Source organism: Gossypium raimondii, chromosome 7 (assembly GCF_025698545.1).
Source record: "Gossypium raimondii isolate GPD5lz chromosome 7, ASM2569854v1, whole genome shotgun sequence".
NCBI classification, from domain to species: Eukaryota; Viridiplantae; Streptophyta; class Magnoliopsida; order Malvales; family Malvaceae; genus Gossypium; species Gossypium raimondii.
This window is the reverse complement of record NC_068571.1, coordinates 47671407-47815585: the sequence shown is the minus strand read 5'-3', so window position 1 is coordinate 47815585 and position 144179 is coordinate 47671407. Positions and strand designations below refer to the sequence as shown.

The 144179-nt window shown below is 30.9% G+C and overlaps 12 protein-coding genes and 3 non-coding genes across 24 annotated transcripts; 9 read left to right on the top strand and 6 right to left on the bottom strand.

Moving 5' to 3' along the window:
- Positions 1-3356: 3356 nt before the first annotated feature.
- On the top strand, positions 3357-3429 carry TRNAA-AGC (transfer RNA alanine (anticodon AGC)). Its single transcript has one exon. It is a non-coding gene; the product is annotated as a tRNA-Ala (tRNA).
- Positions 3430-3459: 30 nt separating this feature from the next.
- Positions 3460-3599, top strand: LOC128042755 (small nucleolar RNA snoR74). The gene has a single exon (XR_008198267.1). It is a non-coding gene; the product is annotated as a small nucleolar RNA snoR74 (small nucleolar RNA).
- Positions 3600-20396: 16797 nt separating this feature from the next.
- LOC105786068 (squamosa promoter-binding-like protein 13A) lies at positions 20397-22603 on the top strand. Its single transcript, XM_012612334.2, has 3 exons — positions 20397-20868; positions 21794-21936; positions 22020-22603. Exons 1-3 carry the CDS (start codon positions 20423-20425, stop codon positions 22487-22489), a joined length of 1059 nt encoding a protein of 352 aa, XP_012467788.1. The 5' UTR covers positions 20397-20422; the 3' UTR covers positions 22490-22603.
- A 6238-nt stretch (positions 22604-28841) lies between these two features.
- LOC105786076 (gamma carbonic anhydrase-like 1, mitochondrial) lies at positions 28842-31580 on the bottom strand. Its single transcript, XM_052633705.1, has 2 exons — positions 31100-31580; positions 28842-29578 (listed from the first exon to the last, which is right to left on the bottom strand). Exons 1-2 carry the CDS (start codon positions 31470-31472, stop codon positions 29202-29204), a joined length of 750 nt encoding a protein of 249 aa, XP_052489665.1. The 5' UTR covers positions 31473-31580; the 3' UTR covers positions 28842-29201.
- A 1603-nt stretch (positions 31581-33183) lies between these two features.
- LOC105786133 (hypothetical protein) lies at positions 33184-33656 on the bottom strand. Its single transcript, XM_012612446.2, has one exon. It carries the CDS (start codon positions 33502-33504, stop codon positions 33292-33294), a length of 213 nt encoding a protein of 70 aa, XP_012467900.1. The 5' UTR covers positions 33505-33656; the 3' UTR covers positions 33184-33291.
- Positions 33657-47284: 13628 nt separating this feature from the next.
- On the top strand, positions 47285-55439 carry LOC105786085 (CBS domain-containing protein CBSCBSPB1). 4 transcript variants are annotated; one of them, XM_052633742.1, is made up of 15 exons: positions 47285-47689; positions 47781-47917; positions 48219-48387; positions 48623-48755; positions 48846-49016; positions 49179-49257; positions 49355-49468; positions 49623-49689; positions 49843-49948; positions 50028-50101; positions 50776-50885; positions 50971-51104; positions 51827-51912; positions 52011-52100; positions 54407-54966. In XM_052633742.1, exons 2-15 carry the CDS (start codon positions 47790-47792, stop codon positions 54422-54424), a joined length of 1479 nt encoding a protein of 492 aa, XP_052489702.1. In that variant the 5' UTR covers positions 47285-47689; positions 47781-47789; the 3' UTR covers positions 54425-54966. The 4 variants fall into 4 exon arrangements, with proteins under 4 accessions (XP_052489702.1, XP_012467819.1, XP_052489701.1 ...); XM_012612365.2 differs by lacking the exon at positions 54407-54966 and adding an exon at positions 54977-55439 and having other exon boundaries at positions 47287-47649; positions 47757-47917; XM_052633741.1 differs by lacking the exon at positions 54407-54966 and adding an exon at positions 54977-55439 and having other exon boundaries at positions 47288-47689.
- An 8160-nt stretch (positions 55440-63599) lies between these two features.
- LOC105786147 (non-specific phospholipase C6) lies at positions 63600-66891 on the top strand. The gene is made up of 3 exons (XM_012612466.2): positions 63600-64923; positions 65867-66043; positions 66432-66891. The coding sequence occupies exons 1-3, from the start codon at positions 63867-63869 to the stop codon at positions 66725-66727; spliced, it is 1530 nt and encodes a 509-aa protein (XP_012467920.1). The 5' UTR covers positions 63600-63866; the 3' UTR covers positions 66728-66891.
- An 88-nt stretch (positions 66892-66979) lies between these two features.
- LOC105786153 (mediator of RNA polymerase II transcription subunit 30) lies at positions 66980-69763 on the bottom strand. Its single transcript, XM_012612478.2, has 3 exons — positions 69234-69763; positions 68574-68666; positions 66980-67535 (listed from the first exon to the last, which is right to left on the bottom strand). Exons 1-3 carry the CDS (start codon positions 69636-69638, stop codon positions 67437-67439), a joined length of 597 nt encoding a protein of 198 aa, XP_012467932.1. The 5' UTR covers positions 69639-69763; the 3' UTR covers positions 66980-67436.
- A 48-nt stretch (positions 69764-69811) lies between these two features.
- TRNAS-UGA (transfer RNA serine (anticodon UGA)) lies at positions 69812-69893 on the bottom strand. Its single transcript has one exon. It is a non-coding gene; the product is annotated as a tRNA-Ser (tRNA).
- A 1939-nt stretch (positions 69894-71832) lies between these two features.
- On the top strand, positions 71833-76120 carry LOC105786163 (uncharacterized). Its single transcript, XM_012612491.2, has 2 exons — positions 71833-71990; positions 73328-76120. Exon 2 carries the CDS (start codon positions 73374-73376, stop codon positions 75663-75665), a length of 2292 nt encoding a protein of 763 aa, XP_012467945.1. The 5' UTR covers positions 71833-71990; positions 73328-73373; the 3' UTR covers positions 75666-76120.
- Positions 76121-77157: 1037 nt separating this feature from the next.
- Positions 77158-84029, top strand: LOC105786183 (nuclear transcription factor Y subunit C-1). 5 transcript variants are annotated; one of them, XR_008197935.1, is made up of 3 exons: positions 77167-78020; positions 83528-83639; positions 83725-84029. XR_008197935.1 is itself a non-coding variant. In XM_052633691.1 (2 exons), the coding sequence occupies exons 1-2, from the start codon at positions 77323-77325 to the stop codon at positions 80710-80712; spliced, it is 702 nt and encodes a 233-aa protein (XP_052489651.1). In that variant the 5' UTR covers positions 77158-77322; the 3' UTR covers positions 80713-80834. The 5 variants fall into 5 exon arrangements, 2 of the variants coding, with proteins under 2 accessions (XP_052489651.1, XP_012467991.1); XR_008197933.1 differs by lacking the exon at positions 83528-83639 and adding an exon at positions 80512-80623; XR_008197934.1 differs by lacking the exons at positions 83528-83639; positions 83725-84029 and adding exons at positions 80512-80623; positions 80709-80834.
- A 961-nt stretch (positions 84030-84990) lies between these two features.
- Positions 84991-89822, top strand: LOC105786173 (beta-amyrin 16-alpha-hydroxylase CYP87D16). 3 transcript variants are annotated; one of them, XM_052633313.1, is made up of 9 exons: positions 84991-85064; positions 87285-87741; positions 87818-87967; positions 88034-88291; positions 88417-88521; positions 88949-89027; positions 89130-89236; positions 89310-89437; positions 89527-89822. In XM_052633313.1, the coding sequence occupies exons 2-9, from the start codon at positions 87328-87330 to the stop codon at positions 89618-89620; spliced, it is 1335 nt and encodes a 444-aa protein (XP_052489273.1). In that variant the 5' UTR covers positions 84991-85064; positions 87285-87327; the 3' UTR covers positions 89621-89822. The 3 variants fall into 3 exon arrangements, with proteins under 3 accessions (XP_052489273.1, XP_052489272.1, XP_012467966.1); XM_052633312.1 differs by having other exon boundaries at positions 87267-87741; XM_012612512.2 differs by lacking the exon at positions 84991-85064 and having other exon boundaries at positions 86962-87741.
- Positions 89823-98135: 8313 nt separating this feature from the next.
- Positions 98136-99316, top strand: LOC105803443 (probable methyltransferase At1g27930). Its single transcript, XM_052633608.1, is given in 2 exon segments — positions 98136-98521; positions 98524-99316. Coding segments are annotated over 2 exon segments (780 nt in total). The 5' UTR covers positions 98136-98245; the 3' UTR covers positions 99028-99316.
- A 3165-nt stretch (positions 99317-102481) lies between these two features.
- Positions 102482-106259, bottom strand: LOC105786205 (TITAN-like protein). The gene is made up of 7 exons (XM_012612547.2): positions 105838-106259; positions 105059-105185; positions 104678-104984; positions 104456-104529; positions 103850-103904; positions 103241-103665; positions 102482-102796 (listed from the first exon to the last, which is right to left on the bottom strand). The coding sequence occupies exons 1-7, from the start codon at positions 106182-106184 to the stop codon at positions 102776-102778; spliced, it is 1356 nt and encodes a 451-aa protein (XP_012468001.1). The 5' UTR covers positions 106185-106259; the 3' UTR covers positions 102482-102775.
- Positions 106260-115253: 8994 nt separating this feature from the next.
- On the bottom strand, positions 115254-116045 carry LOC105786220 (zinc finger protein SHOOT GRAVITROPISM 5). Its single transcript, XM_012612565.2, has one exon. It carries the CDS (start codon positions 116026-116028, stop codon positions 115558-115560), a length of 471 nt encoding a protein of 156 aa, XP_012468019.1. The 5' UTR covers positions 116029-116045; the 3' UTR covers positions 115254-115557.
- Between the last annotated feature and the right edge of the window lie 28134 nt (positions 116046-144179).

Here is a 144179-nt window from a genome sequence, read left to right as displayed (position 1 = left end):
GGAGCACTGCACCCTCACCTTATTTGAAAAATCATTAAATTTCAAATTTTCCTTCCCAATTAAATTCGGTTCTGCTTTTAAGGCCAACGTGTAGTTTGAATCTTCTTTGAATTTCTCTTTCACAACAGGGTTTAGCACTTGACATTCTGTGAGATTATGCCCCATTCTTCTGTAACCGAAACAAAACATAGGGAGTTTCTCATACTTAAAAGGGATCCACGATTTATTAGAGTTATCAATCGAGACAAAAATACCTCTTCGAAGGGGTTTTTGCACATCCAAATTGATCTTCAGTTGACATAAGCTCCTATTGATTTCAGATTTGATAACCCCACCAAACGTGACACCAATGGCATGTAAAAGATCTTTCTTATCAAACTCTGGTGGACACGTACCAATTTTTATCCAATACGGAGATAAAGTCAGACGGATCTATGCCCTCTCAATCGGTTTAGTTAATCTGTCAAACAGTATAGCACTTTTACGAAAGAGCCATGGTCTTCCTTCCATAATTGCCTCCAGATCCTCATCTAAATCAAATTCTATCAAAAATAAATTCTGCCCTGCATTCAAAATCTCAAAACTTTTCCTTGTCTTCCATATACTTCTCATCTGCGCTTTAAAACTTTCAGGATTATAAAACTTCTCTGTCCATATTGTACAAATCAGAGTTGGTTTTCCACTTGGCACCACCATCGATTCCTTTACCGATAATTGAATAAGTTATTCTGCTAAAAAGGAAATCTTATCCCTCCCCCCACTATCATCACCACCACTTTCCTCCATCGCAAGCTGCAGCATCCACTGCTCTCTCTAGGATTTTGCGACAAAGCACTCTTGGCGACTACTTGGGTGTTTTCTTTTTTATATTATGTTAATAATGGTTAAATTATAATTTTGCTTCCTCTAATTTTTTTAGGTATATTTCTCCCCTTTTTTTTTCTTTTTTCTTTTTGCATTTTTGTCAATATCGTTAAATTTAAGTTTTGGTTTCTTTAATATGTTTAAATTTGACATTTAATCTTTATATTTTAATTTTTATATAAATTAGTCGCTATATTTTTATAATGCTATTAATTCATCCAAATAGTTAATATCGTTAACTTTTCGTTTAAAACATTGCATTATCATATATAGTTTAAAACCCCAAAAGTCTTAAATCTTGACACGTGGTTCCTGTTTCTTTTATGTTTGTGTTGGTCTTACCCTACTTTTTTGTAATTTTAGAAAAATGATTAAATTTTGATTTTGATTTTGATTTTCTATTATGCCTAAATTTAAATTTTAACCACTACACTTTAATTTCTAATAAAATTTGGTCCATCTATTTTTATAATATTATTAATTAATCCAAATAATTAATATCATTAAATTTTATAAGTATAATTAGAATATATTTTAACTTTCAAAATCTTTCCGTAATTTAACACAAATAAATAATCAACCTAACACGAAGTAAGAGAATGATACTAATTATAATAAATAAATCTCAACAACATAACTATTTAACTCCAAGATAAAATTTGTGTATTTATGAATATGCAGTAAGTATTTTATATAAGATTTTCATAGTGGAGGATGTATAATGATATCATCTTTGACTTTTAATCACTTCAATTCCGTCATATATAATCTCTCATCAAACTATAAACCCTAGCTTTCCAATGATAATAGGATTAAATCCATTTTTTGAAAAGGTGAATGATTAGTTATGAAATATGTTCCGTTTTCATAAATAGAGATTGAATCCCTACCACATAATTAAGAAATGAGGTGAGCAACCACTTATTTTTCTAATTATTTATTTATTTTCTTTAATGAGTCATTATAATACATGTTAAAATGTAAATTAATTAATACCACTAATATACATTTCGTTATTTAGTATCTAAACATTTAATTCTTAAAATAAATAGGTAAAATTTTAAACTAAAAAATATTGACTTATCACCAAGAGATGAGGTCAAAATTTTGTTTAGGGTCAAGATAAAATTATAAAATTTGGGGCCAAAATTAAAACTTTTGTATTAAAAATACTTAAATTAAATTATTAGATTTTCGAAAGGGCTAAAATTTTAAATTTTCTATTTAATCAAAGGTTAAAAAAGACTAAATTTAATTTATTAATTTTGGTTTGTCTCAGTAGAGTCTTTCAGTGGCATGTTTCGATCCCCTTCCCCGTTACTAAGAAAAAATGAGCCACCGATTCAGATACAAGATACTATCATTACTGCCTGGACAATTAGACACCCAACCCGTAATCACAACGGCCCAATTGCAAGAGCAGAGCTCTATACCAACTGAGCTATATCCCCTAGCCAAGTGGAGCATGCATGAAGGAGTCAGATGCTTCTTATATTCTTTCCCTTGGCACCAAAGAGGGGCCAATCGCCATCCGGTTTACGATCTGAGCAAAATTCTATTCAGGTCGGGGGTGATATTCAAGTAAAGCACTCTCAATAATAACAATTATAGGATTCAAACTTGGTCCAAATATTTAGGAAAGAAATCCACTTCCACTTCTTCCAACCACTTATACATCTTTAACATATATAAAAACTAAATACATAGTTTATTGTAGCTAGGCACCATAGAAAAAAGGAAAGAAAGAATGTAAAATTTTAGGTTTGGTCCTTTTATTATATTTATATTTGAGATTTAGCCCTTATATTTAATTTGACATAATGTGTTGATTTACTTTTACAATATAATTAGTTAGCCAAATAATTAACATGGTTTATAGTTTTAGTTCAAATGCTCAAGTGGATTTTTCTTTAAAATACTCATTCCAATAAATTTTTTATGTTAGTATGATTAGTTAGAAGATGATTAAGCCTTGATGTAGTTAGGAGAGGTTTTTTAATAAAAGATCCATGTCATTATTTTAATTAGAATAATTATAAGTGTTAGCTATTTTGAATAACCAATTATATAGTAAAAATAAAAGGATCAAATCATGTGAATTTAATTCTAAATTTAAGTATAATAAAGGAACCAACATTATAACTTGACCAAGAAAAGGGAAAAAGGACAGAAAAATAAATAAAGAGAAAAATAAAAATTTATTTTTAAGGTATTTTATATTTATAAACTATGTATTTAAATTGTTTTCTATGTTATATTTAGAAAAAAATGATATTTTCTATTTACGTGCTAATTTTCATGATTAAAACTCTATAATAAAATAATAATATTTTAGAACTTAAAATTATTATTTATTAAAATTTAATTTAAAATTATTAAAAACTGTATAAGGAACTAGTATTTTAATTTAATAACCTATCGTTGCGGGCTTCAAGTTTCCTTTTTCTGTATTTATTTTTTTTAGTAAATATATTGCGTCGCATACGCAACAAGGGGATGTAGCTCAGATGGTAGAGCGCTCGCTTAGCATGCGAGAGGTACGGGGATCGATACCCCGCATCTCCACAATTTTGAAATTAAACTAAACCTGATGGATAAAAAGCAGGGGCCTGTTTCCTTTATCATGAACCGGTCTCTCGTAAACCTCAGGGATATTGGAGTGATCCATTGTTCTTGGGTGAACCACAGCACTATTCCCTGTGGCTATTTGTGGTTCAGTAAATGATGGAACAATTATTTAGATTTTTCTAATTTATTAAATAGTTGTCAAAAGTTATTTTTGTCAATTTTATTTTTTTATTATAAAATTAAATTTATGATACTTATTAATTTAAATTATTCCAATCTTTATATGCATTATTTAAAAACAAAATAAAAATATCTATTGAGTCTTAGTTCGATTGACATCGGTATCGTTGTTAGAGCAGGAGGCCATGAGTTCGAGTGTACTGAAACGCATTATTCTCTTATTTAAAGTTTAAGGAGGGACTATGGGTAATTTTTGACATTGTATCAAAAATAAAAATAAAACAAAAGTTAAAACACTCATCTCCAAATAAATCATGTTCAAATCTTAAATTACCTTAGGGGTGCATATATTGGTCATTTTCTTTAAATATATCATTTAAATTAAAATAATAATAATAATTAATAAATTTATTTTTATTTATTTTAATTAATAAATAAACATAACATAATAATTTACAAGAAAATTAATTAAAATGTAGCATAATAAAAAAGTAATATTAAGCATATTAAAATATACATAAATTATTTCTATTTATTTTCATTCTTTTTGCTAATTTCTTTTCCCTTTTTTCATTTTCATTTTTTTGGGTAAAGCAACTTTTAGTCCTTAAACTTTTATCATTTTTACCATCATGATTCCAAACTGTTTTTGGTCCACTTAGCTTTGGCACTTGGCGGCTTTTTTTTAATTTGATCCTTGACTTTGGATTTTGTTAAGGAATGATAATATTACACTTTGAGATTGTTCTACATCATTACCTAATTTTTAAAAAAAATTAAATTCTTTTATAATTTTTGTATGATTTTTAAATATTCTTAGATTATCTCAGAGTTAGTTTCATCACACCTTTATGGAATCCAAATTTAGGGATCAAATCGGGAAAAATTGCAAATAAAAAAGTTGAAGGACCAAATTGAAGAAATTATCAAATTCAAGGACTATAGGCTGCTTTATCCCTGTCTTCTTTTCTCTTTGTTTAAGTTTGAAATGCTCCTCTTTTACCCATTCGCCAAATTAAAGAAAAGGACTGTTGTCAATATTTGAGGTATGCACATTTACAGCGCTTACTACGTTGTTTTTATATAATTAGTATGGTATTCACACACTTCGCTTTGGGTAAGAGGTATGCATAGTCCGGGCTGGGCTCAATTAAAAATTTAGGCCTGTTTGTTAGGTTCAGTTTCGGCTTAGCCCGAAAAATGAGCTTAAAATTTTGTCCAAATTCGATCTGGATAAAATGTTAAAATAAGGACTCGACCTGGCCCGCCTATATTAATTTTTATATTATTATTTATACAATTTTAAAATATATATAATACATCAAAATACTAAAAACATCAAAATAAATATTTCCCAACAAATTAAAATAAATTTAAAAAAATATGTATACTTAAATAACATTAAAATAGATACAACTTAATAAGCAAATGCCTCTAAAATAATAACAAAATTAACAAATGTTTTTAAAATAATAACAAAATTAACAATAAAATAAGTTTTATACAATATCCAAACAATAACAACAAAATATTAGCAACATAATAGTAAATAGTAGCAAAATAGGGAGAAAATAATATAAAAAACAAATTTTTTTGTCCTTTAGTGAATTTAGGTCGGGCCGGGCTTGGACAAAAAATGCCTTACCTGAGACCAGGTCCATTTTCTAAACGAGCCTTAATTTTTTGTCCAAGCCCATTTTTCGGGCCTATATTTTTGCCCAAATCCTCTCGCATTTCAGGCCGGACGGGGTGGCCCAACCCATAAACATGTCTACTTTGAATTAATTATTTTTTATTAAATTATAAAATAAAAATTTAGAAATTATAATCTTTTAAAAGTTTTTGTACGCTTTATATATTTAAAATTTAATATTCATACTTTTATTTTAAAAAATTCAGTCCATTTATTTTTCGAATTTAAGAATTTAGATCCATTTGTTAACACCATTAATTTTTCTTTTGTTAAATTTTCTGTGACCTTTTGAAACTTAAAAAAAACTCACTTAATATCCATGTAATAAAAAATTATAATGAACCTGAATTTAATAATAAAAAATTAATGGTACTAACAATTCTTAAATTAAAATTTAATCATTTTATATTTCTTTAAAAAGTAAAGGGATTGGAATTGCAATTGACCCTATTGTGCTTTACAAAATCCATTAAATTACATCACTATTAATTTCTAATAATTTTGTTAAATTATAGTGAAATTCGTCTAAATTGAACAAAATAGGTTGAGAGCTAATTAAGACAATAATAAAAAAGTAAAGGCCAAATTAGTAAACAAAATTATGAAAATTGAATCTTTTTTAAAATAGAATTAAGGAAAAAGCTATCCAAAACCAAAAATAGGAGTAATAAAATGATCTAAATCGATAAATAGAAAGACTATCTTTAAATTTTAATTCAATTTTTTGGACAGAAAATTCTGATAAATAACTAAACAATAACGGACCCTCAAAGATTATTTTATCGTCTCTTTGTTTTCACCAAAACATAAACAACAAAGAAGAAACCATGTATTAAATCATTAGTTGGAACTGGTAATAAAGAAATTAGACATCATTTGAAAGAAAATCAATTATTTCATATAAACTTTTAATAAAAGAATTATTTTTCGTTAAAATATGTCTACATGAATTATAATTTAGTTCCTTTATTTTTATTTTAGGAATTTAATTTTTCTATTTTTCAGATTTTAAAATTCAGGTTCAATTTTAACACTATTAATTTTTTGTTAAATTTGTTGGTATGACAAATTGAAATATAAAAAGAATTCACGTGACAACCATGTAACTAAAAAATATTATAATGAATGTGAATTTAACAAAATAATTTTAATAGTACCAACTATCGGACCTAATTTTAAAATTTTGAAAAGTAAAGAGATTAAATTTTTAAAAATAAAAGTATAAAGACAATGCATCTTCCTTCCTCAATTTTTATCTTCATAATTATCCTCTATGTTTATTTTATTGTTTATGTTTAATGTTTGTACTACCCGTCAGAATAATATTATCTTCAAAGTTTGAAGTTGATGTTTTATGTAAAAAGCTATGATTTTCAATCCCAAGGCAAGATAAAAGCCAAAACTAATGCGCACAATCTAAACTCCTACTGAAGAACTACTCAAAACATTGTCTTCAACGCCATGTTTACATACTTTTCGTTATTGCATATCCGTCAAGTGGTCATCATAAGAATATATTACTTTTATGAGGGCTGTCGACCATTGCCAAAAATGAAAAAGTTCTAAGCTTTCCCTTTTAATTATTTCACTTTTCCATAAAAAGATGCCGAGTGGATCACCTCTTACTCCACTCATTTTATGTAAGGAGGGGCCAAACCATAATTTTATTTTGTTAACTTTAAAACTATTTGGGGTAAAGCATGAATTTTGTATTAAAAACTTTAAATTGAATTATAAAATTTTAAGAAGGATTAACAAAGCAATTAACCCTTTGAGCATAGGGGCTAATCGGCCAACTCCCTACCTACCCCTTGTATGTAAAAAATGTAGATATTAAACCAATCTAAGAATCGAGCTAATTAGGCCCACTCTAAACCGAATTGAATTTGGAATAGATTCTTTTTTATTTTGATAAGTTTTGTTTGATCAAACTAATGCGAATGGGTGAAATCATGAATTTTATGCTAGAAAGATTGAAATAAATTTATAATATTTTGAAAGATCGAAAAGGGTTTAAATTGAATCATCAATTTTTGGAAGGGATTAAAAATGTAACTTTTTTCACTTGACCAAGAAACTAAAAGGATTTAATTGAATCATTAATAGTTAGGAGGGGTTAAAATTTTAAAAAAGAATCATTTGTCTTAAGGACTGAAATTAAAGTATTAAATTTATTGAGAGGCCAAAAGAGAGATTTTTCCAGCAAAAACCCATGCTTGCCATCTTGGCTTTGCCCTAGAATCAAAACTTGAAAGACCGAACAGTTTTCATGCTAAATAGTCCACATGCCCAAGTGCTACCTTACTCATTCCAAATTCAAAATTCTTTCCGACCGATATTTGAGAGGATTTAAACAAAAATACTATATAAAATTAAATATGTTTAAAATATGAATCAGGCTTAAGAATTAATACTAAAAGCTCAAAGTCAATCCGGCTCAACTTATTTTTTAAGTTTATGATATAAATATTTTTATAAATGATGTAATTTATGTTATATAAAAACTATACTATAATGTAAATATTTAAAATAAATAAAGTTATTTATACTTAAATATTTAATAAACTTTCAAAAAATTTAATAAACAATATTAAATTATCAAATATTAAATAAAAGATTTTTTTAAAAAAATAGTGTGGATAGGTCTAAATGAGTTTAGGTTAATTATTTATAAATATAGGTGTCTTAAGCAAAATTGAACATTCATATTTCAAATTGATCAATACATAAACAATTATATATGGAAAAACGATATTATATATAGCTTGTGGGTTTTTAGACTTTACAAGTGAATTAAGAATGTGACATTTGTTATAAGGTATAATAAAAAATTAAATATATAAATAGATGAGATACTTGTGACAATTTCAGTCATGTTTGAGGAGTCTGAAAACTATACAAGTTGTCAATTCAAATAATTACCTCATAGGATTAATTTCAAAACTACACATGAACTTTGATTCATTGTGCATTTATACATACTGAATTTTAATTGTGGTTCAAATACATATATAAAACTTTGATTTTGATTCAGTTATACACGTTTAAAGAAATAAATACATTAAATAATTTTATATTGAAAAATATAATTATTTATGTATGCAATGTGTAACATAAAATAGTGGTACATCAATAATGATGTTAATAATTTCTGAAAAATGAATCAAATCAAATTTCATGTATAAAACCTTGCAAAATCAAAGTTCATGCATAACATTGCAAATTAGATCAAAGTTCATGTATAATTTTGACAATTATCCCTTGTCCCATATTGATATTGTAACACCCCAAACCCGGCCTAGACGTTATGGTCGAATTTGGCGATGTCACATGGAATGGGATTTGAAGACAAGATTGTAGATTTAAAACCGTTACAGTTAGTTAGCTTTTATTTAATTTGGAAAAAAATAAGTACTAGTTGGTTTGCTTTAAAACTTGTCTCTTAGCAGAAGCTTTTGTAACCCATTAATTTAGGGAAAATCGTTTCTATTTACGAAAACCTTAGTTTTTAGAAAAACCGTGTTTTGTTGAGTTGTAGTTTAAAAAACAATCCATAAAAACAGTATAAAGTCCCAAATTTAAAACCAACCAAACCATAATCCAAAAGTTACATCAAAAACCCTAAATAAGTAGTAAATTCTAGACATTAACGGAAAACAGTCTAAAATTTACGTGTGGCCACTGTCGAGTCCTTCGCTGCACCAACCCGTCAAGTCAGGGGATTACCTGTACAGATTAAACAGAAAAAGGTTGAGTTTTCGCAAACTCAGTGTGTAATCCCCACAAAAAAACAAGCGTACAGATATTCAAAAACATTCAATTAGATACAGTCTAGGGCCTGGGCCCATCACAGAATTAATTTGGGCCTTAGCCCATTCAAATACAGTCTCATAAATACATTAGGGCCTTGGCTCATATCAGTTGCAGAATGCAAATACAGTAAATCAGAATCCTACCCACCAGCCTCTACACACCATCTCCGTCCAACCCTACACACCATGTGGGGATTAAATCAACTCACCCATCCCTACACACCATGCTATACCGAAATGCGACACATAATTAGAATGTTGCATCTGAGTTGCCAGATAACAGGCTTAATAGCCTTTCAGACACTTCCTCCAAATATTATCAACTCACCTCGATGCAATGTAACATACAAAATATGTCATTCCATTATGCAATTAATAGTACACACATTCAGATATCATAAGTCATGCTCGGTATAGAAATCAGACAGACAGATCACACATATAGGGGTCTAAGTAAACTTACCGACCCTACAGTAGGTCCACAGTCGACTACAGAACTTTTTAGAAAAATGGGCTAACATGCCTATGTGGCCCACTCGGCCCAAATTGGCCTTGGCCACGTGATCCATTTTTAATGTAACTCGTGCTAGTTAATTATTCATATATGTTTTCACTATTTACTTATATGTTCCTTTAAAGCTGCCTACTTGAGTCATTGTTACTAAATTATTTATATCTTGAGCTACAGAATTTCAAATTAAGATCCGCTTGACGTATTTGAAACTAGACTCAAATACCTTTCTACCATAAAATTTTTAGAATTTTTTATTCATCCAATAAGTACAGTAAAATATTCAAATTTACCCCTGTTCTGCTGTCTGACAGCTTCGTCCCTTCTTTGCTAAAAATTAATTATCTCTTAGTACAAAATTTGGATGATGTTTCCATTTATTTCTATTGAAAATAGGCTCATTAATAATTTAAACATATAAATTTTAACCTCTAATTATTTTTCTCCAATTTTTGATGATTTTCCAAAGTCAGAATAGGGGAACCCGAATTCATTCTGACCTTGTCTCACAAAGTTTATTATACCTCACGATTTACAATTCCATTACTTACGCTGTTTCTTCTATGAGAAACTAGACTCAATAATTTTTAATTTCATATTTTTTCATCCTCTAATTCGATTTCCACAATTTATGGCGTTTTTTCAAAGTTAGCCTACTGTTGCTGTCCAAACAGCAAGTAATTTCGGCTTTTCACGGAATCCCTTGTTTTTTTGCGTTTCGGGTACACATCTGGATTTGTTTGATGATAAAACAGTCCCCGAGCACTCCAAAGCCTATAATCAAGATACTCAACATTAATTTAACGGATTTACAAGCGAATTGACAACCAAGAACGAACAGAAACCCAACTTACCACCAACGATAACCCTCCATTTAACTATTGTTAAGATGAGAACACTGAATTCAGCAATCCGAGCCTCCCCCTACGCCCAAATCGCAGAGAAAAAACATTACTACTTCAGTTGCTAAAAGATTCATGACAGAAACGAAGAGAAACACTTACCGAAACTAAGCGAGTACTAACCGTGTGCAAAAACGAAAGAAAATAAATGGATTAAGGAAAAATTATGAAGAAGAAAAAGAAGAAAAAGATGGAAAAACTCAGAGAATTTCGGCAAGAGGAGAGGGAGAAGAATAGATAGCCGAATTTTTTTGGAAAAGAGAGTCAAAATTCCCCTAATTCCCACTACTCAGAATCCCCCTATTACACAACTCTATCCCGAAATCTGAGCAAAATAATAATACCCTTACCTACATAAAAATTCGAATACAAGACCTCCACCATAATAACACACCATTTAACCACCAAACCAGCAGACCCATTCTAATGTAATTTATCCAACAATAAAAAAAAACCTATTGAACAAGAGTAAGGCCTAATTCATTTAAAATACCAAAATTTGCCCAAGTAAAGGCTCAAACTTGGGACCTCCCAAACACTCCCAGAACATATAACCACTAAAATTAACAGATATTTGTATAATATTTTCACAATAACGAAATTAAAAATTTTGGGGCATTATATATAAGTCATCTTTCTACAAAGATGTTATATCTTAATCTAATCCAACTTAAATTCGACCTGTATACACAGCAATGGTGCAATTCCAAATAGGCTGGGGCCCTGGGTATAATAATTTTTTTAGACCTTCTAAGATTTAATTGCTTGATTTAATCTGAGAATTTAATAATTTAATTTCAACCATTTTAACATAAATGATTTTAGCTTTGATTCATCCAAAAAAATTTTATTTCATGAGTTTTGTAATACAAAATTTCTAGTTTTGTCATTACTTATCATCAACAAATGGTTGAAAGAAGTGAAAATGAACTTCTTCGTCGAACATTTAAAACAAATTCAAATACTAAAATCGTCATTGTCAAAAAAAAGTTTTACCTAAATACTATCCGCAAACTATAAACTTGATGAAGACATTTGTGGTATTAACATAAAGTTTTGTTCGTAATTTATTGCAGCCTATATGCTCTTCTATTTCATCACATTGTCTACCGTACAGCATAGAATTAGCGTATAAAGAGATGGAAGAAAACGAGAGGCAAAACAGCAGTGTTGCCGACAGCAAAATCTAGGATCCGTTGGTTTGAGTGGTTTGGTATTGGTGTGGGACTTCACTTTGCAATTTGCAGACATGAAAATGGTGACAGTGTGTGAGTGGTGAGGAATACCACACGTTCCATGGCCGATAATACAGAAATAAATCAATCCACCCTTCCATTCCTTTTTAAAATTCCCCTCTTTTTTACAGCTGCGGTGGATGTTGTTGATTCCCATTATTAGCCTTAAATTTAAAGTGAATTTTCAGTTTAGATTTTATGCTGGTTTAAGTTTTACCATGTATAAATTAAATCTATGTAATAGTTTAACTATGGTCAAAACTATATAGATATATTGATTATAATGGTTATGTAACCCAAATTTTTAATTGAGTTTTGAACAAAGTTGAACCGACTTGATTTCTAAATTATAAAAAAATAAGATTAAATTGGTTAATTGAATCAAGTGGGATATGGTTCCGGTTTTTGCTAATTTGTGTTTGAATATTGTATTCTTCAAATTAGTCCGATTATTTATATTTAAACCATTTCAAATTTGCTACGGGTTGTTATCATTTCCATGGAGTTGTCTATTACTGTTCAATCTCAAGGGCATCGTTTCAGTAGTGCTTGCCACGTTTCTTTTTGTTTTCAATCTAATCTGTGTACATAGATGAAAACGTGACTATCAATTAGTAAGTAGTTTACATAGTTAATGATGCTCATGATCACGAAAAGCATTGGAATTTGGGGTTTTCTTTAGTTGAAGTTAAAGTCTGATGCTTATCAAATAGTTTGATATAGACAGGGGTTATGGTTTAGGTCTAGTGAGTTATTGAAAAGAGAGAGTTTCTATCTATATTTTCTTTTATTCTTTACATTGTGCACCAGATTATTAGATAAAATTATTAGATAATGCGAAATTAATATGATCAAATTATTAGATTTACAACAACCAATAATTTAAAAATTTCACGAGATAGATTTTGAATTCACTTTTACCTACCAATTGTATGATATGATGCAATGTAAATGTGATTTTAATATTTTTTTTTAATTTCATCAATGTGGATTAGATTGAAAACGTGGCAAGCACTGCTAAAACAATGCCCTTGAGATTGAACCGTGATAATTGTACTAATAACCATATTTGACAATCACAGGTAAATTTAAATGACAGAAGCGTTAATAAGAGGAAGAGACAACTCCATGGAAATGATAACCACCCGAAATAATAAAAAGAATGATAAATTATTAAAATAGTTACTTTTGTTTATTTCATGTTATATTTTAGTCATTCAGTTGTTAATTTTCGTTAATGGCGTAACGGTAAGCTGATGTGGCACATTAAATTATCATTTTAAATAAAAATTTTAGGTTAATTTATATAATTGGTCCTCATATTTTTCGTTTTAAGCAATTTAATTTTTCTTTTATGTTCTTTTAACTTTTTTCTTTTCTTTTTTCCTCCCTCTCTTTGATTGATCTTCCCAATTCAAATTGTTAAAAAAGTATAGGGACTAGTTTTAACAAATAGAAAACATAGAAAAATTACATTAAAAGAAATGAAGGAGGAAAACTGAGAAAGAAGGAGAAAAGAATGGAAAATAAAGAAAAAAAAGGGAAAGTTCAAATAATATAAAAAAAATCTCAAAACGAAAAAAAATATAGGGACCAATTATATAATTTAACCTAAAATTTTTATTTTAAATGATGATTTAACGTGCCACGTTAGCTTACCGTTACACCGTTAATGGCAATTAATGCTCAGTGACTAAAATATTGTAACATGATAAGGTAAGTGACTAAAACGTAACATTTCAAACATAAGTGATTAAAATATAACTTGAGACAAATAAAAGTGATTATTTCTATAATTTACCCTATTATAATTGAAATAATAAAACATATATAATATGAAATTTTCTGGACAATAACAACTAATTACTTATTTACTTGGGTCGAATAATTTATGGATTCATTTGTGTCATTTCTACAAATAAAAATTGTGAATCCCTAAAAGGGTTTTTTTTTACAGGAATAAACCAAATAAAATTTTATTTAGGTTATTAGGAAAAAATAACAAATGTTCGAAAATAGAAGAGATTAACAGCCATATCAAGTCACAAATTTATTATTATATGTAACTCTTTTATGAAATTGTTACTTAACATGATAATTTCTCTTTCCGTGAGAGCAACTTGTGACATTTTCGATTTTTTTTTTTAAATAACATGGTGATTTACCTCTCCAACTATGAAAAATTTGTACTACTTTTATATATATAATTTCCTTTTCAAAAATAACTCAAATAAATTAATTACTTACGAAAATAATTCACTTGTAAAATCATGTATGAAAATGACCCGTTTTGAACAGTGAATCTCGGTGTTACCGTTACCATTGGCGGCACCACCCTTCAAAATGGGCCAATCATTGCCTGGTTTTAAAAATATTTTTTAGTGTCGTCGTTACCATTGGCGGAACCAGACTGAAATGTGATTCTATAAAACGTTCAGGGACCTGATGAAGTAAGTATTCTTTTTAGATTTGATGAAAAAAAAGGGTGGCGCGGTGATTACTACGACACCCAATTAAATACTTTTAAAATTTTAATTTATTTGCATGTTAAGTCTGTCCCCTTTTGTAATTAAATTTAAATAATCCTTAAAAATATAAAAGTAACAAAAATAAACTCTATTTATTTTATTTTTTAAAAACAATAAACTTAAAAAATTATATAAATTATTATTTAAATTACTCAAATATATCCTAAAATTTTTTCTCAAGTTTTAAATAAGAAATTTTTACTTGAGAAAAATCTTAAGGATATATTTGGGTAATTTAAATAAGAATTTTATATAGTTTTTTTAAAGTTTATTATTTTTTTAAAAAAAAATAAGAATTCTTATATTTTTAAGGGTTATTTAAATTTAATTTTAAAAGGGGACAAACCTAACATGCAAATAGACCAAAAGTTTAAAATCATTTAAGTGGGTGTCGCCAAATGTAACGCCCTGAAATTTCTAATTTCGTTATTGTGAAAATATGACACATATATCTGTCAGCTTTAGTAGTTATGTGTTCTGGAAGTGTTTGGGAGGTCCCAAGTTTGAGTCTTTACTTGGGCAAATTTTGGTATTTTGAATGAATTAGGTCTTACTCTTGTTCAATAGTCTTTTATTTGATTGTTGGGTAAATTACATCAGAATGGACTTGCTGGTTTGGTGATCAAATGGTATGTTATTATGGTGGAGGTCTTGTGTTCGAATCCCTATGCAGATAAGGGTATTATTTTTTGCTCAGATTTCGGGATAGAGTTGTGTAATAGGGGGATTCTCAGTAGTGGATGTGTAGTGGGAATTAAGGGAGAAGATTAAGGGATTTTGGGGGTTATTGGGATTTTTTTTTCCATAACCGAATTTTGACTCTCTTTTCCAAAAAGATTATGTTGTCTATTCTTCTCCCTCTCCTCTTGCCGAAATTCTCTGAGTTTTTTCATCTTTCTCTTTTTTTTCTTCTTTTTAATTTTTCCCTAATCCATTTATTTTCCTTCGTTTTCTCACGCGGTTAGTGCTCGCTTAGTTTTGGTAAGTATTTATCTTCGTTTCTGTCATGAATCTCTTAGCGACTGAAGTGGTAATGTTTTTTCTCTGCGATTTGAGTGTAGGGGGAGGCTCGGATTGGTGAATTTCGTGTTCTCGTCTTAACAATAGTTAAACGGAGGGTTATCATTGATGGGAAATTGGGTTTCTGTTCGTTCTTGGTTATCAATTCGCTTGTAAATCCGTTAAATTGATAGTATCTTGATTATAGGCTTTGGAGTGCTCAGGGACTATTTTAGCATCAAACCAAAACCAAGTATGTACCCGAAACGCAAAAAAAAAAAAAAGATTCAGCAAAAAGCCGAAATTGTTTGCTGTTTGGACAGCAGCAATAGGCTAAATTTGAAAAATCACCATAAATTGTGGAAATCGAATTAGAGGATGAACAAAATATAGAATTAAAGCTTATTGAGTCTACTCTCTCATAGAAGAAATGGTGTAAGTAATGGAATTGTAAATCGTGAGGTATAATAAACTTTGTGAGACAAGGTCAGAATGAATTCGGGTTCCCCTATTCTGACTTTGGAAAATCATCAAAAATTGGAGAAAAATAATTAGGGGTTAAAATTTACATGTTTAAATTATTAATAAGTCTATTTTCAATAGAAACAAATGGAAACATCATACAAATATTTTAATAAGAGATAATTAATTTTTAGGAAAGAAGGGATGAAGCTGTCAAACAGCAGAATAGGGGTAGGTTTGAAGATTTTACTGTACTTATTGGCTAAACCAAAAATTTCAAAAATTATATGGTAGAAAGTTATTTGAGTCTAGTTTCAAAAACATCAATAGGATCTTAATTTGGAATTTTGTAACTCAAGATATAAATGATTTAGTAACAGTGACTCAAGTAGACAGCTTTAAAGGAACATATAAGTAAATAGTAAAAACATATATGAATAATTAACTAGCACGGGTTACATTAAAAATGGATCACGAGGCCAAGGCCAATTTGGGCCGAGTGGGCCACATGTGAGCCCATTTTTCTAAAAATTTCTGTAAGGTTGCACAGGTCGCCTAAGTCGACTTTGGACCTACTGTAGGGTCTGTAAGTTTTACTTAGACCCCTATATGTGTGATCTGTCTGTCTAATTTCTATACCGAGCATGACTTATGATATCTGAATGTGTGTACCATTAATTGCATAATGACAAGACATATTTTGTATGTTGCATTGCATTGGGGTGGGTTGATGATATTTGGAGGAAGTGTCTAAAAGGCTATTAAGCCTGTTATCTGGTAACTCAACTGCAACCTTCTGATTATGTACCGCATTTCGGTACAGCATTTCGGTACAGCATGGTATGTAGGGATGGATGGGTTGATTTAATCCCCACATGGTGTGTAGGATTGGACGGAAATGGTGTGTAGAGGCTGGTAGGTAGGATTCTAATTTACTGTATCTGCATTCTGCAACTGATATGAGCCAATGCCTAATGTATTTCTGAGACTGTATCTGAATGGGCTAAGGCCCAAACTGATTCTGTGGTGGGCACAGGCCCCAGACTGTATCTAACTGAATGTTGTTAAATATATGTATGCATGTTTTCTGTGGGGATTACACACTGAGTTTGCGAAAACTCACCATTTTTCTGTTTAATCTGTACAGGTAATCCCCAGACTTGACGGGTCAGTGCAGCAGAGGACTCGACGGTGGCCACATGTAAATTTTAGATTGTTTTCTGTTAATGTCTAGAATTTATTACTTATTTGGGGTTTTTGATGTAACTTTTGGACTATGGTCTGGTTGGCTTTAAATTTGGGACTTTATACTGTTTTTATGGATTTTTTTAAAACTGCAACTCAACAAAACACGATTTTTCTAAAAAATAAGGTTTTTGTAAATAGAAACGATTTTTCCTAAATTAATTGGTTACAAAAGCTTCTGCTAAGAGACAAGTTTTAAAGCAAATCAACTAGTACTTATTTTTTTCCTAATTAAATAAAAGCTAACTAACTGTAACGGTTTTAACTCGACAATCTTGTCTTCAAATCCCATTCCATGTGACATCGCCAGATTCGGCCATAACGTCTAGGCCAGGTTTGGGGTGTTACACCAAAAGCCACAGCGACACCCCTTCATCTAATCTAAAAAGGGTAATTACTTCATCAGGTCCTTAAACGTTTTATATAATCACACTTCAGTTGCCGCCAATAGCAAAGGTGGCACCCAAAAAAATTATTTTTTTAAACCAGCCAATGATTGGCCTATTTTAAGACGTATGTATGACAAAAAGAAGAAGATAGGAGTTAGTCGTTATAGAAGAGTCAAGAAAACAACTTGAAAAATACCAATGAAGCTAACTGAAGTAGATTTCTGTAAATGTTGAAGATTCCCAGTTGATTTCTTAGGAGATTATCATGAGATTCTTTATTTCTTTCGGTTATCCTGTCTCTTGGATGTTTTTATTTTCAAGCATGAACTAATTTTTTAAATACCTAAGGAAGATAAACCCTATGATGAATTTTGTCTTTTGATTTTTTTATTTTACGAAATAAACACTTGGTTTATTGCTCTCGATTATGTGTGCTTAATTCTTAGTTTGATATTTATAGATTATTGATCCATGGTTGATGTGCTTAAATCAGAGGAGGAATAGACCCTGTTTAAGAGTAGATCTTGCGTAATTGAGTGGAAATGCATGCAATCCTAAAAATATGAAGACATAAATCTACTGGATTAGAGTCAAATCTAATAGGGGAATTCATAGCACGAGTTAATGCAATAATTTGTTTTAATTAGAAAGAAATTTCAATTAATCAACCTAGAGTTAGTTGCTCTTACTCTCAAAAGAGATATTAATATAATTTAGGGATTTCTACGGATCAAGTTACTAAGTAAAGAATTTGCGTAATTTAGATGGATAGTGACAGATAAAATCTAGGTGAATTCTTTCCTAGTTATTTTTTTACTTTCTGGTTGTTAATAGTTCATTTTCGTGGTTTGTTCTTTATCGTGTTCGTTAGTTAATTATAGTTTTAATCAATCACTTGAATTTATCGATTAAATAATAGAAAGATAATAATTACTAATACTTGTAGTCCTCGTGAAAATAACATATTTACTCACTATAGCTATACTATTAATTGATAGATGTACTTACCTTAGTCAAATTTTTAATTAGTTTACGACGCATCAGGCAACGACGACACCAAAATTTATTGTTCAAAACAAGTCATTTTCGTACATGATTTTACAAGTGAATTATTTTCTTAAATAATTAATTTATTTAGATTATTTGTATATATACTCAAGACCAAAATTTTCTTAATAAATTTTCAATTTGGTTTTTTTTTTTTAAATAAAAACACTGATATTGAAAGAAAAAACCGTGGATTTCTGTCCTTTAAATTCAAGACAGTGTCACATCCCTGCAAATGAGGTACAGCCAGCAAGCAATTAATATCTTTTTTCATTATTCTTTAGCATACTTTAGATAGTAGACATGTGACTAATTTCCTCTTGCTCTTTCCATGTTACTTTATTAGGTTCTAATGGGGTCTTGTCAGTGTACAAGGTTAAAGTTATAATACTAGTCCTTGTACTTTAAGAAAATTCTGGATTTAATCTTTATATTTTGATTTAATCATTTTAGTTTTTTATATTTTCAAGTTTCATTAAATTCATTAAGTTAAGTTTTACTATTTCTTAAATCCGATCGTCCAACATATTATTATATGTATAATGCTATGCCAACTTGTTATTTTATATATTATTAAAAATCCAGTTAATAGATTACCAACTGTCATTTTGTGTCAAGACTAAAATTTCAAGTCACTTTCTATTTCCATATATTACTCACTAAAACCTAGTTAATGGATTAACGATTATCATTTTAAATCAAGATTGAAATTTCAAATTTTGAAAAGTATAGGGACTTAGAATTATTCAATTAGACAATATAAACCAAATATATAACTATATACATACTACAAGACTAGTAATTGAATTTAACAAAACTAATTTAATTGTTAGTGTTTGGGTCATGATTAAAATTTTAAAATTCAAAAGTACAGAGATTGAAATTGACCAATTTGAAAAGTACATAAACTCAAGTATAGAGACTAAATCCATAACTTTTGTAAAGTACAATGAGTAATAGCAAGATTTAACCTATTATATATAGACATGTGACTAGTTTTCTCTTGTTCATCTTCTATTACTTTAGGGCAAACTATACTCACCCAACTATTAGTAAGTTTCTTTTTTGGTCACCTAATTATGAAAAGTTAAAAAATGATTGCTCAACTATTCGATTTTTTTTTCTTTTTTCGTCACCAGTTGTTAAATGGTTGATGGAAATATTACGTGGATGCTTTTTAAATTAGCATAATAGAAACGTTAACCCTCAACATTTATACATTGTGTCAATTTAGTCTTGATTCTAAAAAATTTAACTCTCAACTTTTACATATTGCGTATTTGGTCCCTTTTTTAAAAAAAATTGCTTTTCTTTGTGACTCTTTCACCTAAAGAGCTAATATATAAATTTATCAACTAATTTGGTCGTAAATATACCAAACGATGGAAACACTCGAAAATCCAAGATAATAATTAATTTTCAGCTTTTCTCATTCTTTTAAAATTAACCCTCAATGTCACAAATAAAAGTAAAACTATAAAAAAGAAAAGAAGAAGACTAAATTACATGATGTGCAAATGTTAAGGGTTAATTTTTGAAATCAAGACTAAATTGATGAATGTATAAATGTTGAGGGTTAAAGTTGTTATTATGCCAATTTTAAAAGTTGTCAAGTTATATTTTGTTAGTAACTTCACTGTTAGTTACCAAAAAGAAAATTTTAAATAGTTAAATGATCATTTTGTAACTTTTTATAGTTGAGTGGCTAAAATATAGTTTATTAATAATTGAAGGTTTACACATTAGTTTCTTAGCCTTTAATAGAGTCCTTATCAATGAACAAATGTCTTGGAAAAAAATCTCCCCTTGGCTTGTATGTAAGCAACACTCTCTTCCAAAATTTTTTCTTAACTCATTATTTGTTTTACCATTTATGAACTTCTTTTTTCCCTTGTTTTCCTATCTTCTTGGAATAACACTTGCTAACATTTTTAACCAAAAAAAAAGTTTTTTTTTTTTTTAAATCAGGTATTGATCGCCAGAAGCAATGAATAACCCTTTCGCCTTGAATACTTTCCAAAGAGATAAACAATTAGATTGGAACTTGAGTAACTCAAACAGCTGTATGGATTGGAACTTGGGAGGTGCTACAACTTGGAATTTACCTACAATTGTTGAAGAACCAAGCTTTGATACAATCAATGGATCATCAAATGGGGATTTCTCAGTTGATTTGAAGCTTGGTCCATTGAATAAATGGAAGAAACCACCATTGCCAATGGCGTCTTCTTCTTCGTCATCTTCAAAGAGAGCTGGAGCAAGCAACAACAATGGAAGCCGTCAACAAGTTTGGTGTCTTGTTGATGGGTGCAATTCAGAGCTTAGTAAATGCAAGGACTATCATAGGCGCAATAAAGTGTGTCAACTCCATTCCAAGGCTGCTCAAGTTTTCATTAATGGCAAAAAGCAACGATTTTGTCAACAATGCAGTAGGTATGATCAACGGTGGATCTTGGTGTTAAGATTTGGGGAGGGGTTAACTAATTTTTTTTTTTTTAAAAATTAAAAATTTGGAAGATTTAATGAGAATATTTACAATTTTGATAGATTTAGTTAAAACTTTCAAAAAATTTAAAGATTTTATGAGAATTGAGAACAATTTCAAAAGGAATTAATTAAAATTTTAATGATAAATTCTAAACTTTTGAGGGGATTAACTAAAATTTTAAAAGAATATTTCTAATGATTTCTCTCAGTTATGTATTTCCTTCTTCTGTTGTTTCTTTTGCTTTGCTGGTTAGGTTTTATTTTTTTCTCAATTTTCTTATAATCTATATATCGAGTCAGGTTGGGATCAGATCATTATTTAGGATTAGATTCGATGGGTCTCAAAGTTCATTCAAACAGATAATATTTATAAATGATTAATTTAAACTTAATTCATTCTTTCTTATATCATTATGAGTCTCATAATATAGTACTTATACAATATATGTTTATCTAAGATCGACTCAACTTAAAATGTAAACATTAAATTTTGTCTAAATTCATTAATCTGAAGCTTGATCCAACCATATTTTTAAAAGTTTTAAAATTTGATTTATAGAAATTTTAATATAATATTTAATAATTTTATTTTTTTATTTTATTAAAATTTTAAACATAAAAATTAGCATTATTCTGTATTATTATATATTCAATTTTTATGTAAATAAATTATATAATAGAATATTGTATTACGATATTAAAAACAAATCATTTTTAATAATTTTTACGTAATTGAAGTGTCTTTGGAGAATTATATCCTCATCTGATATTGATATGGGTTTAAACTTTGTCATTTCCTCGTCCGATATTGTAATGATTAGGAAAAAAAAACATCAGGCTATGTAAATTGTAGTGTTCATTTGTTTTGCAGGTTTCACTCACTGGAGGAGTTTGATGAAAGAAAAAGAAGTTGCAGAAAACGTCTCGAGGGACACAACCGCAGGCGAAGGAAGCCTCAGTCGATGTATCCCCTCTCTCTCATGCGTCCTGGAACCTACTTCTCTGATTACCAAGGTCTGTTTTCGCTATCATCTTCATTTTCATACATGTAACTTGAATGCAAGTGTTGAATACGGATATGTCTGCACCGTTTGCAGGTACTGAGTCGTTTCCATTCGCTAGTTTGAATATACCTACTTGGCCTGGAGTTAACACGCAGGAACCCATAGTCAAGAAAGACACTCTTCAGAATCGAACCCCACCCACCTGTCAGTCGTTCAGGACAGCACCGGAAGGAAATGGGGGCAGCAGCAGTCACAATGTGTCGTGTGATAGGTTAGTACCTTGGTTTCGAGATGCAGATTATGCTCTCTCTCTTCTGTCATCTGTGCGGACTCAACCTACGTCTGGGATCGGTTCGAGTAACCTCGTACAGTCTCACTCGTTCGCCTTGGTGCATCCCTCGAGACTGAGCGTCGCGAATCCCGTTGTCGAACCGATGGGATCACTTGCTGTTGCCAATGACAGGGATGATAGGGTCCATTGTCCACAAATGGTTCACATGGATTGTGGTGAATGCTCTAAAACCCAAGACCCTCACACTCTTCCCTTTCATAGGAAATATTGAATCGAATTTGACTTTCTTTTATTTTTTTTATTTTTTTAAATAAAAGTTTAAATATGTTATTTATTTTAATTTTGAAACATTGAGTCTCTATATTTTTTAATTTAAAATATTCATCCCTTCGTTTAATTTTACTTTTAAAGTTAACAATGTCAAATGTAAAATAATTTTTAGCCCTCAACATCTACATTTCTTTGTCAATTTGATCTTTGCCTTTTAAAAATTATTTTTTCATATTTTAAATAAAAACATAAAATTAAAAATATCATTTAAAAAATAAAAATTATGAAAAAAAATAAAAACTCTTTACATTCGAAAAATACAAAAAATAATTTTAAAAATATAAATAAAAATTTTAAAATTTAATGTTATCTAAAGAGGATTAGATCGGCCAGTCGGATCATGAATTGATTGGGGTATCTGTCTGGTGAGAAGTAAAAAATCTATTGAGCCGCAAACTAATACAAACTAGTTGAACCAAGCTAAAAAAAATTGGTTAAACTAATTTCGAACTAGTCTGACCAATTGTTTCCCTAAACGATCAGTTTGACTGATTATAAAAATAAATTCAATTGTCAGTTCAACAAACTTTTTAGCCCAATTTAACCAGTTTGTACAAGTTCGTAGGTCAACCGGTTTTTAAAATTTTTAAACTTTTTTAACCTTCAATATTACATTTTTTTGTCAATTTGGTTTGTACCCTTTAAAGTTACGTATTTTTTTTAAAAAAATCAAAAATTATTTTTTCTTATATTTAACAAAAAAAATAAAAGTTATATTTTAAAAAATATATGAAAAAAATTAAATAAAAAATAAATTTTAAAAATATAAAAAATTCTAAAATTCAATGTTATCTAAATCAAACTAGATCGACTGGATCAATAATTATTTGGGGTATCGATTCGGGGAGAGATAAAAAAACAGGTTGACCAACAAACTGATACGGATTGGTTGAATTGGGCTAAAAAATAAGTTGAACTGGCAGTTGAACTTTAGAATTTGTTTTATATTTTAAAAAATAAGTTGAACTGATACCCTAGCCGGTTCTCAATCCAACTGGCCAGTCTAGTCCATTTTAGATAATATTGAAATTTAGAATTTGTTTTATATTTTAAAATTTGTTTTATTTTGTAACACCCCAAACCCGTATCAGTCGCCAAAACAGGGTTACGGAACATTACTGGAATATACAGATCAAATATAGACATTTCATATTATTTAACATTCATATCAGAAATTATTCATAAAGTCCCTTATATGAGTCCTCAAGACCCAAAACATGCATTAGAAACAAGTCAGGACAAAACCGGGTACTCAGAATTTTTCACAAAATCTCAAAATTTTTCCAATGTGCAAAGGACACACGCCCGTGTGGTCAAGCCGTATGGCTCACACAGCCGTGTCCCAACCCGTGTCCATACCCGTGTAACTCTCTGAATTAGGTCACACGGCCAAATCACACGCCCGTGTGCTAGGCCGTGTATAAGTGCAGGGTCACATGGCCAATGCCAAGCCACACGCCTATGTGCTAGGCCGTGTGTCACACACGACTAGGACACACGCCCGTGTCTCTGCCCGTGTGGATGAAATAAGGTCATTTCTAAGTCATATTTCTCACCCAATTTGTCTTCCACCTACATCAATACTTTAATACATTCACCAACCAGTTCAAGACATTATAACCAAGCCAAAATTAAGTCTTATGCATGACATATTATCACATATGTTCAAGTGTTCAAACTTACCAAATACACATATGTGCATCTAGGCATATTTTACCAAATTTATACTATCTTAAAACCAATATTCAACATGCCTATATGATTTTCCATCATTCATCCATTTCCAAACACACATCATCATACTAAGGCCATTATTTACATACCAAAACATACCAATTACAAGCCATACCAATGGCTAATTTCAACCAAACACACATACATACCATTCTTGATCATTTTTAGCCTATACATGTTATTATAACCTAAAATTTAATTTTACTATTTATATCGAAACGAGATGATGGATAGTGCGAGATATCTTCGCCAAGCCTCCAACCCAACGAGCCTCCAAATTACTATAAAACAGAGGAAAATAATACAGAGTAAGCATATTATGCTTAGTAAGTTCGTATAACGGGAAATTAACTTACCAATCATTTACATTTAAATTAAGCATGCAAAATTCATCCAATAAAATTTGGCAATTTGCCTAAACACATAAATCCTCAAGAAACATGTTAGTCATGTATTACATGTAATCATAAAAAAACAAAGATGAGCTCATCATGTAACAATTTTCATATACATAAGCTTTCCACATCATATATCCATATAACATGTACACTTCATAATAATTCATCTCATGTTCAGATTATTCCATGTCGGAACTTTGCCTGTTGAATTTTATTAGAAATATCGATGGATACACAGGTAGTACACTTGAAGTGTATTATTCTATATATTTCATCAATTCATGTATCATCCGACAAATTCATATATGGGAATGCTTATTAGATCACATAATCAGGAAGCCCTCTCTCGAGCCATATAACGAGAAGCTCATGTGAGCCATGTAACGAGAAGCTTATCCAGACTGTATAACTGGAAGCTCATAAGAGCCATATTTAGAAAGCTCATGCGAGCCAATAAGGGGTAGCTCCGAAGAGCCATTAACAGGAAGCTCCGGATAGCCATATATCAGGAAGTTTAAGCGAGCCATCTCGGGAAGCTCCGGAGAGCCATTAATCAGGAAGCTCACAAAGAGCCTTTAATTGGGAAGCTCACGAAGAGCCATATATCGGGGCGCTCAGAAGGGTTGCGGTGTTCCCACAACACATATAGGATCACAACCGAAGAGCTATTAACAGGAAGCTCGCAAGAACCATATAACGGGAAGCTCGTGAGGGTCATATATCGGGATGCTCATGAGAGCTAATAATGGGATGCTCTTTCGAGCTATGGTGTGTCTGCAACATATGCAGGACCACAACCAATTCAAGAATCCTGTATCCATCGAATTTCATTTATCCAAACAGGACTTAATACTCATCAGACATTATCGGATATGTTATAAATTTTTGTGCATGTCAGTTACACAATTCAATTCACATACACAACATTCAATTCAAAAATATAAATATACAATTTAGTTACACGAACTTACCTCGACAATGTTCGTGAACTTGTATGCTACCAATCTGTTACTTTTTCTTTACCTCGATTTAGCTCCGTATTTGGTCTATCCGGATCTATACGAGTAAATTTAGATCAATTTAATAAATTCATATTCCATTCAATTCAATTCACATCTTAGGAAAAGTTACCATTTTTCCCCTATACTTTTAATTAATGACAATTTCGTCCTTAGGCTAGGAAAATGAAATTCATGCAATTTAATCCTTATTCCAAGCCTATCCAATTTTTACTTATAACATTTACAACCCATGTATTTCACAAAATTTAGAATTTTCCATGAATTTTTCATCTTTACAATTTTGTCCCTAAATCACAATTTCATAAAATTTCACTTTACAAAAGTTGTTTATCTATCAACAACCTTTCATTTATACCATAAATTTCATAATTCATGCATATTAATCCATGGAAAAACTTTAATACTTTGGTAACTTTACAAATTAATCCTCGAGATAGCTAGATTAAGTTATTACGATCTCTGAAATATAAAAATTACTAAAAACGGGACAAGAATTCATACCTAATTGAGCCAAAAAAAAACTTGCTTGAGCTCAACACCCAAAAACTAGGGTTTCCATGTCTTTTAATTGGGAAAGATGGTATAAAATGATTATATTGGATATTTATTTTATTTTTCAACTTTTTATTTATTTACTTTCTAATTTCATCCTTTTCTTTATTTAATTTTCCATGTATGAATCATCATACTTATCTACTAACTCCTCTTAAAACTCCATAGCTATTTGATCCTTTTAGCTACTAGAATTCAACTTTTGCATTTTATGCAATTTGGTCCTTTCCATCTAATTAAACATGTAATTAGTAAAATTTTCTTAACAAAATTTTCATACGAATTCCTATCATACAATAGACCATAAAATAATATTAAAAAATTCTTTTGGGCTCGGATTTGTGGTCCCGAAACCACTATTCCGAATTCATTGCAAATGGGTTGTTACATATTTTTTTGAATTTTAAAGTGTTTATTATATTTTTATATTTTATTTTAAAATATTTTTAAAAACTTTTATGTTTTATTTAAAATATGAAAAAATAGTTTTATAATTTTTTATGTAATTTTAAAGGGTAATGACCAAATTCATAAAAAGAATTGTAGATGTTGAAAGCTAAAAAGTTATTTTACCTTTGACGACGTTAACTTTAATGATAAAATTTGAGGGACTAAGATTTTAAATAAAAAATTATAGAAACTCTAAAATTAAAATATAGAGACAAACACAGGAAATGATTTCTCAAATCATGTTGGACTTGAAATTTAAATAATATTATTTTAATTTTATACATCTAAACCAAATGTCATAAAATCTTATTGAGAAATTATTGCCAAAATGTATAAAAAGTATTTATAAAATTAAACTATATGTTATCAATTCTTATTGAAGTAAAAAATTCTAATTAAAAATATAAAAAGCCAAATTCTACCTAATTCTACCCTCAACTAAATTAAAAATTTTGAACCTAGTTCAATTATGGAATTGTTATTGTCGGAAGGGTTTTACCTAAATATCATCCTTGTACAAACAAAATTAGTTTCAAATTGTAAAATAGAAAAAAAAAACAGATGTAATTATATCAAATAATAATAATTGATAAGTGATAAAAGTAACATGTTTTAATCTCATTCTTAATGCGTTTTTTGGGTGATTATTCGATGTTAATGGTGAATTTTATGCTCCTAATCCTTTAAATTCACATTTTTATATTTAGGAGAGCATTTGAGAGAAAAATGAGCAAAAACGAGCGAAAATCAAAAATTTTGAGTAACGTACAAGAGTCACATGGCTTGACCCCTTCCACACGGGCTACCACACAGCCATGTGGCAAGTTGTGTCGATTTCGCGAATTGGCACTCTGAACTGCGGGAAAACGCAATTTTTAGGTTTTTCGGGCATTCTAATAATATATGACAAAAATAAGAAGATAGGAGAGAGCCGTCATAGAATATTTAAGAAAACAACTCGAAAAACACCATTAAAACCGATTCTGAAGCAAATTTCCGCCAAGATTGAAGACTCCCATTTGATTTCTTAGGAGATTATCATGAGTTTTTTTATTTCTCTCGATTATACTGTGTTTTGGATATTTTTATTTTCAAACATGAACTAATTTTCTAAATACCTAGAGAGATGAACCCTATGATGAATATTATCTTTTGATTTTTATTTTACGCAATAAATACTTAGATCTTGTTCTCAATCATGTGTGTTTAATTCTTGGTTTGATATTTCTAGATAATCCATCCATGTTTGATGTGCTTAAATCATAGGAGGAATAGACTCTGTTTAAAAGTAGATCTTGCATAATTTAGAGATTTCTACGGATCAAGTTGCTAAGTAAAGATATTACATAATATAGATTGATATTGACATATAAAATCTAGCTGAATTCTTTCTTGGGTATTATTTCGTTTCTTGGTTGTTAATTGCTTATTTGCTTGTTTTGTTATTTGTCGTTGTGTTCATTAGTTAATTTTAGTTTTCAATCAATCACTAGAATTTATCGGTTAAATAATAGAAAGACGGTAATTACTAGTATTTTTAGTCTTCGTGGGAACAATATCTTTACACACCGTAACTATATTAATTGATTGATAGGTGCACTTGCCTTAATCAAATTTTTAATTAATTTCGAACGCATCAATAATAATAACTATCCACCTTGAAACCCTTTAAAAAAAAAAACCCTATAAGCCAAATAGAAATCGGATATCAAACTTTTTTACCATCCCTATGTTAACACATAATTGGATACTAGTATTGCTTAATGTTTGATCAGGTCATAGGTTTGATTAGTCCAATTAATTTGATTAAAGAATTATTAAAAATTAAAAATAAAAAAACCCCATTCGACCAATTTGTATTGAAACCGATTCAAAACCCTTTTTCGAACTAGTACCTCGATTAACTCTCGATCTAACCAACCAATCCAATTCGATTCAAACATCCTTGATATGATACTCCAAATACTTAAAAGATCTTTTTTAAAATTAAAAAATTGCATATCCATATGAATAAGGGAGAGGAGATCAATGTGATCCAAAAGCTACTAGCTAGGGCTTAATTATATGTCTCACAGACAAATTCATCAATCATTCAGTTTGATTTTTGAATTTTAATGTGAAAAAGAAAACTAGCAAATTTGTAATGCCTTTAAGGGCAGGACTATCACAAGAGGGCAAAAGAAAAAGTAACCTCAACATAGAATGTGCTCGGCATAACCCACAAGATGCTTCGGTTGCAAACCATGTTCCATTTCATTGGAACTCACAAGTTTAGGGTTTTTTCTTTTTCCGACAGCCAACACGATCGAATACATGGATAAACAAAAAGAAAAAGGGTTCTTCGACGTGTTTATGAGACTGCTTATTTCGTTGCATGGAAAAAACTCATCTATGGAAACATGAAAATCAAAAGGCAATCAAATATTTATTCCCAGGGACTTCTTGAGCTTCTCAACTTCCAAATATACTGTTGAGTATGGAAGGAACTCCGAGGCAATCAAATATTTATTCCCAGGGACTTCTTGAGCTTCTCAACTTCCAAATATACTGTTGAGTATGGAAGGAACTCCGAGAAATGTTCTTTGCTCAGGTCATTGATTGCTACCGCGAGTTTAGGGATTTCTAAGGTTTCTTCATGGGTTAGAGCTCGAACAAACCTAGCTGGATTACCTGCCCAAAGTTCACCGGTTGGGATTCTCCTGCCTGGAGGTACTACGGAACCAGCTTCAAGGATTGAGTGTGTTTCCACCAAGGAACCTTCCATGAGAATAGAATGCTGTCCGATAATGCACTCCGGTTCAATTGTGCATGACCTCAAGAGACTGTATGCACCAATTGTCACGAACCTCTCGATTGATGTCTCGGCTGGAAGTCCTGTAATATAGAAAATGTTTCGATTTAAATAGTCATAATTCAGAAATGGTATTCACATGATGAAGCGAATGAGGAATAGAAATTGACTAGATCATAGAAATGACACATGGACAGAATAAAGTTCTCAATAAAGCAATTGCATATGTGATTCATTTTTACATCATACATTCACAGCATAAACAATTGAAAATATCTCCAGTTACACACGACAAGTATTACTTGCAGTCAAGCATAGGCATGCAGGATCCAAGAGCCACATTATAATATAATAACAAAAGAGAAGCTACCGATAAACATGACTCAAGAATGAACCAGTTCTTAACAGTCAAGTGAACTCATTGTTCCAAAAACAAGAGGCATTTTCAGAAAGACATGTGATAGAAATAGCAAGGAGCAATTTGCAACAGGCTTTTCATCATCAGCACGTAAACCTTATTATAGTAGAACACCCTTTGGAAAATGTGGGTGAGAATAATCTCACTAAAGCTATTATCAAAGAGAAAAACCACTATGTCTTCACTTCTACAGCTGCTATGCGTAACATATATAGACACTAAATTGTGAACAAAAGACGATATGATAGCTCCTGGACCTCTATCTATCTACTAGAGGAGGCAATAGAAATGAAAATTTTATCAAACAAGATTGTTTTGGGGGTTAAGGGGTTCATAAGACAAATATTTCCTTTTTTGGGGGGCACATATAAGATCATGTTTTAAGTATCCCAGAGTGAAAACATGTAAGCTTAAGTCTGCACAATGGAACATGGCAAAAGAACTGTGTTAATGGCTTATACTGATTACAACTTGGCATCAAAATTTACATTCTTAGCAACTATGAGAGCTACATTAAAGACGGATTTTTTACCCTTTTCATATGATGTTTGATCCTTGAGTTCTGGGTATTTTAACAATCAAATGCCGAAGATAATAGATTATCCTTAAAGATATTATCCAATGGATCAGCATGTAGACCTCAGAATAAGAGTGTGACAATAATGAAGCTAATTATGGATATAAAGCTCAAAATGACACCTAAATACGTATTGTTTTGCATCTAAATTGTGAGGCTCATAAATAAAATAAAAATAAAAACTAAAAGATTGTTTCCTTCATTGAATAAATTAGCCAGTTTCGTATTAAATGGACATCAAGAGCTCCTAAGAAGCTTTTCAGCTGCACTGAACACATTCGAACATAATGCACAAGTCTCAATCAGTTAAAGCTTCGACTAATTTAGCTCATTCCACAGTAAATTAACACCAAAATCAAATCTAATTACAAGCTAAATTTTGATTATAAACAGGTACTCAGAAACCCTAAATAAAATTCGGGGTAACAATTTTAAGCTGCATTGAACACATTCAAACATAATAATCAATTATAGCGTTGACCGTTTTAGCTCATTCGAAAGAAAAAAAACTGAAATCAAGAATTTTAATTATAAACAAGTAAAAAAACTCAGAAACCCTAAATTTTATTTAAAAGAAACATCAGGAAAAAGAAATGAAAAGAGGATTACCGGTAGGTGAGGACCAAGCGGCGTGAATGACGCAGCGTTCCTGGACATTAGAGCAGAATCCAACGGTGATCTTGTTGAGATCGCCACGTAGGACGCAGCCGCTCCACACCGACGCTCCGTCGTAGACGGTTACTTGACCGGCCAAGACGACATTAGGTGCCACATAAGCGTCGACGGCGACCTTAGGGACCCACTGTCCGAGAGGGATTATCTTCCTTTGGCCCCTGTAGTCCCACTTGACTCGATCCGACGACGGCGAGATCGTTTTCGCCGACTCCGTGGCGAAACAACGGGATGAGATTACGTGACGGTGAGCGGAGAAAGCAGAGGCCGCGGCCTTCCTGGAGATGCGAGCTGCTATGGAAGTCGCCATTAGTAGTGGCAAACTGGCAATGGAGTGAAGGAACACAAGGGATTTAGAGCTTCAACACGAGTGAAGAAATGGAGAGAAAAGAGAAAAATGGTAAAGGTGAAAAGGCCCAATTTAATATTTTTAGCGGGTTTCCTGATTAGCCCAATCTTATGGCTTCAAAGTTCAATTTGATACCTTTTTTTTTTGTCAGATTAGGTATCTTAACTTGGCCTCAAGGTATAATTTGGCACCTAAAATATTTTTATTTCAATTAGGCACCTAAACTTGGCTTATTGGTTCAAATTGATACCTGAATTTGACTTCATAGTCCAAATTGGTTCAACTAAATCATTTACCATAAATACTAATATGGACCAAAAAATCAAGTTCAGATATCAATTTGAACCAATAAGTCAAGTTCAAATACCTAATTGAAGCAAAAAAAAAAAAACTTTAGATGCGAAATTGAACCTTAATATACCAAAATGTATATTTACTGAATAAGTAGTGTTACTAGTTTTGTGTCCTTCAAACTTTAGTTTTAGCTTGTTTGAGAGTGAAGTTTAGTATAAATTTATGTTTTGTTTACTTAGAACATAGCATGGTTTAACTATGCATTTTGATTTGGTTTTTAGCATTTAAATAAATATGATGTAATTGTCGATTGAGTTTTAGTTCGATTGGTATCGACATTGTTGCTAGTGCAGGAGAATGTGGGTTCGAGTGCGTTGAAGCGCATTATCCTCCTATTTAAGGGTTAGGGAGGAACTATGAGTAGTTCTAGCCATGGTACAAAAAGGGCATATATGATAAAAACTTATAATTAACAATTCGTCTAGTACAACTATTAATCTAAATCATTCGATTGAATAATAATCTCATTAATCTCATCTCTAATGCCTCTCATTTGTTGTTCAACAAAATTAAATCAAAAGTCATATTGTTAAAAAGAGAAACACTGCTTTTTTTAATTGCGGATGAAGTGTAACAAGAGAAGCATTCAAAGTTTCTTAACAAAATTAAACAGACTATTCTCATCTCTAAACCTCATACTATAAATATCTCTTAAGTCAAAAATGGACGAAAAACACTTTTTCCAGAAATTCTTAAAATGTCTCTTTTTTTTCAAAATCACTTTGAAGAAGTACTCCTAAACTAAGCCTTAAACTCTTAACAAAATTCGATTAGCTTAAACAAGATTTACATGTTATGAGACTTAAAATCATAATAAATTTAGAGAAAATCCTGTACTCAAACCAAAGATGTAAAACTCCTATGAAATGCAATTTGATTATGGATGATTTCCACCTATCAATTTACAATTCAAATATATATACATATACTAAAGCAACAACAATAAGATCAATGACAAAAAAGAAACACAACAAAAAGAAGGCATTAAAATATTCCAAAAGGGTTAAAACTGCTATTAGTCCCTATCTTTTATAAAATGACTTTAATTTGATTATTTTAGTTTCGTATTTTTTAAAATTTAAAATTTTAAATTTTCACCTTTATTATTTCTAAAATTTGATGCAACAAACATAATATTATATGTATAATATCATATCTACTTGTTATTTTCATGTATTATTAGTTAATAGATTAACAAATATCATTTTCATCAAGATAGGAATTTCAACAATTCAGAAGGTGGAAAACATAGACTAAATCTATAATTATATATATTATATAGTACTAGCAATTGAATTTAATCAAATAGATAACAAAATTTTCAAAAATGGAAAAATATATAAACTAAAATTGATAAAATTAAATTACAAAAACTAAATACACAACTTTCACAGCTAGAATTTAGCAATTCCAAAAGATATCATTATTAATCATAAACGTAAATATGAAGATCAAGGGCGATAAGGAAGATAGTAATGAGACCAAGGTAGATAATGGAATGAACGAAAATGGAAGCTCCATTGGTTTGCATGTTTCCGAACTCCACAACCTTGTTCTTCGCCGGTACCTGAAACAACAGTCCGGGACTTAGCAACACAAACAGCACTGTCGCTACTATTACCGGACCCCAATCCGCCATTGATGCTTTCGATCGATCCCCCTCTTGTTTTGGTCTTTGGGGTTTTGAACTTTTGATAGAAAAATATTAGAAACCGAAGAGAAAGGTTTTTGTTTGGGGGTGAAAGAAAAGAGAAAACGTGTGGTGCTGAATGAGAGAGTAAAGAAGAAGAAGACGACGAAATGAGACGATCCGTATACCAATTATTGAATCTTTGTCATCTGGTGTTGTAGACCGACCGGTCATGTAGGCCCACGTTTGGATTAAAAAAAATTTTTGATCCTATTCCTCTGGTTGTGGAAGTTTCTCGGTATAAACGAGACACTGATGTTTATAAATTATTTTAGTTTGATATAAAAAAAATTAAATTCAATTTGTTAATTATAGAGTTGAGCTCGAGCTGCTCGATTGAACAAAATTCAAGTTCAATAATATTCTATTTGAACAACTTAAGAGTTTTATATGGAGTTTTTCATATTATCATATTATTAAATTAAGTTATTACTCTTAATATATATTATTAATGTAACACCCTTAATCCACATTCGTCACCGAAATAGGATTTCAGAGCATTATCGATCAAACAGACATAATTTCAAAATATTTCATATCATATAATATTCAAGTTAAAATCAATCAAACTCATACATATTGTCCCTTATTCAAGCCCTCAAGGCTCAGACTACATGATAGAAACAAATCGAGACTAATTCGAAAACTCGGAGAATTTTTTGCGAAATATTAAAAAATTTTCAAAGCTGCAAGGTTCACATGATCAGGAGACACGCCCAAGTCTCAGGCCGTGTGGGCATTCGAAATAGGGACACACGGTCGTGTCCCAGCCTGTGTTTATACCCGTGTAACTCTCTGACTTGAGTCACACGGCCAAGCCACACGCCCGTGTGCCAAACTATGTGCCCTATCGAAATGGCTTCGCACGCCCATGTGCTAGTCGTGTGTCTCACAAGGCCCAGTCACACGCCCGTGTGTCTAGCCGTGTGGACTCAATATGTACCTTTAACAACAAGTCAAAACAATCATCCTAGATGTCTAACCAATGTACCCTCATAAGTACCACAATTATATCCTCAAAACATATCAATGAAACATCAATCAAATCTAATTTGTAAACATGCCAAATTCAATCTATTTTACCTATTCCATGTTCATTTAAACATTAACTTAATTATGTCATAATATGACCTCAAACATAAACACATATTTATATGTATATAACAATTCAATATTAACTTATAATCTTCTTTACAAACAATCCACAAACACTACACCAAAACAGGCTTTTAGCGGCGTTTGGACAAAAAATGCCACTAAAAATCGAGCATTAGCGGCTCTTTATGTAAAACGCTGCTAAAGATCGAGCATTAGCAGCGTTTCTAGGAAAGCGCCGCTAAAAATTAGCATTAGCGGCGTTTTTCCAAAAAACGCTGCAAAAAGTCTAAGCCCAACGACATCGTTTTGTACCTTTCAGATCTTTAGCGGCATTTTTAAAAAAAGCACCGCTAATGCTCAGATCTTTAGCGGCGTTTTTGAAAAAGCGCCGCAAAAACATTTTATCTGCTATTTACTATTTAATTTATTTTTAATTGAATATTTGTTAAAAATGGATAAATTTGAAATAATGACACGTAAAATAATTTAAAATAAAAAACATAGAAACATATTTGTTAAAAATGAAGAAATTAAAATACTATTATTTAAAATAATTTTAAAAATTTTGTGTACATGATTGATTGATTTTTAATTTATATATTAAATAATTTCAAATATAATTGTAAAAGATGCGATAATATTAATTTTAAAATATTTAATTTAATTATCATTATAGTTTAGGGTTTAATATACATGGTTTAGGGTATATATATGGTTAATTTAACTATCTATTTTAGATATATAGGACCAAATTATAACAAATAAAATAAAATACAAAAACTAAAACTAAAATCATTCCACATCGAACATCTAGCAAAATAATTATATTTTAGTTAGGAAGAAATATCTCTAATAAAATAGAGATTAGATCGGAAATGAACAATATAAAATCATAATTAACGCCTCAATCTTTAATAGAAATTTGATATGTGAGAGATTATTTGATAGTAAAATAATTTTACTTTAAACAAATAGCGTCATTTCATATAGCAAAACATTTAGCGGCGTTTTTATAAAAAAAGCCACAAAAAATAATTTACTTTAAAAATAGCCATTTTATATAGCAAAACATTTAGTGGCGTTTTCATAAAAACGCCGCAAAAAATAAATCAATTTATAAAAAACAAAATAAAAATTTTTTAGCATAGTAAAACGGTATCATTTGGTTCAAACTGAAATAATTTTTTGCGGCGTTTTTAGATAAGCAATAGCAGCCGCAAAGATAATTTCATTTTACTCGGTTTTATCCCAAAACTCCCCCCGAAAAACAACAGTCAACTAGTTTTGCCTAACAAGGTTATTGTTCTCTGCTGTGGTGTTGAAGGCATATATTACCCAAGCCTCCACTCCTTTTTGGGATGTTTTTTGTAAAAGGCAGGTTTTATATTTTCAGTTTTTTTATTATTTTAAATCAGGGTAAATTAAAAGTTATTTGGAGACAGTGTGCAACAATAAAATATATTAAAATTTAAGTTGAAATTTGTTCCAGATCTTCAACCGCAGGTAGTATATAATTTTTCCTTTTGATGAATACAATATTTCATTACAGGCCAAACTAATGTTTGGCAAGTTGGATAGATAATAGGAGACATCTTACTCAAAATGTATATTAGCTTGCCTTAAGTTCATGCATGAGAATTTTTCTCTTTAATATATTTACGATGTCAAATTTGGATCAAGGAAATTGTATCTGTTTTGTTGTTGGTTTGATATGTATTTTGCATTATGAGTTCATCTTAGCTAAAATATGTTGACTCATCGGATTTTTGCAGGCAAACTTATCTGCTACTGGTGATGAAGCATGGAGGGACAAGGAAGCTGTTGTTTTGGCTCTTGGTGTAATCGCTAGAGGTTGCATCAATGGTCTTTATCCTCGTTTGTCTGAGGTAGTACTCGTTTAGTTTTTGAGATAGATTATGGAATGATGCATATAAAACATTCATCTGTTTTTGTTAAATCATGTTATGCTCCTAAATTGATCATTGTTGTTAAATATGTTTATGTGTGCAGATTGTGGCATCTCTAATTCCCCTTTTAGATCATAAGTTTACTCTCATAATGAGTACTTCTTGTTGGACACTTTCTCAATTCAGCAAATACATTGTTCAGGTATGAATGAAAATTAGCCTCCCTTTAAATGCTGTGTGGTTGTCAATACCTTTTTCTAATTTAGTAATGAATGATTAATAACCCCTTTGACCGACTATAGTTTATGTGTTTGCATCATATACCAATCATTTGTTGTTCTTGGTACATACCGCCGATAAACTTATTTTATCGGTTTCTTTGGCATTGGATTTTATGTTGAGAATTCTCATGTTTCATCCATTCGGGATAGTGGTAATAAAAAAGGCTATGAGCAATTTGACATGGTTCTTACGGCTTTCCTGCAAAGAATATCGGATACTAACAAGCTGGTACAAGGGGCTGCTTGTTCTGCTCTTGCAATACTTGAATAGGTTGTAAACTTGCTGTATGACCAGTTACATTTTTGGGATTTAAATTCTTACAAGTTTCAACCTTTGCCTTATACATTTACATGAAGCTGCTTAAAAGTTGGCACCAATCAAACTAGGTATGTGTTTTCTTGGTTTTTTATATATATTCTTTTCTTTTGACAAAGAACTTGAGGTTTAATTAAATTTGACTAAGGACTTGGAGTTGAACTAATTTGATTCTTGTTTTTTATTTTATTGGCAAGAAAGATAAAATATTTTATTTATCAAATAATCTAAAAGATTTTGAATTCATGATTATTGGTTTTGTGAGCATATTAGACAAGACAAAATTTATGTTTAATGCATGATTATTGAACTTGTTTCATTTGTTATCCTTTTGCAATAGGAGGAACTGAGGTATCAACTATTTGCGCTTGTGAAACATTCCGGATTCAGACCTACTTCGGACACTATGTTTGCTACATTCAATAATTTATGGTATAACATTTTTCAGCTCATTAGATTGATTCAAACATCGCAATCCTCCAGCCCCCAACCACACAAAAGATATAAATGAATATACGCATATGTAGTAGGCACACTCATCGTGGCTCGTCGTAATTTATGTTACTTTTATTGTATTCATTTTCCTCTAATCATGTTATAATACTTTAGTTCAACTTTCACATTCATCACATTTTAAATTATTGCACTGATCTCTATATTAGCAAAGGGATAATTTTCAGTTTAAATCGAACTTTTAGGTCAAGTCATCATGCTATTGCATTCTCCTTTCGCTTAAATCGAACTTTTGGGTCAAGTCATCATGCTATTGCATTCTCCTTTCAGCTTTTATTAATTCTTTTCGTCCTTTAAAGTGATACGTTACATCTACATACTAATTTTGTGGTCTTCAAAAACTCTCTTGTGGTGCCCCACCTAACGTCAACCAGATGAGATTTCGGCCTAATCTTGTCATATCTGGAGGTGAACCATATGCTGAAGATGGATGGAGAAATCTTAGAATTGGGAACACATATTTTAGTGTAAGATCTCCACCTTTAATTGTATTTTACCTCAATCCAGACGATAGTGGATGTTAATATTCTCTCTTAACAAAACCCATAGTTACTTTTATTGTAAACATTTTGATGGTACTTAGAATAATAGTGCATAATGGTCATGTTCTATCTTTTGTAGGTTACTTGTGTTGAAGAAAAAGCTGTGCTGTCTCAGGAAGCCTACATTTTGCTCTATACTAAATAGGGTATACCTTACTTTTCAACTGTAATAGAAGTGCAAAAGCCTTGTGCAGACCCTGGAATTTCTGATTCTTCACCAAAGTCCTAGATGACATAGACTTTGCCTCCAATCTTGAGGTGGAAAAGAGTGCCAACTGCAGCGCCAATGAAACTAAAGATGTTGCTGATAGAGCTTCAACTCAATTCTCTTGCAATGTGTATAGTCATAGGCAGGTTCAACTAGTTAGTCTGTTTCTCATATGTATTATTTATTTTAGTTTTGATTCTAAATTTTTATTTTTACTTTAATTTTTACGACGACTTGAGTTCTAACTTTTTGATTTTAATTGTGTTATTAATTTATTATTTTAAATTTTAAAACTAAATTTATTAATTTTTATATTTAGTTTTAAAGTTAAAATTTTCATAGAAAATTTAATTTAAATAATATTTTTTATTTATCCTTAAAAGTATATTTAAAGTTCAAATTTAAAAATAAAACATAATATATAATATTTATCATAAAAATAAATATTATTTGATTAAAATAATTTTTTTTAAAGGTCATGGTTTTTAGCGGCCTTTATGGGAAAAGCGCCGCTAAAGGTCTTGGTCTATAGCGGTGTTTGTGGGAAAAGCGCCGCTAAAGGTCTTGGTCTTTAGTGGCGTTTTTTTCTAAAAACGCCGCTAAAGTTAGCGACGCGTTCTTTAGCGGCGTTTTTTCTGGCGCTTATCAAAGCGCCGCTAAAGGCCTAAAAAAGCGCCGCTAAAAGCCTATTTTGGTGTAGTGAAAATGCTTAATATTTAGACACCCTAGGTACATGCCGACAAAAAGAAAAACATAACCACGTTTGAGTTCGGGACAAATTGTTGGATGCTGAATCAGCGATCAAAATTAAGTACCTAACCTGCGCATGGAAAACAAAACTGTACGTTGAGTAAAAACTCAGTAGTATTTCTATAATCGAAATATAAAAAAAAATGGAATCAGAAATATACAATCTAATTATTTCAATAACCATATCACATTTTATTTGTTTCACAATATCTCAATTCTCATATTTTCTATATAAATAGCTTTTCACAATATATTACACATATCATTTAAACAAAAATTTTGTTCATTCCATATCCAATTCATGAATACACAATTCATGTGTCTCAATCCATATTTCAATTCATTGTCTCATTTTCATTTCACATACAATCATCTAACATCAATCATAATGCAATTTGAATTAATTACCCCTATTAATACGTCTCAGACGGATACACGGATCCAACCAAACACACTAGTTTGGCATCCAATGCCTCATCGGATAATTCGAAGTAATAATTTGACACCTAGTGTCTCACCGGCTAAACCGAAGTAAATTGGCACTCAATGCCTCATCGAATATATCTGAAGTATACCTGATCATTGGCCGGGCCACCTGAAATTTGGGAGGGTTTGGGCAAAAATATAGGCCCGAAAAATGGGCTTGGACAAAATAAGGCCCGTTTAAAAAATGGGTCGGGCCTCAGGTAAGGTATTTTTGGCCAGGGCCCAGCCCGAATTCACTAAAAGACAAAAAAATCTATTTTTTTAATGTTATTTTCTTGTTGTTTTCTCCCTATTTTGCTACCATTTTACAATTATGTTGCTACTATTTTATTGTTATTATTTGGATACTATATAAAACTTATTTTATTATTAATTTTGTTATTATTTTAAACCCTTTTGTTAATATTGTTATTATTTTAGAGACATTTGCTTGTTAAGTTGTATTTATCTTAGTGTTATTTAAGTCTACATATTTTTTAAAATTTATTTTCAATTTGTTAGGAAATATTTATTTTGATATTTTTAGTATTTTTGATGTATTATATATATTTAAAAATTATATAAAAATAATATAAAAATTAATACGAGCGGGCCGAGTCAGGGCCGAGTTTTAGAATTTTTATCCGGGTCGGGCTTGGACAAAATTTTAGGCCCATTTTCTAGGCCCAGGCCTAGTAAATGGGCCTGGATTTTTAGTTGAGCCCGGCCCAGCCCATGAGCACCTCTAATTCGAGGTAATAATTTGACACCCAGTGTCTCATCGACTCAAAGTCGAAGAAACCCCTAAACTCTTCCAATCCTATGACATGCCATCTATATCCGACTCAACCCGATACAGTTAATAAGGTTTAATCTCACATTTCAGATATAATCAATATCCAATGCTGATTTTTCATATAATCACATTATTACTCATATATTCATTTCGATTCAAAAATCAATCCATTCAATATATATATCTACTAATTCAATTCATTCAATCAAGTATCAAAATATCATTTACTTACCTCAACACTTACCATATACATTAAATAAAATTTACTACAATTAATAACTAGTTTCAGATTATAAAAATACAAACCGAAAATTCCGAACTATTCCTCGTCGACTTTATCTTTTCCCTTTTTAATCGAGGGTTTCGATATGATGTTAGCTACGGAATTAAAACAATTAAAATTCATCAATACAACACAATTCAATCTCATATTTAATATTTTAAATTTTTACTCAATGTTTACTTAAATTCCAATTTAGTCCCTAAACCGAGACTAACTTTATTTCTTTACAATTAATCTTATATTTTCATACAAATTCCACTTTAAACTAAATTTAATTCCTAATTTCACTTAAATCCATAAATTTAAAAACTTTCACAATTTAGTCCATATTACTCAAATTTTACAATTTATTCTACAATTCAATCCTTTTTCATTTCTAACTTAAAATCTATCAATTTAATCCCTAATACTAAAATTATTCAACAAAGACATTGCTTAAAAACTCAATAATTTCTAAAATTTTGACATGGGTCAGGTAATATTTAATACCGAGATTCCAAAACATAAAAATTACAAGCAAAAGGGATTAAATTGACTAACTAATTGAACTTTGAACTTTAAAACCCTAATTTCTCCTTCCTTTCTTTCCCTTTTTCTTTTCTTTCTTTTTCTCCCTGTTTCGTTTGTATCCTGTTTCTTTCTATTTCTTTTTGTTTCTTTTATTTATTATATTTACTTATTATAATATATAATGTAATATATATACTTAATAATTTAGATATAATATTATAATATATTTTAACTTTTAAGTTTTAAAATATTATGCCTCAATTATGATTATTGGCATAATTGCTTATTTAGTCCCTTTAATTTTCTTTAATCTATAATTCAACTTTCACCCTTTATGCAATTTAGTCTTTTTACCTAATTACTCTTAATTCAAGCAAATTCACCTAACCAAAACCTAGTTAACTACACAACTAGCTTCGTAAAGATTTTTATTAAATATTTACGAATCTGATTTACGATAACGGAGTCTCAAAAATACACTTTCCGACACCAGTGACTATCGGGTTGTTACAATTAACCCTTAACTTAATTATCAAATTGAGTTCAAGTTTGAGTTTAAGTGTAAAAATAAAGAAACGAGCTTAATTTGTCAAAGCTTGAAAATAGATATTCAATCGAGCTCAAGTCAAGTACTGAGTTTTGAATTTGAGTTGAGCTTGAGCTGGATAGTATTTGGACTCAACTCAACTCGATTACACCCTTAAGAGATCTCTAAAGAACAAAACAATTGGCCATGAAATATGCTTCATTTCTATGAGTAGGGATAGAACCCTGACCATATGGTTAAAGAAAAAGGTGAATTACCACTATGCCACAACTCGTGGTTAACAATTTTGATTTTAAATATCTAGACCGAATTATTATTTTATTTAAAAATAATTAGTTTTTAATATGGGTAAACTATATTGGTAGTCATCTAAATATTAGTAACTTTCTTTTTCGGTCACGCAACTATTTGATTTTTTCTTTTTTGGTCCCAACCATTAAATGGCTAAAACAATGCGTCAACTTTTAAAATCGGCATAATAGCAACTTTAACACTCAACATTATATATTGTGTCAATTTAGTCTTAATTTATAAAAAAATTAGCTCTCAATATTTACACGTTACCTAATGTTGTCTTATTTTTACATGAAAATATAATTGAATGCACTGTGTGTAAATTAGAAATAAAAACAATTTTAAAAAATCCATGCTTATTACTAAACTAAATAATCTCATATACATTGTTTTCCTTATACTTCAAATGGTTGAAAACTTTATATCTTTCAATGACAATTGTACAACCCAATTTACCCTGAGCCCAGTAAAAACCCAAACTGACCAACCCAAGTAACAGGCCCAAAGTCCCTAGCCCAAGTCTAACCCTAGCCCAGAAACTCAAATCAGAAAAAAAATTCCAAACCCTAGGTGTGCTGCACCTAGGGCTCTCTGTCAGCCGCCACTGTCTCATCGCCGCTCACCTGCTCTCTTCCACCGGCCACCAACTCCCTGCAAAGGCAGAAGAAAAACACCAACAAGCAAAAAGAAAGAATAAAATATGTAAAAAAATGGCTATAAAAGCCATAGAAAGTTTGTAAAAATGGCCGGCCCTTTTTTAGAAAACGGATTCAACAAAAATAAAAAGAAATAAAACTTTCTTCAGAGGTGATTTTTCGTTTTGCTCTTGAGTTCTCTTTCTTTTTCCATTTTTTTACTTTTATTTTTACTTTATTTTTTTTTAGTTTTCCTTTAATTTCATCTTTCGAAATATTTATATAAAATAACATTTGTTTTATTTTAAGAAAAGAGTATACAAATATATATACAAAAAAAATCTGACCTTTGAACTTTTCACCATCAGATATCTGTAGCGGCATGGCCGATGATCGGTTCCTTGGCCGGAGCTTGGCCGGTTTCTGGGGAGAAAGGGGGAGTTGAGAGAGTGTTTGAAGTTTTTTTATGAAAGAAGGGAAAATGAATTTTTTTTTGAAAATTTTGAAATTTATAGGGGTGCAAAACGGTGCCGTTTTGGCTTAGCGCCAGAACACCCAAAACGGCGTCGTTTAAGGTTAGCCGACCCGGACCGACCCGACCTGCTACAGGACCCGCGTGTTTTCTTACGAAGGGGCAAATTGCGCTTCTAGCCCCTCCATTTTTTTAATTTTTTCTCGATCAGTTTTTTTTATATTTTTAAAATTTCCCCTTGAATTTATTTCCGATTTCAATTTAGTCCTATGTGAACGACGCCGTTTTGGAGGAGAAGGGAAAATTTCCCTTCCAGTCCCTCTATGTTATGCACACGTTCAAAGGAGTTGATAGAGGGTTGTGCGCGGACTAAGATCGAGTTGCCAAGTCACGAGAAAACTCCTACGAGGCTCTAAACGAACAGATCTGAAACGAAACAGAAATTAAAAGATTAGAACTTTGAATTTCCAGATCTAAAATAAAAATCCCCAAACCAGCAAAGAATCAAATTGAGAATAGGAATAAGTGTTAATAAAGGTTCTTGGGGAATCAAGAACATGTAATTGAACCCCAAAGAATACTCCAATCTGCCAAATCTGAAAAGAAAGACACAAACAGCAAGTTAAATTTCCCCAAAATTCCAGCAATCAAAACAACCCAAATCTGAAAAGAAGAAATCGACAAGAACAAGGAATTTAGGGATTTTGAATGAATTTTGCTGCCAAGAACAAAAGAGGCGATCCGATCTTTAGTAAAGAAGAGGGTGAATCAGATTTGGAATGATTTGGAATGCCTGAAACGCAACAAGAACAACAAACAAAGTGATTAAATAAAATCGACACAAGCATAATTTAAAAGAAAAAAATTGACAGCAATAAATTAAAAGATAAGTCCTAAGAAGCCTTGAAATCCCGAAAGATTCCACAACTTCCTTCAAACGGCTCTAATCTCCCCTCCAAAGAATATCAATGGCAAGAAGAAGGTTGAAGATAGCTCCCACAATCAAAAGATTGTTAAAACAACTTCTAAAGAAGACTCAAGAGAGAATTCTTGGAGAAAAACTCAAAGTGAATTCTGCACTTAAACAAATCTGAAATTTTCAATATAATTGAGAAGTGTGTACAAGGGGTGGCCGGCCATCACTTATTTAGGCCTCAAACTAATCCTAATCTCATTAGTAAACTTAAAAAATTAAACCTAATTAATAAAAATAAAGGGAAAATTCGGCCATGCACTCAAATGGGCTGTTTTGGGCCGAATTTAACATGTAATATTCCTAAAGCCTAAAAATTAAATTAAACAATTAAAATGTTTACAAATTGGGCCATTTGACATTTTGGCATGATTTTTAACTAAGTATGGGTAGACTTCTTTGTTGAGCTTGGAATCTCTTATTGGGCATTGGCTTCAAGAACTTGGGCTTGTAGTCTATCTCCGACTGAAATTAATCCGTTGATGCTCGTAACGGAGATCCAATGCGCTTTGGCTGCAAGATTCGGTTTCTTGGACCAAGATTTCCAAGATTTGAAATCTTGATTTTCTGAATTCTTGAAATCGTTCCAAACAGCAAGATTGGGCCAAGATTCGGTTTCTTGATTTTCTTGAAAACAAGAAACTGATTCTTGATTTTCTCGTTCTTTTGTGTATGCATCTAAGGCCTTTGTGACTCGTATCAGGAGTCCTTCCCCTTTAATGTTTGCGGATTTGCCCCCGAAGTTCTGTTTTAAGTTCAAATTAATCATTTTTTATTATTTTTGCTATTAATTAATTAATTTTAACAATATCATTATTTTTACTATTATTATTAGTTTTAAATATTATTACTATTATTTTATTTATTGTTATTACTTACCTCATTATTATTATAATTATTCATTCATTCATACGATTTTTATTTCAAATCTAGTTATATATACATTTTCATAATATATGTGTACACATATTATTTTAAAAACCTTATATATATATACATACATGCTCATATATATATTTTTATATTTTACATACATATCTATATATATATATATATATATACACATATTTTATTTTCATGAATATATACATACATATATTTTTTATATTCTATAATTTTTATATACATATATTTGCACATTTATATATATCTATATACGCATGCTTATTTTTATAAATACATGTATATAAAACATACTTTTGTACACCTTTTATATATATATATATATATATATATATATATATACACGCATATATGTATGCATTTGCTTATTTACATTTTATATATAATAATTTTAAATGTATACATATGTATGTATCTTTTACATTTACATAATCTTATTCATTTTCTTCGTCTATTTCTTTATTTGTATTCACATTATTTGGAATGAATGCTTTAATTTTATTGTTTGTATGTTTGCTATGGTGTACTATATTAGTTTGTCTTTTTATTTATTTTACTTTATAGCCCTAGCTTGTATTGTTTTATTTACATTATCATCATTGTAATTACGTTACATCTATTTTTTACTCGGATTCGTCAAAGAGGAAAATTTCAAAATTAAAAGCAATACTCGGTATTTGAGATCTTCGAGAGAATTGAGCCCTAACGTATTGGGTTCCAATTTTCTTCGATGAATCTAAATAATCGAGTGCTCTTTAAAATAAAAAATAACGTAAATAAAAGCTCATTATCGGGAATTCAATACGTTGTGTCTTAACGCATTGGATATGACACGTTGTTTTCTTGAGATGAGGATTTTTCTAAAAAATAAATAAATAATAAAGGTAATATTCAATGTTTAGAATTTTGAGAAATTGTGCCCTAACATATTGGGTTGCGATTTCTTCATTTGACTGAAACAATTGAATATCCTTTTAAATTTTATTACACGAGTTTTTTTGGACAAGCTCATTTTCGAGGAAGTGAAATATCATGTCCTAACTCATTAGGTATGACATTTTCTCTTTCCAAGATGAGAGGGTCTTAACAAATAACTTGTTTTATATAAGTTTTTTTTTAAATAAAGGATCGTATTTCAAATCTATTCAAAATTTTCAATTTTCGACATTAAGATTTTAACTAATCAACTAGGTACCAATTTTGGGCGTATCGAGGTTGTTAATCCTTCCTCGTGCATAACCGACTCCTGAACCTGTTTTTTCTAAATTTCGTGGACCAAAATTGTTGTTTTAATAAAATCAAATTGTTTACTAAAAACAACTACTTTTCAAGGTGACCCGATCACACCTTATCAAAAAGGATTGGTGGTGACTCCCATTTTCGTTTTCATTTTCAAAATCCAAGTCGACCCCGTTTTATCAAAAAAATGGTGCCAACAACAATTAATTCGTTTTTTTGTTCCATTGTTGAAGCAAATCCAAACTTTTTTTTTAAAGTCGTTAGACTTAAAATTAGGTTGAATGAATGAATGAAGTGGGTATGTTTTGTTTTCAAGGAATTGAATTGACTATTTTTCAAATTTTGGATAATTTTATTTCTTTTTCTTCTTCAATTTTCTATTCAGTCAAATGCAAGGACATCATCGCAAAGGCACAAAGTGGTAGCATTTTTATTGCTCTTATTTATCAACAAAATCCATTGTTTGATGTCGGCTCTCGTGACTGATAATACAAGTTCATTCGTGGCTTTGTTTGAACTCCCAGGTCCTTAAGTCGTTCAACTTATATACTCTTTGGATTCGGCTAAATTTATTAAGGCACCGATTGTGGAAGTTAATTCAATTTATTTAAATCAATCCTAGCCACTGCTTTCAAAACGGACTGGTCAGTCAAATTGGTTAGATCGATAATCAATTAGGGTATCAGTTTAGGATAAGGGGTTGAATCGATTGATCCATAAACCAATACAAACTAACATTTGAACTGATTTCTCTATTTTTTAATAATTTATTTAATTGAATTGAACAAAACTAATTAGATCGATAACCAATTATCTAATTGGTTAAATCAACGATTCAATTCTAAAAACCTTAGCTCTAACTTTAGATAGTAGTAGAGCCAAGGGGGTTGATATTATCTTCAGAATCAAGAGGGAGGTATATAGATATCTTGCAACGTAAAATTAACTATATTCTATTATTGTTATTATTCCGATCATAAAATTGAAAATTCAATTCCCTCCTTTTGCGAAAATTGGAAAACCTCACAATATTCCCGTAAAATGGGAGGAATTTCAGTTAAAAATAATTCCCACGTGGCAAATCTCATTGGTTTCCCTTCCCTACCTTTCTCATTCTTATAATCATCGTCCAATTCGTTTTTCTTTCTTTTTTCCGCCCGGTGCATTTTCCGGGAAAAATCCAATTTTCCCGACCGACGACGATTTTCCTTTCTTTTTAATTCTAAACACTTCCCCGCGCTTTTTTTGAACCCGAGAGTCCTCATTTTTTTTTTCTAATTTTTTCTTCCTGAATCTTTTGATTTTGCCGCTTCACCTCATCTCATTTTCGTTTAATCAATAAATCAACCTGAAATTTTAAAGGTTCGATTGGAATTGAAAATCAAATAAGCTTCTCATTCTGGTTAGTTTTTAATGTAATTTAATTAGTATGTTTTTTTTTTAATTCCCGTTTTTTCACATGAGAAAAGTTGGAAATTCAATGCGTGTAAAAGGGTTTGAAGATGACAAGTTACAGCGGTTCGCCGAGGCGGAATATTTCAAGGTCAAGCTTTTCATCAGCGAGGAGAAAAGCATTGGAGAATGGACGTTCCGATTCTGTACGGAAACTCTTACCATCTCCTCGTCCTACGTAAGTTTTTCATTTCATTTCGTTTTTTTTTTCACAATTTTTAAGAAAATACTGTTTTGATTTGAATTTCTAATAATTTTGGATGAAGAAGCGTTAAAGTTATAATGAATGATTGAATTTTAATTTTAATGGATTGATAGTTTCAGACGGTAATATTTTGTGAAAATTCATGTTCTGAAATGTATACATTCTGGGAAATTAGTGATGAAAAATGTTTAAATATGCTAATCATTGTAATATTTCATCTTGAAAAAGTAAAAAATAGCAATGAATTTTTTTGTTTCAACTTGCTTGTGGAAAGGGGACTTGCTGGAGAGCGTACTGTGAAGAAGTTGAGGCTCTCAAAGGCCTTAACGGTACCAGAAAGTACCACCATTTATGAGGCCTGCCGGAGGATGGCTGCTCGTAAGGTTGATGCTTTATTGCTTACTGATTCTAATGCATTGCTTTGCGGGATTCTCACGGACAAGGTATGGCTTAAATCCTTCCAGACTATAACAAATTCCCTTTATTTCAATCTCAAAACAAGTGGAGATAACTACATGAACTAGTTTCTTTACTCTGATATGATATCTTCCACCTTGCTCTCTCAGGCATTTTGGATTTCGTGTTGGCGTGAAGAACGTTCTTTATGCTTACAAATTTATTCTTTATGAACTATGATAATTATCATGTCTCTTATTTATTGATTCTTCATTCCTGCAGGACATAGTAACAAGAGTGATTGCTCGGGAGCTTAATATGGAGGAAACACCAGTTTCTAAAGTAATGACAAAGAACCCGGTATTTGTTCTTTCTGATACTCTTGCTGTGGAGGCACTCCAGAAGATGGTGCAAGGTTGGGTTTTGTGGTTGACAACCACCCTTTGATGTGATATAATTTACTTTTTCTTACCCTCTAATATTGTTTTGATATCATTCTAAACAGGAAAATTTAGACACTTGCCTGTTGTACAGAATGGGGAGGTCATTGCTTTGCTTGATATAGCTAAGTGTCTGTATGATGCTATTGCTCGAATGGAAAGGGCAGCTGAAAAGGGAAAAGCTATTGCTGCTGCTGTTGAAGGTGTAGAAAAGAACTGGGGAACATCTTTCTCTGGTTGGTAGATAGTTTTATCTTTTATCTTCAATAGTTGTCTTTTTGTGCCTTTTCTGCTTATTGTTGGTCCTTGTATTAATCGTTTTTGTTTTTATAGTTTAGCTATCAGCTGACCACTTTTAACATTTCTAAGTCTATGCTGCCTTTTGAGGTGATATGCAGGTCAGAATACATTCATTGAGACACTTCGAGAGCAAATGTTCAGGCCCTCACTGTCTACAATAATTGCAGACAATCCAAAGTAGGTAATACTTTTCTTTTTTCTTTTTAATGTAGATTTATTTGGTCCTTTATGGCATTTTTGAGTAACTTTGCTTAATATGATGCCTTTCTGTCAGGATTGTAATAGTTTCACCAGATGACACAGTTTTAACGACTACAAAAAAGATGCAAGAATGTCGAATAAACTCTGCAGTTGTGCTTGTTGAAAATAAACCCCGGGGGATTCTAACGTGAGTCTCTTTTGAATCAAATTGCAATTCAACAATTTTCCATGTGTAGTTGAGGGAGTGAAGGAAGGAGCATTGTCACTTCAGCTTTTATTATTTTACTTGTTACAATCTCCATTGATGTATACTCTGACTTATTATTCTGAATTTCTGACAGATCAAAGGATATATTAATGCGGGTAATAGCACAAAATCTGCCTCCAGAGACCACTTCAGTGGAACAGGTTTTTGCCTCTTGGATTCTCCCCCTCTTTTATGTCAGCAAAGTTTTGTTCTTAAGGCTTAACCTTATATACCAGTAGCAGTTTATCATATTTGACCTCTATGATAAGCACATTCTTGAGTTCTAGTCATTTTGCTGTTGATTTGATGTATAGGTTATGACTCCTAACCCAGAATGTGCAACACTTGACACACCAATTGTTTCTGCTTTGCATACCATGCATGATGGCAACTTTTTACACCTACCTGTGCTAGATAGAGGTGATATGAGTTGCTACCTTGCAAAGAATATAGTTTTCTACGTGCATCATACCGGTCCTCAATAAGTTTCTGTTGTTAGATGCAGATGGAGAACTAGTTTCTATTGTTGATGTGATCGAAGTTACTCATGCCGCTGTTGCTACAGTAAGTCAAGTGAGTATCAGTCTAAGGTTAAGGTGTTCTTAAAGTAAATAAATCTTGTAGTGTACAAACAATCTATCTCTTTATACTATATCTAAAAGGATGAATTCCAAAACTGCAAATAGTGAAAGGCATATCTTTGGAAAATTTTAAATTAATCTTTTGATTAATTTATGATTTCTTATAAATTAAAATCTTGACTAATTTTTATTTATGTTGCTATTAAATAAAATATTGAACTCCTTGATTAATACAGTATATTTTTGTTGCTTGATAGTTTTCTTTTAAATCAAATATTGACTAATTTTTGTGTATCTATTTGCGTATTTACCTTAAATTCTTTTATTAAAAGGAAATGTTCCTGATAAACAAGAATGAAGAATAGCAAAACAATAACGAAATGTAATAGAAATCCATCTTTTTACTTGCATAAATAAAGCTTCCTTGCGCTTTAAATGTTAAGTAGTTGTAGATTATGATTTTCAAATTCATTATTTTCTTACATATAAGTATATAACATTATGTTGTAAGTAATACACGTGCAACACAGTTTGGAGAAAACTTGTTACTCCCAAGCACGTAACAAACTTGTTTTTGTGAATTCTAAGATTATTATTTTCTTTTCCTATTTCGTTAGGGAATCAATATGTTTTTCTTATGATCTTATAAATTTCTACAATCACTAGGTTGGGAAAAATTTTGGAGTCAATAATGAGGCTGCCTCAACAATGGTGCAGAAATTTTGGGATTCTGCAATGGCCTTACCTCCCATTGAAGATGAGGATGAGACAAGAAGGTTTTTTATGTTGATGTTGCTCTGTTTATATAGTTGTGCTTTGTTCCATTACTGTTTTACTAACTTATTGACAGCAATGTTTCAGTTATAGTTCATTGAAGTTAGCTTCTGAAGCAGCAGAGACAGAGAGATCACTTCCCTATCCTTCATCCAATTTTCCATTTACATTTGGTTTCAAAATACAAGATAGAATGGGCCGAATGCATAGATTTACATCTGGTATGTTACTATTTCTACTCATAAGCTAGGCACCTCCATGAATATATGGTCTTTTCTTTTGCATGAGGTTCTTATGCAAGTGTTGCTTGTCTTTTCACCCGTCAAAATATGCAACCTAAACAAAACATTTCTTGGCAAGTTAATTTGTTAATGACACTAACTTCATGAAAATAATTGATCGTTCGTTTTTCTTTTTTTCAAGTTATGGTTTTTGTCTCTGTACAAATATTAACTTGTAAATTTAGTTCTTTATACTTTAATTTGGCATAATTTGATTATCCTACTATTATTAATGTTTTGTCTTTTCCAAACCACTAACACTCTTAAAAGACTCCATTATTCGGTTATGAAGTTTTCTTTAAAATCCAAATCATGAGATTGAGTTAGAATTTTTAAATGACAAATTAGTAAAAAGTAAATATTTTGATAACCATAATTTCACATTTTAAATGGATAAGGAATTTTGGTTTTTTTTTTTTTTACTTATGCATCAGTCAACTAATGAAATTTTTAATGGGGTTAGTGATTTGGATTAAAGCATAATATTAATAATAGTGGGAGGGCTGAATTATGTCAAATTAAAATTCAGGAACCTAAATCCTCAAGTTGAGTGTAGTATATTAAATCCTCAAGTTGAGTGTAGTATACCATGCATTTATACCTATTATTTTGTCTACAAAATTGCATTTAATAGGCTTTTTGCTCATTATTGTTGGATACAGATACACGTAGTTTGACGGATCTAATAACTGCAGTCCTTCAGAGGTTAGGGGATGACAGAGATAGAGATAGTGTGCCTCAAATCCTGGTATAACTTTAGAATTATTATTAGTTTTTTTTATGATTACATGGGTTTCAAATATGTTCTCCCTGAAATTTATACTAATTGGTGGGTTTATTATGCAGTATGAAGATGAAGACCATGACAAAGTTGTATTGGCATCGGACAATGATCTTCAAGTGGCCGTGGAGCATGCAAAATCAGTTGGTTTGAAGGTATGATTGAACTCTGATTATCTATATGTATACCTGATAGAACATTTAACAGTGGAATTTACTTTAGAAATGGCTAGCATTATATGACTCTTAATTATAGGGGAAAATGATATGAACCTCGAACATTTGTCATGAAACCCGATAACAATAATTGGAAATCAATCCTTGGATCGTCCAAAAATAGGTTTGAAAGATTTCGGATTATTGATCCTTTCCTTATAGCCAAGAGATTGAAATTCACAAGGTTTCCCCATTGGAATTGCAGGAGTTCACCTAAGATGAAGATGAGAAACTTCTATTTTTAATTTAGTATTCAAATTTGATTCATTCTTATTTAAAATAAAACTAGGGTTTCTTCTCAAAAGCCTTTAAGCGTAACTTAATAATAACGTAAGTCCAATTAAATGTTTAATTGAAAAAAACAAGATAACTAAAATGTCGATTGTGGGAGTGGAGATCTTATTTTGCTCCACTGATCAATTACAATGTTGGTGCTGCTAGAGCAAAGACTGATCCGCTAGAGTGTGCTTGAATAACGCAAAGAACAAAATTAGCATATTCAACGAAGATAATTCAATCCTAGTTTCTCAACCAAGGTAGTACTGGCAATATTGATACAACTACCACCATCAATTATCATATAATATCATATCTTTGAAATGACACCGAGTATGAAGGAGATTATTGTGCTGCTCCCCTTTGTCTTTTTTCTTCGCTTAGAGACTCAAAGCTCGCTCAACCATCAAATTGTCTCCAACAACAGCACACTCAACGTCCTTTCCTTCTCTGGACAAGGGTGCAGAGTCACTTCCACTATCCTCATTGGTTTCAATTGTCTCATCATTCCTCAAGATCATTCCCTTTTTATTCAGACATTGGGATGCTATATGTCTTGTTCCCTAGCACCGAAAACATGTAAAATATTGAAGTCAATTAGTTTCGAAAGAATCGGTACCTTGATTGTTATTGTTGGTATTGCCTCTGCCTTGATCTGTATTTCCTTTGGGCCTTGAAGTAGGCTTGTCATCATCAGATTTACCCCAACTTGGTGCCATCTTGAACCAGAACCTGTGGCTTCAAGTTTAGTGGTTTGGTCCCTTTTGAGTTGCCTCTCCACCTTCATTGTCATATCATCATATCCTCGAGTTCGACATAATGCTGCAACTCCACAATGTTAGCTATCTCTTGGTTTAACTTAACCCACATGAGAATCGAGTCATGGTTGCCTCATGGTCCTTCTCTACATTAGCCCGTATGAAGGCTACCCCCATCTCCTTATGGTACTCCTCCATTGACTTAGAACCCTGTCGGAGCATGCTTGAATAACACAAAAATCAAAAAGGATTTTGCTGGGGCGAAAATACTAGTTTGGTGGAGCATGCCTATGTAATGTAAAAATCAGAAAAGATCACGTTGGAGCGAAACATTGATTCAGTGGTACAAGTTCTGAAAGTATCTAACACGAGATTCTTCAATTGGAGCGATATAATCTTTCCTTTGAAGCATGACCACTTCTTGGATTTTCCTAACTTGTGATTGCGTGATTGATCTAGTTGGCACGTGAAATTTTTGAATATATTTGCTTATTGCCTGGTCACAAGTTGGTTCTATCATGTAAGCCTCAAACATATAACCCTCTAGTGTAAAAAAACTTGATTAGATTCAAAACAATAGTTTTCCGATAGAAATCCATGTTGAATACAGGTCAAGCTGCAACCGATATTGGTGGCATCTGGCATTAGTGTATTTGGATATTTTCACATTTTAGTTTTTTCTTTTTCTTCTTATTTGGATTGGGAAAAAATATGATAATTTACTTCATGAATTATTATAAACCAAATTGTTGGATTCATGGGTTACTTGATCTTTCGTTTATAGGGCAAAGCCAATAGTAGAACTTGTCAGGACCCGCCAACTGATTAGGTACTCTGATCTTCTTGGGTCATGTAACCGTGTGTTCTGCCCATAAGCCGATATTGTCTCATTTGGGCACCCACTTGTCCTAAAAAGTTTTGTCACCCGAAGGTGTGCCTCTCTAAGTTCTCAAACTCAAGCCCTGCCCATATAGGATTTCACTTTGTAACAATGGTAACAAAGCCTTGAAGGATCTATGGGGTGCCCAGAGGGAACAACGCCGGCTTATATATTCACGATCCAAAGAATGAGAGTACTTTAACGGTTGATGGGTCGTGACAAGAACCCTTACATTACAATGTTTGAAATTCAGTACTATTTGGTACAATCTTGACTATCTCACAAAGACTGATTTTCAGTGAATTTCCGTTTACTGAACCTATCTTTTACAGATTCGATCCAATACATGAAAATCTGCAGCTTAGCATGTCTGGAAGCACAGGAAACTGTTCTTTTGCTGCTATTATTATATATAGGTGAAGGTACCTAAGTGGTCCCTTTATTGTAGGGACTTGATCAAATTAGTCTATTACTAAATAGATCAATTTAGTCCTTATACTATTAAAATGAATCAAATAAAGCCAAATTGGAATAGAGTTTACATTTATTGTTTAAAAAATATCATTTATTGTTTAACGGAGTTAACATTTTAAAAGTTTTTATGATTTTGCAAATGAAATTTTTTGTTTAGAATTGAACTGCAATTGAGAAAAATAATTGTCAAGACATTTCTATGCAGTAATGTTAACACTGTTAGAATTTGGATTTATTTGATTCTTTTTAATAGTACAGGGACTAAATTGATCCAGTCCCTATAAAACAGGGACTTTCCAGGTACTTTAAACATTATATATCACATATTGTTTTGAAACTTAAACCTGATATGATAGTAATAAAAAACTTCATTGGTTTTTTTATAGTTCGATTAAGTTTAGAAGACATCTTATCAATGCTTTGTGCAGGGTTTAAGATTACATTTAGATTATTCGGGAACGAAAGATCATCGTCGAAGGGGCTCGGGTTCAGGATGCATGGATTATGCGAACTCCGATGCATGGAATACGGCATGCAACACCGTTGCCGCAGGGGCAGCCGTTGTTGCTGGGCTGAGCTTATTAGCATACTTGAGGAAAGCCGGTAATTAGCATTCTTAAAAAACTTCCAATATATATATATGAAGAACAATGCAATGAATTTCTTTAGGATTGAATGCCCAAATTCCTTTTATGTTTGATTTTATTTTCCTTAATTTTTGGGGGTCTATACAAATTAAGATATCAATTTATTTTTAGCGGGGGGGAATGCTTGTTGCTTAGTTTACAAGGTTGAGCTGTGTGGCTGTCTCCCCCCTTTAATGAAGGGTGAAATTACAATGTATAAAATATAATTTATTATGTGATAGCAGTCGTTTGTTTCAGATTTCAATGTTTGGATTCCCTCTATTATAAAGGTTGACACAGATCGAATATCGGTTGGATTAAAAATTGATAAGGGTAATGATCTAAAATAAGAGATTAGATTGGTTGGCTTGTAAACCGATTGAATTGATTTTTTCTGTTTCTTTTAAAATATATTTTTATAGTTTTTAATAATTTATTCAATTAAATCAGATAAATTAATTGAACCGAAAATAAGACTTCAGGAAAGAAACAATTTCGAAGTGTGGGTTCATTTTCACCTTCACAATGCCAACAACAAACACAAATTTGTGAACCAAGCAATATTTACGAGTTGGTTTTGCTTTGGTAGTCCAATGAGAGTGCATAACGGGCTGTTTATGGGTTACGTAAGGTTTATAGAGAATCACCTACGGCTGTTTTGTATATAGGATTGTTTAGAATATTTGTAAATTGATAAGGGTATAACAGTAATTTTATCAGTAAGTTGAATTTAAGTTGTATATATATATATATATATATATATATATATATATTTAAAATTTGATTCATATATTAAACTCAACTCGATTAACAAGAGAATTTAATTAGTGTAAAATTGATGTGTTAGAAATTTAATAAAAATATTAAAAATTGAGATGAAATTAAGGTATGAATGGAAGACTTTGTGACACAAATAATAATTCAAAAAAGGAAAAGGAAAGAAGTTTGGGATATGGGGTTGAAAGAGTTGAAACTTGGAAGTGTAGAGGCTTCAAAAATGGCTTAAAGTTCCCAAAACTGTCGGTTTGTGGGTCACACTCACACTCTCACCCTGTTCTTGGGTCTATGTGCTACATTTTAATTAAAATAAAACGAAAAGAACAATTTCCTTGGTCCCTAAGCTCCAAAGCACCTAGATGATGAAATGTATAAGTTCTGTGATTTTTTTTTGTTCTTTCTTGTAATTTTTTGGGTAAATTGTACAAATAGTAGCCCAATTATGGTCACATTCCTGTTTTAGTCACCCAATTTTAAAATTTTTAATTTAGGCACTAATGTTTGAATTCGTTCCTATTTTGGTCACCCGCCATTACATTGATAACAGAAAGTCTTTGTCTAACTCGCATAATAACATATTTAGTCCTAAATTCTTGCTTGTTCTATCAAATTGGTTCTAATTCTAAATAATTCAATAAATTTAGCCCTTCACATTTACAAATTCTCTCAATTTGATCTTCAAACTTCCTAATCAAAGATTTCAATATTTAAAACAGAGGCATTCCACTCTTATTAATTGTTTTAATTCGGTACATAACCCTTTTCTTTTAGAAGTTAGTGTTAGAAATTAACTAAGCGCCATTAAAAATAATAGAAAATATAAATTTAAAAGTATATTATATAATAAAATTATATAAATAATTTAATATTTTTAAAAATAATTTTTCACTCGACTAGCATAATTCTAGTTTTTAATTAATTTGGTAAATGATTTGGCACTAAATCGATTATTAGTAATACATATTGCTTATTGTTGATTTAAAATTGAAAACAAATAATTAAAAATAATTAGTTCACATAATAATCTCTTAATCAATTTATAAAATTAGAAAATTTATTATCAATGTAATAAAATGAAATTCAATTATTTCTTTCACGTTTTTTCTCATGAAAAATTAAATGTTCATAATTTTTATTATATAAAATTGATTGAACAATTGAATTTTTCAAAGTTATATTTTTTAACTCTAGATTTATTTTTCAATTTCAAGAACCAACTTCGATAACTATTTTTATGTACCTTGAAGGAAATATCATACTGTTAACAAGAAGATAAATCTAAAGTTTTTTAAAGGCTTTTCTATTTTCTTTAGCCAAAATTTTATCAAACGAAGGGTTATAAAATATTATATTTAGAATAAAATTAATGAAAAAAAGAAAAGGAAATAAAGTTTCAAGATAAGCTTATTGGTATTAAAATTGGCTCGGAAAATGGCTTGTTAGTTGAGACAAATTTTTTCTTTTTGGTTTTACAAATTTATAGATGTGAAATGCATTTTTTTTTAATTTTGAAAGCTTTGATTAAGAAGTATAAGGATCAAATTGATAGAATTTGTAAGTGTGAAGAGTTAAGATTATTGAATTATTTAGAATCAGGATCAAATTGATAGAATATGTAAGTATTCAGGACTAAATGTGTTATTATACTGGTTAGAGAAAAGGCTTTTCGTTATCAGGAGACCAAAACAGGAATGAACTCAAACATCAGTACCTATATTGAAAAATTTTAAAGTTTGGTGACCAAAACAAGAATGCAAGCATAGTTGGGTGACTATTTGTGTAGTTTACCTTTTATGATTTGTGTCATAGGGATGACAATGTATATATAAAAGGGATAATATAATTTTCACCCCCTAATCTTAGTAATTAGATTCATTCTTGTACTTATACATTTTTTTTATCCATTTTGTCACTTGAACTTAACAGATAGATCTATTTTGATCTATGAACTTGAAAAATATAAAATTTTGATAATGTGGCCCTCTGACATTATTCCACATCATCATCACTTGAAAATTAAAAATTTTATATAAATATTTAGGTGATGATGTGTACAATCTCATAGTGTCACATACAACATTTTAATAATCGAATCATTAGTTGAACAGGTAAGACCACCGATTCTCAATTCAATTGATTTGATTGTCAGACCAACAATAATTAAATAAATAACTACAAAATTCATAGAAATACTTAAAAAATAAAAATAAAAATAAAAATATTAAACAGGTTCACCCTATTCAACTGTCAATTTTTACTAATTTCAAGTCGTTGAGTCAACCAGTTCAACCCTTTTGTTTGAGTCATTATATCAATCAGTTATCAATTTCTCCGATTCAACCATGTTCCAATAGCATTGGTGTAACACCCCTTACCCGAGACCGTTGCCGGAGTCGAGCATGAGGCGTTATCTAACTTAACTTACTAGTTCGGAGCATAAAAATTTGCTTTTAGAATTAATTTCACTATTCACAACAAAATTGTCCACCTGCGCGACTGTCACTAATTTAATTATAACTCGAGTTACGAAACTCGAAATTTAAATCCGTAAATTTTCCCTGAAACTAGACTCATATATCTTCTGAAACTACACTCAGAATATACATGGATACGTAGAGAATTAGCACATAAGTGCCACACTGATATGTAGCAGAAGCTACCACTGATATGCAGCCATAGCTACCACTGAATTGTAGCCGAAGCTACCATTGATCAATAACACTGGAAATGTCCATGGGCTTGCTCATACAAGCTGTCAGGTGCCTGCAACACATGCTAGATCACCCAGACCGGGACTCATCAGTAACATCAGTAACACTGGTCTCTAGTGACATGTCACTTGTATCCACTTCTATTCCTAAGTTCAACCGGGAATTTACACTTAACACTTTATTTTAAACACTTTATCACTTGAATAATTAATGAACAATTTTCCTTCCACATTCAATATTAATTCACATATCAAATATAATTCACAATTTATAAAAATATATTGCTATTATTTACACGTAACTTACCTCGGATGCAAAACGACTATTTTCGTAAATTAGTCGATAACCTTCTCTTTTCCCCAATCACTTCCACTATTTCTTCTTTCTTGATCTATATTAACACAATTTAATATATTTTATCAACATTTCATTCAAATACAATTCATACACAATATTTTGACAAATTTACATTTTTCCCATAACTTTTAAAATTACACTTTCATCCCAAAGCTCGTAAAATAAAATTAACTAAATTTATTAAATTTCAAACCTCACTAAATCATATTTCATGCTCATATCAGCCCTCAATTTCACAAAATCACAACTTTATGCACACTTTACTATCTTTCACAATTTAGTCATTTTTCAACATTTTTATCGAAATTTATCTAGTAAAACTCATAATTAACACTTCAAACATTCATTATCTAACATCACTCGTCAAATTACAACTATATCAGGAATGGGTCAATTTTTAAACTTTAATTCCATTTAAAATAAATCGTAGAAACATGAAATTCAAGCCTCGATAAGCATAAAAATTCGAAAATAATTAAAAACGGGGCAAGAAATCACTTACAATTGAGGTTAGAAAAATCAAGAACCCTAGCTATGGTAACATGGAATTTTTGGCAGCAAGCTCCAATTTTGAAGAAGATGAACACTTATTTTCATCTTATTTTGTCTTTTATTCAATTTTGACAAAAAATGCCCTTGACCCATTTACTTAGATATTTTTTCTAGAATTACCCTTATGTGTCCATAACACTAATTTATGGTCTATTTGCCACATAAACACTTCCAATTTCATGCAATAATTCAATTAAGTCATTTAATCACTAATTAGACACACTTTGCATTTTTTCTCAATTTAGTCCTAAAAATTCAATTAGGCACTAAATCATTAAAATTTCCTATCCATATTTTCACACAATATTTCAATCAATCGGTAATTAATAAAAATTTATAAAATTAAACTATTTCACTTCGGATTTGTGGTTACGAAACCACTGTTTCGATTAGGCCCTATTTCGGGCTATCACAATTGGTCACATCATCAAATCTTGATAGAATTTAAGTTCAATGGCCAAAAATGAATTTAATTGCCAAATTGAATGACCAAAATAGATCTAATTACCAAATTCAAGAGCCAAAATTTATATTATCCCTATATAAAAAAATATACACAATGTTTTATGCTAATTCATTTTAATTATGAAACACTCAATTTAATATTATAAAATTATAATATATAATTAGATTATGACACATTTATGTTGTGGGTACGTTACAAATATATTTATAAAAAGTTGATAAAATAATAAATTTGAATGGTGAAGTTTAAACATTGAAAACTACAAAGGCTAGTTAAAATTTTATTATGTGTAGATATAAAATGATAAAAATACACTTAAAATAATATACTTTATTTTATAAATTAAGAGTATTTTCATCATTACCCAATTAAAATGGTACCCAATTGACTTGTGACATTAACTTAGACAAATATTTAATATATAGCATATTCACATATTTATTATATACATAAAAATTATAAATATACAATAAAATAAAAATACTCATCAAGACTTGAATACCACCCTCGGTTCAAATAGGACTATACTCTAACCATAAAACGGATGAAAACACTTGTGATTTATAAAAGAAATACTATCTACTTAATGTGAATCTAAGCCATAAATCTTTCATTTAATAAGATTGAAGCTATGAGAATTTTAAAATTGCAATTAATTAGTATTGATGAGCTGTGGTAAAAGTATCATTGAGGCCCTTGTATTAAGAGTTAGATTGCATTTTACCATTTTTACTTAAATGGGTAAATCAATCATTGTACATCATATTAAAGAGTAAATTAGTCATTTCTACTAAAAATTTTATCCATTTGTATGCTAAAAATTGGTGTGACAGACGACATAATAGACAGATACACATGGCGCGCCACATGTACTTCATGAGCAGTTTTTAATAATAAAAACAGATGGAACTTTTAACAAAAGGATCAGATTACTCTTTGATGTAATGTAGAAAGACTGATTTGGTCATTTTTTGAGTAGAAGAAACAAAATGCAATCTAACTTTAATAAAGGGACCTCCATAGTAATTTCACCACTCAAAAGCATGCTTATCTTGATGAAGACTAGATCCATTTAGGACCAGACACGCTGCCTTTTTCAACTTATCTGTATCCAATTGTCTACAACATCTACTTTCATATTATATGCTCTTTTTCTTACTTCAAACCTTTGGATTATTATAACTTTTCATCAAAATCTTGTATTTTATCATTTCTTTCATTATAATTTAATCATTTTCCATCTTTTTATTTTTCGAATTATGTTTTCAATTTAAAATCCTTATTAATTTTGTCAAATAATTTGATGTGATTAATGTTTATATATATATATATATATATATTCTTTTTACACATTTAGAAAGGAAAAAAAGAAGAAAATATATGATATATATATATATATATATCTAATTATACAAAATTGTATATTTTTAAAAAGTGAGCCACCTCAAATTCCTTAAATATTTGACTTTAGAAAACAAAAGGACTAAATCTACCAAAATACAAAATACAAAATACAAAAACCTTGCACGCAATTTGATCTTTAAATTATTTATTAAGTAATGATTAGATTAGGTATAGTTCACATGTTAATAGTGCAATAAATCCGGTTGATTGAACATTTCTTTTGTAAATGCAAAGTAGTGGCAAACCATTTTCTTTTATCACTTTTTTTTAATTTGAAATTTAAATCCAAATATTTATCCGTATTTACTCTAACTCTGCAATATTCATCTATTTGTACCGCTAAAGATTGAAGTGATTCACAAAATAATTAAATAATAACACGTGAGGTGCCATGTATATCTCATACTAATATACAAAATTAGTTTATCTACTTTTTAATAAAAATAAAATATAATCTAACTCACGACATAAGGAACACTGTACTACTTTTACTCCAAATTGCCATCTCAATACACCACTCTAATTTTTCAACTTTTTCATCATGGGTTTTGTTAATAATATTTGTTTTTCATATAAATGAAATTTCAAAATTTTTAGATTTTAAGATTAAAAATAAAAGGATTTTTATTTATAATTATTTCTATAAAAGGAAAAAAGTACAGAAATTATGTTGTTGTTTTTCTAATTAAGAATATTTTAAATTTATAATGTTTTTGGGAAATAGTTTATTGATTTATTTTTATTATAGTTATATGAGCAAATTGTAATTAGAGATATTTATTTTAAGTTTAAAATAGAAAATCTTGGCACTGCCAGCACAATTTTCATTGTCTACCTCTAATATTTCTATAAATAAAATAATAAATTACATTTGATATTCTTTGTTTTTCTGTTTTCACATTAGACAAAAGTTTTAACATTTCTTTATAACTTTAATAATTTATAATACAACAATTAAAACGATAAATTCATTTTTAAGAAAAAACTCGTTGAACCCAAAATTAATATTAACTGAAAATTACCATATTTAATAATTTAATTTTTTATTTTAACTCTAAAAATAATTTAATTTTTAAAATATTTTATAATAAAACCAAATGATAAACTGAATGTATAATATTTTTAATTATTTTATTTTATCTCTTTTAACATTACTATTATCGTTTAAAAACTTCAGTTCTAAAATTTGATTTTTAAAATAATATGAAATGTATTTTCAATATAATATAAACAATTTTCATAATTTAAAATTTAAAGTTTACATTTATCAAACAGTCTAATTATATTTTGTACTTAATTTTAAGTAATACAATAACAAATTTTATAACTTAAATTTAGTACTTGATTTTTCAAAAATATCTTTTAACATTTAATTTTCAATTTATCAAACAACACCTTAGTTTGATTTGGCTTAAATTGTTAAATTATTTATTTAGTGTCTATAATAATTAATTTAAATGGTAATTATTAATCAAATACTTGTAGCTTAAAAATAATAAAATTTAAAATATATTATTAGTCATTGTACTTTGACTAAATTTAAGATTTAATCCCTATATTTAAAAAGTAAAAAAAATTCTACCTTTTTTATTTTAAAAATTTAACCCAACCATTTAAATCGTAACTATTTTCTATTAAAATTTGTCAATTTGAAAACTTAGTTAAGCTACTCGCATATCACTAACCAAAATAAATATGATAAATTGGCAAATTTTGATAAAACTATTAATGACATAATGATTGGATTAGGTTTTTAATTAAAAATATATCTGATTAAATTTTTAGTTTTATAAATACAAAACTAAATTTCAAACTCTATACAAGTAGAAGGACTAACAACATATTTTAACCAATAATAAAATGATATCTGTACTAATAAAATTTCAGATTGAATCTTAACTCGATTGGCATGAAAGATTATTGTCAATGTAAGAGAATTTAGTTCGAAAGACGCTAAAGCGTATTAAAATATTGAAAAAATACTAATAAAATTTAGTAAAAAAACCAGATTCCATATTTAATTCCATATGTTACTTTCTCTGGCTCCTCCACTTTATTATTTTTCCGTTTTTGTTGTTTTTTATTTAATTTTTATTCTTTAAAAAGCATTCATCATTATATAAAGAACACCAAAAAAAAAACCCAGAACCTTCTTTTTCCTTCTGTGGGTGTGTGTGTCATTTTGTATCTAAATTATTTTAAATTTCTTGCATTCCTTCTTTACTCTGAAAATAATCCAACTAAAGTTACTGTCTTTGTCTAATAATATATTGAATTCTCAATCAAGTTTTCTTTTATTTTAAAAAAATATCATTCACTTTGTTTTCCATTATAGGATAAGAGTTTTCAAGGTGTTTGGATTCCTAGAAAATCCACTATATAAAGACCCAAAAAGGGAAAAGAAAAAACCCAATCTTTTTCTTCAATGGAGCGCTCATTTTCCTTCATTTTCTTGCTGTTTATCTTACCATTTGTAGTATCCCAAGAGTCACCCATTAAGACAATAGTGGTTTTGGTAATGGAAAACAGATCCTTTGATCACATGGTTGGTTGGATGAAACAAGGCATAAACCCAACCATCAATGGTGTAACTGGTAATGAATGTAACCCCATTTCAACCAAAACCCCAAACCCAAAATCCGTTTGTTTCACTAATGATGCTCAGTTCGTAGATCCAGATCCAGGTCATTCTTTTGAAGCTGTTGAACAACAGGTATTTGGTTCAACTCCCTCCTCATTCCCTTCCATGTCTGGTTTTGTAGAACAGGCCTTCTCAATCTCCCCAAACATGTCTGAAACAGTCATGAAAGGTTTCAAACCAGAAGCTGTCCCTATTTATGCATCATTAGTTAAAGAATTTGCTGTGTTTGATCGTTGGTTTTCATCAATCCCTGGTCCAACACAACCTAATAGACTCTTTGTTTATTCAGCTACTTCCCATGGTTCAACTAGCCATGTCAAAAAACAATTAGCGCAAGGGTACCCTCAAAAAACAATCTTTGATTCACTTCATGAAAATGGTAAAGATTTTGGGGTTTATTTCCAAAATATACCCACAACTTTGTTTTATAGAAACCTTAGGAAACTCAAATATGTGTTTAAGTTCCATCAATTTGATTTGAAGTTTAAAAAAGATGCCTTGAATGGCAAGTTACCTAGCTTGAGTGTGATTGAACCAAGGTATTTTGATCTTAAAGGGTTACCTGCTAATGATGATCATCCATCACATGATGTGGCTAATGGTCAAAAGTTGGTCAAAGAAGTGTATGAGACATTGAGGGCAAGCCCTCAATGGAACGAAACGTTGTTGGTGATTACTTATGATGAACATGGTGGGTTTTATGATCATGTTAAGACACCATTTGTTAATGTTCCAAACCCTGATGGGAACACTGGTCCTGCTCCTTCTTTCTTCAAGTTTGATAGACTTGGTGTTCGTGTTCCTACTATTATGGTCTCTCCTTGGATCAAGAAAGGCACTGGTAAGTTTTGAATTATTTAATTTTCAAAGGGTCAAAATTGCAGTTTTTTTTATGTTTGAATTGTTTACGTTTAAGAGGGGTTAAAAGTGCAATTGAACCACTTGTTGCTGACTTTCTTTTGTCATATGACAACATTAAGATTTCAAAGATAGATTCTGTGTTTTTCATGCATGGTTTGATTTTGACAAATTGCGATTTGGTTGATTTTCTTGCAAAACAGTCTTTATTAGTATGACTCCACCGATTTTGACCATTAGTTCTGCGCTTTTTTTTTTTTTTTTTGGTATGTTATTAGAAACATGTTACTTTGGATATAGAGCTTAGTTTGGTCGGTTCATATGACATTTTTAAACTGTTTGTAATTTTACTTGGGGTAAATTATACTTTTGTTAAGTTGTATTTTAGTCATATACGTTATTATATTGTAACATTTTAATCATTAAATCGTTAATTGTTGTTAATGGTGTAACAATAAGCTAACGTGACATGTTAATATTACTTCTTTCAAAACAAAAAGAACATGTTAATATTTAATTGGTTCTTATTTTACGACCCATAAAGACTAATTTCTTCAGGGTTCATGGTAACTCCAGGATTTAAATCTAAATTCATTTCTTAAAACTGCAATATACGTTATGATTGCTTGCAACTTTTTCTCCTATTCCAAAGTCGAGGCTTCTTTGAATTAAGAAAAGAAATGTTAAAATTAATGTTAGTAGGAACATATGCTACTTCAAACCGAAAGCTTAGTTTGATTGGTTTATACTCTTACTCTTAAGAATAGGTCTTGAAATTGAATCTCCTCACCTACAACTCTTTCCTTATTTCGTAGAAATAAAATGTAATCAGTCAATTCATGTTGTCACGTTGACATTCCCTAAGTTCGATATTCTTGAATTCGTAATAAATAAACTCATTGCTTTGTTTTATGTTTTTGTTGTAGTGATAAGTGGTCCAAAAGGACCAACACCAAACTCAGAATTTGAGCACTCATCAATCCCTGCAACAATAAAGAAAATCTTCAACCTTTCTTCCAATTTCTTAACTCACAGAGATGCTTGGGCCGGCACTTTTGAAGATGTTGTTTCCCACTTAACTTCCCCAAGAACTGATTGTCCAGGTATTTGACCCCTCTATTCAAAAATAAACAAATTAATCTTTGTACATTAGATTAAAAAGCAAACTGATCAGTCTTTTAAAAATTTCATTCAATTTTGCTGTTAAAAACTGATCCGTGTACATCAATATGAAATACACATAGTAAGTCATATGTCACTACTTAATTTTTCGTCCGTCGCATCAATTTTCAATAGAAATGACCAATTTGCTCTTTAATCTAATATAGAGAGATTAATTTGTCAACTTTTTTGAGTAAACGGAACAAAATGCAATCTAACTTAATACAGAGGCCTCATGATTCTTTTACCTAGAAAAACCTTAAAAATTCCTAAGAGAATATGTAATAATAAGACCATGTATGTAAGCTGTTTCATCTGAATCTATTGCAGAAACATTGTCAGATGTTGTACCTTTGAGGACAACTGAAGCAAAAGAAGATGCTGCTCTGTCTGAGTTTCAAAGTGAGGTTGTTCAACTAGCTGCTGTTCTTAACGGTGACCATTTCTTGAGCAGTTTTCCCGATGAGATGAGCAAGAAAATGACGGTGAAAGAAGCTCATGAGTACACCAAAGGGGCCGTTTCCCGGTTCATACGAGCAAGTAAAGAGGCCCTCAAGTTGGGAGCTGCCGAATCCGCCATTGTAGATATGCGATCATCGCTTACAACGAGATCTTCGAATCCGTAACTGGTTGAACTCGAAAACCTCGGTCCTCTTCTGTATTTTATCTATCAACCCTCTAAATTTTCTTACAGGTTTTAGAAAAAAAAATGGATGTTCTCAATTAAAATTTGTCAAAGTAATATGCAATAAAACAATAGTATTTTAGTGAAATAAGTGTGTTTGAATCATGTATTATATTGTCCTATTCAGTTTCTGAGAAATTGGGTAATTTTTGGATTCATTACAGATTCGGTTGAAGCATATACACAAATTCAATTACAAGAAACTAAAAGAAAAATAAATAAATTGAGTTCAAGCTATAAAAAGCTCAAGCACAAGTTGAAAGCCGATACCCAATGATCGGACTCGACTTCGAGCTCAAGTTCTAATACAAAATAAGAAAACAAAACAATCAAAAGAAGCTGATTGAATAAAGCATTAGGATACTCGAATTTGATTAGTTCCACAAAGCAATCTCAAGCCCAACTTGATAATGATCGAGCTGAACTCGATCTTTTTTGTAGTCAAACTTAAGTAACTTGTGAGTATATGTGTCATGTCTCATTCAAACTCTTAAGCACTATCATCAAATAACACAAATAGCACCTATAAAAGGTAATTTTCCTCCAAGTAAACCATATCATCATCATTCAATGTAGATATCTGGTTTCATATTTACCTCCTAGGGCACTCTTTTCGGCAACTGAGATAAGTCAGTTTTATCGTCCAAACTTTACATGGAACAAGGACTTTGCCAAGTCGATACATCCGTAATAAGCTCCCGTAGTTGATCTATTAGACGCTTTATGTATAGATTCTTGTTTGCAAGCTCCTACAAGAAAACAGATACCGGATTAGTTGCATTTTTACAGGCATTAAATATGGGGCGTTAACCTGCATTTTCCTTGAAATACTAGTGTTTGACATGTTTTGGACAATGTTTACCGGAGTAAGCAGATAACGGATACAAGAAATAGGCATTCGAGTTCTAGAGAGATATATGCAAAAAAATAAAAAAGGGAAAACCATATTCGATACTCATCCGAGTCTGGGTGACATAAGAGTATGCATCACAGAAACCCAAATCCAGGCCCATTTTAAGGAGCGAATGGTATTACCACAATTCTTCAAAGGGTATAAGCAAGAGACTTTTGATCACAAGCTACTTGAGTTCAACTTGAAAAAAAATTGAATTCAATTCGATAATTATTGAGTCAAACTCAAGCAACTCTAGCTATCAAACGAGTAGAATTCAAGCAACTTGATACCCAATTCGAACTGCTCATGAACCTAATCAAATTCTTTACTTTTAATATATATTTAAATATTCAAACTCAAATACGCAAAAGCTTAATTTGAGCTATGGTAATCAAGTAAATGAGAGCTTAATCAAGTCGAGCTTGAGTAGTTAGATTATATCTCAAGCCAAGCTCTAGCTTAGAAACTGATACTCATTCGAGCTCAAGCCTATTATCAAACCACCAGCTTCAAGTCGAGCTTCAGCTATTGAAAGAGTAAAATTCAAGCATCTTGATACTTGATTCGAACCACTCATGAGCCTAATTGAATTTTTTACTTTTAATAAATATATATTTAAATATTCAAAATCAAGAGCTTAATTCGAGCTCAAGCTCAAGCTCAAGTACGGTAATCAAGTAAATGAGCTTAATCAAGTTGAGCTTGAGTAGTTAAATTATATCTCAAGCCAAGCTCTAGCTTAGAAAACAATACCCAATCAAGCTCAAGCTACAAGTTTGAGGATATCACTTATCACCATTCAAGCTGAATTCAGCTCGATTACAGCCCTAAATTATGAAATGCATAACTTCAAAAAGACTATAAAATTATGAAAATTTCACTGCAAAATTACCTTCCTGAGATTCGAGGCTTCTTCTTCCAGCTTTTCAATATCAGCTTCATCTGCAGGACTAGTCGCCGTTGAACCCGTTTCAAATGCTTTTGCCTATTTAAATACCAATTAAAAAAACCGCAGAATCAAATTCATATTCAAATAACAAAAATTTGAAATTTTAACAAACCCATGATTCCTACATAACAATTACAAGTCTTAATTAGAGCTAAAATTAAGGGTTAAATTCTACCTATTAGTCCCCATACTTTGCGAAAGTTGTGAATTTTAGTGCTGTACTTTAATTTAGTTATTTTTAGTCCCTGTACTTTTTAAATTTTAAAATTTCAATCCTAAATTTTCCTATTTCCAAAATTGATGTGGCAAACATATTACTCACTAAAAATTATTTCAAAATTTGAAAGGTATATAAACATGGAAAGATTAAATTAGAGAATATAGACTAAATCTATATCCGTACGCTCTAGTAATTGAACTTAAATAAATGAATTTAATTATTACTATTTAGATCAGACTAAAATTTTAAAATTCGATTAAGATTGACCAATTTGAAAAGTATAAGGACTAAAATTATTAAACAAAAGTATAAGGACTAAATTCAGAACTTGCGCAAAATACAGAAATTTTAACCAAAAAAACCCTAAAATTTTCTTTCAATACCTTCTGAGAATTGGGAATGGCGGTGAGCACAGTGCGAAGAGCAGCGACGGAGTTCTTATACCTAAGGCGAGCTTCATCGAGCGCACCATTGCCACTACCTCCAATTCCACCCATCTCCAAGTGATGTCCACCGTCGGACGACGAATCACCGTTTCCTAAAACGACGCCGTTGGAGAGAGAAGAACCGTTAGGTCCAGCAGTATTAGTAGTAGTGTTATTAGTAGTAGGATTGGTGGACCATAAGGCAGGGTTGCAAAGCTCGTCGTTCATGGAAGAGAGGATTTGAAAAGCAGCTTCAATGGTTTCTTCTAGATGTTTTAGACCCTCTGATGCAAGTTCCTGCGTCGTTTTGTTGCCGCTGTTTGTTGGTGTTGTTGTAGGACTTACTGTGGGATTTTCTTCCATTTTATCAACCAAGGGTTTCTGACTTTGCTATTGATTTTCTGTTTGGAGCCGATAAAATATAAAATGGAGGATTTCCCCAAGTGCATGAATGAAAAATATATCTGGGTTAGAGCCCTAAACGTCAAATTTGAAGCCATTTTTGGGGCTCAAAATTTGTAAAATATAAAAAAGGACGTCGACAGCAGGGTTCGAACCTGCGCGGGCAGAGCCCAACAGATTTCAAGTCTGTCTCCTTAACCACTCGGACATATCGACAAGTGTTGCCTATCTGCTTGAAATTATTTTACTTAACCGTTATAATGTATAGGAAAATACAAGGTGAAAGGATCTCTCTCCTCTTTTAATTTCGATATTGAGCAAATTAATCTCTATAAAAAACACCAATTTCGAAAGTAAGTAACTAAGAACAATTAATCACTACGTTGTTAATAATTTTCCTCAATTGTTCATAATTTATTTTGATATAATAACAAATTTAGTCTTAATATTTACATATTTTGTCAATTTAGTATTGGTTTAACAAATTTAGTCAAGAACATTTACACATTCTGTGAACAGTTAGACAAAATATATGAACATTGAGATTTAAATTTGTTATTTTACCAATCAAAATAATGTATAATTGATATAAAAACATAATCGTCGTAATTAATTGCCCTTAAGTTACTCACATTTGAAATAGAAATGAATTAAATTGCTCCAATTTTTTTTTGAGAGAGATTAATTTATCAAATATCAAAATTGAGAGAAATCGAAGAGGCCGTTTTTATTATTATCATAAAACAACATTAAAAATGTTTTGTCCTCTGATTTATGGGGTCTAATATAATTACTGAATACCAAAAATTTTATCCGATTCTTTAATTAACTTTGTAAGATGTTAATAAAACCAAGCCAAAGATAATGAGCTAATTTAAACTAATTTAGACTATCCGTTACCAACATTTAACTGTTTCTTTAAAATTATTGTTTATATTCAATTATTTAGCAAATTGTAACATATTGATATCCATTAAATCCTTCAAATATATATATATATATATATAAACTAAATGATACAAGCATAATCGTATAGTTTGTCGGTGTTTTTAATTTCCTCAGTGATATTGCTGATAGATATGTGAACATCATGTTAACTAGATTCAGATATGTTGCACACTGAAATATTGTGCCAACTTTAACTTCTGAATTATCTAAATTATTTCATTTGGTGCTTTGTATAATTTACTCACCCCTGTTAAGCCCTCCTGGTTCTATGTGTGTATATATATATATATATGACTATTATGTCAAGAAACACGCTGACCTTCGATGGTCGATTTTTAAACCAATGCTCACTATTCCTCTCTAAGATGATGATTCCTGTTTCATTGATACTCCCACACTTGAACATTGAAACCGATACTTTGTATCATCGCGATGCCGTTAAACTTAATCATTGATTATCGGACTAAAAGCATGTACGTGCCAACTTTATATAAAGTCCCAAAATTAAGTTGCAAGGAGGAGCCATTGTAGACTATTTAAGAACATTGCTGATCCTTGTCAACTTGAGCAAATATGTTGCAGAGATCATAGTAGAATGTCAGTTTCTTACTTCAAGCAATAATAGATTAATGCCTCATAAATCTGAGTAAAAAAACAATACTTAAATAAATTGTGCTGTTCAAATAAAAGATTAATTTCACATTTTCACCAAAAATAACGAAGATATATAAAATTATGATGAAAACATGTGTCTAACACTTGGAAACAAAGTGCTAACCTAATATAAGAGTTGGATTCTTCATTTTAGAACAAAATCCAAAGAAATTTGTCCTACAAGGAAAGTTTGTAAATACATGTAAATGATGCTAATGGACCCTAAAACAACATTACTTGTAATCTAAGAAATAATTTTTTATATTTTTATAGTTAAATATTTTAATATATATCAAATAATCATACATTATTCATGGATAAATTCGAGTTAATAATTTTTCATAACATAATTAAATACCACATTAAAAAATAAATGAGGATATCTACTAATTAAAATTTTACTTGCTCATTTTAGCTAACTGGCAATGTGTCTATTAACCAGAGTTAAAATCAACCATAGTTAGGGTTTTACCATATATAAAAGGTTAGGTTTATGCCTATATAAATAAATAGAAAATATCATTTTTAAAAATTCCCCATTAAATAATTTTTTTGTATTATTAAGAAAATTCTCAAAATTCAGGTTTTGGGGATTTTTATTTATTTAAATGTATTTTAATCTTTCAGGTAAAAAGTAGGCAAAGAAAATCAAAATTGAAACTGGGGATTCTTCAATGGCGTCTCTCAGATTGAATTTTCCCTGTTAAATGGGTAATTTATTTCCCACTTTTTTGCTTGTTTTTTAGTATACTCTTTTACGAATTCTTATTAAAGCCATTGATTGAATTGTTTACTTCTGATAAAGAATTTTTTTTGGGTTTTAATCAGAATAAATTAATTACTGAATTAAGGCAAAATGTGTTAACTAATCTCAATCACTGTATTGGAATTATCGGTTTCTTTGTTTTTCTTTTTTTGGCAGAAATCAAGTTAACCGATGAACTTCATTCTTTTCTTTTTTTTTTTTTTAATTTCTTTTGTTGAATTTTGTATTTAGATTGTATTCGTTCATTCAATGTGGATTGGGTTTAATGGCGTTTGGTTTATGGAAGAATTTTCTGAGGAATTTGCAAATATCCATTAGAATCTGTGACTTGATAGATTATTTTCAGTAAGTATTAACATTATAGCATTTGTGATCACATTCTCTGCAATGTGTTCTTTTTGAAAGCATTTATGATTGTTTCTTAGTTTCAGTACTCCTAGTATGTTACGATGTAAAACAAATGACCTCCAGCTCATGTTTTTCTTAGTTCAGTTGATGAATCCTCGGATTAAGGACATTTTTAGCAATTCATTTTTCATAAACCCCGAACATGGAACTAAAACAGACATGGAGGGTACCGAAAAAACTAATAAATGATTAGTTTATTTGAAATTTCAGTACTCTAGTCTCTTTAGTTTTAGTGAATGACCTTCGTGTGCTTTGTTTGTTATTTCGGTTATGCAGTTCGTTGTTTCAGAATCTGTTTTAGTTATTTCAAGAATTCGGTACTGAAGTTCATTGACTTATCGATGAATTGCCTTCCCGCACTTGTTTTTTTCCTTTTTCAGTAGTTTCTTGGTTGAAAAGCATTTTCTGAGACACATTTGTTTCCAAATCTGTTGTGTGCTTCTTTTGGAAGTTCAATATTCGATTTCATTGACTCTTAAATGAGTTACTTTCCCGTGTACTTTAGCAAATAGATTCCCTGATAAAGAGTTTCTGGAATTTGATTGATATCGGTATAGCTTTTTGTTTGTATCTGTTACTTGCAATGTGTTGTTTTCGAATCTGTAAAGCCCGAGTTGAGTTTGAATGGATTCACTTTCTCTGGTATTTTTATTATTTCAGTCACTATTGTCTCATTTTCGGGTTTTTGGAATATATGGAGTTTGATTAATCTCGAGAAGCTTTCATTGTTATTGCTTTATGTATCCTTGAGTTGCAAACTGCCTAATCTCGGTTTCATTATTTTCCATTTTTGGTCTTGTAATGCATTGGAGGATTTAGATTATATCTTTTAATGTTAGAATCTGTTCTAATATCGTGTTCAATGACAAATCAGTTAATGAACTGAAGAAGGACAGAGCAACTGTTAGCTATAGGCAGAGATGGAATGTAACAAAGATGAGGCCATTAGAGCTAAAGAGCTTGCCGAGAAAAAACTTGCGGAGATGGACGTTTTTGGGGCCAAAAGATTTGCGTTGAAGGCTCAAAACTTGTATCCTGAGCTTGATGGTCTTTCTCAGTTGCTTGCAACTCTCGACGTGTACATATCTGCAGATAAAAAGATCAATGGAGAAGTTGACTGGTACCGGGTGCTTGCTGTTCAACCATTTGCTGATGAGGATACCATTCGGAAACATTACAGGAAGCTAGCTCTCGTTCTTCATCCCGACAAAAATAAATCCGTTGGTGCAGATGGGGCTTTCAAAATTCTATCTGAAGCTTGGAATTTGCTGTCTGATAAAGTGAAGAGAATTGCTTATGACCAGAAACGGAACTTAAGGGGCAGTTATACTAATGTTTCACATGTGAAACCATCGTCATCAACGACAACTGGTCGTAACGGTTTTTCCCAAAATTTCACCAATGAGAATATTTCGAACACCAGTGGTAGGAATGGTGCTACTTATTCTAAGCCTACTCCTCGCTCAGCGAGAATCGATACCTTTTGGACAACCTGCAACTCTTGTAAGATGCATTTCGAGTACTCTCGGGTTTACATCAACTTAAATCTTCCTTGTATCAACTGTCGTACACCCTTTTTTGCTGTTGAAACACCTGCCCCAGCTATAAACAGCAGTAGCAAATATACTTCATTTTCCGACTTCATGAAGTTTCGCCAGGTTCATAATAAGGGACAAGCAAGATTTTCTGGTTCATCTACAAAAATTTCCCGGAAAGGCCAGTTCCCTAGTTCGGGAAGTAACATAAATGTGTCTCAACTGACTTCGACCACTCAAGCTACTGGTGTTGCTAATGCAGCTAGCGAAACATTAAAGCGTGGACACAAAGAAACAAAGGCCGATATCACGATAAAGGAAAGCTTGCACATGAAATGTCACCCTTCCCAGAAAACTGATGCAGGTTTAGGTATGGGATCTTCAGCTTCGGTTTCTAGTTTTGCAGGAAAGAAACATAGACCCAAGAGGAGGCGCATAGATGAGACCAAGATGGGAAATCACTCGGCCATGGGAAATGAAGGGGTTAGCAGTTTCGAAAATAATGCCGGAATCTCTAGAACTAATAGCATAAAGCAGCCTTCGCCACTGGAAATACGGAATATTTTGATGGAATTGGCTAAGAAAGAAATCAACAAGAAACTAAATTCATGGAAGCTGACTTCTCAATCAGCTGCTTCGGATAAACCAAAGGCATTCGACGAGGGCTTTAGTGGTAACAATGAAGGAAATGAAACAGGTGCTTTGACTATGAAACCCGATGCACACAAATCTGTGGAGTTTGTTGATATCAAGTCTAGTGTTCAGCCCAAAATGTCTTGCTCTGTTGATACCGATCTTGATCCTGCTACAGAGGAACCTGATCCAATGTCCATGAATGTTCCAGATCCCGATTTTCATGATTTTGATCAGGATCGTACTGAAAAGTCATTCGGTGAGAACCAGGTTTGGGCTGCTTATGATGATGATGATGGGATGCCTCGTTATTATGCAATGATTCATGGTGTGATATCATTAAAACCGTTCAAAATACGGATGAGTTGGCTTAATTCTAAAAGCAATGCAGAACTAGCTCCGTTAAACTGGATTGGTTCGGGCTTTTACAAAACTAGTGGGGATTTCTGGATAGGCAAATATGAAGTTAATAAGTCTCTTAACTCGTTTTCGCACAAAGTGAAGTGGTCGAAAGGCCGGAAAGGAGCAATCCAAATATATCCAAGGAAGGGAGATGTTTGGGCTCTTTATAGGAACTGGTCTGCTGATTGGAATGAACTTACACCTGATGAAGTGATACACAGATACGACATGGTTGAGGTTCTCGAAGATTACAATGAACAAAAGGGTGTTGCTGTTGTACCACTTGTTAAGGTGCCTGGGTTCAAGACAGTGTTTAGGAAGCATTTTGAACAAAGTAAAACACGGATGATTCCAAGAGAAGAGTTGTTTCGGTTTTCTCATCAGGTCCCTTCATATTTGTTCACAGGCCAAGAAGCTCTAAATACTCCAAAGGGTTGCTTGGAGCTCGATCCTGCAGCTACTCCATTGGAACTTCTTAAGGTATTAACCGAAGCTCAAGTGAAAGAAATGGAGGTGATGACCGAAACAGTTCAGGAAACGAAAGTAGAATCTGCTGGACAAGCCTTCATCGAAGAAAACAAAAATAAGAAACCCCAAATGCTTGTTTATGGTAGACGACAACGAAGAAAACGGGAAACGTAGGAAACAATTTTGAATGAATAGAGAAATTTATCGAAGTGGAAATTTACAAGGATTCAACAATTTTATGTCCGAATCCTTGGGAAGAAGATACTGGCGAATACGGATTCGTTAAATCGAAGGATATTGAAAGTCCAAGAAAGTCACAATGTTCATAGTCTTGTATACATACACAATGGAAATTGAGGAAGCTGGAAATGAGTGGACAATGAAACTCAGTTCAAAGCTAATAGGGTCTTCTTCAAAAAACCGAGTTCAACTCAGGTATATATATATCTATACCAATCTGAAGAAACGTCCTAAAGATCATAACAGCTTTTTTTTTTATTTGAAAGGACTAATTTTTTTTGCAACACCTGGTGATGAAATTTCATCCAGGAGCTGCCTTTTCTTTGTTCTAAAGTTAAAAACCACAAATTTTCCTTCAAAATGTTTGCTTTTCTTGGAAAAGTTTAAAACTTGAATTGAATCTCATTATGTCTTTTAGTATTGGAATTTTCAGTTGAATTGAAACGTGACCAATTTAAAATTTGATAAGAGTTTGATGATGTTTTATGCAATTAACTCTTTTCTTTTTGTTATCATTATGCTGTTGCCTCTCATTAAAAAAGGTTGATTTCTGCCATTAGTCCTTGCACTATGCATAAATTATAGATTTAGTTTATATATTTTAATTTGGTCATTTTAATCTTTGTACTTTATGAATTTTAAAACTGACCAGATAATAACAGTTGAATTTGTAAAGTTTTTAATTTTAAAATCTGATCTGACAAACATATTATAAGTGTATCATATATATAGCACCATATTAACTTGTTATTTTTATATATTATTAAAAAAAGAGACAGCTATGAATTTAAAGACTGTTCGTTTACGTTAAGATTAAAGTTTTAAAAGGACTAATAAATAATCCAATTGAAAAATATGGATTAAATCTATAACTTTAGGCATGAAACAGTAGTAAATAGTAGTTAAATAAAATTGAAAATTAATGCTTAAATTAAAATTAATCAAATTAAAATATAAGGATTAAATTCATAGTTTATGGAAGGAAAGGGTCTAAAATGAGGTTAATTGATGATGAGGTGGCATCGAGCAATTAATAAGAATCCTAATGCTTACATGGCATTGTGAGTCAAAACCAAATCTATAAAGTTGACAATGATATATAATTAATTAATTAGGGATATTTAATTATTAAAGATTTGGTAAATAAGTAATTTTATTAATAAAATGAATTGTGAATTTGTTTATTTAAATCTTAATTCGTAGAGAAATAAGTTGGACCAACTTCTTCAAACTATTAATTAATTCATTAAAATTCCACCCAAAATAATATTGACTAAATTGATTTTTGTTTTAGTTTTTACTAAATTTATTTCAAAATATATTTTTAAAGAATTATCGACTGTTGTTGGGTTGATGGTGGTACCAAATTTAGATAAATAAGATTTTTTTTTATACAGATAAGTAATAATTCATAAATAATATTTTTATTTTTATTTTGGAAAATAATAATAATAAACAAAGCCAGCGCAAAATGCAATGGCCGCTGTACCTTATCCCATCCATATCTGACCCTTAAAAATATCCACCGCCGCCACCACCACCACGATCACCACCGCCACATCCCCATCTCCCGCCATTTGTTCACCAGCCAATGGACAGTAACCAGCAAACTCAATCCACCCCATACCCACCTCAGCCTCCCACATCCGCCATTACCCCTCCTTCATCCGCCACAGCAACCGCGCCTCCTTTCCACCACCTCCTTCAACAACAACAGCAACAGCTCCAAATGTTTTGGTCATACCAACGCCAAGAAATCGAGCAAGTTAACGATTTTAAGAACCACCAACTCCCATTAGCTCGCATTAAGAAGATAATGAAAGCCGACGAAGACGTCCGTATGATCTCCGCCGAGGCTCCCATTCTCTTCGCCAAAGCTTGTGAGCTTTTCATTTTGGAACTCACTATCCGTTCTTGGCTTCACGCCGAGGAAAACAAGCGACGGACACTTCAGAAAAACGACATCGCTGCGGCTATTACGAGGACCGACATTTTCGATTTCTTGGTAGATATTGTGCCTAGGGATGAGATCAAGGATGAAACTGGTTTGGCTCCGATGGTTGGGGCTACCGCCAGTGGGGTACCTTACTTTTATCCCCCTATGGGTCAACCTGCTGCTGGTGGTCCTGGTGGGATGATGATTGGCCGGCCTGCCGTCGATCCCACCGGAGGTATTTACGGTCAGCCACCTTCTCAGGCTTGGCAGAGTGTTTGGCAGACGGCGGGAACTGATGATGGCTCGTATGGAAGTGGAGTTACCGGTGGTCAAGGGAATCTTGACGGTCAAGGGTATGTTCTTTTTTCCCTTAATTTTGAGAATTTTCAATTTGGTAAAATATGTTGTTAGTCCTATAGTTTATTTAGTCACTTATTAAAATTTCAATCCTCCTACTTTTTTCAATTTAAAAATCTTAATTCAATTATTATAATTATTTTAATAAAAAAATTGTTAATTTAACACGATGAATAAAGCAGTATAACTAATACGTCAAGTTAACAAATTTTAACAAAAAATATTAACAAGTATATGATTGGATTGAGACTTGTAAATAAAAAGTAAAGTAGAAGCTTAATTTGGACTACATTTCAATTTTATCAAAATACAGGGACTAATAGCATATTTTAACCTTTCAATTTCTGGGTTTATTTTTTAATTAAAATTTTGGTTGTTTTTGCCCTTTTAGTCATTGGTTCCACTCAAAATTTAGTTTTTTTTCCCCTTAAACTCTATTATCATCTTTAAGAATTTTCAATTTCTGGGTTTGTTTATTGATTAAAGTTTTGCTTTCCTTTTTTAGCCATTGATTCCATTCAAAATTATGTTATTTTTCTTAAACTCTTGCAATATTGTAGGATAAGGAACATTTTGCTTGAATAGTGTTGAATTAGATACCAATGCTTTGAACTTTAGTCAAAGGAGCTGGTTCCCTTTTAGTCTTTTCTAAACCATTTCCCCATTCCAAGTACTGGTTTAATGCCATATTTGCATTTTGTTTGATGGTTATGGTATGAAGGTTCCATTTTTATTGATTGAATTTGCTAGATTTAAATGTAAAACTGCATTTTTTTCCCACCTTATTGAACTTAGCCTTTAAGTGATATGATAGTTATGTAGTGATGGTAATGAGTAAAAGTACCATGGAGGTATTGTATTAGGAGTCGGATTGTATTTTGCCTCCTCGACTAAAAAATGGGCTAAGTAGTCCCTGTACATTAGATTGAAGAGTAAGCTAGTCTGTCTGTTAAAAGTTTTACTTAATTCTACTTGTAAAAACTGGTCTCTGTATATCAACATAAGATGCATGTGGCACGTCATGTGTCACTTGTGTTATGGCTTGGAACCAGCATCATATTTTCCATTTTCAGTCATTTAGTTCCTAATGAAAATGGGCTGGTATGCATGTAGTCCTTGAATTGCTGGTTGGTTCCTTATCCGGTTATTTTCCCATTCCGTTTCTTCCGAATCGTCACTTGTGTTTGGCTCGACTCTTCATTTTGCTTGAGTGTGGCCAAACTCATATAAAACACATATTCATGTCCAAAGTTTACACCCGACTTCGAGTAACATAGTTGCTTCCTTTGAAGTAAACATATAATCTTTCCCCTTATCCATGTAGCAACCAGGATGTCTAGTTAATGATTTCATTGGTTTGGTTTATTTTTAAGATAAACTATACTAGTAGTCACTCAACTATTAATAAATTTCGTTTTTAGTTACTCAACTATGAAAAGTCATAAAATGATCACTTAACTATTAATAAACCCTTTTTGATCACACAACTATGAAAAGTTACAAAATGGTCACCAAACTATATAATTTTGTTTTTTTGGTTATCTGCTAGCTAATGGTATCAGCTTCTAAAATTGGCATAATAAACATTTATAAATTATGTCAATTTGGTATTGATTTTAAAAAATTAACCTCAACATTTACACATTGTGTAATTTGATTTTTTGTTTTTATTTTATTGCAATTTTGCTTTTCTTTGTGACATTTAAAGTTAATTTTAAAAGAATGAGAAAAGATGAAAATTATTATCCTAGATTTTTGGTGTTTTCATTTTTTAGCCGATAATTTTGTTTTTTAGCTATGTGAAAGGGTCAAAGAAAAGAAAAATTGCAAAAAGGCCAAATTATTATTTTGTGTAAATGTCGAGGTTAGATTTTTAGAATCAAGACTAAATTGACATAATATATAAATGTTGAGAGTTAAAATTGCTATTATGCCAACTTTAAAAGCTACAACTATTAACAGCTGGTAACAAAAAAAGACAAAATTAAATAGTTAGATATCATTTTGTAACTTTTCATAGTTGGGTGACCAAAAAAGACATTTTACTAGTAGTTAGGTGACTATTTTGTAACTTTTTATAGTTAGGTGATCAAAAAAGTAATTTACTAATAGTTGAGTGACTACTAGTGCAATTTACCCTTATTTTTGACATTTTTGCATCCTAAGCACTTGCATTTTTGTTAAAGTTTCATTTTTGCATTGCATTCTAGACTTCCTTTTGATCATATGCAATAGGATTTTGCAGATTCAAACACCGTCTAAGCATGATTTTACTTAAAACCTCGAACGAAAGACGAGAATCTTGAATTGTTCATTTTCATCCATGCAAACTTTTCTGAAAGACCACTATAGTGCATTTTAACAAGGGCATGTTCTAAGACCAGCTAATATGCATTCATCTTTTTCCTAGCTTTGGTTGTTTTATTCATTTCAGTATAGTGATTCGGTTTGAATTGTTGATATATTGTCGCTATCTACCTGTGATAGTGAAGTGGATCGTGCTAGTGTTTAAGGAATATTTTCCTTTTGGTACCGGAAAATGCCAAGTCCGGGTTTTCAGGAGTACGTTTTGCAGCTGTTGTCACTTATAAGCCTCTTGGTATTGTAGCTGTTGTCACTATGAGCTGTTCATTGATCTCGGTTTCTTGCCGGCCATTGTCTAAAGTTTTGTTGCTTTTCTGCAGCTAACCTAAAATCATGGGTCCGATATCGTACGGTGGATGGTGCGGAAAACGCGTGGAACTCAGGTGATCTACTGGGGAATTTATGCTTTGGTGCTTACTGATTTATGAATGCAGTTGTGTTGGTATTGTTTATGGGAAAAGAAAAGCTACCTTGAATTTGATGACACTTCTATAGTAACTTGTTTTAAAACAAGCCCTTTTAACTCATTTTAGCTCAGCTAAAACAATATCTTGCTGCCACGCCATATGACTTTGGTCCAAATCATATTTAACGTGCAGTTCTGCCTTAATTCTTCTAAAAATGATTATGTTGGGTCTCTGGATTCTTCATTTTTGTTAACACTGTATGCATGTTTCGCATTGATGTTCAGTAGAAAAAGAAGCCCTTGTAAAGAAAATTGAACCATCAGGTTTCAATTTTCGAAGTTGGGTTAGATGGATTTGAGACATATTTATTAAAATTGCTCTCTTTTTTTCAATTTTTTTATTTAAACTTTTTAATTTTATACTTTTCTTTTTTACATATCTAATTACAGTTTCATAATTTTTAATATTTTATAATACATATTTGGTTTAGTTTTGTAAAATTTAATATACTATAAAACACTACTTAAAATTTCGGGGTGGGTTGGGAAAGAAATCATTTTGGAGTCGAGTATCATCTATATATTTATATATAAAACATGAGTTTAACTTTTTTGAATTGGCGAGAATGATTGATTATATTACTAAATTGATATTAAAATAATAATTTATTAGTATTATTATGTGATAATAATAAAAGTAATATTAATTAATTTCTTCATATCTTTTAAAATAACTACTTAAATATAACATAATATATTAATAATTTCTAATTAATAAAGTTATAAATAATATAATTGGAAAAATTAAAAATAATAAAATCTAAATTTTTTATTAAATAAATATATATTTTATATATAAATAAGATTTTGTTTTATAATTAATAAAAATAAATGTGTGAGATTAATAATATATATGCATATATAAAAAGATTATATCACTATATTGGCAACCTAATCTATAATGTATGAATTTATTTATTTATTAATAATGTAATAGTTATTATCACTTTCCATCACAAAAAGAGAGTATGATTTTCATTATTATTTAAAATGTTTAATTATTATTATATGATATTGGATAGTTTTATATAATAGGTAGCTTAGGATTAAAATGGATTATTACCTTTATAAACCCTTTAGCAATTTACCTCATTTCAATTTTGTCTCAACCCTTGAATAGGAAGGATAATGCGTCTCAACACACTCGAACCCACATTCTCTTACATTGGCAATAATACTGATGGCAATGAGGTAAGACTCAATCACTTATGCGATACATGTTTTAAACTTTACAATCTATTACAAATTAATATTTATAATTATATAAAATTCAAAGATTTTAAAACAACGATTTTCCCATACATCACACGGATAAAAAACTAGTTATAATATATAATTAATCAAAATAATTTTTGGTAAACCAAATTTTTTCATTATTACATATGAAAATTAAATTATTAGGAGAAAAGTAATGAGATTTGGCATGTAAGAGTAAGAAAGTCATAAGATGATTTTGGAAAGCTTTTCCACTCCCTCCATTTCATGAACCAACCTTCTTTCTTCCTTTGCATTTTCTCCTTTTTCCAGTCTCTCAATTTCTACAAACAAAACTTCCTATACATGAAGAAGTTGGAGTCTATTCTTCATTATTCAAAAGTCATCCACTATTTTGTTTTTCTAAGGAATTTGTTGATTCAACTACAAGTCACCAAACAGCTAAATAAGGAGTTTCCAAGCAACTACCAAATTAATGACTACATCCAAATTTTAGTAGCAACTTTCATTAAAGCACTTAATTAAATTAAATTTCAGTAGGCAAGCATGCAAAGCCACTTTACCACTTTTCATTAAATTAAAACTAGAAGAAGAAAAAAATGTATATATAACTATATAACCAGGAAATTTTCCTTTTTTTTCCTTATTTTCATAATTACATTTATCTTGAGAAATTATTTTATGGACTCTTCTCACTACATCATCCATGGTCTCTTTTCAATTATTTAATAATATTTCAACAATTTTTCCATGTAATTGATACATAATTTTGGTCATTTTACATTGAATCCTAAACCCAAATCCCGAATCGCTTTAGGATTCAAGGTTCAAGTTTCGAATTGAGTTTAGGATTAGGGTTCGGATTCTAGATTTGGGGTTCAAGGATAAAATAATTACCAAAATTATGTTTTAATGATATGAAAAAATTATTGAAATGTCATTAAATAATTACAAAAGACCATGAATGATATCTTGGAAGGGTTCATAAAATAATTTCGCTATATTTGAGCATATGCATATATATTAATTATTAGATATAAATTAAATCCATGCATCGCAATGGAGTGAAATGTATAAATATAAATAAAGACTATCAAAATGAGAAAAAAATCCCATAACAAAAAAAGAGATGGAAAAGGATCTTAAATTCGAGGAGAACTAAAATATAATATTTTTTATTGTTGTATAAGAAATGTATTAACGAAATATATATGCGAAATATTAACAATAAAGTTTAAACATTACAATTGTAAACATATTAACCTTTTTAAAATCTATATAATTGATTTTTCCATTTTATTTATAAATCATGACTACTTCTTTTATTGAAATAAAATTGCTAAACAATTTTTCCTTAATTAACTTATTAAATATCAACTAGCTTTGGTTGTTTTATTCATTTCAGTATAGTGATTCGGTTTGAATTGTTGATATATTGTCGCTATCTACCTGTGATAGTGAAGTGGATCGTGCTAGTGTTTAAGGAATATTTTCCTTTTGGTACCGGAAAATGCCAAGTCCGGGTTTTCAGGAGTACGTTTTGCAGCTGTTGTCACTTATAAGCCTCTTGGTATTGTAGCTGTTGTCACTATGAGCTGTTCATTGATCTCGGTTTCTTGCCGGCCATTGTCTAAAGTTTTGTTGCTTTTCTGCAGCTAACCTAAAATCATGGGTCCGATATCGTACGGTGGATGGTGCGGAAAACGCGTGGAACTCAGGTGATCTACTGGGGAATTTATGCTTTGGTGCTTACTGATTTATGAATGCAGTTGTGTTGGTATTGTTTATGGGAAAAAGAAAAGCTACCTTGAATTTGATGACACTTCTATAGTAACTTGTTTTAAAAACAAGCCCTTTTAACTCATTTTTAGCTCAGCTAAAACAATATCTTGCTGCCACGCCATATGACTTTGGTCCAAATCATATTTAACGTGCAGTTCTGCCTTAATTCTTCTAAAAATGATTATGTTGGGTCTCTGGATTCTTCATTTTTGTTAACACTGTATGCATGTTTCGCATTGATGTTCAGTAGAAAAAGAAGCCCTTGTAAAGAAAATTGAACCATCAGGTTTCAATTTTCGAAGTTGGATTAGATGGATTTGAGACATATTTATTAAAATTGCTCTCTTTTTTCAATTTTTTATTTAAACTTTTTAATTTTATACTTTTCTTTTTTACATATCTAATTACAGTTTCATAATTTTTAATATTTTATAATACATATTTGGTTTAGTTTTGTAAAATTTAATATACTATAAAACACTACTTAAAATTTCGGGGTGGGTTGGGAAAGAAATCATTTTGGAGTCGAGTATCATCTATATATTTATATATAAAACATGAGTTTAACTTTTTTGAATTGGCGAGAATGATTGATTATATTACTAAATTGATATTAAAATAATAATTTATTAGTATTATTATGTGATAATAATAAAAGTAATATTAATTAATTTCTTCATATCTTTTAAAATAACTACTTAAATATAACATAATATATTAATAATTTCTAATTAATAAAGTTATAAATAATATAATTGGAAAAATTAAAAATAATAAAATCTAAATTTTTTATTAAATAAATATATATTTTATATATAAATAAGATTTTGTTTTATAATTAATAAAAAATAAATGTGTGAGATTAATAATATATATGCATATATAAAAAGATTATATCACTATATTGGCAACCTAATCTATAATGTATGAATTTATTTATTTATTAATAATGTAATAGTTATTATCACTTTCCATCACAAAAAGAGAGTATGATTTTCATTATTATTTAAAATGTTTAATTATTATTATATGATATTGGATAGTTTTATATAATAGGTAGCTTAGGATTAAAATGGATTATTACCTTTATAAACCCTTTAGCAATTTACCTCATTTCAATTTTGTCTCAACCCTTGAATAGGAAGGATAATGCGTCTCAACACACTCGAACCCACATTCTCTTACATTGGCAATAATACCGATGGCAACTGAGGTAAGACTCAATCAGCTTATGCGATACATGTTTTAAACTTTACAATCTATTACAAATTAATATTTATAATTATATAAAATTCAAAGATTTTAAAACAACGATTTTCCCATACATCACACGGATAAAAAAACTAGTTATAATATATAATTAATCAAAAATAATTTTTGGTAAACCAAATTTTTTTCATTATTACATATGAAAATTAAATTATTAGGAGAAAAGTAATGAGATTTGGCATGTAAGAGTAAGAAAGTCATAAGATGATTTTGGAAAGCTTTTCCACTCCCTCCATTTCATGAACCAACCTTCTTTCTTCCTTTGCATTTTCTCCTTTTTCCAGTCTCTCAATTTCTACAAACAAAACTTCCTATACATGAAGAAGTTGGAGTCTATTCTTCATTATTCAAAAGTCATCCACTATTTTGTTTTTCTAAGGAATTTGTTGATTCAACTACAAGTCACCAAACAGCTAAATAAGGAGTTTCCAAGCAACTACCAAATTAATGACTACATCCAAATTTTAGTAGCAACTTTCATTAAAGCACTTAATTAAATTAAATTTCAGTAGGCAAGCATGCAAAGCCACTTTACCACTTTTCATTAAATTAAAACTAGAAGAAGAAAAAATGTATATATAACTATATAACCAGGAAATTTTCCCTTTTTTTTTCCTTATTTTCATAATTACATTTATACTGAGAAATTATTTTATGGACTCTTCTCACTACATCATCCATGGTCTCTTTTCAATTATTTAATAATATTTCAACAATTTTTTCCATGTAATTGATACATAATTTTGGTCATTTTTACATTGAATCCTAAACCCAAATCCCGAATCAGTTTAGGATTCAAGGTTCAAGTTTCGGAATTCGAGTTTAGGATTAGGGTTCAGGATTCTAGATTTGGGGTTCAAGGATAAAATAATTACCAAAATTATGTTTTAATGATATGAAAAAAATTATTGAAATGTCATTAAATAATTACAAAAAGACCATGAATGATATCTTGGGAAGGGTTCATAAAATAATTTCGCTATATTTGAGCATATGCATATATATTAATTATTAGATATAAATTAAATCCATGCATCGCAATGGAGTGAAATGTGTATAAATATAAATAAAGACTATCAAAATGAGAAAAAAATCCCATAACAAAAAAAAGAGATGGAAAAGGGATCTTAAATTCGAGGAGAACTAAAATATAATATTTTTTATTGTTGTATAAGATATTTCAAATGTATTAACGAAATATATATGCGAAATATTAACAATAAAGTTTAAACATTACAATTGTAAACATATTAACCTTTTTAAAATCTATATAATTGATTTTTCCATTTTATTTATAAATCATGACTACTTCTTTTATTGAAATAAAATTGCTAAACAATTTTTCCTTAATTAACTTATTAAATATCAAATTGAAAATACATCAAAACTTTAAAATGTAATTTTAAATAATTTTTGTCAAGAAGATAGAGACGTTACAAAAGTTGAAACTTAAATGAAGCGTTGATTAAAACTCTTGTATCGAAAAAAAATCATAAGTTGAAACTTTTTATTTTACATTAAATTATATTTTCACATTACAGAAAATAAAAAGTTTTAGTTTAATGAATTTATCAATTTAATCATCAAATTTTAATTATAAAAATCATTTTAGATATTAGTATTAGTGTAAAAAAATTTCAAAAGCTTCAAGTTTTTTTAGAAATGGATATTTATTCTTAAAACTATCAATTATTTTAAAATTATAATAACTAAAATATTATTGTAAATATTTCCATAAATAGATTTCCATTTAATTTTATAATCTCCAAATTTATTCTCTTATTTATGTATTTATAATTGAGAAGGAAAAATTTGATTTGTCATTCTCCTCATTGGAAATGAATGAAGTGAAATCATAATTTCATATATTCTCTTCTCTTTATAAAATATATATTTTAAGTTTGAGAAGAATGTGTGGAAATGAAGATGTCCACCATTCAGCATAATGAGAATGGAGTTAGTCTACATAAATTAGGACTAAGCTCAGAACATTGAAGCATATAAATAGAATAACCCAATGTGGCTGCTAATCTGCACTCTTGGATCTTTGTTTTCCTCTTAAATATTTTTAGCTACTTGAGTTGAGTTTGATGGAGATGATGGTGAGGTCTGTTTGGCTTTTCTTGTTTCCTTTGCTTGTAATAAGTATTAGGTGGATCTATAGGTGGAGGAACCCTAAATGTAAAGGAACACTGCCTCCAGGTTCGATGGGACTCCCACTTCTGGGAGAGACCCTCAGTTTACTTGTCACAGCCAGGTCCATAGACATCCATCCTTTTTTTAAGGAAAGAATGAGTAGGTATGGTCCACTGTTCAAAACAAGTGTAGCAGGTCGATCAATTGTGATATCGGCGGATCCCGATTTCAATAGTTTCTTGTTTCAACAAGAAGGTAAACTTGTTGAGATGTGGTACATGGATTCCTTCGCAAAATTGCTTCGCCAAGATACTACAGCAGCAAGTGGCTATGTACACAAATATCTGAGGCACCTTGTTTTGAATCACTTTGGTGTTGAGACTCTTAAACACAGGCTGCTGCCTCAACTAGAATGTGCCATAAATCAAAGATTGCAGGAGTGGGCTAAGCAGCCGGAGGTACAACTCAAAGACCAAACTGCTGCAGTAAGTCTCTTTCAATATATTTACTAATTTTTCTCTTCATTGAATCACTAGTTTTCTAATAAACAATTATTTGCAGATGATATTTGAATTTACTGCGAAGCACATGCTTAGTTACGAACCAGAAAAATCGTCAGATACTATAGCCCTAAACTTATCCAACTTCTTGGAGGGACTGATGGCATTTCCTTTACGCATCCCCGGTACTGCTTTCTACAGATGTAAAAAGGTAAGCCATTCAAGAAAACTAGTATTCTTAAAACGGAATTAAAATATCTATATATAAACATTGCAGAGGCAGCAAAAAGTAATACAAGTTATAAGTAAATTAGTGGAAGAGAGACTGAATTCGGGAGAAGGTGGACGAATTAGCAAAACAGATTTTCTCGACCAAATTGTGGAAGACATGAGGACAGAATCATTCTTGACAAAGGAATTTGCTACTCATGTTCTCTTTGGAATCCTCCTCGCTAGCTTTGAGACTGTTTCTTCCACTATTGCCTTAGCCATCAAGTATTTATCCGACCATCCTTCTTTACTACAACAACTTACGGTACGTAAGTAATCAAGATATATAATTATTTAATATTTTCTTTCTTTTTTCTTATATATATATATATTTATATACTTGTATAATTCATTATCTGTAAATTTATATTTTTTTTAACTCTTGACAAGGAGGAGCATGAGCAGATTCTTAATAAGAAAAGAAGAGATTGTAATCCTGGACTTGAAGATGGACTTGAATGGGAGGATTACAAATCCATGCATTTTACTCGTAACGTTAGTCATATATATCATCTCTCTCTCCCTTTATATACAGCCGAGGGGAATCCATTTACACTAGTGTAAAAATAATGATTACACCGTTAAATCTATCGATATAATTATATATATCATGCATATAAATTTTTTAATTGATCCAATGTCTCTATTGTATCGATCTAAAATATATATTCAACCGTTGGAATTTCTTTCATAAAACAAATGGTTAGAAATTTTAAATTTGCATCAAATTTGACATGTATTATTTATATTAATGAAATATTAAATTCAACAATTGAATTGTACAAAAAGATACGAAAGTGAATCTCTCTTGTATACATATATTCTTTAATTAATTTTAATTTGTTCCCTTGATTTAGGTTTTATATATCAAGAATCAAGGGTGAGGTTTAATAATTAATTCATGTAATTTTGTGCTTATAAGGTCATCAATGAGTCGCTTAGATTAGCAAATGTTGCTCCTGGGATCTTAAGAAGGGTTATAAAAGACATTCATGTCAATGGTAATCATCTCTTTAACACACAGTACTAACCATATATACATTGTTTAATTAAATCTCTCTCTCTATATGTGTGTGCATATTTAACTTTTCTTAATTTGTCAGGGTACATAATACCACAAGGTTGGGCTATCATGGTTGTGCCTGCAGCCCTACAGCTTAATCCTGAGGCTTTCGAAGATCCTCTTACCTTCAACCCTTCAAGATGGAAGGTATTTAATTACTTGTGTAACTATGTAAATAAAAAAAGAGTTTGATAAGCAATTAACCTCTACTTTTTTTAAGAACATTGGAAGCAATGCGACGGCAAAGAATTTCATGGCATTTGGAGGAGGCAATAGAACATGTGCGGGAGCAGATTTCAGCAAGGTCCTGATGGCTATATTTTTACACGTTTTGGTAACCAAGTACAGGTATGTTGATTAATATGTTATGCAAGAAACTATATGTACATATATAGATGATAAAATTGAGAATAAAAGAGTATGTAAATTTGGGTTAGGTGGAAAAAGATGAAGGGGGGAGATGTGGTTCGTGCACCCACTCTGGGATTTGCCGACGGTTTCACCATTAGTGTTTTGGAAAAGCAAGCGTAACTTGTTACGCTCAAATGTTGAAGAATAAGGTTGACGCGCTGGATTTGTCTTCAAACCCAACTTCTGTGTTCCTACTTTCTGTCTCATATACGGTACTCAACTCCATGATTATTGTATACTTATCAACACTTGCCGTTGATTTTCACCATGTAATAATCCTTTGCTATAAATAATAAATGTGACGTCAAAGAATCTCCTCTAAGATGCGAAAAAAACAAGAGACAAGCAAACCAAAATCTCTCCCTTCACAAAATTGTCTATTTCAAGATTTACGGATGAGTGCCGAATCCACTAAAATGTCTAAAATAAAATTTAAATTCATAGTTAAAGAACTACGGATGCGTCGTGGATAATTTTGTGCTCAAGACTCGTGTAAACCTGCATAAATAAATAAATAAAAATTTAAAATATAACGAAACTATACAAATAAAACCGAAATAAATGTAAAACATAATATAAAAATTCAAAATACAAGTAGATTGAACCAAAAGGATAAAAACTCCAGCCTCAAACGTAACTTCACTTTTTGAGTTGTGAACTGATCACGGGTAATGGAGACATTAACTCAAAAGAAGTGGCTCGATTGAAAAAGTTGGTTGCAAGCCGATAGGCTTACGAAGACATTCAAGATGAGCAGAGAAGTAAAGTCCATGCTTTGTGAATTGAGATTGAAGTAGAATCTTCTTGAAAACAAGATTTGAATGTGTTATACAAGAGCTTGACATTGAATCTGTCTAGTAATGGATTAGAAGGGTTTTCTTGATAACTAAGATATTATATAGTGATTTATATGTATTGCTTATTATTAATGATACCAAAATTAATGTTATAGACATAATTAATATAATATAATATGAGTCATTAATAATTTAACTAAACTTAGCCATAATTAAATTTTAATAAACATAATATATAATAAATATTATACAATTATTAATATTGTTCATTATAATCTACCATATGATTAAAATATGTGGTTATATCATGTATTTCGTTATAAGCAAAATAACATATTATTAGTAATATGTAGCTATTGATAATATTGTAATATATAAATATATATTTTATTATATAATATATAATTAATAACATTTTAATCAAAAACAAGTTTTTCATTATTACATAAGAAAATTAAATCATTAGGAGAAAAGTAATGACATTTTCCATCTAAGAGCAACAAAGTCATAAGATGATTTTCAATTCCATGAACCAATATTCTCCTTTTTCCAGTCTCTGAATTTCTACAAACAAAACTTCCTATACCTCTTTAATGGGAAGATACACAGAAGTTTGAGTCTATTCTTCATTATTCAAGTCTTCCACTATTTTTCTTTAAAGGAATTTATTAACTCAACCACAAATCACCAAACAACTAAATAAGGAATTTCCAAGCAACTACCAAATTAATTATTCATAAAAATAAAAATAAAAACCTCCCAATTTTACAACTTGAACTTGGAACATCAAAATTCTCGGTATATTAATCATAAGAGTTAGGTGTGATGACAAGAGTTTCTCCTAACACATCTACCCTCTTAATAGATCTATAAAATGCAGAGGATTAATTATCGGGCTCACATCGGATGCTTGAGAAATCAAAAAAAAAAAAAACTCAGTGTATTAACTTTATTATTAAATCAAAATCTAAGTGGGTTTCAAATGATTTTTCTATTAGAACTTAGATTTGCAATTAATTAGTTAATTAAGTGGATTTAATATTGTAATAGTTTTTTATTATACATGGAATTTTAGGAAGACAAATTAATACTAAAATGCCAAATGTGAGAACGAATTTTTTTAAGAGCTTGACCAGAAGATGAATCCAAGTTGTTTCGAGAATAAAAAAAGTTTGACCAAATTTTTTTTATATTAACGAATTAAATTAGAGTGAAAACGAATGAAGTAATAAAATAAACCAATTAAATTAAATAAAAGACTAGAAAATAAGATGGATGATGGAAAGAAAAAACTACCGGATTGTGTTAAAAACGCGATTCCCTAAGAAATCTTTGAAGACAAATCTTCAACAAGCTTCACAAGTAGTTCTGACCAACCCTAGTAAATTGGAAGGCGAAAAGTGTATGCTCATGGTTCTTGAAGAAACCAAGAAGAAAATAAGTTTTAAAAAAAATATCACAAGAAATCATTAATCAAAATAAATCTCCTAAGCATGGTGAAACTCTAATTAATCTAAACAACAAGTAGTTCTAGTGGAACTAAACTTTATTGTTGACTAAGAAATATAGAAGTTCTACACAATTGGAAATGCTAAAAAAATATCCTAAAATTCGGAATAAAAAAATCAACCAAAATATAAAACCTAAGCTCATGTATAGTCAAAATTAAGGCTTAAAAACAAACCAAGTATGATTTAAACTTGAATTAATGTTCAGAACTTGTAATTCCCCATAATTAGGGGTGTAAATGAATAGAGTGTCCGATGAACGATTAATGAATAGTTTAGTTTTTGTTTGTTTATGTTCGTTTATTAAAGCTAAATAAATGAATATGAACAAGATTTTGAGGCTCGTTTATTAAACAAACTGAACGCGAACTCTTTTATGTTCATGAGCAAACTCATTTAATAAATCATTTAAAGCTCGTTTATTGTTCCATTGGTATAAATTAATAAATTTATTGTGGGTTGTGTGCTTATTTTTTTAGTAATTATAACATAATTATTAATATTATTATTTTATATCTAAAAAATTATATATGTTTATTTATTGTTTGTTTGTTTATTATTATTCATGAATATTGTATGTGAACATGTTCACATGTTCAATTATATGTTTATGAACATGTTTGACGAGCATGTTCGTTTAACTTAATCAAACGGATTTGAACACACATAATTTTAAATAAACAAACATGAACAAAAATTTTGAAATTCTTAATGAACATACACCAAACACGAACAAGCTTAATAATAAACAAACAAACATGAATAGAGGTCCATTCATTCAAGCTCAGTTCATTTACAGCCCTATCCGTAATAATCTCGTTTAGAAATTCTGCTCGCTCAATCTTCACTAAAACGGTCATAACTTGAGCTTCCGGACTCTAAATCGAGTTATTCGAAGTGCATTTTGAAGCTAATAGATAGCTCTTTGATCTATATGAAGACATTTCAACCCAAAAATATCTGGATCCCATCCAAAAACTCTTTGCAAATCAATTAATCTTTTGGGCTTGAAAAACAACAACTTTGGTGAATTTAAGTTAATAAAATTTACTCCATCCACGCATTTATCACATCCAAAATTGGGCTTCAATTTTCATGATCTTTTAGGCTTCTAAAATGGGCCTTGTAAAAAGTTAAGTCTAACATGTTCTTGGGTTGGAATTTAGGCCCTAGACTCGTATCTTACCCCCTCTTTCCTCAAAAGGATTCATCCTCAAATCTTGTGTGTCATTGAAGAAGGTATAAACTAGCCGTTAAATATAGCATGTGTTAGGGGACAAACTTGTGGTAGGATTCAACGTGGCAAGCTCTTCCAAAGGCATGGTTAGATGTGAACTTTCCTCATTATCAATGTCTTCTCAGTTGTTAAGGTTACTATCACAACTTTCTTCTTCAAAAATATCAATAGTAAAGGAAGAAGTCTCAACAATAGGCATAGGGTCACACAAACTGTCTTCACAAATTGTTGCACTAGAAGTCTCTTGTTTACACATATCTACTGCATCTTCAACGAAAGCATTAGAAAAAGTCTCTTCAATAAGCTCAATGTCATACGTATGTTCTTCATCACAACTTTCATTGTTGGGTGGGTAATGAATTGGACATTGGTAACCCTTGTGATCTTTTGAACCACACTAATGGCATTTCAAAACCAACGAGAGATCTTTGAGACTGTTGGACATGTAGTGTCTTTGTGATCCCTTGCATCACAAAACATGCACTTTGTTTGATGTTCTCTTTGCTCCGCTAGAAGTCATTCAAGCTCCTAGAACTTGCTATGACTATTTTACCCATGTCTTTCTTGACATCTCCATGAACAATAATAGGTTAAGCTACATTGAAAACATGTTCATGCAAGTTTGTAGCAAATTTGACATTTTTACGTTGCCATTGAAATTGAATTCTCAATGCGAGAACGAGAACCTTGTTTACTACGATCAGATGATTGTCTTGGCTCATAATCACCATCAACATCATTTTTCAACTTGTAGTTCCACTCACTAACATCTCTTTGAACTTTAGTGATTCATTCTCGCAAGAGTCTCAAAGGTAAGTGTTGTTTTATCATTCTCTTCTTCAATACTATGTGTGTATCATTATGAGAATATGAAATCAGAAAAACTAAATACAAAACTATTTTAAGTAAAAACAAACCTCGCCGTTAGCACTCGCAATAAAAAAAACAATTCTATGAGGCAAAGAATAAAATAAGATAATCTCGCTTGTAAATTTTAAAGAGTAATCAAACTTAGTATTCTTATAGAATTCGTCTAAGAAGCCAAAGAAAAGCTCGACTTTAATAGAAATTAACTGAGTTGCACGGAGGAAGGAAAGGCTCTTTTCGCACCAATTAACACAAGAAACAAGAATGTGTTAGAATGCGTTAGAATGCGTAATATGACAAAAATAAGCTAAAACAAATGAAAAACATATGACTAGGGTCAATAAAAATAAACTACCTGGCAGAAACCGAAACAATTTTAAAAACAACTTGAATTTTTTCTTCAAGGTGCTCTCGATGTGCTAAAATCACCAAATTTAGTTTGGAGCCTTCTAATATTATAAAAAACATATATAGAAAGTTTCGGCACAAAATTTCACCCATATAACATTTTTAGCATAAAGAAAAACAACTAAAAACACCCAAATTTTATACCAAATGATACAGAATGAATCTTGTTAGCCTAGGAGATAAATCCAAGTTGTTTGACGACTTGAAGAAGCTTGACCAAAATTTTGATATGTGTATATATTTGTGTGTATATATATGTATATCGTATATATTATAAAGTTATTTAATATATTTTTAAAATTTTTTAGTTATATCATTTGCAAATCCTTTTAAATTTAAAAAATTATGTGAAGTAATTTAATATATTTTAATTATTAAATATAATTAAATCCTTGCATTGCACTGAAGTGAAAAAGAATCGGTAAAAGTATCATAGAAGTTTTTGTACTAGGAGTCAGATTACATTTTACCCCTTCTACTAAAAATGGTAAATTAGTATGTTAGATCAAAAAGCAAATTAGTCATTTCTGTTAAAAAATTCATCCCTTTGTATTGGTAAAAATTAGTGTGACTGATAGAATAATCAGACAATGACATATGACGTGCCACGTGTACTTCATGTTGACGTACATGGATCAGTTTTTAATAGTAGAGATAGATGAAGATTTTAACCGAATGATCAGTTTGCTCTTTGATCTAACATAAATGGACTAATTTACCTATTTTTTGAATAGAGGAGCCAAAATGCAATCTGACTCTTAGTACAGAAACTTTCATGACACTTTTACCAAAAAATTTATTATTTTCTTAACTTTCTCTCACCTCCATCCATTTACTCATGAAATTTACTTAAAAATCAAAGGTTTTTAGTGGAGATTTTTTTCATTCTCCATGCATGGGACGTTTCTTGTATGGGAAATATGAAGAAAATTCTTCATACTCTTTTTAATATTTATATATTATTGAATATTTAAAATAATAATAAAATATCCCAACACCGTAATTTCATCTCAATTTCATCAAAATCTAATAATTAATATATTGCCAAAATTCCATATTTTAAAAAATATAATTATCTTAATTTAAATGCCAATATTAATTCCGTATTCATCGAGTAAAACCATTGGCTCAAATTCAATACACATGTTCAAGGACGCCTTAATAATTTTGTCAAAAAACTCCTCACTTGAAAATAACTATTTTGCCCCTGCTAAAATTTGATATTTACACAAGAGTCATTCTCACTTTTGGTGAAGTTATATCTTCTTTAATCCTTCAACCTTTCCTTTTGCCCTAAGGAATTCATATTTTTATTTATTTCTGATTCAAATTTAAATTTTAGATTTTCTATTAATGAAAATTATTGTAACCACATCTTTATAATCAACTATCATACTAAAATTTGATGATATTAAAACTAATATATATTCATATTTAAATTCGAGTAATATTTTTTCTATTTGGAAAAAGTTATTATTATATATATATATATATGGGAATAAATTATTTTAATTTTCTAAGAACAATTGTATATGAAGGGATAATGTTGGGAATTTATAATGCATGTATTTTGTTGTGAGATGCTTTGATTCCATTAAAATTTTCTTTATTTCATCACCTTATCCATTTTATGGAAAAACATGTAAAATCTGCATCAAACAGCTAATTGGTTTTGGACCACACATTATTGTATCCATTCCTAAACTTTACCTAAATGATCTTAATCCCATTTGTTTCAATCAATTATGTTTCACATGTTGAATATCTCATGAACTTTTAAGTTTAATTATTAATATTGTTATATTTGTTTATGTAATATTTTGAAATAAAAAATATTTACTTGGTAGTCAATGAACTTGAATTTTTTTTAAAAAATTAATAATGTCAACAATTGTACCTGAATTTTAAAATCTAAAAAGTAGATAAACTAAATTCTTAGAACTGAAAGTAAAGGACTAAATTCCAAATTTTCGAAGAGTTACACACTACGTTTAAAAGGAGTTGCTCAAATAAAGACCTACCGCTTACTCAAATGTGTTCTAAAAGGTGAACATCTTTTAACCATCAAGCAAATCTCATCATAAAATAAACATGGAATTTATGACTCTAAAATCGTGATAAATAGCATCTTTACCTAAGAAGCATGTATATGAAATATATTTATTTATTAAAAACCTAAAATTATAAATACTATAGATTTTATTACACTCACACATTTATGTAATAAGTTTATAAAAAATTTATTATAAGAACCAAATATATGGTTGAAATGGTAAATTTGAAATACTAAAATGTATGATAATATGTGTACAAATCTCATGATTTTCATCGTGTATATACTTTTCTATATTTATCAAAATACAAAAGATATATGCTCTCAAAATAAAATAAATGGGCTTTTGGCAATTTTTGAGTTAGACTCAATTGCGCTTTAGGCCCCATTTATTTCATTGAAAACATATTCGAAATATAATTTCTAAAAATTAGATTGGTTTTCAAGAAAAATTAATACTTACTATTATTTGGATAATTCAAATAAAATATTTTTCGTTGTTTGGCAATTTTTCTTAGTGAGCAAAACACAACATATATATTTGTTACAAAATATTATAATAGCATTTCCTTTTGACAATTAAAATTTATTTTATAATAATATAATATTTTATAAATAATCAATATCATATTATAAACTTAATAGTAAACAATGTCTAATTTAAATTTAAATTTAAATTTAAATTATATATATTACATATATGCAAGTGGATAGTGACACATTAGAGTTTGAAGGATAAATGAATTTAATCATGATTTAAACAAATATTCATATTTATATAATTAAAATGTTTATATTTTATACTATAAAATATTTATTATTAAATATTTATAAATTGATATATTATTAATATATTAATCTAAATAAATTTTCAACAATACTATTTGAAATTTAAAATTCAAAATTATTATTGTTAAAATTTATTACTAAAATAAAATTATAATATTAAATAATTTATTAATTATATTATCAAATATAAATAATCAAATATGTATGTCTAGTAATATTGAATAGTATAATATTTTATTTTAATATTTTAAATATATTTAAAATTAAAATTAAAATTTTATTATTATAATAACATTAAACTTGATTCAAGTTAATTTTATATAAAAATAAAATTACTAAAAATGAGCTCTTTTCTAAAAATGCTTTTCAAAAGAATAAATCAATTTATAAAGAAAAGAACTTATTTATTATTGACTTGTAAATCGTTTTTCGTTGGTCAACCTATTTTCCATAAAATAAATATAGAAAATGCAAAAAAATATTGACTGTGGATTATTTTTGATGAAACAAATGCAGCCTTAATCTATAGTATAGATATATGTTATATGAAATATTAAAAAGAGAAAAAAAGTAATAAACTCGAAACAGTACACTAAAATAGTCCAGAGCTAATACGTACCAATATTAGAACAAAAACAACCTTCGATCACAATACAAACCGAGGCTGGTCGGGTCTTCAAGCCACCGAAAGGTTCGGGCCTCGATACGACTCCGGACCATGAAGGGAGCTCCAGCGAAAATACTTCCGATAAACAGAAAACCTTTACAGAACGCAACTGTAGCAAATGGGTAAAAGGGGAAATGGATGAAAGTGATTTAAGTAACAAACTATATACCTAACAGGCCTAAAACAATTAAAATACATTAAACAATGCCCTAAACGTGTCTGTCCTCGAGTCAGTTCATGCAAATTGATATAAATGGCCATATCTTAATGCTTCTTATTTTATATTGATTGTAGCTTTAATGGGGGAAACCGCTGATACTAGTTGACTTGAAACCAAAGCAAAAAAACCGTTGTCTTCTTCCTGATCGATAACATAATAACAACCCCAAATTTTATAATTACCTTGGGAGGAGGAAGCTATGGTAGTGGCTGTAAGGTGGTCGAAAAGGAAGAAAATGCCTCCCGAAGAATCACAGTCTCGTGCACTTCCGGTTAGTCCTTCGGTTCAGTTTTCTAGTACTGTGGCATCAGGTACCGGCCCGAAATTGGATGGAGCGGCTAGAAGGATGAAATCTCCGGGAAAGAAATTACTCCCGGTGCTTGTTTTCATCTTGTCGTGCCTTTCCATTCTCAGATTAGTTAAAATCGCAATTACTACTACTACTACTTCACATTCTTCACCTCGAGCTGCTGCGTAGCATCACTGTTTTTCTCGAAGACGGGTTACAAGATAAGCCTAAACAAAGCGGATTCTAATGGGACTCGGGTTTATAAAGTTAAGTACCAGGTACCAGCTAAGAAGGCATACAAGCTGCTCAAGCATGCCAGGGAAAACCCTGTTTGTGCACCGAGTACAAGTCTGCTCCAGCAATCAAGTTGCAAATTGGCATTGAGAAATTTACCACAAGAAGTATATCAGCTTAAATGGGATGTTGTGGTGGTGGATGGACCTATTGGGGACGCACCGGAAGCACCAGGCAGGATGTCAACCATCTACACTGCTAGCATATTAGCAAGATCTGGGAAGACGACCGATGTTGTAGTACACGACGTTCATCGGACGATTGAAAAATGGTTTTCTTGGGAATTCCTCTGCGAAGAGAACTTGGTTTCAGCTAAAGGAAGATTCTGGAACTTTCGGATCTCCAATCAATCGAATGATACAAGGTTTTGCTCTTCTGAGACGGTTCGGATAGAGTAATAGCCTTCTTTTTCTGCAGCAACAGAAATCAGTAGCATCATGAAATATATCTAACCAAAATCAGAGTGCCACATGGAATGTCATCTATGAATAACATAATTATCCCTCCGCATAGCTAACAGTGGAATTCAGACGAATTGGATGTTGTCCATCCGTGTAAAGGAAGAACAATAGACACACTCCGTCAGTCAGAATTGAAGAGTGTCTGCCCTGCTGCATTTTCTTTTTCATGTGTGTAAATTTAGATAAAAAGGAAAGAATATTGTATTATTGTCGAAAGCCGTAAAAATTAAAAAACTCAAATAAATAAAATTTTATAGTTGAATTCATAGAGATGGATAATAATTTTATTCCTTCAATTAAAATAAATATTTCTAAAGAAAACTTAAAATTAAAACTAAAATGGAAAAAAAACTAAATTAAAACTTACAAAAAAATAAAACAATAATTAAAATTTGAAAAATCAATTAGATGAAACTTTAGTTTAAGCAAAATCTACATTTGATTCAAGGGTTTGAGCACTAATATAAAAATAATTTTCAGTACTCTTAAATAAATCGGTTATAGTTGTCAACGATCGCTTACTAAGCTAATCACTTCTTACCTTCTTGATAATCAAGAAGGTCGTCATTAATAACTTACTTTATTGGCAAATAACCTTACAATGATCCCTAGGATTTAATTTATCAATAACATTAAAAACGAAAAAGGCTCAATTCTAACCAACAAAGAGACAATCAGAATTTATTTAAGTTAAATTGCATTCCCACACTACATGATCTTAAAATACAATATGAAAAATTATACAATTAAGTCACAAATATTAAAAATCAATCAATCAACTAAACCTCTAATTGATAAGACAATTATTCTAAACTATCAAATACCGGTCAAATATTTAACAAACTTGAATAATTGTAATTCACTCAAAAAAACATGCAAATGCTAAACAACGAATAAAAATTAGAAACAATTCAAGCTCACAAACTTTATACAATCAAACTTCAAAATTTACTTTACAAGTCATAAAATAAGAAAAACACCAAAAACAATAAAGCTACAAGAAGTTCCTCTTCTCTCTTGTCTAAAAGATATTATTTATAAAGTTTATTTGACTTAAAATTAGGGCTGCAATACTTTCTTGAAAAAGACAAAAAAAGACATTTTCTTAGTCACCTTGTTTCCAGACTCTTACACATACTTCAAATAATGTGAACATTGCGAATTTAGAAGGTTGAAACAAAGGCAACCAGAACTAACGAGACTAAAGTTGTAGATTTTGTCAAAGTCTCACATTTTTTCTAGGTTCGACATGCCAAGAGCTCTTACTAGTGACTGAGGTACGCATTTTTGCAGTAAAGTGATAGAGGCTTTAACCAAAAAATATGACTACGGCATATCATCCACAAACAAACAGGCAAGCAGAAGTCTCCAACAACGAAATCAAAACTATTCTCAAAAGAGCAGTCAATCCAAATAAAAAAAAAAGGCTATAAAACTCTTATATGTATGTTCCCTTACCAGCTAATATTTGGCAAACCATGTAACCTTCCTATTTAGCTAAAACACAAGGCATATTGGGTCATCAAGAATTGTAACATGAGGATGGGAGACTGCAATTGCAAGAGTTAGATGAAACTTGAAACGACGTCTCCAAAAATTCAAGAATTTATATGTACAAAACCAAAGCCTTCCACAACCAAAAGGTTTACAAAAAAGACTGGACAGAAAGTTTTACTTTTGTGGTTCCTAATGTCTCTCCTTATGATGCAGCGGACATTAAAGCTCCAAATAAAACCAAAATTTTCAAGGTTTAAAACCTTTGTATGGAAGTTTTGAGAAACACAATGTTGAGACCATTGATCTTAAGATCCTAATCTACAAGTCTTGATAGGGGCATTCCGTCTAGCCAAAGACATTAAAGAAAAGCACCTATCTGAGAACTTCAGATTTTATTTTCGTTTTTTGCTTCGTTTCCATTTCAGTATTTCTCTTTCATTTCACTTTGATTTTATTTATTTTTATCTCCTTTCTAATTTATTTTTATATTTTATTTTCCGACTAGAGTTAAGGAACAACCATTGACATCGATGGAAGGACAAACGATCAAAAAAATCAAAGTTCGACAAGAACCTGACACCAGGAGAGCCGTGCCCCAACTCTAGTCGAAAATTAAAATAAAAATAAATTAAAAAGGAAATAAAAAATAAAATCAACAATAATAAATAAATATAAAGAAGGGAAAAAGGAAATGAAAACAAAGCGAAAAACAAAAATAAAATTCGGAGTTGCCTCTCCGTAAGTGATTTTCTTTAACGTCTTTGGCCAGAGAAAATGCCCCTATCAAGTCACGTAGATAAGGATCTCAAGATTAGCGATCTCAACATCATGTTCCTGAAAACCTTCATAGAAAGGTCTTAAACAATGACCATTAATCTTGTAGATTTTGGTCTTGTTTGGAGCTTTTATGTCCACTGCACCATGAGAGACATTAGTAACTATAAAAGGTCCTTCCCATTGAGAACACAATTTACCAGTAAATAATTTTAAACGATAATTATAAAGTAAAACTTTTTGTCTAACCAAGAAATCTTTCCTGAAAACCTTTGATCGTGGAAGGCTTTTGTTTTATCCTTATAAATTCTCGAATTCTCATAGGCGTCGTTTCGAATTTCTTCTAGATCTTGCAATTGCAGTTTCCGATGCTTACTATCCTCATCCATCCTCATGTTACAATGCTTGATGACTCAATATGCCCTGTGTTCTAGTTCAACAAGAAGGTGACAGGGGTTGCCAAATATAAGCTGATAAGGTGACATACTTATAGGAGTTCTATAAACCATCTGGTAAGCCCATAATGCATCAACGAGCCGCAAACTACAGTCCTGATTTGGATAGACCATTTTCTCGAGAATAGTTTTGATTTCCTTGTTAGAGACTTCTGCTTGCCCGTTTGTTTTTGGATGATATGCGGTGGCTAGGGCTCCAGATTTGGCGCCGCGACTCCAGATCTAGGGCTGAGGCTCCACGGTTTTGAGCTGCAGCCCACTTTTCCTTTTAATTCTTCGCGTTTTGCTCATTCATTTCACTTCCATCGGTCCTCAAACTTGCATCCCAAGTTCATATGCACCTAATTAGAGTCATGAAACACCAAATTAATTAATAATACTAAATCATATAAGATTAGATAAAAATGCTAATATATGCAAATGTGACACTAAACATGCAAATGAAGCTAAAACATGATATTTTACTTGAGGAGCAATGAAAAGCAATAAGGATCCAAAATATATGAATTATGGGTACTTATCAATTACATGGCACTTGGTAAGGTTTTGCCAATTATGTATAATCTGGGTGCCAAAGCTCGCAACCCATTGTTCCAATCCAAAACAACACATCTAGTTGCTTCAGAAACACAGATATACATACATTTGTGAGACAGGTAAAAGAGTAGGGGAAATGGAAAATTATTTATTATGCTGTAAAGTATACACTATTTTCAGAGTTGTGATAAGAATACAATTATGGAATAGCTACAGTTGCTAAATATCTTGGGGTGAAATCACCGTGAGTCCATGAGCTACTCTTCTCTTTCCTCGAAGTTTCTCATTGTGAAACTTTCAATTCACCATAGAGGAGTAAAACAAAAGAATACTTCTTGATTATTGAACCGTCAGCTTTACTTCTTGATTATTCAACCGTCAGCTTCCCTGCAGTTGTCTTTCCTTTGTGCAATTGCTAGTCATCATTCACCAATATCTTTTCGCTGCCAAAAGGGGAAAAGGTAAACAGCATAAATTTAGAACCAATATAATACATAATGAAATCATAAATTAATGCCATTAAATACCAGAGCTAGTTAGTTGCATCTATCCTTTTAACAAGAAGAAAGTTTCTTCCTAGCAAATACTCAAACTAAAGTCAATCATCAAGATGCAGTTAATAGTTGCAATTCTAAGCAACCTAATGACATTCTACAAACAGACCCTTCTGTTGCTGACAAGATAACTCAAAGACCACTTTGGCCGACTTTTTTACTGCCATAATTTCTGCACTTTTATAAATAATCCATGTTATTTTACCCTGATGAAAATCAAACAAACTGATGGCATAAGTGAGAGCGCAGAATAGAGCACATTTCATAATCACATTTCTATCTATTGAGACACTAGCCTTGAGAATGACATGGTATATGAAGATGTGTGCTTACCATTCGTTTACTGATGTAAGGCTGTATCTTAACTGGCATCTCAGAATGGCTTTCAACCTTGAGGAACTTATGTTTTTCAATATCAAATTCTTTTCTAGATTCCTTTCTGCTACCTGACTGCCAAACTCTACCAAAATTAGGAAGCCAGTTAGCATCACAATCACTCTCAACAATCTCCCCTCTCTTCTCTTTCTCCAGCTCCATCTTTCTCTTTTCAGCCCAAGCAGCCCCAACCCTTTTTGGGTTCAACTTACGGGATTTCTGTGACTTGTTTGATGAAATAAAACTACTTAAAGCCGGCTTTACTTGATTGTTTAGCAAAGTCTGATCAGCAGCTTCAAGCCAAGGAGGGAGTGCTCCAGAATGCACATTTCCTCCAGCATCTATGGTTGAAATGGAAGACACTTGAGTTAAGCTCTGCAATCCTGAAAAAAAGAGATGGTCATAAGATAATGAATAAAAACTTGTTCCTTGGAGCATCCCTCCATTTTGCAACCAGAAAACCTTTAACCTAGTTTTAGTAGCATATTAACCATTTACTTTTTAGTTTTTACACTGATTTGGAATGGAAATAGAATTATATGAAACCAAAATGTAATTACACAATACCCTGGGAACTGCTTTCTCTGCTCACCATACTTGCATTCTGATACACTTGGCAACCCTGAATGAGAATAATTTGCGAAAAATATAATTAAATATCATGCAAGAGGAAACTACTTCGTGGAGACACAAAACTCAAAACAAACAATAAGGTGCCCCATAGACGGGCTTCTTGTACATTAGGCATGCAGTATTATATTCAAAGTTCAAAACCATACGATAGTTAGCTTCACTGAAAATTTTAAATAGTAAAGACCCGATACGGAGAAGCATGCATTCAAACAGAATACTGAATGTATTGCAAAAGACTATAATACACAAGACCTATGCATGTTTTAAAAATTGAGGCAATTGATTCTCTTATAAATAAATATGGAAGACAGCATAATCACAAATAAAATTAGTTAATTGATTGAGGTTTATCTTTCAAAAAAAAAACACACAAAGTGGTTAAGAAAACCATTCCGTTTCTTACTTTCCTATAAAACCTCTATTCAAACAACAACAAACAAAAAAGAAAGAACTTCTAAGATGGCACAGTCACATAACAATTTCTAGGGAACAATTAAATAAGATCAGCTGCAAGGGAAAAGTGTGGGAGAATAAACTTACCCCAACATCACTGAGGTAAGCATTTCCTGAGCATATTCCATTGTAAAGAAGATTTTGTTGGCCACTGCTATTAGCTGGAAAATCCCAGCACAACGCAGACAGAAACAAAACTAATAAGACAGTTTATTCTGTTTTTATACAAGAAGCTTTCACTGAAATATCAACAAAATAACTAAAACTAGATTGAATGAGAAAATATATCAAATAATCAGATATTGATACCTTTCAAATCATTCGAGTTCAACAAACTTGTATTTGAAAAATTAGCCTCATGAAAATTTGAACCAAAGTGCGAAACTTCAGGGAATCTTGAATTAGATATCTGATACTCATTTGTATTGTATTGTAAAGGCAAAACAACATTAGAATAACTTGGTTTGACACTGTTAAGAGTATTTTGTCCAAGATTATTAATTTTTTCAATGTTGACATTATAGTGGATATCATTTGAAGCTCCATATTTAAGTCCAGATCCTTCGGTAGGAGCAACCATTGCTTCAACCTTCAATGACTCGCACTTCTTCTCCCACTGCAATGACCAAAAACGAAATCGTCATGTGATTAACCTTCCAAGCTTTTGTTTGAACAATCTAACAGTCATACCTTAGTTAGATCAGTTTCCGATATCCTATATTTGTCCAGTTGGTCCATCTTACCACCATATTGCCAAAGAAAATGCTTCAAATTCTTCAGGTGATGCCCACCCGCCAAGTGATTAATAGCATTTTCACTGTTCAATGAACCAAAAACACTAAAGCTTGCTTACATAAATCACAAAAAAAAAAAAAGCAAACGAAAAGCAATGCGATCTTTTTTGAATTAATAAATTTGGTAATATGCCGCCAGTCCCTGTACTTGAATAAAATTTCACATTTAGTCTATATACTCAAAAAAGTCAAAAAAAAAAAAAATTTCCTCCTACTTTTCCAATTTAAAAACCCTAGTGCAATGGTTGATATTGTTACTATTCTTGGTTTAGATTTTCCATCCATGCAATCATACCAACTTCAAAAGCATAATTATGATCTCAATAAGCACACTTGATAGTAAGCAAATTTTGACATAAAATACTAATAATGTCAGTGGTTGGATTAGATAAAGAATTTGTAAATCGAAACATAAGATCTAATGTTGTAACTTAAGTACATGAACTAAATATTAAACTTCGCCAAAATACAGAGACGAACAGCATATTTGAACCTAAATTTCACTCATTAAATCCGAACTTTTAATTTCCAATTTCCCTTGCGTTCTCTAAGTAACTTGATCTTAAAATTGCTGTAAATCCTAAATTACTTGAACTAAGTTGAACCATGCTTCATAATGATTCATTATATACAAAATTTTACAAAGCAATTCAGTAATGTAATTAAAGGCCTTACCAAGCAAAAGAGCTATCGAGCTCGTCAACATCGGTATCGCAGAAGACACACCAAAACCGATTGCGATCCGCATGCTCAGGTCGAAGAACGTTAGGGTTTCTCAAGAAGAAACGAACGTCATTGATCTTGTTTTGGAATCGACATAGGAAAGAGGAGAGAGCGGTTTTGTGGTTAGGGAAATACTTGTGACGTGGCCCTTGGTTGTGGTTCAGCTTACAGACCTTGCAGAACTCAAATTCACACTTTTTATCCTTCCTCTTCTCCTTCTCTCTCTTTGTAACGTTGTGATTTTGGCTCGTAAAGCTCAATTTAGAGTTAGTGTTTGGTTTCACTGAATGATCCGCCATTGTTGTACGGAAACAACAATTGGTTAACTGATAATCCCTAATTCTAAAAGCGTTGCCACGATTTTGAGTAGGGGAAAAAATTGAACCGCCCTTTTTGAACTATTTAGTTAAAACGCACCGTTTAACCTTTGTAAGCTCAGTGTCATTGTTACCTTTGAAACCGAACAATTGATTAAATCCGATTCAATCAGCCTAATTGTTCCAATTGTTAAATCGATTTCAATTAAATAAACTATAAAACTTAATTTAACTGCTTTAATTATCAGTGTCATCATTTTTTTATTATTATTTTGATTCAACTAATTCGTAAGTTATTAAAAATTTTCTTTTATTCTAAACCAGTATACTGATCAATTCACGTTTTAATCGGTCTAACCATTCAATCCGATTCAATTTCAACAACCTTAATTCACAAATTGAACCATTCACTTAGACCATTTTCGGTTGAGTTTGAACAAAAGTTAGTTTTTTTTTTTTTTTACTTTAGATCAACTCAATTTTAATTCAAATAAAATATTTTTTAAATATTTTTATTTAAATTTGAACATCAATGCCCAATTTTTGTTTTAAGAACATGATGGTCTTAGCTCTCCACAATGCCTAATTACTTGCTCTAAGTCTAAACATTAATAGAGTCCAATTAAATGTATTGATTGAATAGTTGGTGACAAGAGACCTTTAAGAAAGTTGTTTTGAGGGTTTAAACATTCAAAACTCTATTTTAAAACAGACTTGGCCCATGCAAGCTCAGAAGTTGAAAAATATATTTAACCTTGGAATAATTAAAATATTGAAGTGAGCAGCCCAAACTCATACTCTTTTGAAGATTCGCTCATTTAGGTCACTTGAACACTTAATTGTTTTAATTTTTTACTTAATCTTTCAATGAGCGAATTAATAAGTTTATTTTTAGGCTCAAGTTAATTTATTTTCTTGCAAATTTGGCCCATGGACAATATACATAAAGCTGACCAAATTCACTTACGACTCATTTGGTATGCTTGATGTAAAATATGAGTGTTATGTTAAATTATTATATCAAGATGTTTGGTTGTTTGTTTAGAATTATGATATTTATTACTATTGTACAAATAATGTCATATAAACATGAAGGACAAATGAATTGTTATGTCAACAAAATTAATGTTTTAGTCAACATTCTTGTTAAAAAATGATTTTACTCTTTTTTTTAAATTAATAGTTAAATTGAATGGAAAAATTAAATTGATGAAATATATAAATATTAGTGATTAAATTTAATATTATTTAAACAGAAAAAAAGATTTAATTGCAGTAATAATAATGGTTCGGCATTAATCCAATTAATTTTGGGTGTCGATATGCATCAATGGTATTATTTTCAATTGCGGATATGTCGGTCCAATCAACTAATGTGATTTATATATTTTATTCAAGTGATAATATTATTGACCATAATAAATTAAAGAAAATTATGTGACACCAAAGATTCTACTAATAATAGCAGAATTGACAATTTCCATTTTGAATAAAGAATTCCTCCTTACGACACATGGCTTACACCCATTAGCTCCTTTTGTTTATTTTCTAAAAACTGGTTCATTTTCAATTTTGGTTCTTATAAGATGCATAAATTTGAGATTTAATCCTTAAACTTTAATTTCTATCATAATTTGGTCTTTATATTTTATAATTTTATTAATTAGTTGAAATAGTTAATATCGTTAGCTTTTTAATTAAAATATTATGTCGTTATATGTAATTTGAAAATGGGTTTTTAAATCCATAAAGTTGAGAGATTAGATTCTTGAAAATAAAATTTGGAGGATTAAATTCTAAATGTACGAAGTGTAGAAACTTAGAGTCATGATCCGGAAAGAGGCATCAGACTGGTTAACCTGAGAACTGGTACGAACTGGTAGAACTAAGCTAAAAATTTGAATCGTTTTTTATTTTTTAAAATACTTTTATTTTAATGTTTTTAATAATTTATTTAACCGAACCATACAAACTAGTGGTTTGTCCGGTTCAACTACCATTTTGGTTCTAAAAACTTTGCTCATAATATATTTGATCTTTAAATTTTTACTCTTTATTTTGACACGACCAAAAAATTAACCCAACGTGAAGAACGAGTGGACTATACTCGTTATTATTTTAAAGTCATAATTAGAAGCAGGGTTGTGGGGGACATGGGAATTTTTTCTTTGTTATGATTAGTTTTAAGTCTTTCCATGCAGGTCCCCCATCTTGTTTTGATATAAACCCTAAAATTCTCTCTACTTTGTATCCACCTCTCTACAATTTCCCCTTTTGCTTTTTATCATAAAAAATAAACCATGATAGTCGGTTTAGTTATGGGACCGGTCGTATTGGTCGACATGTATTGTTCTGGTATTAAATCGGTATTAAGTAGTTTAATTGTTTCAATAAAAAATTTAGTATATTTTTATTGTTTTTTGTGTGTTTTGTTCAGTTTTGATTAATATCGCTTGTTCTCGTGTATATTGGCTCACACTAGTTAGTGCAAAATTTTAATAATTTTAAAATTATTTTCAACATTTTTTTATCTTAACTATTTTTAATTTTTTATTGTATTTTGGAATTTTAATTCATAAATATTACATATAAATACAATTATAGGTGTAATTGAGACACATTTTCCTTTCAAAAACTTGAGATATATTTATTATTTGCATGTATATTTAATATATATAAATATTTTAAATACAATAAACTTGAAATGATACATCAAAATATATCGAAACCGATATACATTAATATAAAAATACATCCACTGATATGATATTAACTTGAGATAAACCATTTTCTTTTTCTTTTTGAGATAAATTTCAAAATTATACTTCATCTTTGATTCAATGTACAATATGATACATGAATTTTGATTTGGTGCAATTATACACTAAACTGTAATTAGGGTTCAAATATATGCATGAAGCTTTAGTTTTGATTCAAATATACACAGTTTAAAAATAAATATATCAATTTTTTATATTAGATAAATGTAATTATTTGAGTAAGCAATATATAACCATAAAATGATGTTATATTGATGATTGTGTTAATAGTCTCGTGAATTGGATTAAATCAAAATTTTATGTATAAAATCGCACAAAATTAAAATTCTTGTGTAAAATTACACATTAAACTAAAGTTTATGTATAGTTCTAAAATTTATTCATTTCTTTCTATTCTATCTCCATTAAGCCCTGAATCCTATACTCTTTCAAATTTTAAAATTTATCTCTACTTTTAATTTCAAGAATTCAATCTCTTTATTTGTTTGATTATATTAAAGTCTAATCAATAATACTATTAATGAATTTCGGTTAAATTTGAATATGTGACATTTTAATTCTTGAAATTAAAAGTAAAGAACCAAATTTCAAAAGTTTAAAGAGCACCTATTAGCACAATTAAACCAAGAAAAACTATGGTAAGGGTTCACTTTTGCGAATGTTTTCGAGTATCAGATACGATTATAAAATATTAAGTATATTTGCCTAGAACTCGACTAAAATCCGGCATCATAACTTTGGATATTCAAAAGCTAGAATGTTTAAAATGACACATATTCGAATATTCATGTTTGGTATTAGTGTTCATCACAGTAAAAGTATCATGAAGGTCCTTATATTAAGATTTAGATTGAATTTTATCCTCTTTACTCAAAAAAGGGCAAATTAATCCTATACATTAGATTAAAGAGCAAATCGCTCATTTCTATTAAAAATTTTATCAATTTTTACTACTAAAAACTGGTGTAGTTGACAGAACAACCAAACAATTACACATGACATGCCACGTATACTTCATGCTAACGTATAAATATCAGTTTTTAACAATAATAATAGATATAATTTTTAATAAAGACTTAATTTAACACATAATAATAATGTGTACTCCTAATTGGATAAACCAATAAATTGATGAATCTCTTTGTTTATAGTTGATATTTAACATACAAAGGAAGGACTTAAAGATTAAGCAGAAATCTGCATCAAATCACTATAATTTATGATGGAAGAACAGGAGAGAGGGAAAACAGTATCAAATGATGATAGTTAGTGGACAAATGTGAAAAGACAAATGTTAAGGTTTTGTCATGATGACAAGTTTGATTGTTTTGGGTAGGGATGACCCTACATCCTTTATCCTGCACCTTCAACTTTATGGTTAAGACATTGATATGTGGTTGTTTTGCAATTCTATGATTGTAACCAAAGAAGCAATACAAGACAAATGAACCTGTATTGCAAGTGGCCTTATGTCAGCCCATGGTCTCCCCTCCATATGATTGTTCTCTTTCTCCTCCTTTTTTATATGCTTCAATTTACAACTCAGTTTCCCCTTCTTACCACTTTCTTATTCACTCCTTAATTTGCTCCATTTCCCTTTGAAATCCCATCACTAGAGAGAAGATTCAGTTGGATTTAGTTATAAAAATTTAATATTAATAATTAATTGGTATAACTTATTTTAATTGTATGCAAAAATTACTTTTAACAATTATAATTAACTTTATTAAATCAATTCGACTAAAAATCATCCGTTAATTAAATTGATTTGATCCGATTTTTACTCATCCCTCTCTCTTTATGTATATAGAAGTGATATAGAGTTTTTTTTTTATTACCGAACCTATGTTGCTCGAATTCAAGTGTGAGTATCGACATTGTATTGTTTTTTCGAGTTTTCCATGTATTTGGAATCACTTGTAAGACCACATCTCTATACCTATATGCTTCGAACACAAATGTTAAACGCATGGGCGAATTCAGGGGCAGGTAGGCAAAGGTCTTGGTGCCTCAAAAATGAAAAGTTTGCCTTTTAGTTACTTTGTAAATGTTAAAATTAAAAGTTAATATATGGTAAAATTATACTTTGAACCAAAAATTTATAAGTTCATATATGATAAAATTATATTTTAACCTCCCAATGAATTATAATTTAATTCTCGCCCTTAACAAATTTTAGGCTTTGACCCTAATTAAACATAGATACTTTGAATAAAAATAAAGAGTCAAAGCTAAGTAGGTTTAAAGCTATGTTACTTGGAGTCAAGCACAAGGATATGACAATCGAAGGATCATATTTTTATACCCATATCCAAAAATGCATCATGTACGAGTTATGAACACAAATACTTTTAAAAAAACGAAAAATCAGAGCAATATAGACTTAAACAACCAAAAAATCACTTTTGAGATTGCATTTGTGATCAAAGTTGCTTTTAGTGGCAAAAGAAAAAAAGGGAAGCTAAATTGCTTTTAGATCATAAATTAGGTTAAGTGGCATGGAAGATTCTTGCAACCAAAAAAAGAACTCAAAACTAATAATTAAATTAATCATTTAGGGTAGTTTTCTTTCTTCATGTATATATAATTTTCCTATCTCTTTGAAAAGAAAAGAAAAGAAAATGTACTTTTCATGAGGGCCTAATTTTGAAACTCCAATGGTCCTTTGCCCCCACTAGATTATGTCTATAACACTGTTGATAGTCTTTTGAAACTCATCAAAGAAATCAAATCAATGCATTAAATTATTGAACACTGTTTTCCCTTTTTTTTTTCTTTGTAATTTGGTTATATGAGAGTAATGTTTGGAGGTTGCTGACAAGAAACCAGCTAACTCCATTTTCACTGATATTAGGGTAAATTACAAATTTAGTCATTTATGTATGATTTGGATTACATTTTGGTTATTAAAATTTAAAAAGTTACGATATGGTCACTAACGTTATCAATTTGTTACATTCTAGTCACTGAACCGTTAATTATAATCACCAGTGTAACAACAAGCTAATGTGGCACGTTATACCATCATTTTAAAAAAATCTTAAGTCAAATTGTAGAACTGATCCCTATTTTTTTTTTCTTTTTGAGCATTTTAATCAGGGGCAAAGCCAAAAAAAATTGCTTTAGGGGATTAGAAATGAATCATAAATTTGGGGGAGGGGCAAAGTGTAAATTTACCATTAAATAACTTGTAATTTCTTACATTTTGAAGGGGCTACAAAGCAAATTCATCACTTCGGTCCACGCCCCTAATTTTAATTAGAACAGGTAACAGTCTTAACTATTTGGATCTACGATAGCATTATAATATAGGGACCAAATTATATCAAATTTAAGTATATGAACTAAATTTTAAAATTAAGCATAGTAAAAAGGACCAAAACTATAAATTGACAAGAAAATGTCTGGTCAGTTGTGTTGGGATCTCAGTCCCAGACATGAGTAGTGGGTGTTTGGTTTTCTTGAAGAGTAAAAAAGTTGAAAGAAGTTGAATATACAAGTGGCATACAGGCTATTCTGTCTTCTTGTTGGTGAAATTTACTTAAACTTTTTGTTCCCATTCATTTGCCTTTCTATCTATATCAAGTTTCTGAAAACTTGACCTCTTTGATGCCAGCTTTGACTCATCAATATGCAAAATCTTGTGTACACACTACCTTAAAAGTTTGATTAAATTACAGTATCCCAATTATTTTCATTTTTGGTCATTTAATTATAAAAAGTTATAAAATGATTACTCAATTATTCAATCTTGTCTATTTTTGTCACCTAGCTATCTTAGGTTATTTGGTGTATCCAGTTTTACATTAGTCAGTTGGTGACCAAAAAAGACAAAATTGAATAGTTTGATAACCATTTGTAAATTTTCATAGTTGGGTGACCGAAAAAGAAATTTACTAATAATTGGATGATTTGTAACTTTTCATAATTAAGTGAAAAAAAATCTTAATTAAGTCACCTCTACTATAATATAAAGAGTTATGCAAGTTTTGTTAGCACAATGGCAGGTGCCTTGCATTTTTGTTATCAATGTTCATATATGTTGCTTGAGTAGGTATCGAATACGAGTATTTTTCGATATCGGTATGTTATTAATAAAAAGGTTTTTTTTTTCTTTTCATATATTTCACCCATATTCAAGTAAATGTCAAACATGAATATGAGTATACAAGGCAGAGTCAAGGGGAGCTGGCAGGAGCCCTAATCCCCCCTAAAGTGGGAAATTTCCCTTTTAGCTCATTTATAGTTTATAAAATTTTAAATTAGTAACAGTAAAACTGTACTTTGATCCCAAAAATGATAAAATTTAATTGAATCTTTTAAAATTTATAAAAATGTAGACTATTAAAATGATAAAATTCTATTTTTACTATCGTGGAAGTGTACAACTTAATTCCAATCTCCTAAAAAATATTGAATTCGCCCTGTAGGTATATTCCAATACAAGTATGCTGATTTGAAATTGTTGTTAATAATCACAAATATTTAGAGGATTATACTTTACACATATTTTATTATGCAATAAAAATATTAAACATGATTATTTTTTAAAAAAGACTTACAATTTTTGTACTAAAATCGACTCTCTCAACAAACCTTACATTTTTGTTATCAATGATCACATATGTTGCTGGAATAAGAATTAGATATAAGTAGGCTAAAATATGCTATTGGTTTTGTATTTTTTATCTTGGAATTTAGTTTTATATTTTTACTTTTAGTACTTTAATTTCTCTATTTTTTAAATTTTAAATTTTAAGTTCAATGGTTAATATTGTTATTTTTATTACATTTATTGATGTGGCATTTTTAAATAAAAAATACTCACTTAATAAGAACATAATTAAGAAACTGACGTTATAATGAACATGAATTTAACAAAATAATCTTAACAGTGTTAACAGTTGAACTATTGTATTTTGAAATCTAAAAAAAACAAAGACTAAATTTCAAATTTAAAAAATACAAAAACTTATAACATATTTTACCCATATAAATATTATCTGAATATACTTGAGTTATTTCGTATATTTAAAATATTAATTATTATAACCCTAAACCATATGATCATAACCAAAAAAATGTACCTACAGAGAAGTCAGAGTTTGATCTTATAATAAGAAATACATAAATTTTAGGATTTTCAGCTTTTACACATTTAGTAGTGGGAATAGCACCAGTGTAAACACATGATCCAATCTTACAAAATTATAGCAGATAAGATATGCCCTGCCTGTCTGTTGATCTTTGATATCAGTAGTAACTTTTTTGCAACTTTCAAAAGTTAAAACTTGCTTATTCATATATATATATATATCTGACATGTATGTGAAATTGTGCTATAAAAAGTGTGTTAGCAATTAGGACAATAATGTATATCTTCACCAACAAAAATATTAGGACAATAATGCAACACTGTCTGTGAGTTTGATTCATTGATTCCTTACTAAGCTAAGTCTATTGATTCCTTACTAGGCTATGCAAGCCTACCATGATAGCCAAGCTAAAGAAACTAAACTTCATCTTGAGATCATATATATGATCTCATAATTAGATAGTTAAAGCAAAACCTAGGAATCCGGTAAAATTATGAAATTCTTTGTATTAGAAGTCAGATTGTATTTTATTTTATTTACTTAAAAAATAAATAAATTAATTTATGTACATTAGATCAAAGAGCAAATTGATCTTTTCTGGAAAAAAATTCATCCAATTCTATTGTTAAAAATTAGGGTCACTAACGGCATAACCAAATAGTTACACGTGATGTGTCACGTGTACCTTATGCCGATATACATTGACCAATTTTTAACTGTAGAAATGGATGAAATTTTTAATAGAATGACCAATTTAATCTTTGATTTAATGTACCCAATTTTTTAAATAGAGAAACAAAATGCAATCCGATACTAATACAAAAACATTTATGATATTTTTACCATATATACATAATTAGATATTTCAAGCAAATCCCATTGTTGGAATCTCATAAACATTGATATATAGAATGCAAGAACCTATCTCTAATCAACAAATCATCTGTTTAAACTTTGATTTGTTCTTCACATAATCGAGTAGTAAGGAGTTGTATATGTTTTTAAAGTATCAGTGAAAAAGAACAACACTAATAGAGATCACGTCTAATCTGATTTCACCCGGATCAAAGATGAAAAAAAAGTAAAGCGAAAGAAACCAAGTTCATCTAGGGAACTTCATGATATATGCATACATGTATGTATGTATGATAATTAGAATAAAAGCCAAAAACCCATTGCAGAAACTCAAATTTCTCATTAAATGAATTGAAAATACACACTGCATATATATATATATATATATATATATATATATATATAGTTCTGATCATCATTTTATTTATTGTGTTGTTTTTTTTTTGCTTAAATCCAATGCCCCCAAAGTTTCAAACCCTTTTAAAGAACAACTCAACCAGCCATGGAAAATATATTTTAAAAAAAAAAGAAAAAAACTCAGCTATCTTTGAATTAAACAACAACGGTTTGATTTTTTTTTTTTTTGATATTATAAAATTCAAAAATTAAAAATTAATTTTTTTTTCAAGGCCTAAACCTTTGCCTGCAAGATTGACAAGTGATCTCCATGCACGTAGAATCTATCTGTTTCGTTGCTCTTTCTTTCATCCTCTCAGCTTTCTCCACTTCTTCTCTTGCTCTTTGCCACATATGTCTCGCTCGAGCGAACTCGGACTGAGCCAACTCCATCTCCCGTTTCGTTAACTCCCTAACTCGTTCCGCGTAAGCCTTTTCGATCGCCGCTAACCGGATTTGCTCCGCCGCTTGCCATTTCAACGACTCAACGCTGACACAATTCGACGGTTGTTGGATTGGGGTTAAGCTGATCGATAGTTGTAAGTCGAGTGAAGGGCCTTCGTATTGATGATCACCACCACCACCCGTCGCCGTCGTGGCCGCCACCGTGGATCGACGAGATGGAATCTGGGTTGGTGAAGAAATGGGGATTGGAGTTGGGAGAAGCTGAAGTTCCTTTTGATCATCATCATCTTCCATAGCTGTAAAAAAGGAGAGAGTTGAGAAAATATAATTGAAAACGGAGGGTTATATAAACAAGTTGCCGAGGGCAATGCATTTACCTTTTTACCCTTCTTTCCCATGCAAAATGGCTTAAACCCTTACTTTAATGCTTCAAATGACCGATCTATCCTTTAGTTAGCCTTTAATTACCGTAATAAACCCCAAATAAAATGAATTAATGTTAGATAAAATTTTGTTATTAATTATTTTGCGAAAGTTGTGGATTTAGTCTAAAGACTTAATTTATAATGCTTTTCAATCATTTAATATTAGTCCCAATTTAGTTATTAAACATGTTTGATTAAATTCAGTTACTAATTTTGTATACATACATATAGTTGTAGATTGAATCCAATTTTTCTAATTGGATCATTCTAAATCTCTATACTTTTTCAATTTAAATGATAATACCCGTTAATCTATTAACTGAACCTATGCAAAAGGGCTAAAACTAGTATTTACTAGTGTCAAGGTTGAAGTTAAAAATTTTGTATGGGGATTGAGATAAAATTGTGAAAGTTTTTATGCATTAAAGCTGAAACTTTTATAATATTTTAATATAATAAAAGGTAAAATTACATTTAATTCTTAAAATGATAAAATTTTAATTTAATCCTTTAAAATTATAAAATATAAGCTTTAAAATTAAAAAATTATATTTTAACTCTCATAAAAATATATAATTTAATTTCCACTTCAACAATAATTTCTAAGACCTATTAACTTCCTATTAGGTCCCAACCTATTCAATTATAAATTCGAGCTTATAGACTATGTAGTGCTTGTGACGTAGCGGGAAGTGAAGGGCATTATTGTGAAATCAGTGTAACGGCCCGTAATAGAAAGAAACAAAAGCATGAGAAATATAACGGATCACGTTTTAATATTAGGTTATGAGTATCCTTTTTGTACTTCTATATATATATAATAATAATAATGTACTTCCCTCTCTTTTTTATATATTATATATAACATACCATTTTATTATATTATTACCTTTAATTAATGTGTTTTTACTATTTTTTATTAATAATATTTTTATAAAGATTTTTTTATTATTTTTTTCCCTTTTTGGAGAGATGAGATGGAGGCGTCATAATTAGAGTCGCACGTGCGTTAGGGGTGATAGATAGGGTTGGATTTGGGACTTTTTTTCCTTTTAATAATAAAAAATTGAAATTAAAAAAAAAACTTTTTAAAAAAAATTGATTATAAGATGATAATTTGGGCATCTAATTTACCTAGAATTTACTAATATTTCTAGTATATCTTTAGTATTTAAATTTGTCATTTTTTTTAATATGGTACTTATATTATTTTTGGTTCAATCGATATTTGTATTTGATAAAAGTTATATATTTTGACATAAAAGGTATGGTATTAGCTTTCTAGTGTTTAATTTAAATTTATAAGGTTAATTTAATGAAAGTTAATTGCTAATATTATTAGGCTTAGATTTTTCATGATTTTGTTAATATAATAAATTTAGTGTTAATTGTGAATTTATTTAATTTTACTGATTAGTTTGTCAAATATAATATGATGGGTGTGATTTTATTCTACAAACAGTATTAAAAATTAACTTGTGCATCTTTTTTAAAATATTTTTTAATATTATACTATACCCTTATAGGAAACTCGTCAACTCTCTAACCTTGCTCGTTATGTTTAAAAACTCCATTATCAGTATATCAAATATTATTCCTTATTATAGAGTTTAGAATATTGAATGCAGGGTATTGCTTTGCGGTAAGCTTAAAGTTAATATTTTGCATTTAGTCTGAATCTATAAAAATAAAACAGATTCAAATAGTGAATATCTACATTCATCTATATCTTTTTACAAATATTAATTGAATTGTTCGTGTTGAGGCGAGTGAATTCCTTCAAGAGAAGTCTTAGAAGTGTCGTCCGTCGAGTAATCAATTGATCCTCCTACAATCAAATGTATTGTCCTTCAGTGGCTCTCAACAAAGTATAAGAGACAATCTCCACCGGGAGATAATAGCTTTGATTGTTGAAAGACTAGTTGGTTACTCGATAAGAGAGGTAAATCATTACCTGCCCCTCCTCAAATGAAAAATTATTATTTAAGTTTCCTATAAAATGATTAAATTAAAAATTAATTTATGGTATAATTGTACTTTGCCCCTAAGGAAAAAAACTATGTTTAATTCATTTTAAAATGATGAAATAATAAATTAATACATTATAAATTTTTGTTTTTCAGATTCACCCTTGATAATGGACGGAAATTTAAAAATTTATGCCGAAAAAGTCGATAAAAAAATTAGAAACAAAAATATTATCACAATTCGAAAATTAGAACTAAAAAAAAACTAAAAGAGTAAATGGTGGGGAGGGATGAAATTTGCTTTAATGGTAGGGCAAGGGGATGTCGGGGGAATCCTAATCCAGGGTACAAATATAAATGGAGAGTGGCACGTGGGATGGACACTGTGGTGAGGCGGACCATGATTGTGGATACTGACTCGACCACTTGGACCGTTCATCTGGTGGGTCCCACTCTTTTTTCCTCTCTCCAATCTCCATCATGTGGGCTTGATCTAACCACCCTTTCTCCTCTTTGCTGATTGAAGTTCGGTATCCATTGCTATTGGGGGTTTTTTTTTTTCTCTTTCAAATAAATAAAATTAAACTTTAAAGCTACAAAAATTTATATTATACTAAATTTTATCGCATAATAAAAAAATTATATTAAAATATATATTTAAAGGTTATTTTATAAAAATTTGTTGATTTTATGTTGGATTGAGAAATATTATTTTTAATTGTTAATTTGAAGGTTATATAAAATATAAAATATTTTTATAATAATATTAATTACTGTTTAAAGTAAATATACTTTAACAACACTAACTTAATCCGCCACTTTATATATAGTATAGACAATCTTTTAGTAAACCTATAATTGACTTCTATACTCCTAGTATAAGCAAATCATTATTAATTCGCGCATTACAAATAAGGTTATTCTTATGATTCAAACCCAAAAAAACGAATTTTGGGGCTGCCACTAGGCCAAAAGTTGAGGTTTTATAGTAATATGGGATATTTATCGATAAAAGTATTATGGAGGCTCTTATACTAGGAATCAGATTGTATTTTACTCTATTTACTCAAAAAATTGACAAATTAGTTCATATACGTTAGATTAAATAGCAAACGAGTCCTTTCTATTAAAAATTCCATCCATTTCTATTGATAAAAACTAGTGTGACTAACGAAATAACCAACAGTTACACATGGTGTGCCACGTATACCATGTTGACGTACAAAGACTAGTTTTTAACAATAAAATTGGATGGAATTTTTAAAGTTAAAAAATCATAGTTGGGTGACTACTAATGTAGTTTACCCTTTATGTAAAAATGATTATCAACTCACATGCCACAAAGAAAGTTGTTCTGTGGTTTGGACCCGCAGAGCGAGTTTTGGAGGTGAACATGTGAAGATAGTGAGTACCGTACTGGTGGTCACATCGTTTTTCTACTAGAATAGGTATGTACCGGTACAAGTCTGTTTTGATGTATCGCTTTAAAGTCAATTTTTTAAAAAATATTTAATATATTAAATATTAAATATATCAAATGAATTAGATTAAATAAATTCAAATATAAAAATATTAATTGATTATATAAAATACTTGTCAATAAACTTCACAAATAAAATTTCATCATTTAATAAATCAAAAGAAAACAAGAGAAAATAACATCACAAACATTATACAACAAAATTATCCACAATATTATTTTAAAAATATACAATAAGATCATCCTATACCAAATATATAAAATGAAAGTTTAATAAAAATATACACAAAAAAATTTGTTCTGAACCATTTAGAAATTGTCTTTTTTTCTTCTTTAGTTTGTTGTTATATAAATTCTTTATTTATTATTATTTATTAATTTTTACTTTAAATTTTGAAGTTGTTCCTTTATTTTGTTTAAATTTTAAATTTGGTTAATAAAAAAAGAGTAAAAGTTGGTAAAAAAATAATTTTATCAATTTTTAACAGTCATGCATCGAATGGAGCGCAATATTCCAATCGATGCAACTGGTATGGATTGAAATTTTCATTAGTGCAAAAAAGAGTAGTGGTCACTATAATTTATTACTGGAATGGTGCACACAGGCCAATATAATCCGAATCGGTGCGGAGTCGGCTATATTGGAATACATAGTGCCATAAGCCAAAAGCTGGGGTTTTATAGTATATATAGGACACTTATGTTACCATGTGTGAACTATCATATGATGGATTGGTTTTAGTTTGGATTGATTTGATGATATTCTACTTGTATTTGTGATTTGCTGTATCTATACTAATAAAAGCTCAGAAAAAAAAATACACAAGTAATGATTTAAAAAAAAAAAACCATTTCACAAGCAAATTTAAGATACTATTATATTTTTATTACTTTTTTGTATATATTATACATCTTAAATATGTTTATGAAATTTATTTATTGGAAATAATAATAACCTCTTTTATATATATGGATAATTATTCAATTATTTTCGGTGAAATTAAGAATTATATTAATTTACTTTTCAATTAATAAAATTTAAAAAAGAAGAAAAAAACACCTCCTATTTCATCTTGCATCATTGGTTATGCATGTAACTTATAATAACTTAGAATATTTAACTAAAATTATATCACCAATCAATATATTTCAATTCAACTAATTAAATTATAAAAAATGAAGTAAAATTAATTTTAAAAATACCCATATTCTTTTGACCACACCACCAATAACTTTTCCTCTTTTATGTATTATTAATATGTACTTTTTATTTACATCCACACTATTGATGTGTCATTTTAGTTAGTATATATATATATATATATATATATATATATATATATATATATATATGAATTCACACACTATATGTGAAAATAATCTTTTGAAAAATAATACTCTTTTCTAAAATAATTATATTTTAAAATAAAAGTTGTAAAACTGAAAATAGAAAGTAGTGTTCTTTAAAAGAATATGAATGATTATTTTAGCACTCGTTATTTATCAAAATTTAAAATTATTTTAAATGAAAACTCTTAAATGCCCCTAATTTCTATTATTATTATTATTATTATTTTGTAATTTTCTTAACTCTATTGGTATATTTAACTCATGATACCAATCTCATTCAAAAACCATGTTAAAATATACATTATGAATTTTAATAAAAATGTATATACTACAATTAATCATAATTTTATTTTTTATGATTAATATATTGAGAGTTAATCACTATTTATGAATATAAATATTAAGTAATTTTTTATATGTCTCATTAAAGGGAATATTTGTGTATTTATACATACTATCACGATTCATGATTTGACTCCACTATTCGTAGGACTGGCATTCTAAACAGACCTGTTGGACACGTGTATCGTTCTGGGTCGCATGATGAATCTCGCAGCCCACCACATACAAACTCCTTGGGTATGTGCAAATTGAGTTCGCGAACTCCCCTCGACTCATGTGAGTTGATTATGTGAATTCCCCTGACTGTCCTCTCACTGCACGTCTCGCACACATCCATCTGACGCGGCCGATCCGAATCGCAGGTAGACGACTTGGATCTAATTTGAATTTCGAGTTAGTGGTCATTGATGTATGATAATAACTTTTATGATTAATATGTGGATGACATGTGAATAGTAATTACTATGTATCAAAGTCCTATAACGTTGAACCTTCATTAGAATAAACCTTATTCTCAAATTTAATTTATAATACAATAAAATATTTTTTAAAAACTAGAAGAAAATAAAATACTTTAAAGAATTTTGTTTTTTAAAAAAAAAGTGATGATAAAAAGAAAAGCTAAAAGTTAAGAAGACATGCAACATATTTTAATATTTTTTAGTAAAAAGAATGTTGGGTTAGTAGCTGAAGTGAAGATTGAAGCCATGTGCCAAAGCTTTCGCCTTTGAGATATGGAATATTCAATATATATTGTCGTAATTTATTATTGGGCAAATCCCCCTTTTCAAGGTTTTGACATTTTGAATTTAAAAGTAAAAATAATAAAATAAAATAAAAACAATGTAACTTTTGTGTCACCTTTTAACCATGAATGCTTTTGGGTTTATACCTTTATGTTAATTATAACCATCTTACCTTTACAGTCATATAAATGTACTTTTCTAAAATAAATATTTATGTTTCACATCAACTTTTTAACAAGGCTAAATTATAAAATTAGTCACTTTTATTTATCTTAGATTACATTTTAGTCACTTATCTTTGAAATGTTACATTTTGGTCATTTACGTCATCGTTTTGTTACGAAGTGGTCACTCTACCGTTAAGCTCTGTTACCTCCTTGACGACGGTCCTACGTGGCAATCCAAATGGGTTTTAAATGCCAACTTGGATGTCCTACGTGGCAGTTCAAATTAAATTTATTTAATTAAAAACCTATTTTCATCTCAGCAACTGGACATCCAAGTTAACATTTAAAACCCATTTGGACTGCCACGTAGGACTGCCTCTAGGAAGGTAACAGAGTTTAACGGTAGAGTGATTACTTCGTAACAAAATGATAACGTAAGTGACTAAAACGTAACATTTCAAATATAAGTGACTAAAATATAATTTAAGGCAAACAAAAGTGACTATTTTTGTAGTTTACCCTTTTAACAATGAATAACTGTTAATTTTATGAGGATTTAAAAATGATGTGATTTTTTTAAGTGATATGTTATGATTGAGTTTTAGCTTGATTGGCATAAATATTGTTGTAAGTGCATGAGGACGTGGGTTCGAGTGTGTTGAAGCGTATTATCCTCTTATATTTAAGCGTTAAGGAGGGACTATAGATAGTTTTAGATATTATATAAATAGTATAAAAAGATACTCAATTTGAGTTTTTAAACTACATTAGTTTAGGTCATGTTTTAATTTAATGCAACATCATTTAATTAAGTTCACCTCATAAAATTAACAATTATTTTTCAACTGTAATTAAAAAACCATTTTATTTGTTTTTAAGTACTTTTTTTGGCTAATGTTAAATGCATTTGTATTATAATACTTGTATTATTTTTTTTTTGAAATTCTAAGTTTTAGTCAGATTAATTAGTATAATCAATATTTAGGAAATTATTTGGTACATTAGCAATCAAGTTCTTAGACTCCATAGGTAGAGTTAGGGGTTGACAAGTGTCCTATAGGGATATTTTAAAAAAAAGAGACACATGTATAATTTTTAAGATTGTTTGTGGAATAAAAAAGTACACTGCCAGTGGAATTTTTAGATTCCAAAAGTAGACTGAAGAGGTTGACAAGTGCCTTATAGGAGTATACTAAAATATTTAAAAAAAACACATGACAAATTTTTAAGGTTGCTTGTGAAATAAAAAAAATAATGCACAGTATACCAAACACTAACCGTCTAATAAATTTGAAATTCAAATCCCAAACCAACAATTAATTTGTTAAAACATTTTTTGGGGCTGAACTTGACAACTATTCTCACAATATTAGAGTCTGAATTTTTTTTGTCAAAGTTAGGTTCTGAACTTGACAATTGTGTCAATATTAAGGCTTGAACTTTTTTTGATCCAAGTTCTCACATTGGAACTTGAAATTTTTTTTCCAAGTTAGCCCATGATATTTCTTTAAAAACCCTAAATTTCAAGTCTCAATATGAGAACAATTACCAAGTTAAGGGATTAACTTGAAAAAAAAAGTAAGTCCCAATGTGAGAACAATTACAAAGTTAAAACCTAATTTTGACTAAAAAAAGTTTTAACAACGTAGACATAATTGTCAACTTTGGTCCACGAATAATGATTTAACCCTAATCTTTATATTAAAAAAAAATGACTTCAAGTTATAAAAAAGTAAAATTTATGTTACCCGTTAATTAATTTTTTTAAGTATAATTGATTGAACCTTAATTTAGTTGATATCATTGTTATTTATATGGATTCGGTTTTTTTTTTATAAAAAAAACACCTTGTATATTAAAAAAGATAAACGAAAATCAACACTTGATGTATATCATGGTCCATGCATGCATGCCATAACCTGTTCATCACTTTGGTTCCCATTCAGATGTAATGGAGACACTGTACAAACAACTAACTAGTTTGACTAGGTCATTGTCGAGTCAAACTCGAGGAAGTTAATATTTAACTTATGTTAATACTCAATTCCAACTCAAAGCATAAGTGATCCGAGTCTAAACTCATCAAGTACGAAAATTGAACGAAACTTTCATTCGAAAATATGAACTCAATGAAGTTGGAATTAGACTTTAAGTCTCGAATTTCTAATTTTAAATGAAACTTAAAAACTTTCACGCATTAATTCGACTCGAATACACCCTTATTTATAACCTTTTGCATTCTTATATCTATAGAAAGCAACTAAAAGGAAATGGTCTATTCCGTTTACTCTCATATTAGCTCTAGTATGGGTTTTATTTTATGAAAATTTCTTAATTAACTTTAAAAAAATTGAAGGCATGGATGGATCATTTGCCTGCTTTTTGACAAGCAATGGAATCTAAAACAGGTTTCTAATATGCAAAAGAAAACTATCTACCTTCAAACTAAAACTTGTGTTTTTTTTTTTTTTGTGGGGGGGGGGGGAATTAATTAGCATTCAGAGCTTCAGGTTGCCTTCGGAGATCTTCAAGTTCATCAATAGCCGTATCCGTGGCTCCAGATGTAAGTGACTTTACAAATTCATCTGCACTCGGGAGCTCAAGGGCAAGACCTTTGGGAAGAGCATCTGAACGAATAGAGAGAGTAGTAGTTTAGGGAAATGAAATATAGAGATCAAGCAAGAGTGATATGGTTGCAACTCTGCAGTCTCGATGAGTCTTTGGTGGAGATTTAATCCTTATTAGGGTCAGAACGGCACACTACTCGAAGATGACAAGCAAATCAAAAGTAAAATTTTAACAAGAAGATAAAAATAAAGGGCAGAACATAGAAAAAAAAACCCTGAACTTGCGCCATATGTAAACTCCAGTACATCAAAAACAAAACAAAAGAAAACAAACGGATACACTGGCTAATCTCCCAAAGTAAAAACCATATAATGATTATGATCCAGGAATATTAAACATGCAGAAACAATCTAAAACAGTTTGTAACTTCACATAGATTATGTTAGTCAATCATTACATTATTTGCTAATCTGATCAAATATCATAATGATACAACTACAACTATGGAAGGAAAAAACCGAGAGGGAATTTTAAGTCGAGGGTTTTATAACATGCATCAACCCCTTTCCAGAGTTGTGATTTGTACCTTATGTTCCATTCGTTATCGGCATGAAGCGGGGCATCAGCTGCTGCAACCTTCGCCTCGGCTTCCATCCCGGCTTTAGCTACACCGGTTGGCTTTGCAAAAAGGTATTTTTTCTACAACGAAATTAGCCATTCCATCATCAGAAGAAAACCGAAATAACCCAAAGACATAATTAAAAAAAAAACTCTTTCTCTTACCTGCCGCTCCACAGGCAGCATTTGAACATTGCGGATTTGGCTTCATTGCCATAGTTGGGAAGAAATCTTTAAAAGAACTGTATCCCTACCATCAAGGCATCAACAACAAAGCAAAAATCTATAAGAAAAACAAGAGTAAGCACAAGCAGACATTAATTTCACAATAATTCTGCGTAAGAGCACATCACAGATCATCACACACTGTTAAGAGTTAGTTAGTATTCAGCTAAAGTTGTTAGTAAGCTGTTAAGGAAGTTAGTTAGTTTCTAAGTCTATAAATGTATCATCTGAAGGATAGAAGGAGGTTAAGCAAGAATCTATTTTTCAAAGAATAAACAAACACATATAGATTTCTTTTAAGTTTTGCATTTCTACCTGAATTTCTTCATGGTATCAGTCGCTCGGTGATCTTTGGGCATGGCTACCGTGACTTCTCCTGCGTCTGACACTGTTGAGCAGCATGGTGATGTCTTTGCTGCGGATCGTGTTGTCAACTCCTTTCCCCGCCATGATGTGGTCAAGCTTGATGATAGCTCGTTTGTGCAATGGAAGCAGCAAGTTAGGCTTATTGTTAATGGTTATGGTCTGTTTGGTTTTCTTGATGGCACTGTTGCGGCTCCGTCGCGATTCGTTCAAGCCCGTGATGGTGCGTTTGTTGTTAACTTGGCTGCCTCGGTGTTTCAACAACAAGATAACTTGTTGACATCGTGGCTTCTCTCCACCATTAGTGAGTTTGCCTTGTCTTTCTTCAAAGAGGTGCAGTCAGCTTCGGATATATGGACAATTGGGGGTGCACTTTTTACGGCCGATACGGAGGTAAAGCAGTCTAGGTTGTGTCAGATTTACACTCTCTCAAAAAGGGGAATCTGTCTATTCGTGAATATGTAGCTAAATTGAAAGGCATCTGTGCGATTTTAGATGCATCCGGTTCTCCTGTTTCTGTGGTCGAATGCACGGCGATTTTACTTGCGGGGCTTCCATCGGAGTTTGATGTCGTTGTCTCTGTTGCTTCGTTGTCGTCGACTCCGGTGCCATTTCAACGTCTTGTTGATGCTCTTCTTGACTGCGAAAGTCGTCAAACGAAGGCTATGCAAGAAATCGCATTTGTTGCGAATCTCATGGAAGATTCGTCGCCGTCGATTCTAGATGGGCCTGCTCGTGGTGGCCTCTCGGTGTCGTGGGGTCGGGGAAGGGGTTTTCGGCCTCATCTCTAATGTCAAATTTGTTCGAGATTTGGCCATGTTGCCCAGCGATGCTTTTATCGATATCGGCGTGATGACCCTCCTCCAGTGAGTTTTTCGGAGGTTCGACTCGTGATGATCCATTGATTGGTTTGTTTCGCAGCACACGCGGCCTAGGGTTTCAGATTCTCAAGTTTGGCAAAGTGGGGCTGGTCAGCGTGGTTTTGGTAATGGTCAGCCTTGGCAGGCGGGTCCTAGTTGGGGTTTTGGTCAGCCGAATGTTGACTATTCTACATGGTGTAGGTCGAATGTTGGTCCTTATGCTGGTAGGCCGTAGATGCCGCAAGCTTCTAGGTCTCCTCATAATGGGCCGCCACAATTTATGTTTAATAAGGGTCGTCTACTTTTGGGTATAGTAATAGGCCAAATGGTGATATTGGACCTGGTCATGGGCCTCGATCGTCTGCTCCTTTAATGGCTAATGAGCCTGTGTCCGATAATGTTCAATTTGATCATTTTCGTGCTCCCAGGCTTTTGGGTCCGATGTCAGGTGATGTTGAGGTTTTGTGACGTACTAAACCACGGGCTCGTGTTTGTGTTGGGCTTCCTCGACTTGGTGATCTTCATGCTTCCAACTATTCTGACCCGACTATAAACACCACTCATCATGGGACTAGTGATGATGGTAATGTTCCTGGACCGGTTGGCAATACGTCGTGGTACCCTGATTCTGGAGCGAGTAGTCACGTGTGTCAAGATTCTTCTGCGTTGCGTGATGATGTTCCGTATTCAGGTAAGTCTTCTCTCTTGATGGGTGATGGTTCATCTGCTATGATTTCGTCCATTGGTCAAGGTGTTTTACCTACAACTTCTAGGTTGCTTCGATTATCTAATATCTTGTGTGTTCCAGCTATACGTAAAAATTTATTGTCAGTGTTTCAAATTGAGACTGAAAATTATGTAATTTTTGAATTTTACTCTACACATTGTGCTATTAAGGACAACATGACGCAGGAAATTCTGCTAATGGAGCATATTCGTAATGAGTTGTATCAGTTTTCTCTACCACAAGGGTCTGCTCCGAATATTATTGATCCATCAGCTGCTCAGGTTGGACTTCAGCATCAGACTGATAATAGTGAGGTTTTGTTGTTCTGGCACAAGCGTCTTGGCTATCCTTCTACTTCGATTGTTAAGACTATTCTTAATAATTGTAATATCAAAATAAATAAAGTTTCTATTGATTGTGTCTGTACTTCATGTAAAAAAGAGAAATTTCACAAGTTGCCTTTTTCTGAATCAACTACTGAGTATACTGATCCTAGTTGGGGTTTTGGTCAGCCGAATGTTGACTATTCTACATGGTGTGGGTCGAATGTTGGTCCTTATGCTGGTAGGCCGTAGATGCCGCAAGCTTCTAGGTCTCCTCATAATGGGCCGCCACAATTTATGTTTAATAAGGGGTCGTCTACTTTTGGGTATAGTAATAGGCCAAATGGTGATATTGGACCTGGTCATGGGCCTCGATCGTCGGCTCCTTTAATGGCTAATGAGCCTGTGTCCGATAATGTTTAGTTTGATCATTTTCGTGCTCCCAGGCCTTCGGGACCGATGTCAGGTGATGTTGAGGTTTTGTGACGTACTAAACCACGGGCTCGTGTTTGTGTTGGGCTTCCTCGACTTGGTGATCTTCATGCTTCCAACTATTCTGACCCGACTATAAACACCACTCATCATGGGACTAGTGATTATGGTAATGTTCCTGGACCGGTTGGCAATACGTCGTGGTACCCTGATTCTGGAGCGAGTAGTCACGTGTGTCAAGATTCTTTTGCGTTGCGTGATACTGTTCCGTATTCAGGTAAGTCTTCTCTCTTGATGGGTGATGGTTCGTCTGCTATGATTTCGTCCATTGGTCAAGGTGTTTTACCTACAACTTCTAGGTTGCTTCGATTATCTAATATCTTGTGTGTTCCAGCTATACGTAAAAATTTATTGTCAGTGTCTCAAATTGAGACTGAAAATTATGTAATTTTTGAATTTTACTCTACACATTGTGCTATTAAGGACAGCATGACGCAGGAAATTCTGCTAATGGGGCATATTCGTAATGGGTTGTATCAGTTTTCTCTACCACAAGGGTCTACTCCGAATATTATTAATCCATCAGCTGCTCAGTTGGACTTCAGCATCAGACTGATAATAGTGAGGTTTTGTTGTTCTGGCACAAGCGTCTTGGCTATCCTTCTACTTCGGTTGTTAAGACTATTCTTAATAATTGTAATATCAAATTAAATAAAATTTCTATTGATTGTGTCTGTACTTCATGTAAAAAAGAGAAATTTCACAAGTTGCCTTTTTCTGAATCAACTACTAGTATACTAATTCATTTTCTTTGGTTGTTTCTGATGTTTGGGGACCTGCGTCTGTTGCCTGTGCTAACAACTGGTATTACGTGACGTTTATTGATGTGTGTACTTGATTCACTTGGATCTATCTCATTCGGCAGAAATATCAAGTTGTGGAGTGTTTTGCTCAGTTTCAGAAACTAGTTCAAACACAATTTGGTAAATCTATAAAAATATTTCAGAGTGACTGGGGTGGCGAGTATCGAGCTTTTACCTCAGTATTAGCTTCTTAGGGTATCATTCATCGTCTGTCTTGTCCTCACACTTCTGAACAAAATAGAGTTGCGAAACATAAACATAGACACATTGTGGATATGAGACTTACTCTTCTGGCACAAGCAGGTCTGTCTATGGAATTCTGGGCATATGCATTTACTTGTGTTGTACATCTGATCAACTGTCTTCCCACGCCGGTGTACATGGACGAACTCCGTATAAAGCTATTTATGGGCGTGATCCCAAGTACGAGTATTTGTGTGTCTTTGGTTGTTGTTGTTATCCTTATTTGAGACCGTTTTAGCATCAAAAGTTAGAGTTTCGGTTGCATCCTTGCACTTTCTTGGGATATAGTTCTTGTCACAAGGGATATTAGTGTCTCTTGCTTGACGGTAAAATTGTAATTTCTCGTCATATGGAGCTTGATAAAATGATTTCTCTCTCCTAACATACACGGGTCTGGTCGTGAGTCGGTTTCTTTACCTACGTTTGTTCCTCCGGTCAAGGCCGTCAATTTTCGGTCTGAGGTTCCTGCTCATCAGGGTTTGTCGAGCAGGTTTCCTGTGGTTCAGGATAGGGCCACTAGTAGTCCAACACCTGTCATTGGTAGTTCACCAAACACTGACATTATTGGTTCCCATTCTACGAATGTTCAATCTGATACGCCTGTTGTTGAGATTCCGTCTGCTCCAACAGGACCTGATCTTTCTATGTCCACTACGAATATTCATCCAATGCTTACTTGGTCCAAGGTTGGTGTGTTTAAACCAAAAGTCTTGACTGTTGAGACTATGGAGCCTTCAACAATAGAGGAGGCGTTTGCTAGCTCTGAGTGGCATGATGCAGCTCAAGCTGAGTACAATACACTTGTTCGTAATAATACGTGGGACCTTGTTCCTTTATCGCCGAGACGCAAGATTATAGGATGTAAATGGTTGTTCAAGGTCAAGAGGAATCCAGATGGGTCTATTGATCGTCATAAAGCACGCTTAGTTGCAAAAGGATGTTCTCAAGTTCCAGGTAGTGATTTTCAGGAAACATTCAGTCCAGTGATTAAACCTGCCACTATCCGGATTATTTTTTCTATTGCGGTATCTAAAGGGTGGTCACTTCGTCAAGTTGATGTGAACAATGCATTCTTAAATGGTGATATTGATAATGAGGTGTTCATGCAGCAGCCTCCAGGTTATGTGCACTATAGTTCTGATGGGAATCCTCTGGTGTGTCGTCTTAATAAAGCTCTGTATGGTCTTCGTCAGGCTCCACGAGCTTGGCTTGAAAATCTAAAGGCGTTTCTTGTGTTTGCTGGCTTTGTTGGTTCCAAATCGGACTCATCGTTGTTTGTTCCTATAAAGTCTGGTTCCACACTCTATGTGCTGGTCTATGTTGACGATAGTATTGTCACTGGCAGTAAGCCGGCTTCTATTGACTGGTTTGTCAAGATGTTGAATGATGAGTTCTCGTTAAAAGATATGGGTGATCTTCATTATTTCCTTAGGATTGAGGTTACTCGGTCATCCTCCTGCTGCATTCATCTTTGTCAAAAAAATACATACGTGATCTTCTTAATCGAAACTGTCTGTCTACAACTAAGAGTGTTCACACCCCGATGATTAGCTCGTTGACTCTCTCTAAAGATGATGGCGATCCTCTGTCTGATCCAACTGAGTACAAGAGTCTTGCTGGTGCGTTACAGTATGTTGTACTCACAAGGCTTGATATTGCATATGCAGTAAATCGGGTTTGTCAGTTCATGCACAGTCCTACGTCTGTTCATATGGTTGCAATCAAGCGAATCTTACACTATTTGTCTGGCACGCTTGATTATGGAGTAGTTTTTCGCCTGTCTGATCGGTTATCTCTGGTAGGATATGTTGATGCCAACTGGGGGTTGGATGTTGATGATCGCCGGTCTACATCTGGCTATTGTGTTTTTTTTTTGCTCGAATCTAGTGTCTTGGTCATCCAGAAAACAACAAGTGGTTTCTCGATTTAGTGCTGAAGTTGAGTGCAGGAGTCTTGCTGCTGCTATCAGCGATGTCACATGGTTAGTGTCATTACTTCAGGAGTTACACGTTAAGTCTACTGATACGCCTCACATTGGGTGTGATAGTTCTAGTGCAGTAGCTGTTGCTGCCAATCCCGTGTTACACTCTAAATTTAAACATGTGGAGTTAGATTTGTTTTTTTGTTCGTGAGAAAGTTACTGCGGGATCTGTATTAGTTGGTGAAGTTTCTGCGTGTGATCAAGTTGCTAATGTTTTTACTAAACCACTCTCAGTTTCTTACTTCACTCGGTTTTGAAATTTTCTTCGGGTCTTACCCGTTGGGAAGATGGATGAATGTTAAGAGTTAGTTAGTATTCAGCTAAAGTTGTTAGTAAGCTGTTGAGGAAGTTAGTTAGTTTCTAAGTCTATAAATGTATCATCTGAAGAATAGAAGGAGGTTAAGCAAGAATCTATTTTTCAAAGAATAAACAAACACATTTAGATTTCTTTTAAGTTTTGCATTTCTACCTGAATTTCTTCACACACAACTTCGAATAGAATCATCTATCCTTGGGCTATTATAGAGGAAGATAAAAAAATGATTAAACTTAAAGATGAAAAGAAATCTAGAAACCCTCGGGTTCTGACCTACCCTGTGCTATAGGGTGTTCTTTTAATTGGGTTATGAGGTGGGCAAGTCTATTTTTCCATAAAAAAAATTTGGGTTGGGTAGGGATCTGTTGAGGGGATCAAATTCTCCGAGAAAAGTCTTCGAAATGTCATTTGTTAGGCAGTCGATACAGCCTTCGATAATTGCAAGTATCGTCCTAGGGCTCGGGTTTTGTCTCTCGACTCTACGGAGAGTCCCAATAGTTCATGGAGTGTGAGCATCTTGGTTGGTGGAGAGAATATCTACATGAAGGATGCGTAGATAATTAATCAAGGAAGTCACATGCGATGTGGATCGAACCACCAACCAAGACATAACTAGCCTTTTCAAGGAGATATGGTACTACTTGGCACCTTTTTATTGTTGGGGGAGTCGACTCCTTCAGGAGAAGTCTCCAAAGTATCGTCCATCAAGCAATCGATACAACCTCATCAATTGTAAGTATTGTCTCGAGACTCGGTTTTGTCTCCTGACTCCGCGGAGAGCCCTAAGGGTTCACGAAGTGGGAACGCCTCGGTTGGTGAAGAGAGTACGTCTCCGAAGGACACGTAGATAATTAATCGATGAAGTCGAGCGCGATGTGAATTGAACCACCAACCAAGGTATGTCTAACATTTTCAAGGAGACATGGTACCACTTGGCTATCCAACGGACGACACTTCGAAGACTTCTCCCGAAAGAGTTGATCCTCCTTAACAGGATCGATTTTGGTAAATTCCACCCCAATATATTTCTAAAACGCCTCTTTTAATTTTATAACTATTTTTAATTTTTAATTATATAATTTCTTAATCTTATAAGAATGTGTTTCATATATTTTAACTATATAAATAATATTTTATATATTTTTATTACAATTGCTTAATGTTATAAGGTTTTACAACATATATTGGGTTTAGTTTTGTAAAAATTAATAAATATAAAACATCATGTAAAATTTCAAGGCAGGGGAAATCATTTCGAGGCAGAGGTCAAAGTCGGGTGCTAAAGTATTGAATAGAAGTTCAGAGCAGGGTAGGTTTGGATGTGTGTGCGTGTGTAAGTAAAATAATTTGGTCGGGGCGAGTAAAAATAGTCCCGCTCCATTGCCATCCTAATATATTAATCTAAAGATGGGAGCATGCAGGGAGAGTTGATGAAGGATTTTACCAAGTAGGGAGAAACGTATCCAAATTTCAACAAGAACTTGAGTGTATTTGGGACCAGAACACCAGCGACAACTCTCTGAAAAGTTAGTCCACGCATGTATTCATGTGCCAGTATAGATAGAATCATTCATATTGTAAATCCATGCATACATATAGGTAGATAGATGCATTTACGTCTGTAAGTTTGTGCAGACATGCATGCATGCGTCCTAGAGAAAAAGAAAAAGACGAAGGAAACCAGAAAAGAAGAAAGGCTTACCATGGTAGTTGGCAAAGATGCGGCACAAACCCCTTCACGCTTGAGTGTTCGTTCATCCACTCCAGATGTTACAACCTACGAACGAATAAGCCGTGTTGTTTTCATATTTCGCATTCTTGATTGTGTAACTTTAAAACACATATGCACTATAGATTTCACATCTATATGAAGCTAATAGCATGTATTAATGGATTAATGTACCAAAGGAGGTGCACAAGTGAAACAAACAGTTTCTCCTGGAATCAGCAACTGTATATGACCTGAAACTGCATCCTCGGAACACCTGCCAGAAATTTCCTCTCCTTATTAATAAGCAGCAGAGGGGCAAACCAAGCATGTTTTTATATCTTTACGTGGAATCTTCTAGCGTATTCTTAGTGAAGTTTAATATTTATATACATACGTAATCTACAAACCACTAAAAGGTCAAATGGACTACTGAAAAGGTATTACACTGCAATTTTCGTAAGTTAGATTATGTGCCAATGGTAAGTTCTAGTCTTCTCATAATTTGTGATGCCATTATAAGAATACCGAATCGATCTACTACTCAATACTCAATATGCATCCTTAAATGTCTCGTAATATAACCAATTTACTGTGGAAATGCATGAGGTCAGATTTTTTTAGGCTTTATAATCAATACAATAAGTCTATCAGATTCATGGAATCACACGCATCCTTAAAAGCAAACTTCTTGTCAGATTGCAAAAGGTAACAATAATAGAAGACACTTCTACCAATGACTAAAAAAATAAGTTATCACCAGACTCCATCCATGTTTGATTCAACTCTGCTTTTTTTATAAAAATAATCCTAAAATTTTGGTTAATTGTAAAAATATCTATTTTTTATTATATAGGTAAATGACCAGAAATGAATAATGAAAGTTGGTGGAGCTAAAGAAATTGGCGCCCCCACTTGCCACCTCAGCCAATCATTAGTTGCTAGGATTAAAAAATTAATATTTTGAGTGGAACCAATTTATATTTGACGCGCCACCTGTATAAATAACAATCTAATACCAATATTTTTGAATATTTATAGTGATTGATTTTTTTTTTTAATTTAAAACTAGAATTAGTATTTTATTTGGTGGAGCCATAGAGGATGGCACCCCCACCGTCAGACTTTTTATTTTTAGTTTTTTTATTTAAAACTAAAATTATTGTTTTATTTAGTGGAGTCATAAAGAATGGTGCCACCACCTTTAATACGTTAGATTTTTTTTTGTACAGATTTTTTTTATTTGGTGGAGCCATAGAGAATGACGCCACCACCATAAAGAATGGCGCCACCACTAAGTAGCAACTTCGCTTCTATACTCTAAACAAGCTCCTCTCCCTTTAATTCTTTCCCCTTGAAAGCTTAGATGTAAGCTAAGTGACTATATAATAGGCTCTCTCACTTACCTACTCTAACCTAATACAAGTTATGCATATATGAAGAGTAAAATAGGCTTGTTAAATTATAATAAATTATTTTAACTTTTTTCCGCATAAGTAGCCACATGTATAGGTCTTCAATTGTAACACCCCATACTCGACCCAATTGTTGAATCCGAACGTGTGATGTCACATTACATCGTCAAAGTAACTCAAGCTACTATAACAAAAATACATTCAATTCAATTATCAAAATAATTCATATACAAGCATTTATACTCTCATTGATTTCATTTCGTCAATTTAGGGGGTTATACAAATTAATTTCAAAGTTAGGACTCGAATCCTAACTCAAATGTCAAAATTCAAGGTTATGTCTCAAGACACCTATCTCGAGACAAGCCATAAATTATTTTAGGATTTTTTGCTTCGAAGTCAACATGTCTCGAGACACTATATGTTGTGTCTCAAGGCAATGTCTTTTATATCTCAAGACCAACCTACTTTGTTTTCCTATTTTTGCTTCAATGTTTGAATGTTTCGAGACAAAGGGTTCCTATCGCGAGACTTATGAATATCTCGAGACTATACAAGTATGTCTTCAGACCTTTGGCTTTTGAATGCAAAATTTATGTGAAATTTGTTCTAATAGTCTCGAGACATGTTCTTTCTATCTTAAGACTCAAAGACCAAATTGTCAAAATCCCGCACTTTTAAGTGTCCAAAGCCTTAGTCAAATGAACCCAAATATACCTAAAATATACCACAAAAACATATTCAACAAATTGATCTATTTAAACATATTCAAACCTTACCAAATTATAACATTCACTTCATCATTACTAAACCAACCAATTTGCATATTTAAACCCATATAATCAAGCATAATTAACTAGTAATCAAAAGATAAAATTGAACCAAGATAATATTATAGGTCACATACCAAAAGTGCCAAAATTAACTTAGGCTAAAAGTCAACCAATCTAGGTGCATGCTAAAAGACTTTAAATATGTATATACATACAAAATAGGATCATAATGGCTTCCAAGCTAAGCTTGAGAGTTGAATGCTTGACCGTGAAATTTCTTTAATTTTATTTGAGACCTGCATGCAGAAACAAATAAATATGTACGCTAAGTAATGGTTACTCAATGGTACTAACATAATTCTAATTCAAATATAAACATAACAAAATCAAATAAGTATAAATATAAATAACATCAAAATTCAAGTTAATGAGCTAATCATTTCACATTAATATTATAGATATGTGTATATATATATCAATAGTTTATTTATCATTTCATTTTATTCACAATAATTCCTTACTCACTTTCTCAATATAATTTTCGATGCACTCTTAGGGTAATTGCATCTAGTTTAACACGTCAAAAGTATATCTCATGTTAACATAAATATCTCATACCAATTTAATACATGTTCAATATATCATTTGTACATTATGATCCTTATGAACCAAATCGGATATAATAACGGATACTCAGATCAATCCACCATCACACTAAATACGCACCAAAGTGCTAATCAGGCACAAATGCATCAAGCCCTCCAACTACATTAGAATATGCTTGTACCCTCAAGGTATTTGAATTGGTGATACGTTCTTGACCCCCAAAGTATTAGAGAACTATCACGATATGTATGCACATAGTGCTGAATCTCCCACCTATCAAAACAGACCCTATGGCACGTCAACTATACTCATGACTCTATTCGATAACGTTTATAGGGAAAATATCATTACTATTAATCGCATTTCATCAATAAGCATACTTTCATATATTCAACTAACCAAAATGATCACAAATCACATAATTAAGAATATATGCACCTTTCGAATATTTCACATTATTAGATTACCATTTTCGGACATTTAATGAATCAAACATATAAATATATTTATCTAACGAACTCGAATTATGAGAGCACAAACTAGATTAGCTATTCATCGACGACTTTACATTTCCTTTTGCTTTTCGACGTCCCAGCATCATCTTTAACTACATACAATAAATTCGAATACGAAAAATCCATTAGTTAAATAATTTGAACATAGAGATATGATAAACAAACATGAATGTGCATTATTCGATTTAGTCTCTAAACAACTAATATCCGAAACACTCGATTCTCACAATTTACCTAATCGAATTTAAGTCCAACTTAATAAATATAGTACAAGGACCTCTTACAACCATTATTCATTTTCAACCCTCAAATTTTATATCACTTACAATTTAGTCCTTAATAATACCATGAGTAACTATTTAATCTAAGTTTAATTCAAGCTCAATTTTACACTTTTACTTACAATAGCAACATATTTTCCCATTAACTAGCTAGTATTGCGCATGCATGATTGTTAAGCTTAAACATTCAAATTTATTTAAATTTTCAACAATCGTAATTTAATTTAACTACACTAATAGAAAAATCTAAGCATTGGATTAGCCTAATCTAGCTTTCTATTACTTGAATTCACAAAATTTACCAAAAGAAATTAACTTACCTTAATGAATTATGGCCGATTATGAAAGAACTTAACCCTTCTTTTCATTGTCTTTAGTTTGGGTGGGAGAGAACAAAGATGAAGATGGATGGTAACATTTATTTTTATCTCCCACTAAGTCACTTATATATATACTTAATTTAATTCTCATACGCTGACATGAAATTTAAAAATTTAAGGCTCTTTCTTTTCATTTAAATCACTAATCAATTTAGTTTTGCACTATTTTTATTAATCGCTTTAATTCAATCACACTCATTAATTCAACTTTTTTAACCATATTTAACACATAATTATTCTATTTTAATTATATACTAATTTAACTCAATTAATTTAGCTCAAAGTCAATTTTACGATACCATTGAAAACCATGACATTACATTAATTATCTCCATAATTGTTGAGATATCTTCAATATTAAACGCTAAACAGGGTAACTTTGATTGTATTGAAAGACTTTCATTTGATTATTAAATTCATCATTTTAAATATTTTTATTAGTTAAAATATTTATCACATTGATAAATAATAAGTATTCACTATTTAAAATAATATACATATTTATTCAATTTATTATGCAACCTTGTAAAATATGTTAATATATTCTATTTATGTTGAATAATACCAACAATGAATATTACTTTACATCAATTATAGACAATAAGAAATATATTATTTAAAAATTAAACACGTAAAATTACCTACAACACATGTGATATTAAAAGGTTAAGATATGCTCCACACCCTTATATTCCTTATACGTTTTTCTAATTTAAAAATACAAAGTTTTTCTTTTGTAATAATAAAATATTTAATTTGTTTTAAATTATGGGTGGCAACCATGACTCCATATGCAAGGCCCCTATCTGAGAAAAAGTCAAAAGAAAAGTTGACAACACATTAAATTGAAATCAAACAAAACTAAAAAGGAAAAGGGAAAAGGGAAACAGTTGGATTTAATTGAGAAAAAAAATTAAAACTAAATTAAAATAAAAAATAAAAATAGAAACAATGGCCCATGAGAAGCCGCTTGGATAGCTCTACAACACCAAAGTTCAACAATGTGGGCAACCAATGAATATTCATCTCCTTTCGACCCTTTATTCTTAATTCAATGGTTCAACCTTATCTAAATTAATTTTAATATTATTATTTTAATTGGGATTGGATTGGATTGAATTAAATTTTAATATTAAAACCTTTATTTTTATAAAAAAAATAAAGTGAATTTCATTCTTTGTTAAATTATGTTATCACTAAATTATAAAATGTTTGAATCGAGATTTTAAAGTATTAGTATTGTTTTGGTGAACTCATTTCATGTATTTAGTTAGCGATTTAAGAGTTAATTCGAATTTATCATTCTAGTCATTGGCTTGTGAGTTTAATATCAGTTTAAATTTGATCTGGAGCATATTTAACAAGGGCGAATCCAGAATTTCTTTTAGGTGGGACTGGAACTAAATTATAATTTTTTGTGAAGTTAAAGTGTAATTTTATCTTATATTAATTTATAATTTCATCACTTTTAAAAGGATTAAATAGAAATATTTTCATTTTTGAATGATCAAAATGCAAATTTATCATAAATTTTAATTTTACCATTGATTAGGGGATTAAAAGAAATTTTTCATCTCATGGGGGACAAAACCCCTACTTCCCCTCTAAATTTGCCCTAATATTCAAAACATGTGAATTGAATTTTGAACACGTTCACAGCTATAGATAACAAAGATATGACTTGTAATTCCGAGTTTTTTTCATCATGATTGGATTCATTTCATCATAGATTTTTAATGTTTTTATTTAATTAACTAATATTTTATTCATCTTGAATCTTGGGCCCAATATGCTTTCGTGGAAAATTTTAATGGATGTTTTTAAAATTGAACTAGACTTGTTGAATCGGTAATTGATTAGTACGTTGGTTTGAGATAGAATAAAATGAATCGGTCGATTTGTGAATCGATATGAGTTTATTGGATTAAAGTTGAATTGGATTTTATATTTTATAACAATTGATGTGATTTCAATCCATTGGATCAAGAATCAGTAGTTTAACCGATTCAATTTCAAAAATATTTTTCACCAACAGCAGTTACTCATACCCTCACCATAGGTGTTTTTCGAAAAGATAAACGATTAATCACGAAATGTCCTCCATTCTGATGCATGACTGGAAATTGAACATCTAACTGCATATAATTAAAGGAGGAGGTGATGGATCATCAAACTTCACCGTACCTATGCTTCAGTTCCTAAAACATTGGTCAAAGGGCAAAGAAGCATTTGTGTGGGCATGGGGTGGCAAAGTGAGGCGCATGCAAGGGAGGGGTGGATTTGATTGAATCGGAGAAATTCTAAATCAGGCGAAGTTATAATTCCTGTTTGAAAGAAACGCAACCCAACCATGGAAATGAAACAGCACTCAACTCACACATCCTTATCTCCTCTCTTGCCTATGTATCTAACAAAAAGCTGTTTTGCTCCATTCGGGAAATCCTTCAACTCTCAGCATCCTCCACGCTTTTTGCTTTCTTTATGTACACAATTCCTCATCTTCATCATTCCATTTCATTTGCAAACAATTTCTATGTGTTGTGTTTTTATTTATTTTTGTTTTATAACAAGGTGTTCCTAAGTGTTTTCAGAATCGATTAGGCTGGTAGAACAAGACCAAAAATTGATTGACCTATAAATCGGTACGGATTGATTGAATCAGATTTTACAGTTTTTATTTTTCTTTTTAATTTCTAATAAGTTATTTGATGTGAACCGGATGGGCTGGTCGGACTCGGAACCAGTGGCCTAACTAGTTCAACCACCGGTCTAATTCCAAAAATATTGATGTTGTTTGATAAGTTGAAAATTTAATTACTGAATCTAAGTTATAAAATCAGTTTAATATATTTCTTAAAAAGGTAATGCATTATTTGGGGATTGAACTTGTCAATTGTTGCCATATTGAAACTTTAACTCATATAATTGTTCTCATATTGTGGTCTGAACTTTTTTTGTCCATTTTTTAATGGAATTATTAGGGACTAAATTGGAAATAAATTAACCCCAAATGTGAGAACAAATGCTAAGTTCATGGATTAACTTGAATAAAAAAAAATTTCAGGCCCCATCATGATAACAATCACCATGTTCAAGCACCAATTAGTACATTAACCCTTCTTAAAATTAAGCACAAAATATAATTAGACTATTTGATAAATGTATTATTTAAGATATTAAATGTAAAGTATTTAAATGATAGTGTTAAAAGAAATAAATAAAAGAAAAAAGAAAAAATTATACATTAAATGATAAAAAGCTCATTATTTATCATTTTCACACTTTTTTCATTGAAATTTTTCTATCATTTTTTATTATGGATCAAACATGCTTAAAAAGATTAAATCATTGAAAATATTATTTTATAGTTGATTTATTTTTCCAATGAATTGCCTAACAAATCCTAAGATATAAGTACAGTTATAATTACAATTATATTAATATATTTAAGTAATTATAATCATAATCAATCATTACTATATGGGTAAATATATTCTATAAGTCCATATACTTTTCAAAATTTAGAATTTAGTTCATTTACTTTTATTTTTAGGAATTTAATCTCTTTATTTTTAGATTTCAAAATTCAAATCCAATGTTTGTTAGAAATGTGCCCATATTGTAGTAAATATATAACTGTTTTCTAAATATTTGAATGATGAATAAAGTTAATTTCACATTTCACCATTATATCTTTTATATTTCTGTCTTTCATGTTTTGCATACATAGTGAAATTGTGACAAACAAATATTAACTCATTGATTGTCTAAGTTCGAACTGATGATAAGTGACATTGTAAGAATGTTTACATTGCGAGAAAGACAACTTACTTCGATAGATAATCTAAACGAGTCTGTAATCCTGTAAAAGAATCAAAGTGAGCATTTGATTTAAATACTTAGAAGAATTATTATGTTTTCTATAATTCCAATTGGGGAGATAGTTAGTATTGGCTATCGGAGCATGTGACTCCACGGGTAGAGACATAAATGTACTCATTAGAAGAATGATACATTGGACAGGACTCAAGTTAAATTACTTCTGAATATGTTTGTGAATTAATTCACTTGTGACTTTAATGGTGTGACTTACCTAAACCCTGAGTTAGTTACTGACCATGCGTATATAACTCATGTGTTTTGATATAAGTGAAGGCTTATACTCTAAAGATGATTGAGCTAATAGTTGATATGTTGGGTACATGACTTATGTATGACATGAATTTATTAGCAACAATGAAATTCATAGCTCGATTAAAGAGTTAACGATATCCTCTCATTAACATTGTGTGGATTGATAAATATGGAATGTGGGTACGGGTTACTTGTTTTCGAACGAGTAATTTATCATAGTCATTAGTTGATAGTGAATATATTAATTATTAAGAAAACACAATGGTGACAATGAGATAAAATAGAATTGTATTGAGTAAACGGATTTAATCCAAAGGAATCTAGGATATCATATGAGGGTAACACACACATGGCTAGGTCATTAGACAAAACAATTGGTTGAATTGCTTTCGTAAATAGTATACAATAAGGAGTTTTCAATTATAATACTTCTTGTGGGCTGACTCCATGATTAAGTAAATTGCAAATTATTGGAATAATGCTTCTGGACATATTACAATTACTCGAGTCTAATTGTATATGTCTGATTGGTTCCTTCACTAGCTCTACAAAAGCTCGATCGGATTGCATTTAAATTAGAAGAAAATTTTACGACTTTGGAAATAATTTAATTGAGTTGATTTATTCGATACGAAATTAAATTAGGCAGTCGTGAGAATTGTTCAACTAGAGAATTTGATTAAAAAAATTTCTTAAAAAATTAATTTAAAAAATCTCAGTGATTTTTGGAAAATTAATTTTCACCAAGTAAAATTAAATTAATCAAATTAATTAAAATAAATATGACATTTTTGAAAATTATTTTTCAAGTCACACAACTAGCCCAATGAGTAATTGAACTTGAAAATTAGACTCGAGATCAAAGATTTGACTCGAGAACTAAAAACCGAGATCAAAACTAAAAAGTGGTTGAATTGGGCTCGGTGTGTGAAATAGGGTTGACAGTCCAACTGGTGGCTAGACTGGACTGTTCAAGCCATCACTGGCTTGGACCAAACCAACTGTCGCATTAGTCAGGCATGCGAATGTTTGACCGATAGTGCCCCGGCCATCGTAGCAAGCTGTTCAAACATCCTGCTAGGGGTTTCAACCAACCCCATTGGTGGCATCGGGACAAGCATGCGAACGCCTAGCCGAGGGATGCTGCAACCCTGTGCAGTTAGTCATGCAAACGACTGATCTGGGCAAGCACTTGCCAATCAAGGAAAATGGGAGGTTGAGCGTAGGGCCAGTTGTTCGAACGACCAGCCTCACCTCAGCCACGACAACGACGATCTCGCAAGGAGGTGTTGAATCGGTCAGGCCCATTCAGGCAAAACAACGACAATTCGGGGTGCCAGGGAGAAGTGGCGCTGGCAATGGGATCGCCGGGCACGACAGCTGGGACGGCAGTCAACAGGCGATTGATCGTGGTGGTTTTTTTACGATAGAGTAGTGAATAATTATACTTCTAGTGGGACTTTACCGGGTAACTTGATTTCAGATTAACTATTTCAAAAATAATATTTATCTTGATAGTATTTTATTTATTTAATATTAATGTGAGATATTAAATTTAATTTAATATTTATCTTGATAATATTTTATTAATTTAATATTAATATGATTAATTTTAATCATAGTTGAACTCTCTCTAAACTCTCTCCATATAAAGAGAGAGCTTGGGTCATTATTCTCACACACTTGAATTCAAGATAAGTTGTGGAGAAAAAAATTCTAAAGAAATTATTTTAGAAAATTTCTAATGATGTTTTTATTCACAACTTGACCCAAAAGTTTAGATAAATTACGAAATTACCTCACTGGTAATTTTGTGAATTTTTTTTATTCGGAGCGAGTCCACACTCGGCAAACGTGAGCTTGAGGATAGTAGAGAAGATTACTCGATCGAATCATTCATTCTAAACAAATAATAAATGTACGATTTTGATTAAGTGTTTATTACTTTAGATAACACAACCAAGTTTTTATTTTTGGAAAACTTTTAAAACCCTTATTTTTTTCATTAAACATATTTTCCACTGCGTTTTTCCAAACTCGGTTTTCTAACATTGTTATTTTTTAAAAAAAAATTCAAGTTCATTTCAACCTTTTTTTTTAATTACATGGCCAAAGTCACTATTTTGTAATTTCAAAATACTACACCAATAAATTTAACAAAAATAATATTAATAATATATCCAAAAATAAAAAGATTAAATTCCTAAAATAAAATTTTCCAAATTTCAAAACTACAAACACTTTTGTTAAGTAAATTCTTTAAGTTTTTTTAACATTAATCTCATCATATGTTCTTATCATGTCTACTCTTTTTAATACAATGTCTAAAACTATCCATAGCCCCTCCTCAACCTTCAAATAGAAAGATAATGCATTTCAGCATACTCAAACCTATGTCCTCCTACACTGACAACAATATCAATACTTATTAAATTAAAACTCAATCCACCTTTAAATGTCTAGGCTTCAATGAATATTAATTTTCATTCAAACCATTCATTTAATTGAATCTTAATATATATATATATATATATATATATATATATATTTGTAACACATCATATCATAGATTAAAAAGTAGGTCACGTCAATTAGTTGATTCAAATAGTATCAAATTAAAAAAAATTATGGATTTAA

Bases quoted from the DNA above. Each gene is read 5' to 3' on its own strand.
- LOC105786068 (XM_012612334.2), top strand. From the start codon at position 20,423: ATGAATAACCCTTTCGCCTTGAATACTTTCCAAAGAGATAAACAATTA. The intron at 20,869-21,793 runs GTATGATCAACG...TTTGTTTTGCAG, and splicing joins TTTTGTCAACAATGCAGTAG to GTTTCACTCACTGGAGGAGT. The intron at 21,937-22,019 runs GTCTGTTTTCGC...CACCGTTTGCAG, and splicing joins CTACTTCTCTGATTACCAAG to GTACTGAGTCGTTTCCATTC.
- LOC105786076 (XM_052633705.1), bottom strand. From the start codon at position 31,472: ATGGCGACTTCCATAGCAGCTCGCATCTCCAGGAAGGCCGCGGCCTCT. The intron at 29,579-31,099 runs GTAATCCTCTTT...TCTATATTACAG, and splicing joins CGCTTGGTCCTCACCTACCG to GACTTCCAGCCGAGACATCA.
- LOC105786133 (XM_012612446.2), bottom strand. From the start codon at position 33,504: ATGGCGGATTGGGGTCCGGTAATAGTAGCGACAGTGCTGTTTGTGTTG.
- LOC105786085 (XM_012612365.2), top strand. From the start codon at position 47,790: ATGACAAGTTACAGCGGTTCGCCGAGGCGGAATATTTCAAGGTCAAGC. The intron at 47,918-48,218 runs GTAAGTTTTTCA...GCTTGTGGAAAG, and splicing joins TTACCATCTCCTCGTCCTAC to GGGACTTGCTGGAGAGCGTA. The intron at 50,102-50,775 runs GTGAGTATCAGT...TACAATCACTAG, and splicing joins CTGTTGCTACAGTAAGTCAA to GTTGGGAAAAATTTTGGAGT.
- LOC105786147 (XM_012612466.2), top strand. From the start codon at position 63,867: ATGGAGCGCTCATTTTCCTTCATTTTCTTGCTGTTTATCTTACCATTT. The intron at 64,924-65,866 runs GTAAGTTTTGAA...TTTTTGTTGTAG, and splicing joins TTGGATCAAGAAAGGCACTG to TGATAAGTGGTCCAAAAGGA. The intron at 66,044-66,431 runs GTATTTGACCCC...AATCTATTGCAG, and splicing joins CCCAAGAACTGATTGTCCAG to AAACATTGTCAGATGTTGTA.
- LOC105786153 (XM_012612478.2), bottom strand. From the start codon at position 69,638: ATGGAAGAAAATCCCACAGTAAGTCCTACAACAACACCAACAAACAGC. The intron at 68,667-69,233 runs GTATTGAAAGAA...GTATTTAAATAG, and splicing joins CCATTCCCAATTCTCAGAAG to GCAAAAGCATTTGAAACGGG. The intron at 67,536-68,573 runs GTAATTTTGCAG...GTTTTCTTGTAG, and splicing joins AAGCCTCGAATCTCAGGAAG to GAGCTTGCAAACAAGAATCT.
- LOC105786163 (XM_012612491.2), top strand. From the start codon at position 73,374: ATGGAATGTAACAAAGATGAGGCCATTAGAGCTAAAGAGCTTGCCGAG.
- LOC105786183 (XM_012612537.2), top strand. From the start codon at position 77,323: ATGGACAGTAACCAGCAAACTCAATCCACCCCATACCCACCTCAGCCT.
- LOC105786173 (XM_012612512.2), top strand. From the start codon at position 87,211: ATGGAGATGATGGTGAGGTCTGTTTGGCTTTTCTTGTTTCCTTTGCTT. The intron at 89,028-89,129 runs GTAATCATCTCT...TTAATTTGTCAG, and splicing joins AAAAGACATTCATGTCAATG to GGTACATAATACCACAAGGT. The intron at 89,237-89,309 runs GTATTTAATTAC...ACTTTTTTTAAG, and splicing joins TCAACCCTTCAAGATGGAAG to AACATTGGAAGCAATGCGAC.
- LOC105786205 (XM_012612547.2), bottom strand. From the start codon at position 106,184: ATGGCGGATCATTCAGTGAAACCAAACACTAACTCTAAATTGAGCTTT. The intron at 105,186-105,837 runs GTAAGGCCTTTA...TTCATTGAACAG, and splicing joins CTCGATAGCTCTTTTGCTTG to TGAAAATGCTATTAATCACT. The intron at 104,530-104,677 runs GTATCAATATCT...GGGATTTTCCAG, and splicing joins GAACTCGAATGATTTGAAAG to CTAATAGCAGTGGCCAACAA.
- LOC105786220 (XM_012612565.2), bottom strand. From the start codon at position 116,028: ATGGAAGATGATGATGATCAAAAGGAACTTCAGCTTCTCCCAACTCCA.